General features: G+C 37.0%; 2 protein-coding genes across 17 annotated transcripts; one reads left to right on the top strand and one right to left on the bottom strand.

The window, feature by feature from the left end:
* Positions 1–28,411: 28,411 nt before the first annotated feature.
* LOC114097388 (zinc finger protein 420) lies at positions 28,412–97,447 on the bottom strand. 15 transcript variants are annotated; one of them, XM_071604990.1, is made up of 5 exons: positions 57,321–57,363; positions 56,059–56,109; positions 45,487–45,613; positions 29,972–31,750; positions 28,412–28,740 (listed from the first exon to the last, which is right to left on the bottom strand). In XM_071604990.1, exons 1-5 carry the CDS (start codon positions 57,357–57,359, stop codon positions 28,733–28,735), a joined length of 2,004 nt encoding a protein of 667 aa, XP_071461091.1. In that variant the 5' UTR covers positions 57,360–57,363; the 3' UTR covers positions 28,412–28,732. The 15 variants fall into 15 exon arrangements, with proteins under 15 accessions (XP_071461091.1, XP_071461096.1, XP_071461088.1 ...); XM_071604995.1 differs by lacking the exons at positions 28,412–28,740; positions 45,487–45,613; positions 56,059–56,109; positions 57,321–57,363 and adding exons at positions 75,990–75,992; positions 81,503–82,929; positions 96,476–97,348 and having other exon boundaries at positions 28,849–30,979; positions 31,148–31,480; XM_071604987.1 differs by lacking the exons at positions 28,412–28,740; positions 57,321–57,363 and adding exons at positions 47,638–47,726; positions 57,488–57,589 and having other exon boundaries at positions 28,849–31,750.
* A 6,294-nt stretch (positions 97,448–103,741) lies between these two features.
* Positions 103,742–132,782, top strand: LOC114097320 (zinc finger protein 850-like). Of its 2 annotated transcripts, none has more exons than XM_071604964.1 (2): positions 103,742–104,092; positions 127,705–132,782. In XM_071604964.1, the coding sequence occupies exon 2, from the start codon at positions 127,797–127,799 to the stop codon at positions 131,721–131,723; it is 3,927 nt and encodes a 1,308-aa protein (XP_071461065.1). In that variant the 5' UTR covers positions 103,742–104,092; positions 127,705–127,796; the 3' UTR covers positions 131,724–132,782. The 2 variants fall into 2 exon arrangements, with proteins under 2 accessions (XP_071461065.1, XP_071461066.1); XM_071604965.1 differs by having other exon boundaries at positions 103,742–104,096.
* Positions 132,783–139,155: the final 6,373 nt, after the last annotated feature.

Raw genomic sequence — 139,155 nt, 5'->3', positions numbered from 1 at the left:
AACTCTCTCAAATTGGCGTACCTGTCGTTGACCCTGTCCCTGTGCTTCTGCTCCGGTTGTGTGACTGAGCGTGATGTTTTTTCATGGGGATCTCTTGTTTACTCTTCTTATGTGGGGCCAGGGTTGGGAACTATCTTGGGCTGCAGGGGTAGGAAGCTCCTCCCCTCTTAGAGGGAGCACCTTAGTCAAATCAAGAGGACCCCCCACACCCCCAAGAACAAAAACCCCATGGGAGCTCATTGTGGTCCTACTGAGGAGGGAAGATGCAAAAAGAGGTAAAAGAAGGTGGCTTTTGACTTTTTTTTCACCTAAAGCTAAAACTAACTGTAGTACATGGATGAGAATAGGAAAGTGACTTGGGGACAATATTATTAACTAAACTTGCAGCCTTTATGGCAGTTTCACCACTTTTATACCAATATCCAGGATACATTTTGGGCTCATTTTTACTGTGCACTGTCTGGCCTTTTCTATTAGCTACATTTTCCCATATCCTTAAGGAACTTGAGTTGTGTTTGTGTGACTTTTATGAGTAAAATGGCCTCCTAATTAAAGATGGATCAATTCCATGAGTATTTTCTCTTCCATACACATTTTTTTGTGTGTATGTGTGGTACTCTAGATCAAATCTAGGGTCTGAAATATGATAGACAGGTGCTCTACCACTGAGCTATATTCCCAGTCCCCACAGATTTTAAATTTTTTTTTTCAAAATAAATTTATGAAAGAATGAACTTTTTAACTTATTTTTATTTTTATAGACAGACACAATACCTTTATTTTATTTATTTTTTTATGTGGTGCTAAGGATTGAACCCAGTGCCTCACACATGCTAGGCAAGTGCTCTACCACTGAGTTACAACCCAGCTGCCCCCTCCCCATTTCTTAATGGCTGAAAAAGTATAATTAACATAGCTTTTTTGGGATTCCATCCCCTATGCCTACAATGTATATGTTGGCCTCAATCAAAGGACTGTATGATTCACATGGGAGGAGATGTGTCCACCCCAGCCATCATTTCCCTTATAATAAATATTGTCATTACATTTGCACTTTCTTTTAATTCTTAAGTGACATCTAGTTCTGGTTTTACCACACTTGAGTGGCTACCAGCATTGACTCTTCTGGTTTCCACTAGGTCTTGGGTGGGTTAGTAAAGGTGGGGCAGTAGTCCCAGGTGTAGGGTGTGTTCCTTTGAGAGGCCCCTTTGTCTTTTATGCTACCTTCAGAGAACTTGGTCTGGCCCCCAGCACAGCTCCTCCTGTGGCCTCAGGATTTAGCTCCCATATCCTTGTTGGGAAGTCACTGATGCTCCTTGGGAGCATTTCATATTATCATTCTTTGTCTTTTTTTTAAATTTTTTATTTTTAGGTGGACACAATATCCTCATTTTACATCTCTGTTGCTGAGGATCGAACCCAGCGCCCCGTGCATGCTGGGCAAGCACTCTACCGCTGAGCCACAACCCCAGCCCTTATCATTGTTTTTATTCAGCCAAATACTGCTTCTGCCCATCTGGTGGTGGGGTCCCAATTCCACATGTGGTCCAGTCACATTTACTACAGCTGCTACTGTGATTGTACTCAAGTAGACATTTCCTTGAAGGCACTTCTCAGAATCAGGAGGCCATGGTGTTTGAGTCCATGCTGGGGTCATTCTAGGGCCAGTTCAAAGGGAAGCAGTTGACTGAGGTTCAGTGAGTTTTCCATTGACACCTTCACTAGGGTACTCAGATGTCTTCTTCCTCACTGGCTCCTCCTTGATTCTTATGATCTGACCCCATTCCCACAAACCCTCACTCCAGTTAGTCTGAAATGTGATCTACAAAAGGAATCAAGTATATCTTCACACCAAAAAATGGTCACCACAAGAGCAGTGGAAGTGACAGAATGGTTTGGTGGTTCTGATCCTGAGAGAAAGAGGAGTGGAGGCTGGTCCTCTGGCCCTTGATGATCACTGCCCTCCCTCTTCTCTTGCCTCAGCTTGGCTTCTAGGAGTTTAACAAGACCTGAAAAGGCACACATACATACCACAAGCTTGGAGCTCATGTCACAGCAACTGTTGTGGCTGCTTAGAGTTTGAGGGGCAGGAAACCACCCTGACTGTGCAAAGGGGTTGGGCTCTGGCCTGTCTCCTCCAAAGCTCAGTGGAATGGTCCAGAGATTTGAGGGGTTAGGGAACACTGTGTCAATCACAGTGACAAAAAAAACCTGAAATAAGAAATTTCTAAGGATAAAAGGTTTATTTGACTCATGGTTTGAAGGATTCAGTCTGGTTCTTTTGCTTTTGTACCTATAATGAGGCAGAACAAGATGGTGGGAATGTATCATGGAGGAAACAGCCCACCTCATCCAGGAGGGAAAAAGAGGAGAAAGGGCTGGGATCCCAATATCCCCTCAAAGGAAACACTCCTGATGACCTACCTTTCTCCCACTAGGCCCCACCTCGTAAGGTTTTACCACCTCCATGGGTGGTAAAGGCACCACAGCCTTTAATGTATGGGCCTTAGTGGGGATACTCCATATGCAAATGACAAGGGCCGACAGGCTGAAGTAGTGTCATTGTTAACCTGGCACATCAGGGCCTCTCTCCCAGTGCTGAGAATGTGGGGAGGACTCTCCTGTTGGGAGTTTTCTCTGGAACCTAGTGGGTGTAATGTCTGTGTGGCAGCAGGATGTTTTGCTCGAGGGAAGCTTTTAAGCCGGGAACAGAATCTGGTAGCCTGAAGAACTGCTCACGTGTGTACATGCACCCAATAGGACCTTGTGCATTGGGAAAGGCCTTCCTCAAGTTTTATTCCTGATGGCAACCCTGACACTGTGTATCTGTTTTGCCTTCAGGGGCAGATGTGATTACTTTTTCTATTGTGATTCCTATTTAGGTTTGTGGAGGGTCATGTGAGTTGGGTGGCTTCTTTGGAAGCCCCTCCTAATTGAAGAGGTAATCATTCTCAAAAGAAGCTGAACTGATTCAGATGTCAGATTAAAGGAAGGCTGCATTTCCAGTTGTTCCATGGCTCAGGATTCAAACAGCAGGAGTACTGCTTCTCAGCAAGGTGGGTGAGAGAAGGAAGGAATTCACTGAAATTTAATATTGAACAGTCAGAGTTTCTTAGACTCAGAAATTCAGGCATATTGAACAAAGGACAAGAACGAATACATTGGAACCAAGCTGTTTGCAGTAGCAGCAGCAGTGCCAGTTCACCACAGGGAGGAGGACTAACAAACACAGAAAAAAACACAATGGGCAAATTTGGCACACAAAAACCCATAGAACAGAAAAAGCAGTCTGTAGTTATCTGATCCAGAGGCTGACCTGGTATCTGAAAAGTGCTCTGTGTTTCTCAACTGGCATGTGGAGAGATGAGGCAAGAAGCCATTGAGGAGATCATATTGCAGCATGCTGCTACAGGAGCCTGGGGAATCATAGCAAACACTGCCATACTGTCCCAGCAAATACGTACCATGTGGCCTACAGTGCACCTAGCAGAATGCAATTGAAATAGGCACAGAGAAGACTGTACCCAGAAGGATTTATGTCAGAGGTATAGAGTGAAATGCAACTCATTTTCCCTTGAGCCTGGTGGCTTACATGACCAGCTGAAGAGGGTTGTGAAACTGAACAGATAGGCATGAATACACTTGGGGACTAGGCCTGGCAAGGCAATATTTATGGAGATTCTGAGCTGGGGGAGTGGAGTGTGAGAACCTCTGGGGGGGTTGGCTACTCTGCCCCATGAAGTAAAATTCTCAAGATGCTCCTGAGATTCACACTTCCAGCTGAGATAGGCATCTGCCCAGTACCACGGTGGGTGTTTATATAATCTCTTCAGATACCACACAACAAAGTCCCAAGGGCTTGATTAGAGCCAAGCGCCAGCTAATGGAACTCCTCATTTAGAACTCTGCAGCAGCTCCACCCTGGGAGTGCATCAATCTGGTCGGTCTAGACCAAACTCCAGACAACAGTACCTCCAATTCCATCCTATCTTATACTTGTGAGAAGGGAAGCTGAATAGTATTTCAACCAGCTTTAGTTTTTAGGTCACTCCAGCTGCATCTCACTGCTGGAAATCTACTGGATCACTACAAGTTCACAGGGTAGAGACTATTGCTGAGCTAAACCCAGCCAAGAGACAAAGCACCTTGTTCAACACACATATTGGTTGGTTTCAAGATGGCAGAATAGAGAAAGTCACCTTCCTGGCTGCTTTGTTGTGTGAAACCAAATAAGCAGATAGGCAGCTTCTCAGAAAGATGTGTGGAAAAAAGAGGGGGTGACTTTACTGGGATTTAATACTGGACATTTCAAAGTACATTGGGGACTCAGGAGGCTGGATATAATTAAATAAGGAAGAAATTCTCAGTGCCACCACTGCTGCCACACCTGGAGGCACCAGCCAGAGTGGTCCTTCCATAAGAAAAGTGGAGGGATAATGGAATTAAAGGAACCCACATTTTTAGGAGGCCTGAGGCATGACTGGGTATGGAGAATTTAGAGATCAAAGACATTGCCCAAGTAAACTGCAAGGCATTCTACATGATATCCTTGTGTGGGAAAGAAGCATCTCTCCTGGCTGTATGTGGGGAATAGAGGAAGAAACCATTTGCCACTGCAGTGTGGGGGCCAGCAGCTGGGGGAGCTGATTCCTGGCCAACTTGAGTTTGGCCCCAAATACAGGCCTGGCAAACTCACACTTCCATGACATAGAGTGCCCAAGTGACCAGGAAAAAATAAAATGTGGAAAGGGGTTTACTTGTTGTGAAAACCCACCTAGCTCTCCTCCTCCCCCTCCAATCTGGCTGCTTGCAGGACTGGCTGGGAGAGATGCACCTGACCAGGAATGTGAAATTGTGGGGGCAGAACAGATTGAGTTTGGAGACTGAACCCAAGACCAAGAAACACAGGATCCACAGATGATGGAGTAGACTAAGAATTGGGTCCTCCACTGCGTGAGTGGAACCCAGGGGTGCAGTTGTTAACATGGACCAGCAATTGCTGAGTCCTGGAGTTATGCTGATTTAAAATCACCAAACCGAGGATCCAACATGGCGGCGGGCGGAGAGGCAGCACTTTCAATACCCCCTCAGTGATGGGGTCAGAAAAACGCATAGATGACGCTTAGATTCTACTTGCGGAGAATCTCCTAGAAAAATTCCACTGAAGAGAGACCGGCTGGGAGTTACTAGGATTTTTGGAAGTAACAGTTTGCCCCAGATGAGTGAATCCCCACCACGAGATGCAGAGGTCCAGATCCGCCAGCCGCTGTCCACATGCCGCGGCGCGGCCGCCCGCCCGCCTGCAGCCACCGTAACTGGGTGGCTAGACTCCGAGACACAGCTTGGCAGGAAGAGGTCTTTAGCCAAACCTTCATGAAATAGTGAGCCGGGAGCTGAGGCCAACCGGGGACGGACCAGTCCCACCCCTCCCTTCGGACACTCCGGCAAGGAGCCTGGGGCCTGCCACAGCAGAGAGGTGACGTCATCGGAGCTCGGCCAACGGAATTCATTCCCAGCGGAATCCATTTTAGCAGGTGTGTGACTCCCACCCCAGCCAGATACAAGCAGCCAGGAACCTCAGGGATCTCTCCGGGGGTGTGTCTGTAGGGAAGCACAGGGGATTCCCGACCCCCAACCCCCCATATCACCAGCGGCGACTCCCAAGCTCTTAGCCGCCAGTTTACCACAGCACTGGGGCTTAAATGGGATGCGCGGTGGGGCTGCAAGTATAACTAGATCTCTGGGGAACTGCTTCTGGTGAACAGGACCTGGCTGGCTGGCTGACAGGAAGAAGGGGGGGGGGGGAAGGGCCAGAGAAGTGAAACGGCTCTGGACTGACAAGACTAAGAGTCTTACAGCAGCCGCCTTAAAGGGATTGCTATCGGCATGCAGAGGGCAGAAGCTCTGCACGGAGGGCACAGATCCGCCTACTGGAAGTGAAGAAAATGGATCTCTAAGACTTCAATTTTTTTCCTCTTCTCTCTCTGTTCCTTTCTCCCCTTTTCCTTCTTTCTTTCTTTCCCGTTTCAAGTTTTATTGTTCTTTTCATTCTCCTCTAATCTCTCTCTCTCTCTTTCTTTCTTTTTAAAAGCACCTTCCTTCCCCTACCCCCCAACTTTCATCCCAAGCATTACGTCTTCCATTACGTGTAATTGTCTAGATGCAAATAGGTGAATGTTTCGAGGCTGTCTATAGGGCTCCTAAATACCTAGCTACTACCAACACCCTGATCCAATCGCCTGTTAGCATCCCCCTTCAGTAGAGCAATCTTCTAAAGTAGCCAAGACATACTAACCCTCATACCATCATAGCACCTAACCTAAACATAAAGTCCTAAGAACAAACAACAAATCACTATAGGCATACAAAACCCAGAAGCCTTTTAGGAATTGAATGAATCAGCTTTAAAGTACAATAAAGCCCAACATTTCTAGGCATAATCTCCCACCACAAAGGAGAGACAACAGAGATATACAAAACCAAAACAAATTTATAGGAGAAAGCAGTTACACAGCAGTCAAACAGAGCTGGAAAGTAACGTGAACAACATGAAAAAACAAGGGAAAAAAGGATTACAAACAATGCAGGACAACTTAAATCTACAGGAGGACCTAGAAGCATCAGAAACATGGACAGGGAAAGAACTCAAGGCATACCTAACTCAGATGGAATGGAATATTAGAGAAGACATGAGACAGCAAGTCCAAGCAATGAAAGTATATTTTGAAAACGAATTAAACAAACAAATTCAAACTGCAAAGAACGAGCTTTACCAGGAGATAGAGATTTTAAAAAAAAAAAAACAAACAGTAATCCTAGAAATGCAGGAAACCATAAACCAAATTAAAAACTCTAATGAGAATATTACAAATAGACTAGATCAAGTAGAAATCAGAACATCAGATAATGAAGACAAAATTTATCAACTTGAAAAGAATATAGTCAACACAGAAAGGATGCTTAAATCTCACAAGCAATCTATCCAAGAGTTATGGGATACCATAAAAAAACCAAACTTGAGAGTCATTGGGATAGAAGAAGGTATAGAGGTTCAAACCAAAGGAATGGACAACTTATTAAATGAAATAATCCTAGAAAACTTCCCAGAGATGAAAGATGGAATGGATTGCCAAATCCTGGAATCCTACAGGACCCCAAACATTCAAAACCGTAATAGACCAACTCCAAGACATATAATTATGTAGACAGCCAACATACAGAACAAGGAGAGAATATTAAAAGCTATGAGAGAAAGGAGGCAGATTACATTCAGGGGTAAACCAATTAGGTTAACGACTGATTTTTCATCACAGACTTTGAAAGCGAGAAGATCCTAGAACAACGTATTTCAAACGCTGAAAAATAATGGATTCCAAACAAGAATACTGTATCATATTGTATCCAGCAAAATTAAGCTTCAGATTTTACAATGAAATTAAAATATTTCACAATAAACAAAAGCTAAAAGAATTCACAGCCAGAAAACCAGCACTGCAAAGCATTTTGAGCAAAATACTACAAGAAGAGGAATTAAAAAATAGCACCCAAAACTAACAGTGGGAAGTATCTCAGTAAAGGGGGAGAAAAATAACCAAAGAGGAAAAACTAGCCAAACTAAAATAAATAAATAAATAAACATGACTGGAAGTACAAACCATATTTCAATTGTAACCTTAAGTGTTAATGGCTTAAATTCACCAATCAAGAGACATAGGCTAGTAACCTGGATTAAAAAAACAAATCCAACAATATGCTGCCTTCAGGAGACTCATATGATAGGAAAAGACATACACAGGCTGAAGGTGAAAGGTTGGGAAAAATCATACCACTCACACGGCCCTCGGAAGCAAGCAGGAGTGGCCATACTCATATAGAATAAAATCAACTTCAAACCTAAGTTAATCAAAAGGGATAAAGAAGGACACTATACAATGTTAAAAGGAACTATCCACCAACAAAGCATAACAATTATCAATTTGTATGCACCAAACAATGGTACTGCAACGTTCATAAAACAAACTCTCCTCAAGTTCAAGAGTCAAATAGACCACAACACAATAATTATGGGTGACTTCAACACACCGCTCTCGCCATTAGACAGATCCTCTAGACAAAAGCTGAATAAAGAAACTATAGAACTCAATAACAAAATCAATAACCTAGACTTAACCGACATATATAGAATATATCAACCATCATCAAGTGGATACACGTTCTTCTCAGCAGCACATGGATCCTACTCAAAGATAGACCATATATTATGCCATAGGGCAACTATCAGTAAATATAAAGGTGTGGAGATAATACTGTGGGAAGCCATCCTGACACGTGACTGGGCGGCTCCCGTTAAGGGTCTGAGGCTTCTGGCTGTGTCGGAATTTTCCCGGCCCTTTCCTGATGAGAGAACCCGTCCGTGTGGGGGGTGTGACTGACCACTGACCCCGGGGGCCCAATCACTGACCCTGACCTTGGAGTGCAGTCCCCCCTCAACCCTCATTGGATGGAATTATCCCCTGAATTTCTTGTTCCCCAATAAAAGGCTACTCCCTGGCGTGTTCACTCTCTCTCTCTCCTGCTAGCCCTGAGTAATCCTTGCTGCCCTGCTGGGCGGTTAGAGGTTGGAACCAGAGAGGGGAGCCGTCTCGGACCTGGCAATAGAAATAAGGTAACTGAGTCTGTGTGTTTTATTTCGATCTCTTCTAACTAACTTTATGCCAAGAACCTCATTAATGAAACCATTGTGCAGGCCGCATGGTGGAATTGGCGCCCACGAGGGGGGCATTCTAGATTAGTTAGATTGAGTGGGAGCGCGCTATAAAGATAAGGATAAAGATAAAGATAAAGGAAGTGGTGACAATTTGGGTCACAAAAGTACCTGGAGCTATTGAAGGAAAGAGACATTAAATTAATTAAAATGGGAAATTCAACTTCTACGGATAAGGAAATGTATCTGACTATTTTAGACAGTATAATTAATCAGAAAGAAAAACAGATAAAGAAAGCTCAGTTATTACAATTCTTAAAGATTGTAGGTAAATATTGTCCTTGGTTTTGTGAACAAGAGTCTCCAAATTTATCTACTTGGGAGAAATTAGGAAGAAAGTTACAAAAGGTTTATTTTTCTAATGAACTACCTGGAGGCATAGAAAGTATTCAGAAAACTTGGACAGCTCTAGAAGTTTGTCTTTTTGAATATATGGGTCAAAGTTCGTGGCCCCCTGAAGACCTGTTAAAAGGCTTGCAAAGGGCTATTAAGTCTATTCAAATGGAAAATTCGCCTGAGGCTAAGTTAATTCCTTTTCCCTTAGGCCGTTTAAAAACAAAGACAACGCTAGGGGCCAAACCTAAGGTTAGGAATGTGACTTTAAACTCACAGGACTATACTAGCCCGCAGGGAGATTCTAGGGGCGAATATCATAGAGGACAAACCTCCGAGATCTTAGAAAGCCCTCCGGAAGAGGTAGAGGATCTTCCTACAGAGGAAAATCCGGAAGAGATTCCTAGAGGGGCTCAGAGTTCTTCTCCGCCACGTGGTTTAGAAACCCAAATTCAAAATGGCGATAGTGCAGAGTCTGACCATGACTTGCAATCTGAGGGAGAAGAATCAGACATGGAAATTCAGGACTTACAGAGGAATCTTAACAGGCTGCGTTTAACACCGCCTGTCCAGGCTATTCGAATTCGGCCGGTACCTGCTAAAAGGACAAAATTTAACAGGTACGCTGGGTTAACAATGACTTTTCTTACCCCGTTCCAGCGAGGTATTAAGAAAGCACAGGAAGATGGGGAGGATACTAGCGGTTTTCAACTTTTTCCAGTTTTTGAGCAAGTTAATGAACAAGATCAGAGAGTTAGAGTTCATGCTGTAATCCCATTTAAAACCATTAAGGAACTAAAAAGTGCATGTGAGACATATGGTCCAAATTCCCCTTTTGTACAGAGCCTGATAGACAATATTTGCTCACAACCCCTTCCTCCTAGCGATTGGATTTCTTTAGCCAGATCTTGTCTGAGCGGGGGAGATTTCTTACTTTGGAGGACTTATTGGACTGATTTCTGTACTGAACAGGCAGAAAAGAACAAAAGACAGGATATAGAAACGCCAGTAGAAATGTTTCTAGGGACAGGTGAATTTACTGACCTAGAAAGACAGTTAAATTATGATTTTGTAGTGTACAATCAAATAACTGATTGTGCAAAACGTGCCTGGAGGCAGATTGTCTCCAAGGACAAATCCAATTTAGTTCTTACCAAAATCAGGCAAGGTGCGAGTGAACCTTACTCAGATTTCGTAGCCCGGTTGTACCAGGCTGCAAACAGGTCAATTGGGGACTCGGGAGCGAGTGAGTTCATTGTTAGGCAATTGGCATTCGAAAACGCAAATAAATACTGTCAGGATATTCTCAGACCGCACCGTAAAAAGGGAACAATCTCTGAGTTTATTAGCTTATGTTCTGACATAGACTCTACTCATTTACAAACAGTAGCCCTAGCTGCAACAATAAAAGAAACTTTGAAACCACAGGATTTAGTACGAAAACCCCGCGGAAAATGTTACATTTGCGGGAGAAATAATCATTTTGCGTGGGAGTGTCGCATGCGCAATTCTAAGTTCAGGACTCCATCTACTGGCGATAATAGATATTGCAGGGCTCAGCCCCATGCGGTAGATCAAGATGGCGCGGATGAGCCCGCCTTCTTGTCATCATTTCCGCCTGGCCGGAACACAAACTTCCGGTCGGCCCGGCCCCGGGCCGAAAATGAGGAAGTAGGTGGTCGCGCAATGTGACGTCATCGCGCCGACCATGGGGGCCGCCATCTTTAATTTTACCAGAGCGAAACAAGCAGTTTCCGTACAAACCCTTAATGATTTTCAAAAGCTATTAGGAGATATTAATTGGCTGAGGCCATCCCTAAAACTAACTACTTCTGAGTTAAGTCCTCTATTTCAGATATTACAAGGAAATCCCTCCCCAACCTCTCCACGTCAGCTAACCTTAGAGGCTAGAATGGCTTTAAGGAGAGTTGAACATGCAATTAGAAATGCACAGCTTACTAGAGTTGATCCTAAAGAAATAGTGTATTTATTAATATTTCCAACTGAGCATACCCCAACAGGAGCCATATGGCAAAGATTAGGAGTTATTGAGTGGATTTATTTATCCCACTCTCCTCAAAAGACATTAATTCCTTTTCATGATTCTATAGCTCAATTAGTAATTAAAGGTAGAACTAGGATTTTACAATTAATTGGATCTGAGCCTGATATCATAATTATTCCATTTTCTATTCAACAGACTAATTGGCTTTTTCAAACTTCTAGCTCATGGCAGATAGCTTTTGCTGATTTTCCTGGCCAGATAGATAGCCATTATCCTCGTGATAAGATTATACAATTTGCATCATTAACGTCACTTATTTTTCCAAAGATTGTACGTGCACATCCTATAGATGAAGCTTTATCAGTGTTCACGGATGGTTCTAACTCAGGTAAAGCAGGTTTTTATAGTCGTGTTCACACAGAGGTAATACAAACTTCTTATACTTCTGCCCAAAGAGCAGAGCTTCAAGCTCTGATTTGTGCCTTAAATTACTTTTCTAATGAGCCTATTAATATTTATTCAGACAGCTTATATGCAGTCGGAGTTACTAAAAATATTGAAACTTCAGTTATTGGGTATACTTCATCACAAGAGTTATTTGAGTTATTTCATAATTTACAAAAGACAGTGCTAATGCGAAAGTACCCATGTTTCATAGGGCACATACGGGCTCATACTAATCTTCCAGGACCCTTAGTTTCAGGTAATGACAAGATTGATAAATTAGTAGCTTTTTATCAACAGATGTCTTCATATGACTGTGCACTAGCTTCCCATTCCTTGCATCATCAAAATGCTTCTAGCTTACGTAAAAAATTTAATATTACTAGAGAACAAGCTCGTCAGATTGTAAGCCAATGCCCTAAGTGTGTTATTCACACTCCATCTCTGCCATCAGGGGTAAATCCCCGTGGATTAAAACCAAATCAAATATGGCAAATGGATGTAACTCATATTCCTCAATTTGGTAAACAATGTCATGTGCATGTCATAGTGGACACTTATTCTAGATTTATTTTTGCCACAGCACGTACTAAGGAAAATACTCAACATGTAATTTCTCATTGCTTAGCAGCTTTTTCTGTTTTAGGGTGCCCTATGCAGATTAAAACAGATAATGCTCCAGCTTATGTAAGCTCTTCTTTTCAACAATTTTGCCAAGAGTTTAAAATTAATCATAAAACAGGAATTCCTTATAACCCTCAAGGCCAAGCCATTGTGGAACGAGCTCATTTATCTATTAAGCTTCAATTACAAAAATTAAAGGGGTGGAATAGGTTTATGACTCCCCAAAATAGCCTTAATCATGCCTTGTTTGTTTTAAATTTTTTAAACTGTGACGCAGAAGGTCACACTGCTGCTGAGAGACAAATGTCTCCCTCAGTAACAGGCCCTTTAGGCAGAGTTTTGTGGAAAGATTTACAGACTGGTCACTGGAAGAGTCCGGACCCAGTGATTATGTGGGGTAGAGGTCATGCTTGTATTTTCCCAGAAGGCGCATTTTGTCCTATTTAGGTGCCTGAACGTGCTATCAGACATGGAAGAGATAGAACCCAGATTCAAGCGACTGAGGATCGACCCGGAGGAGCCCCTATCCAGAAGGAGGAGATATCGGAAAAGGATGAAGAAAGACCAGATTGACCCAGCCGAAAAGCTGATTTCATGGGAAGACATGAAGAAGCTAACAACCCAGGCTTCCCAAATACTTCGACACCTAGGAGAGAACAGGACCCCAGTGATGATGGTAGCAACAGTAATTGCCCTGTTGGGCTGTCAGGTAAAGGGGGATCAAGTAGACACTTACTGGACATATTTCCCAGATCCACCCCTGGTACACCCAGCTGTGTGGACTGGAGAATCTATTCCAGTATTTACTAATGACTCATTCATGATGGGAGGATTTACAGATACTCATATTACTCCCAATCATGTGACTAGATTTAATTATTCTGGCTACAGTGCCCAATTACCTTTGTGTTGGTCACACGATAAACATGCTGGCTGTCTGAAAGTATCATTCAAAGAAAAGACAGCGATTGGTAGACCTAGACTGACAAATAATTCTATTTATGGGGACTTAAGACCTTATACTAGATCAGTAATTAAGATGGGACTTTCCCATAACAAGCCAGTCATTTCTACAAAACCTCCACGGATGCCCCACTGTCCAAATAGTTCTACAATTGAGATTGGCACCTTTCCTAGATGGATGGATTGTGTAAATACCTTTCCTGTACAACATAAGGTGTCTAAAGATAGTGGGTATATTTTAGACTGGTCTCCAAAAATTGATAAAAGACAATTACGAAGAAATTCTGCTATGACACCTGCAGGATTTGTTAGTAATATTTTGACTTATAGTAAAGGAGGTGTTCAAAAAGATATTTGGCGTTTAGTTGCTGCCTCAGAATTCTTACATTTTACAGACAAACCTTTACCAAAATTTGTTGGCAAGAACTGTAAAGAGGGATTTTGCTATGGCTTACGAGCCTGTGTCCAATCTCCTTATGTTTTAATTATTGGAAATGTAAAAGTTAAATGGATAGATGACAGATATATTGTTACTTGTAATAAATGCAACCTAACCAATTGTATTACTAGGTATAATGGAGGAAAAGGAGTGCTGATACTTCATCAGCCCTCTTTCGTTTTATTACCTGCTAATATTTCAGAGCCATGGTATGCTGATACTGGTTTACAAGTCTTGCAGCAAATTCATGCCCAGTTAGCAAGACCTAAACGTGCTATTGGAGTTATAATTGTTGGTGTTTGGCGCTAGTCTCCTTTATTGCCTCAACTGTCTCTGCGTCTCTGACATTGTCTCAGAATATTCAGCATGCAAAATTTCTTAATAATTTAGCTCAAAATACTTCCAAGGCTCTGCATAATCAAGTAAATATTGATGAAAGGATTGAGACTAAATTAAACGCCTTAGAGGCGACTGTTATAGACATAGGTAATGAACTTTCAGCCTTAAAATTTAAGGAAAGGCTTAAATGCCATGCCAATTATAAGTATGTTTGTGTTACAGCTGCCAAGTACAATGCTTCTCTCTGGGATTGGGAGAAGGTTAAAAACCATTTATTAGGTATTTGGCAAAATAGTAATAATAGCTTGGATATTCTGGAACTTCATCACCATATCCAAGACATTCAAAATAATAGAGCTGAATTTTCAGATCCTTCTTCTCTGGCAAACCAAATATTAAAGGAGTTGAATGGATTCAACCCTGGAAATATTCTTAAACACTCGGCCTGGTACATTATTGGATTATTCTCTTTGCTGTTAATTCTCTTTTGTGTTGTAATTATAAGATGGCGAGTCTTCGGAACAAGAATACAGAAACTCCAAAGAGTGAACCGCCGTCTCATTTTTAAGAATAGAAAGGGGGAATATGTGGGAAGCCATCCTGACACGTGACTGGGCGGCTCCCGTTAAAGGTCTGAGGCTTCTGGCTGTGTCGGAATTTTCCCGGCCCTTTCCTGATGAGAGAACCCGTCCGTGTGGGGGTGTGACTGACCACTGACCCCGGGGGCCCAATCACTGACCCTGACCTTGGAGGATCCTACTCAAAGATAGACCATATATTATGCCATAGGGCAACTATCAGTAAATATAAAGGTGTGGAGATAATACCATGCACCATATCTGATCATAATGGAATGAAACTGGAAATCAATGATAAAAGAAGGAAGGAAAAATCCTGCATCAGCTGGAAAATGAACAATATGTTACTGAATGATCAATGGGTTACAGAAGACATAAAGGAGGAAATAAAAAAATTCTTAGAGATAAATGACAATACAGACACAACATACCAGAATCTATGGGACACAATGAAAGCAGTTTTAAGAGGGAAATTCATTTCCTGGAGTTCATACCTCAAAAAAAGAAAAAACCAACAAATAAATGAACTCACACTACATCTTAAAACCCTAGAAAAGGAAGAGCAAAACAACAGCAAATGTAGTAGAAGACAAGAAATAATTAAAATCAGAGTGGAAATCAATGAAATTGAAACAAAAAAAACCATTGAAAAAATTGATAAAACTAAAAGTTGGTTCTTTGAAAAAATAAATAAGATCGCAGACCTTTAGCCATGCTAACAAAGAGAAGAAGAGAGAGAACTCAAATTACTAACATACTGGATGAAAAAGGCAATATCACAACAGACACTTACAGAAATACAGAAGATAATTAGAAAGTATTTTGAAACCCTATATTCCAATAAAATAGAAGATAATGAAGATATCAATAAATTTCTTAAGTCATATGATCTGCCCAGATTGAGTCAGGAAGACACACATAATTTAAACAGACCAATAACAAAGGAAGAAATAGAAGAAGCCATCAAAAGACTACCAACCAAGAAAAGCCCTGGACCGGATGGGTATACAGCGGAGTTTTACAAAACCTTCAAAGAAGAATTAATACCAATACTTTTCAAGCTATTTCAAGAAATAGAAAAAGAAGGAGCTCTTCCAAATTCATTCTGTGAGGCCAACGTCACCCTGATCCCAAAACCAGACAAAGACACTTCAAAGAAAGAAAACTACAGACCAATATCTACAAAAAAAAAAAAAAAACTACTAGAACTAATAAATGAATTCAGCAAAGTGGCAGGATATAAAATCAACACGCATAAATCAAAGGCATTTCTATATATCAGCGACAAAACTTCTGAAATGGAAATGAGGAAAAACACCCCATTCACAATATCCTCAAAAAAAATTACCAAAAGTTCTCTATAGGTTTAATGCAATGCCAATCAAAATCCCAATGGCATTTCTTGTAGAAATAGATAAAGCAATCATGAAATTCATATGGAAAAATAAAAGACCCAGAATAGCAAAAGCAACTCTAAGCAGGAAGTGTGAATCAGGCGGCATAGCGATACCAGATTTCAAACAATACTACAGAGCAATAGTAACAAAAACAGCATGGTACTGGTACCAAAACAGGCGGGTGGACCAATGGTACAGAATAGAGGACACAGAGACTAATTCACAAAGTTACAACAATCTCATATTTGATAAAGGGGCTAAAAGCATGCAATGGAGGAACAAATGGTGCTGGGAAAACTGGAAATCCATATGCAACAAAATGAAACTGAATCCCCTTCTCTCGCCATGCACAAAAGTTAACTCAAAATGGATCAAGGAGCTTAATATCAAATCAGAGACTCTGCATCTGATAGAAGAAAAAGTTGGCTCCGATCTACATATTGTGGGGTCGGGCTCCAAATTCCTTAATAGGACACCCATAGCACAAGAGTTAATAACAAGAATCAACAAATGGGACCTACTTAAACTAAAATGTTTTTTCTCAGCAAGAGAAACAATAAGAGAGGTAAATAGGGAGCCTACATCATGGGAACAAATTTTTACTCCTCACACTTCAGATAGAGCCCTAATATCCAGAGTATACAAAGAACTCAAAAAATTAATAAGATAACAAATAACCCAATCAACAAATGGGCCAAGGACCTGAACAGACACTTCTCAGTGGAGGACATACAATCAATCAACAAGTACATGAAAAAATGCTCACCATCTCTAGCAGTCAGAGAAATGTAAATCAAAACCACCCTAAGTACCATCTCACTCCAGTAAGATTGGCAGCCATTATGAAGTCAAACAACAATAAGTGCTGGCGAGAATGTGGGGAAAAGGGCACACTTGTACATTGCTGGTGGGACTTCAAATTGGTACGGCCAATATGGAAAGCAGTATGGAGATTCCTGGGAAAGCTGGGAATGGAACCACCATTTGACCCAGCTATCGCCTTTCTCGGACTATTCCCTGAGGAGATTAAAAGAGCGTACTATAGGGATACTGCCACATCAATGATCATAGCAGCACAATTCACAATAGCTAGACTGTGGAACCAACGTAGATGCCCTTCAATAGATGAATGGATAAAAAAAATGTGGCATTTATACACAATGGAGTATTACGCAGCACTAAAAAATGACAAAATCATGGAATTTGCAGGGAAATGGATGGCATTAGAGCAGATTATGCTAAGTGAAGCTAGCCAATCCTCAAAAAACAAATGCCAAATGTCTTCTTTGATTTAAGGAGAGCAACTAAGAACTGAGCAGGGAGGAAGAGCATGAGGAAAAGATTAACATTAAACGTAGACGAGTGGTGGGAGGGAAAGGGAGAGAGAAGGGAAATTGCATGGAAATGGAAGGAAACCCTCAATGTTATACGAAATCACATATAAGAGGTTGTGAGGGGAAAGGGGGGGAAAAATAAAAAAACAAGGGAGAGAACTGAACAACAACAGATGAGGTAGAGAGGGAAGATGGAAGGGGAGGGGAGGGGGGATAGTAGGGGATAGGAAAGGCAGCAGAATACAACAGTCACAAATATGGCATTATGTAAAAATGTGAATGTGTAACTGATGTGATTCTGCAATTTGTATTTGGGGTAAAAATGGGAGTTCATAACTCACTTGAATCAAATGTATGAAAGATGATATGTCATGAGCTTTGTAATGTTTTGAACAACCAATTAAAAAAAATAAAATAAATTCACCAAACCAGTTGGCATCAGGGAAGGACCTGGAGACTACTTGAGCCTAAACCCCACCTCCTAGATTCCTGCCACCTCACCCTGAGGTTGGAGCAAGCATCACACTCCAGACCACCCCACCTAACCTTGCTGAGAAGGAAAGGTGAGAATCTTTTGAACTCCAACAGAAAAAAATTCTTTAACTTTTCATTGAGATCATTTTTTCCTTTTCTCTATTTAATTGTGACCTTACCAGATGTGGTAGCTCATGTCTGTACTCCCAGTGCCTTGAGTTCAAAACCAGTCTCAGTAACTTAGTAAAGACCTGAAAAACTCAGCAAGACCCTGTTTCTATGTAAAATATAAAAAAACTGCCAGGGATGTAAGCACCCTGCCTGGGTAGTTAAGCACCCCTGGTTCAATCCCCAGTACCTAATGATAATAATAATAACTTTAATGGTTCATGGAAATTTATCCATATTCATAAATTCATGTTTGTTTTTCTCATTTCTAGCATTTTGAAGCCAGTTTTTTTATTGATAAGTTTTGTGAGGACTAGGATGTTTGATTAGTATATTTCAGTTTTGTTTTGCATTTTTTATTTTTATTTTTAAATTTTTAAAATCTTCTCTTCACACATTTTTCTGTCATTTATCTGTTTCCTTGATTCTTTCTCTCTTTTCTTTTGCTAATGGCCAATATCTATTATTTTTTTACTCTTCCTTTTATTTTTTTCAAATATGTTTTTTTAGTTGTAGGTGGACACAAAACCTTTATTTTATTTATTTATTGAGGGTCCAACCCAGAGCCCCATGTGTACTAGATGAGTGCTCTACTGCTGAGCCACAACCCCAACCACTTCCTTTAATTTTTTACTTCTATCTTCTCTCCTTATCATTCTTCATCATCACATCCTACATCACTTCTGTTCTCTCCCTGTCCACCATTCAAAATGTAAACCATTTTGCAAACTTATTGTTTTTATTGAAAGCAATAACTGATGATATAATTTCTGTTTATTGTGACAATCTTGTAGATGTTATAGCAAGAACTATTCAGTTCAATGCTGTATATTGTTTTCATTCGTTGTTGTTACTGTTTATCTCCCCTAAATAGGTGCAGTACTGGAAACTTTCAGGGACACTGCAAGTGCACAGCAAAAACTCTACTCTCTCAAGTCCATACTGTTAGATGGGTAGACACACAAACAACATGAAAAGTAAGGGAACAAATTGCCCCAAACAAACTGAGATACTTGAATAACCAAATATATTGCCACCCCAGTGGAAGAATGTACATGGTTATACTAATCTGCAAGGAAAAGGATAATGTATTGAGTGAGATCAGAGAAAAAAATACAGGAAGTAAAATATCACTTCAATAAAGAGAGAAATTCTGAAAAATATAAACAAGCAGATGTTAAGATCCCATAACCAGAACTTCGAAGAAATATGGGATAATATGAAAAGAACAAATTTAACATTTATCAGGATAGATAAAGGCTCAGAAATATAAACCAAAATAATATCAGAAAATTTCCCAAACTTAAAGAATGAAATGGAGGGCTGGGGTTGTGGCTCAGTGGTAGAGCGCTCGCCTAGCATGTGCGAGGCCCTGGGCTTGATCCTCAGCATCAGATAAAAATAAATAAATAAAATAAAGGTATTGTGTCCAACCACAAATATATATTATATAAAGATTGAAATAGGGCTGGGGATGTGGCTCAAGCGGTAGCGCGCTCACCTGGCATGCACAGGGTGCTGGGTTCGATCCTCAGCACCACATAAAAATAAAATAAAGATGTTGTGTCCACCGAAAAATAAAAAGTAAATATTGAAAAATTCTCTCTCTCTCTTTTCTCTCTTTTTTTTTAAAAAAAAGATTGAAATGGAAAATCAGATACAGATGGCTTACAGGACTCCAAATATACGAAATTACAACAGACCCACACCAAGGCACATTATTGTGAAAATGCCTAACATACAGAATAAGGACAGAATTTTCAAGGATGCCAGAGAAATGTGATGAGTCAGATTTAGTGGGAAACGAATCTGGATCTAAGCTGATTTCTCAGTCTAGACCCTCAAAGCAAGGAGGTGGAATAATATATACCAAGCTCTGAAAGAAAATAGATGCCAGCCAAGAATGCTATACTCAGTGAAATTAAGTTTCAGAATTGACAAAATAAAAACCTTCCCTGATAAACAAAAGCCTACCAACCAAGAAAAGCTCAGTACCAAATAGAGTCTTAGCTGAGTTCTACAAGCCCTTAAAAGAAGAATTATCACCAATACTTCTCAAATAATTTCATGAAATGGAAAACAAGGGAACCCTTTCAAACTCATTCTATGAGAATAGTATGACTCTGACCCCAAAACTTCAGACAAATTTCCCTGATGAACATGGATACAAAAATTCTCAATAAGGGCTGGGGATGTGGCTCAAGTGGTAGCGCACTCGCCTGGCATGCGTGCGGCCCGGGTTCGATCCTCAGCACCACATACAAAGATGTTGTGTCCGATGAAAACTAAAAAATAACTATTAAAAAGTCTCTCTCTCTTAAAAAAATTCTCAATAAAATTCTGGAAAATTGCATACAAAAATATTAAAAAGGTAGTTCACCACAATCAAGTGGGGTTCATCCCAGGGATGCAAGTTTGGTTCAACATACATAAATCAATAAATGTAATTCATCACATCAATAGACTTAAAGACAAAAACCATATCATCATCTCAATAGATGCAGAAAAAGCATTTCACAAAATACAGCACCACTTCATGTTCAAAACATTAGAAAAAATAGGAATAGTAGGAACATACCTCAACTTTGTAAAAGCTATCTATGCTAAACCGAAGGCCAACATCATCTTTTTAAAAAAATCTTTATTTTACTTATTTATTTTTATGTGGTGCTGAGGATTGAAGTAGTGCCTCACACATGTGAGGCAAGTGCTCTACCACTGAGATACAACCCCAACCCAAGGCCAATGTCTTCTAACAGGAGAAAAATTAAAAGCATTTTCTCTAAGAACTAGAATAAGACAAGGATCCCTCTTTCACCACTTCTATTCAACATAATCCTGGAAACTCTAGCCAGAGCACTTAGATTGTCATAAGAAATCAAAGGGATACAAATAGGAAAAGAAGAACTCAAACTATCACTATTTGCTGAGAACAGAAATTCTATATTTAGAAGATCCAAAAATGTCCACCAGAAAACTTCTAGAAATCATCAATGAATTCATCAAAATAGCAGAATATAAAATCAGCATGCATAAATCTAACCTATTCCTATATATCAGTGATGAATTCACTGAAAGAGAAATTAGGAAATCTATCCCATTTGCAATAGCCTCAAAAAAATACTTAGGAATCAAAAGAGATGAAAGACCTCTACAATGAAAACTACAGAAGACTAAAGAAAGAAATTGAAGATCTCCAATGCTCTTGGATAGGCAGAATTATTATTGTCAAAATGGGCCTGCTACCAAGAGTTATACAGACTTAATGCAATTCCTATTAAAATCCCAATGTCATTCTTCATAGAAATAGAAAAAGCAATCATGAAATTCATTTGGAAAAATAAGAGACCCATAATAGCCAAAGTAATCCTTACAAGAAAAGTGAAGCAGGAGGTATCACAATACTAGACCTTAAACTATACCACAGAGCTATAGTAACAAGAATATCTGGTTTTGGCACAAGACATGAAGACTAATGTTACAGAATAGTAGACACATAGACAAATCCACATAAATACAGTTATCTCATGCTAGACAAAGGTACCAAAAACATTCATTGTTGAAAAAAGCCTCTTCAACAAATGATGCTATGGAAACTGGAAATCCATATGTAGCAAAATGAAATTAACCCCCAGTCACCCTGCACAATAATCAACTCAAAGTGGATAAAAAGACTTAGGCAGGGCAGGGGTTGTGGCTCAGTGGTAGAGCACTCGCCTAGCATGTGTGAGGCACTGGGTTCAATCCTCAGCATTACATAAAAATAAAATATTGTGTCTAACTACAATTAAATATATATATATTATATATATAATATATATGTATATCTATGATATATCTATGATATACCTATGTCTGTCTGTCTATATATATATATATATATATATATATATATATATATATATATATATATGACTTAGGCACTAGAGCAGAGACCTTGTGCCCAATAGAAGAAAAAGTAGGCCCAAATCTTTACCATGTTGGCTTAAGAACTGACTTCCTTAATAAGCCTTCTAAAGCACAAGAAGTAAAATCAAGAATCAAGAAATGGAATGTATTCAAACTGAAAAGCTTCTTCTCAGCAAAGGAAACCATAACACAAAGAGACAGCCTACAAAATGGGAGAAAATACTTACCACATGTATCTCAGATAGAGCTTTAATCTCCAGGATATATAAAGAACTAAAAAAAAATTGAACACCAGAACAACAAATAATCCAATCAACAAATGGGCTAAGTAACTGAACAGACACTTCAGAGAAGAAGAAATACAATTGATCAACAAATATATTTAAAAATGTTCAACATCTCTAGTGATTAGAGAAATGAAAATTAAAACTACTCTAAGATTTCATCTCTCTCCAATCAGAATGGCCATTATCAAGAATACAAGCTAGGGCTGGGGATGTGGCTCATGTGGTAATGTGCTTGCCTGGCATGTGTGGGGCACTGGGTTCGATCTTCAGCACCACATAAAAATAAAATAAAGATGTAATGTCCACCAAAAACTAAAAAAAAAGATACAAGCTAAAATAAACAGAGGATGTGGGGGAAACGCACACTCATACGTTGCTGGTGGGACTGAAAATAGTTGCAAAGATTACGGAAAGCAGTATTGAGATTCCTCAGAAAACTTGGAATGGAACCACAATTTGACCCAGCTATCCCACTCCTTGGTTTATACACAAAGGACTTAAAAACAGCATACTATAGTAACGCAGTCATATCAATGTTTATAGCAGCACAATTCACAATAGCTAAATTGTGGAACCAACCTAGATGCCCTTCAATAGATGAATGGATAAAGAAACTGTGGTATACATACACAATATTACACAGTCTTAAAGAGAAATGAAATTATGGCATTTGCAGGTAAATGTATGGGGTTGGAGAATATCATGCTAAGTGAAATAAGCCAATTCCCCAAAACCAAAGATTGAATGTTTTCTATGATATTCAGATGCTAATTCACAATAAGGGTGGGGCACTAGGGAAGAATAGAGGTACTCTGGATTAGGCAGAGGGGAGTGAAGGGAGGGGAATGGATATAGAGGTAGAAGCATGAAGAACAGTTAAATGAATCAAACATTATTACCCTATGTACATATATGATTACATGACACTGTGATTCTACATCATGTACAACCAGAAGAATGAGAAGTTATACTCCATTTATGTGTGCTGTGTCAAAATGCATTCTACTGTCACATATAATTAGAACAAATTTTCAAAAAAGAATGCCAATGCTTTTGAAATTATTCAATGAAATATACATTGTTGTTGATACTGCAAATTAGTACAATCACATTGGAAAGCAGTAAGAAGATTCCTCAAAAGCCTAGGAATAGACCCACCATGTGATCCAGCTCTCCCACTCCTCAGTATTTATCTCCAAGAACTAAAATCAGCATGCTATAGTGATATATACCAATGTTTATACCAGCACAATCTACAATATCTTAATTATGGAACCCATCAGTAGACAAGTGGATAAAGAGAATTATACACACACACACACCACAAAGTTTTATTCACCACAATGAAGAATGAAATTGTCATTTGCAGGAGAATTGGTGGAACTTGAGAACATTATGTGAAATGAGGCAAACTCAAAGTTAAGGTCAAATGTTTTCCCTTATATGTGGAAGCTAGAGAGGAAAACGGAAAATAAAGCTGGCGGGGGGAAATCTCATGAAAATCATAAAGAAATCAGTAGAGAAGAGGAATGGGACCAATGCAAGGGAAGAGAAAAGGGGAAATACTGGGAAATGATATCGGCAAGTTACATTGTTGTATCGTGTGCATATATGAATATGTAACAACCCCACCATTATGTTTAATTATAATGCATGAATAAAAATACCAGAAAAAAAGGTGAGACCCCTACCCCCTACACACAACAACAGAAACCTCATGGGGAACCCATTTAGACTTAAAGAAGAGGTGCAAATAGTACACAAATAAGGTCCTTATAACATCATTTTCCTGTTCCCCGTATAATATCTAAGTAGAGCACAGTGAGGGAGTAGAGGAGCTCACCTTGAGCACAGCCTCATGAACTAAATCAATGGCTATTAATGTCAATTCTCCCATTTTGCACCAATATCCAGGATCTATCTGGAAATTGGGAGTAATTTCTCCTGAGCAGCCTCCAGCCTTTACTATTCCTCAACCTTGTCTTTCGTATCCTTGACTTGTTTTCTATGTCATCTTACGAATAAAAAGCATTTCTTAGTTAAAGGACATATTTCTGGGAATCCCTTCCATGAGTGTTTCCTTTTCCACACATATTTATTTCTTCCTTTCTTTCCTTTCCTTTTCCTACCTTCATTCCTTTCTTTCTTTTTTTCTTTTTTTTTTTTTGTACCAGGGATTGAACTCAGGGACACTCAACCACTGAGCCACATCCCCAGCCCTATTTTGTATTTTATTTAGAGATTGAGTTCCTTAGGCCCTCTCTATGTTGCTGAGGCTGTCTTTGAACTTGCAATCCTCCTGCCTCAGCCTCCTGAGTCGCTGGGATTACAGGTGTGCACCACCACGTTGGTATCACACATATATGTTAATGACTTGAGGTATAATTACAATGCAGCCTTGGGCTTACATGGCTTCTGCACATGAGGTAGCTCTTATTCTCAGTGACCAATCAGAAGGTTGTATGGTTCACAAAGGGTGAGACATACCCGTGAATGGCCTTCATATTGAAGTAAACATTGTATTTCATCAGCATTTTCCTTTCCATTCTTAAGTGATATCAGATTCTGTTTTGCTATTTTTTGTGACTGCTTTGCAGCATTGAATCTTCTTTCACCAAGACAATGGAACTGGGGGTAAGTGGAAGGAGGGTAGTGGTCAAAGTTGTGGGGTGCCTTTGAGAGGTCCCTTTTGTCTTCTCTGCAAAAAGTAATTCAGCCTCCAGTACAGTTCCTCTTGTCCCCACAGGTAGAATTTTGGATGTCCCTATCCTTGCTGGAGTCCCCAGGGCTTCTAGAATCATGCCTTGTTGTGAATTATCACTCTTGGAATAGCCTATATATTTCTGAAACACGCTAGCTCCATCCTCCCGCCTGGAACACCAATTCCTTGAGGGAATTGCTATACTTTGTATTCTTAAAATGTCCATGTCTACATTTCCCTGAAGGTGCTTATCAGTATGGGGTTTGCTTCCAGGATAGAGGCCTGTTGAGGACCTATCTTATATAAGATTTTATTTGACACTTTCATCAACTGGCTTCATGTACCTCACTGTCCTCATTTCTGTTACCTGATTTCATCCTGGATGCAATCTAACCCACTTCCCCCAAGATCCACTCTAGAATCAGCTCCACAAAGGAATATACTGGGCCCACCTCATACCATGAAGCATGGCGACCACAGTGGTGGCAAAAGTGACCCAGATGTCTGAAAGATCAGATCCTAAGGGGAAGGCTGCAGGAGGTTGCCAGTTGCACTGCTCCTGTTCATACAGCCCAGCCTCCCGGATTTGCAACTGAGCATGCATGTCTTTCCAGTCTGGCGCTTACGTCACAGTGACCTGTACAGTTGCCTAGGGATACGTCCAGGAGGCTTAGCCAAACAGGCACTCTCCCTTACATGCCGTGGATGTGCTGTGGCTGTTTGCGAGGATGGTCCCAGGATCTGAGAAGTAGAGGAAGGCCAAGTAGGTGGAAGAGTTTAAATCAGCAGCACGATCTGCAACATGGGATCCCTGCATTAGGCCTGCTTTGTGGGTATGCCTGTGTCTCTTCTCTCACTGAATCCACCCTGTGGAGCACAGAATGGGACGGCCTTTGCACCTTAGGATGCTGTTATGTGCCCTGAGAATCTACCTGAATGTGTGTGGGAGTATGGCTTGTGCAGTGGATAGGGGCCTGTCTACTCTGCTTTCCTCCTTGAGCCCCTGTCCCTGTTTGTTCTCACCTGCTGGCAAGGAGTGATTTTTTTAATGCTGGGGCCCCTGTGTGGGTTGGAGGTTATGAATTGGGTTGCTGTTTCAGACTCTAGAGAGGTAGCTTTCTAAAATTCGGCACCAACTTCCAGTTACAAAAACCTGACTTGGAACTCAGTTTAGACTTACAGAAGAAGTATAAACAGGATAAGGAAGGTGATTATAACAACATTCTCCTCTTCCTTTAAAGGCAATAAATAACAGGTCTGGGGATGTGGCTCAAGTGGTAGTGCGCTTGCCTGGCATGCGTGCAGCCCGGGTTGGATCCTTAGCACCACATACAAACAAAGATGTTGTGTCCGCCAAAAACTAAAAAATAAATATTAAAATTTCTCTCTGTCTCTCTCTCACCTATTAAAAAAAAAATAAAAGCAATAACAAACCTAACTGTAGCTGACTGATTGAGAGTAATTATTTGGTAATAATATGATGAACTAAAGTGGTGGCTTCTGTGGCCTAACCGACAGTTTCACATTGGTACAGGACCAACCTGGCAGTTGGAAGTCATGTCTTATGCATGACCTGAAGCATTTACTGTGTCCTCCACTGCTACTTGAATACTGTCAGAGGCCTCTTAATTTGGCTCTGCCTCCAGCACAACTCCTCCTGTGGTCCCAGGTATGGTTTTTGGTTTCCTTAGCCATGTTTGGGTCTTCAAGGCTCCTGCAAGTCTACTTTAGTGGCACCATAAGTCTGAGAATAGCCAAATACCACCTCTAAAATGCTTTCTAGAGGGACCCCTGGGACTGCTTTTGTGCTTGTGACTTTGTTGCATAAACAATGAATGGGTCATCAGGGTATCCTACTGTCTTATCAGGCTTTTATATTCTCCACTCTGAAACAGACAATACATCTCTATCCTTCTCAAGGTCACTTGTAATATTGATATTGCTGGACCCAATGGCCATTGTCAAACCTTGTATTATTTAATTTTCCAGGGGTATCTGTTACCATTGATTGTCTGTCCTTTCATTTGGTTTCTGTATTCCCTGCCCTTGGTTCCCCTCCCACCACTTTGGTCCTCCATCGTAGCTTCCTCACTGGTCTGTCCCTTTCTTGAACATTGGGATGCAACATGGCTTAGTCTTTGTTGTTTTTTACACTCAAGTTCCTAATTGTCTTATCCTGCCTTGGGAATTTAAATATGTATAGTAATAACTACTAAATAAATATAGCCTCTAGGGTAGTACAAGCTATTATATTGAAGTGCCTAGGCCAATATTTCAGTTCTGTGTTTAATACACACTTCAGGTTTAACATCTAAAACTGTTCTCCCAATTTTCCTCCACACATTTGTTGGAACTGTAGCTTTCCTCTTCTTATTTGATGGAATTCACCACCTTTGCAAGTGCTCAGAACCAAAACCTTTGAGTTGAATTCACCTAGGCATTTTCTTTCTCATACCTAACATTTAACCACTAAATAAAACTTGCTTCATTGCATTTACCATGTAGGTAGACTACATCCCATTCTTACCAGAACCATTGTTACCATCCTGGTCTAAGCCATCTTCATCTTTCATTTGAATTATTGCTATTGCCTTCTCCTTTTTTTTTTTTTTTTTTTTGGTACCAGGGATTGAATCCAGAGGTCCTTAACCACAGCAACATACTGTCTTTTTTTTTTTTTTTACATTTCTTTTTAGTTGTAGATGAACACAATATCTTTGTTTTATTTATTTTTATGTGACGCTGAGGATCAAACTCAGTGCTTCATGCATGTAAGGCAAACACTCAACCTTTAAGTTACAACCCCAGCCTTCCCCAGCCTTTTTTTAAAACCTGTTATTTAGAGACAGTGTCTTGCTAAGTTGCTAAATGGTGATCCTCCTCCTTGGTCACCCAAGCTTTTGGGATTACAGGCATGAGCCACCATGCTTGGCCCACAGTATTCTACTCTACTTATTTTTGTTTTGTACAACAGCTACATTATAGATTCTTTGCTCTCACTTATCTCCTTCACTGGAATGCTCTTTGTTAGACACTAATTGGTTTCCTTCTTTACTTCTTCAAATCTTGGCTCTGATGCTTCTGTATTTATTCATGGTCTACCTTGAATTATTGTATTTCATATAGTAACTTAAACTGTCATATCCCTCCCATTTCTTTTTAAATGGCTTTTCCAACCAGTAACAATTAGCTTTTAATATGTGCTATACATACTTTGTCTCCTTTTGCTAGAATTGTTCACTGATATACCCCAAATACCAAGGGTAGTGGCTGGAATACAGTATGTCTCCAATAAATGTGACTAATTTTAGAATAGGCTTGGGTGGGGAAAGCATATGTTGCTAGCATGTCTTTGTAGGAATAGGCAATAGTCTCAAATCTTGTTCAAATTGTCCCTTTAAGTCAGTGTAAATTATTTCTATTAAGGAAAGACGATTAAGCATTTGGAGACAGAGATAGCATGTCTTAAGCATATAATTTTAAGCTGCTTTTAGTAATGTCATAAGACATTACTAATGTCAAATACATTAATAATGTCATAAGACATTATTCAGCAAGAAACACTGAATAACTCCTTCCATTTCAAGACAGGAGGAGGCAGTTTGAACAAATGTTTTGTCTATAAAAATAAGAACTCTGCTTTCTAGTCTGAACTGGGAAGATCCACATGCTACAAGGTCATTAAGTTAATACTAAAAATGTTAAGATTTCTTTTACTCATAGCACCCCACTTCCTGGTACATTTTCCATATCCTCAAGAAAAGTTTATTATTAATAAATGAACTAAAACAGCATCAATAAATAAGAGGTTTGCATTAATTTTATATAAAGAATCATGGGAGGCAGGCAGACCAGAGAAGGTGTGACTGTTCCACAAAATCATCAGGGTTTTGGTCTCCTTCAGTATTTTTGATCCAACATTCATAACACCCAGATATCCTCAAAGTCCCCATGAGACTGACAGAAGTTCAGCTTAGATGTCTATTTTGTAGGGAGGAAAAAGAAGAAACAGAGAGGAAAAAAGAATTTCATAAATATCCTAGACACAAAGACCACTTCCATATTGCTGACTTGAAAGGGAGACTAAGATAGTGTTTTAGCCCAGGATTTATTATTAAAGAGAAAAATGGATATTGGGTAGGGAAATAGTCTCTAATGCAAACTCGTCTTTTTTTCTGTTTCAACATAGTCTGTGCATGTTAATCTTTATTTTCAGTTTAACTGAAAAGTACATTCAAGTTTTTAAAAAAATTTCCTAGTAGATTTATTCTGGCTATTTTTTTTCATTTCTAAATAATATTCTTGAATTGTCAGAGATGGTGAAAGATGCAAATATGTAGACTCTATAACAAATCACTTCACGCTTGTCCTAAATTCTGTAACAGTTTTTCTTAATAACCCATTGATACTACACGGCTTCTTTACAGTATGAATTTTCTCTTACAATATTGAACAAAAGTTGTCTCATGACAGCATGTAGTGCCACCCCCCAAATAACCTGGGATAAATGTTAATGAAATATTTCTTGATACTAACAACACTCATAAGTGCCCTCCTCTCATGCAAATCTTCTAAAATAAGAAAAATGAAAATAGTACCTAAAATTCATGATATGCTATGTTCAAGGCACTGTTCTAAGAGCTTTTACATGTAATAACACATAATACTTTCAAGAATCTTACAAAAATGTATTATTCCTAGGTCTACCTTACAAACAATTAAATCAAAGTAATGGTATTTTATGACAAATGTCATAAAGGAAATAAATGGGCAGAGCCAAGAGTATATTGAAAAAGATATTTTCTATGGTTAAAGACTTTCCTACACTTACTACATTAAAAGAATTATTTTCTATTTTAATTTGCTAATGTTTAATAGGGTTCTAATAATAAAAGTTTATTTTCTACATAGACCACATTAACATTTTCATTGCCCCATCTAAATTTTTCAATGCTGAACTTTATGAGACAAATCTGTCCCCAATTCACATTTTTAAGACTCTGTACTAATAATGGATAACCAGATAATGCTATGTGTGAGACCAGAAAGAATAAGATAATTCATATAAAAACTTGTGAATCATGACTAAAGTCTATTCCACACTCCTTATAATCAAATGATTTTTCATTGACATGAATTTTCTGATGTTGAGTTAGTTGTGAACCACGAGTAAAGGACTTTCCACATTCTTTACATTGATAGGGTTTCTCACCAGTATGAATTCTCTGATGTCGAGAAAGATGTGAGCTCTGAGTAAAGGCTTTCCTACATTCTTTGCATTCATAGGGCTTCTCACCAGTATGGATTCTTTGATGTAGAGTAAGTTGAGAGCCATGACTAAAGGCTTTCCCACATTCCTTGCACTCATAGGGTTTTTCTCCAGTGTGAATCCGCTGATGTTGAGTAAGCTGTGAACCACGAATAAAGGCCTTCCCACATTCCTTACACTGATAGGGTTTCTCACCAGTGTGAATTCTCTGATGTTGTATAAGCAATAAGCCACGAGCAAAGGCTTTCCCACATTCATTACATACATAGGGTTTCTCACCAGTATGAAGTCTCTGATGTTGCGAAAGATGTGAACTCTGAGTAAAGGTCATTCTGCATTCTTTACATTCATAAGGTTTTTCACCAGTATGGATTCTTTGATGCTGAGTAAGTTGTGAGCCACGAATAAAAGATTTTCCACATTCCTTACATTCATAGGGTTTCTCACCAGTGTGAATTCTCTCATGTTGAGTAAGTTCTGAGCCACGACTAAAGTTTTTTCCACACTCTTTACATTCATAAGGTTTTTCACCAGTATGAATCCTTTGATGTCGAGTAAGGAGTGAGCCACGATTAAAAGCCTTTCCACATTCCTTGCATTGATAGGGTTTCTCACCAGTATGAATTCGCTGATGTTGAGTAAGTTGTGAGCCATGACTAAAGGTCTTTCCACATTCCTTACATTCATAGGGCTTTTCATTAGTATGAATTCTCTGGTGTTGAGTAAGCTGTGAACCTCGGATAAAGGCCTTCCCACATTCTTCACATTTATAAGGTTTTTCCCCAGTATGAATCCTTTGATGTTGCATAAGTAGCGAGCCCCGAATAAAGGCCTTTCCACATTCCTTACATTCATATGGCTTTTCCCCATTATGAATTTTCTGATGCTGGGAAAGCTGTGAACCACAAATAAAAGCTTTCCCACATTCCTTACATTCATAGGGTTTCTCACCTGTATGAATTCTTCTATGTAGAATAAGTTGTGAGAGCTGAGTAAAGACCTTTCTACACTCTTTACATTCATAGAGCTTCTCACCAGTATGAAGTCTCTGGTGCAGAGTAAGTTGTGAATTCTGAGTAAAGGCCTTCCCACATTCTTTACATTCGTAAGGTTTCTCACCAGTATGGACTTTCTGGTGTCTGGTGAGTTGTGAGCTACGAATAAAGGCTTTCCCACATTCTTCACATTTATATGGTTTTTCACCAGTATGAATTCTATGATGTAAAATAAGTTGTGAGCTTTGAGTAAAGGCCTTCCCACATTCCTTGCATGCATAGGGTTTCTCACCAGTATGAAGTCTCTGATGAAGACTGAGCTGAGAATCACGACTAAAGGCCTTTCCACATTGCTTACATTCGTAGGGTTTTTCACCAGTATGAATACTCTGATGTTGAGTTAGGTGTGAAGCTCGTCTGAAAGCTTTCCCACATTCCTTACATTTATAGGGTTTTTCTGTAGAGTGACATCTTGGATGTTGAGATAAGTAGGTATGATGGTTGAAAATGGACATATTGTCATATATGATCATCCCCTGCCTGAAATAGTCCTTCTGATTTTCTTGTTGCTTCTTCAACTTGCCTCTGACTTTCAAATAATCTCTGAAATTGGTCTCTGAAAGCTCACAATTTTCAAGCCTGTTATTCATTTCCCATTGAGATAATTCTGTTTTATTAGTGTCCTTTTCTGGAGATAAGTCCTTATTTGAACACCTTGAAGGCAAGTCTGAAAGATAAGACAACATCAAGTAATTCAAGAGAAATAATTCCAAAGAATTTCCGTGGCAGATAAAACAAATAATACAGAAATAACAGGCCTACAGCAGTATTTTTCAAATATTGTTTACTATGACCCATAATAATACCTTCCTTTCATATCAAAACCTACTGTAAAAATATAATACACACACACACACACACACACAAATTTCATAAAACAAAATCCTGTCTATCTTCTTCCCTCCCTTTGTACTGGAGATTGAACCCATGACCCTGCACACCAAATTACACCTCAAGCTCTTTTTATTTTGAATAGGGAGACACTCTCTATTTCGTCTTTCATACTTTGTGTCATGTCTTCTCTTGTTTACTCATCTACCCAAGCCCACATGTGTTTAACCCAAAAGAATACCTTTTATCATTGCCCAGGCACTGCTACAGGGTTAAAACATAATGAAAGTTCTCATGAAATATTGAAGATGCTAGAAAAGAAAAAGGCAATTTTCTAAAATGATGGAAGGCATCTGGAGTGATATAGATTCCATGAATTTTATTTAAAAAAACCCCACCATTATAGATGGAAATACAGATCAAGAAATAGAACATGGAAAGTCTTATACATTACCCCTAGGAATGCAAACTGGTACAATGAAAACACTTTGTAGTTTCTTATAAAAATGAAACATACTCAGCAAATGATATAGCAGTCATATTTAAAGATATTTACAATTATGCTCAACACCAAGTATTACAGCTTCTTTATTCATAATTGCCCCAAACTGGAAACAACCCATAAGTTCTTTAAAAGGTGAACGATCAACAGTTTGACAATTATATACAATAGAACACTATTCAGCAATACATAGAAACAAACTATTGATTGATGAAACAATATTAACAAATCTTTAATGTATTTTGGTAAGAAAGCCAGAGCCCAAAGGCTACATATTTTGATTCTATTTATGTACATTCTTGAAAAGGCAAACTATAGGGATGGAAAATAGGTGAGTAGTTTTCATATGCTAGGGAGAGAGGAAGGAGTTGACAACAAAAGGAAACCATGAGTTTGAGGGTGGGGGTCAATAATAAGAACTGTTTTATATAAAAACGTGATAGTGGATTTACTTGATGTGTGGATGGTGCACCAGACTTTCTGAAAAATGTCCCTAAGTTTTGGGTGAAATATTACAAATATACTTTGAAAACTGGTCAGGCTTAAAAGAAAATAAAGTATTCCAGAGGCACCGCAACAGTTACCACCCAGCATTGTAGTCCAGAGAAATAGAAACTAGAGAGGTACACGTGCTGTGATTACAGTTATCCTCAGGACATCTGCTGACTTTGGTTGCATAAGTCTCTATATTAATTACCTGAAAAAAAGTCAGAGTCCATGGCTTACAAGAGAGCAGGGATTAGAAAGGGACAACTTTTTTTTTTTTTTTTTTTGGTACTGGGAAGTGAACCCAGGGGCACTCAACCACTAAGCTACACCCCCAGCCCCTTATTAGAGACAGGTTCTCGCAGAGTTGCTTAGGGCCTTGCTAAATTGCTGGGGCTGGCTTTGAACTCAAGATCCTCCTGCCTCAGCCTCCTGAGCTTCTGGGATTACAGGTGTGTGCCATGGTGCCCAGCAGAAATAAACTTCTTTATAAAATTATAAATATCCAAGGATACACTTCAGCAGAAGGGGTAAAATTTTTCTGACCTCAAAGGAAAACAAAAAGAAACATTTCACTATTTTTAAAAATTTGACTTTTACTCTGAGATGGGAAGCCACTGGATAGTTGTGAGAAACAACATGGAAAAAATACCTTTCCTTTGTATTAAAATGAATCATTCTGGGGCCAATCCTCAGCACCACATAAAAATAAACAAAATAAAGGCATTCTTGGGCTGGGGTTGTAGCTCAATGGTACAGCTTATCAGCACCCCATAAAAATGAATAAATAAAATAAAGATAAAAAATAAAATAAAGGCATTATGTCCATCTACAACTACATTTTTTTTTTTTGTACTGAGGATTGAACTCAGGGGTACTCAAACATGAGCCACATCACCAGCCCTATTTTGTGTCTTATTTAGACACAAGGTCTCACTGAGCTGCTTGGCACCTCACAGTTGCTGAGCTGGCTTTGAACCGGCAATCCTCTTGCCTCAGCCTCCCTAACCACTGGGATTACAGGCGTGCAACACTGTGCCCGGCCAAAGCCAAAAAATTTTTTTAAATGAATCACTCTGATTGTTTCATCAAATCAAAGGACAGCCTGATAGTACAGAAACTAGGCAGACAGAATTTAGGAGGCTACAGCAACCAAATAGCTTGGACTAGATGATGGTGGAGATAGGGGTAGAAGAAGTGACATATCATTGGATTCTGGATATATTTTGAAGGTATACTGAAGAAGATTTAATGATGCAGTGTACTTGTAATATGAGGTAGAGAAAATAGGGAGGATTCCTGGTGTTTCTCTTGAACATCTAGAATAGTGGAAGTATTACTGAAAACCATGCACTGTAGTAAGAACAGGTTTAGATGAGAATATCAAAAGTTTGGTTTTGGGGCCAGTTTAGTGGTGCATGCCTCTAATCCCAGCAACTTGGGAGGCTGATGCAGGAGGATTACAAGTTCAAGGCCAGCCTCAGCATCTTATTGAGACCCTATCTCAAAAGGGCTGGGGATGTTTCTCAGTGGTAGAGTGCCCCTGGCTTCAATCTCTGTCTGGTACCAAAAAAAAAAAAAAAAAAAAGTGGTGTTAAGCCCTTAAGTATCACAAGGAAGATATTAAAAAAAAAAACATATAGGGCTGGGGTTGTGGCTCAGTGGTAGAGTGCACGCCTACCATGTGTGAGGCATTGGTTTGATCCTTAACACCATCTATAAATAAATAAAATAAAGGTATTGTGTCGGGAGCTGCCCTGGATGCAGACACCTTTAAGTCCTGATGCACTGGGTTATGAACAATTATTGCGTTCAGTCTGGCAAGGTAGTGCCAGGTCACAGTAACTTGGGTATTACCCCAGCTCAGATAATGAGGCCTGACTCCAGGAGTAGGTGTCACCTGGTGGGGTTGAGTTACACTCACCTGTTCCTTTGTAAACCTACCCCTTTGCACTTTTTGGGATAGAATGTTCCACAGAATCCCTTTGTGTGTCTCCTATATAAGAATAAAGAATATCAGTGGCTTGCTCTCTTTCCACGGACACTTAATGTCGGAGAGCTGTCATGGATTTTGAAAAGGTACTTCTATGGGTTTGTGTGCTTTCTTTGTTATTTTCTTAAGTCTGGAATACTCAGAACCAACATTAGGTTGCCAGCTAGAAAAGATGGAGATAGTATTATGTCCATCTACAGCTAAAAAAATTATATATATATACATAATGTATATATTTCATAATTTTTATATACATGTAAAAATTATACATATATATGTATATATATATATATATATATATATATATATATATATATATATGTATACACACATGTGGGGGTTCTAGGGACATATTTGATTTAGAAGTATAAACCTAGAAGCCATCACCAAATAGCTGATATTTAAGAGTTATTAGGTTTGACGAGATCACCCAGGAATGTCTTTGGATATAGAGAAGGGAAGGAAAAAAAGGACAATTGTGAGGATTGAGCCCTGGGACACATAAATATTTAGAGGTGAGGGAAACAAGAAGAAACCAGCAATAGAGACAAAGAAGGAGTAGTCAAATAAGGAGGGAGAAAAATTAAGAGTATGTGGAATCCCAAAAGCCAAATGAACAAAATATTTTTAAGGAGGAATGATCAATTTTGTCAGATGTTGATAAGGAAAAATGCTGACCATACACACTCATATAAATACACAGACACACACACACACACACACACACACACACAAACACTTTTTTTTTTTTAATATGAAGATTGAACCCAGGGGCAATCTATCCCTGGGCTACATCCCAAAGCTTTATTTTATCTTATTTTTTATTTTGAGACAGGGCTTTACTAAGTTTCCTAGGCTGACCTTGAATTTGCAATCTTCCTGCTATAATCTCCCAAGTCACTGGGATTACAGGTGTGAGCCACTGTGCCCAGTTTTGACATCTAATTTAACAAAGCCTTTAACAATATGAAGGTGTTATGGTATGGATATGAAGTGTCCCTTGAAAACTTATGAGAAAATGCAGGAATGTTTAGAGTTGAAATGATTAGACGGTGAGAGCTTTAACCTAATCAGTGGATTAATTCTTTAGATAGATTAGTAACTTGAAAGGACTAATGTGTTGAGTGGTTAACTGTAGGCAAGTGTGGCTTCCTGCTTGAGGTGGGTCACCAGGGTGATATAATCCTAACCCTGGCTTCTCCCTCTCTCTGCCCTCCAGGAGTGAGGCAGCATTCCTCCACCATGCCCTTTAGCCATGATGTTCTACTTCACTTTGGGCCCAGAGAATAGATTAAATTGACCATAGACTGAACATCTGAAACCATAAGCCAAAATAAACTTTTCCTTCTCAAAGTTGTTCCTGTCAGGTCTTTTGGTCATGGTGATGCAAAGCTGACTAACAGAGGAGGTTACTAGCAATTCACAAGAATAGTTTTTTTTTGGGGGGAGGGAGAATTTTTTAATATTTATTTTTTAGTTTTGGTAGACACAACATCTTTATTTTATTTTATGTGGTGCTGAAGATTGAACCCCGCACCTCGCATATGCCAGGCGAGTGCGCTACTGCTTGAGCCACATCCCTAGCCCCCACAAGAATAGTTTTGATGGAGTAATGGGACAAGTTCTGATTGAAGTATATTCAAGAGAATGGGAGAAAAACTGGAGATAGGAGTATGAAAAACTCTTTTGTGCTCTGTTGTAAAAAGCAGCTGAAAATGGGGCACTATCAAGCAGAAATTATGTGTGTCAAGGGATTTTTTTTTCTTATTTTAAGATAGAAGAAATTACAGCATGTAATGTAATAGATATATGGAAAATGGATGTTGTAGGAGACAAAGCAATTCCTTCAATAGTATCCTTAAAGAGATGAGAAGAATGTCATTTAAGAGAACTTAGGATGGGGTGATGAGGTGATGGTAGTGGTGGAAGAAGAAGAAGGGTTTTATCAGTCATTCTTTCCTCTTACACCCAAGTTAGCACAAAGCCAGATGGAGATGATTTTTCTTAGCTCATAGTTTCTACAAGGGAAATAGAGAACCAGAGGCAGTCGTCCAGCTTCCCTAGCATTCTGAGACATTTCCTAGGAAGGCCACTCCAGTCTCAGTTCATGGAGAACACTGGGGACGAGGGCATGGCTAGACAGTCTGGGGTAAGATAGATACAAAGAAAGGAAGCAGACATCAAACTGACCAGAATGTGGATCTTAGTGTACTTCCATGTTCATGCTGGCTGTGGCCAGCTAACTTCATACCCATCTAAACAGCTGAGCTCGTTGCCTTCAGAAAGAGAGTGGATCATTTAACCCTAGGTTGAGTTCCTAAGTAGCTAGTCTCCACAGCTAGCCTCAGATCCCACACCCATGACCCTTCACAGTCAGGGAGATGCTTTCCCTGACCCATTTTAGAAAAGTATAAGGGATGACCCTACTTGACCAAGGAAGTCAAGCAGTGGCTCCATTCAGCCAAAAAGCCTGCAGCACAATAACAGTAGGGGACTTCAATACCTCATTTCAACAGTGGACAGATAATCCAGACAAAAAATTAATAAGGAAACATTGGACTTGAATAACACTTTATATCAAATGATTCTAACAATACATACAAAAAAACACTTAATCTAATAGCAATAGAATACATGTTTTCCCAATCACACATGGAACATTCTCCAGGAAAGATCATATAAGACAGACAGATACACACACACACACACACACACACACACACACATGCTGCAGTCTGGTGGGCACAAATCACGAGCCACTCAAGCAGAAACAAACTTTATTTCCAAACTCCACCAGCACACTCCCGGGGAACTTTCCATGAACGCCACCCATGCGGCTCCTCCGGAACTCCCACCACCGGAACTTCACCAGCCAATGCGAACTCTTCAGGAATCCCCCCCGCCCCAGAGCTCAACGGGAACTCCGCGAGAACTCAAAAGTCATCATCTTAATGGCTCGCTGGCGTCACCTCTAAACCACTATTTCTGGCCCTCAACACACACACACACACACACACACACACACACACACACACAGTCTTAGTAAATTTAAGAAGATTTAAATAATATTAATTATCTTTTCAATCAACAGTTTGAAACAAAAATTCAGTAACATGTAGAATTTTGGAAAATCCATAAATATATGGAAAATTAAACAATATGCTCCTGTACAACCAATGAGCTGGTGAACAAATTAAAAGGGAAATTTTATAAAATTACTTTAGACAAATGAAATGGAAATGTAACATACCAAAATTTAAGGAATAGTGATTAGCTAAACCAATCTTAGGCAGAGTTTGTAGAATTAAATGCCTACATCAAAAAAGATCTTTTGGGGGCTGGGGCCTAGCCGTTGTGAGAGACTGGGTTCAATTCTCAGCACTGCATATAAATAAGTAAAATAAAGGTCCACTGACAACATATATTTATAAAAGAAAACAGAAAAGGAAAAGTTAACATTATATGTACAGAACAAAATTCTATACAGCTGTTACCAATTGCCAGAAATCAACACTTTGAGAAATACATCAGATACATGGTATTCACTTAGAAATGTCATAGAAGAATATATTCCTATTTATAATACCAATAAAATTTATGAAGTATAAGAAAATTGCTTAATAAGAAATGTGTAAAATCTTTTTGAAAAAATGAAACTTATAGAAGAACATAAAAAAGCAGATTTAGTATGCTCAAAAATAGTAAGATTCAACAGATAATATGTGAATAGCCCATCAAATTTCTTGTAAAACAATTAATGCTAAATAAAATATGACAACCATTCTTTTAAAAGTATATCAAGTATAAAAGAAAAAAGATGCAGAGGTACCAAAGTGAATTCTGCATTAGAAACTAGAGAGGGAAACATGCTCTGGGAGTTACAGCTATACTCAGGGCATTTGCTGATTTTAATTGCTAAAAGTTTATATCTTAATTCTCTGAAATTAATTGCTTAAATCTTACTTATCTGAAGAAATAGGTTTGGAGTCACAAAAAAGCAGGGATTATAAATAATCCGCTTTATAAAAGTGAAACTGTGCAAGACCCACAGTGCAGAGAAGTGGGGGAAATCCATTTAGCCTTAAAGGAAAATGACAAGGAACACCTTAGTCTTGTCCTAGACTCTCAATGAAATAGAAGGAAAAAATGCTATGGATAATTTATTATTATACAAGAGCCACACATGCAAGAAATGGAAAAATTAGAGCTGTTCTCCAGAAATTGGAATGGTTAAATGACATATAATGTAAATGCTTGAAATACAAGAAAATATGAAATAAAAATCACAAGAAAGAGACCAGACCAGGAAAGGAGAGAATATCAACTTCTAGAAATCAAACAACATAATCAATTATATTAAAATCTTAAAGAAAAAGAGATCTAAAAATCAGCCAGAGAAAACAGAGGTTACTTACAAAAGGAATAGTAATGAAATAGATGACAGACTTCTCAAGAGCAACAACAGAAGCCAAAAGACAGTAGGATGATACCTACAGAATGCTGAGAAAAAATTAATTGTCAGTGCAGAATTTTACACTCAGTTAAATCATTAGGCAAGAATGACAGTATAGAAGGTTATTTTTCAAATAAAGAGTATTTACTAAGAATAAGCCTTCACTAATGCATTTTATAATATATAAAATGACCCGAAGGCAGGGATGATAAAAGAGGAATAATGTGCAAATAAAATGATAATCATGAATAATTCCACCAGCAAATATTATAAAACAAAGTAATGCCAACTAGGGAAGTTTAAAAGAGAATGGAAATAAATTACCAGATGATAATAACCCATTGGATGAGAGAAATCAATCAAAGTCAAAGTACTTTATGATCCTTTATAATGTCCTATGAGAAGAAAATTATCAATTTACAAAGTCTAAAAGTAACAAAGACTTAAGTCAAAGAAACAATATTTATATATTGTTATATATTATTTATATATTCATTAAGTATTTAAGTATATAGACAGTATTTATTAAGTCAAACCAACAATAATGACAATGATTTAATACCAAAACACACAGAAATAGCCATAAAATACTTAAATTTAGCAGAAATGCTATTTCATTTTCTTTCTTTCTTTTTTTTTGGTACCAATGGATTTAACCCAGGGGCAGTTAACCACTTATACACCTCCAGCCCTTTTCAATATTTATCTGGAGACAAAGTCTTGTTCAGGGCCTTGCTAAGTTGCTGAGACTGGCTTTGAACTGGAGATCCTCCTGCCTCAGTCCTCTGAGTGGCTGAGATTACAAGCATGTTGCACTGTATCTGGCTATTTCATTTTCTTGCCTACCAGCTGACAAAGATATCTTTAAGTGATGGTATGCAGTGTTCATAAATGTATTGAAAAAGCAGTTTTACACTGCATTTAGACTCCTGATTAAAATTCTGCAACAATGAAATATATAATTGACATAGAAAGGTCAATTTTTCATCTCTATATAAAACCTCAACTTACTGCCTCCATGGGTACCCATTTATTTCATGGCATATCTATCCTTTTTATCTGTTTTCAACTTTTTCTTCTTAAAATCCTAGCAGTGGAAGAAGGGCAGGTGATTGTTACAAGACTTGTGAAAGCAGCATGCAAACAAAATATTTTTAAGTGATTCTAATATCCACTAAGATATTGAATATCCACTAAATGTGTAAAATTTCAAATATTATTACAATTAATAAAACTACAAAATTTCACTTTAACTAGAAGGAATTAAGTGCACATGACAAAAATTTAAAGATTATCTTTAAAAGTGTATAAATAGTGCATATCTTCCAAACTATAGAGAAAAAGGAGTTGCAAAAATCAAATAACAAATACTGTACCTATACTGATTAAGAGAATGAAAGAGGAAGCATAGAAAATTAAAGACAAAAAAAAACATAAAATGGAGAAAAATACATCTAAGTTTATTGGTAATAACAATTAAATGGAGTGAACCTTAAAATTAAAAAAAAAATTCTCAGATAATGCTACACTGCAGTAATTATCAAATATGTCTAAATAGTTGAATAATCTAGGAAGTTTCAAAATATAATGATACTTGTGTCTTATGACCAAAGACTATGATTTAATTGGTCTGGAGTGTTGTTGCACGGGCCAGCCATGGGCTGTGTATGTGAACTATGAGCATTTGAGTGTATGGGAAGACTGACCTGGTGTTGCGTGCTCTTTGGACCCTGCAACACACATGGGCACTTTCCTCTCACTCTGTCTTTGATCCCACACAGCACCTGAGATGGGTGTGGCCTTCCAAGATGTCAATCAGCTGACCACGAGACATCACAAAGCTAGACTCAACCTCCTGAAACCTGACCCCTTGACTTATTTGGAAAGAATATTCTATGGAACCTTCCTTTGAGTGCCCCCTATAAAAATAAAGAATTCAGGTGCAAGCTCTCTTTCCAATAGACTCCCTCAGGTCGAGAGCCATCACTGGACCCTGAGAAAAAGGTATTTTCTCTGCTTTTGTGGGATTATTTCATGCCAACTCAAATTCATCTGGAGTGACCCTGAATGATTTAGTCACATGACATGGCAGAGTGTGGCTTGGGCTCTGGAGTTTTTAAGAGGGCTTCAACTATTTTTAAAATGCATTCAAGTTTAAATTGTTTTCCAAAGTGGTTACGTCAAGTGATATTATATCAGTACAGTTTAAAGCACTTAAGTACCAAACAGTTCTACCGAGATATAATTTACACACCTATGGTTCATTTTTTTTTTAAATACAAAATTCCGTTTTTAAAAATTATACTCACAGAGCTGTGCAATTATGTAATTTTTAAAAAATTTCTTTCTTTCTTATTTATTTATTTTTATGTGGTCCTGAGGATCAAACCCAGAGCCTTGCATGTGCAAGGCAAGCATTCTACTGCTGAGCCATAACCCCAGCACCCCCACCCCCGCAATGATGTAATTTTAAAAACATTTTATCACTCTTAAGAGAAGTATTGTCTATGCCCATTAGCAGTCACTTACCATTCTCCCACTCCTCATTTTTCATCATATCTCACTGCCCCCCAGGGTGGGCAACCAGTAATCTACACTATATCTCTAATGGTTTACCTAGTATGGATATTTTATGTAAATGCAACTATATAATAAGTAGATTTTTGTCTGGCTTCTTCCATTTAGCATGTTTTCAAGATTCATCCAAGTTGATGCATATATGAGAACTTTATGTTTTTACTGCTAAATAATACTCCATTCTAAGGATATACCAAATTTTATTCATCATTCATTAGTTCATGGACACTTGAGTTATTCCTCCTCCTTGGCTACTATGAATAATGAAGTACTTTTGCCTTCAAATGTTGTCAGGAGCTGCCACATAGGAAATGAGTGCACCCTAGTCTTAAGTGATGAGAATGTGGAGATGTGGCAAGCCAGTCATAGGCTGTGTGTGTGAATTATGAGCACTGAGCGCACAAAAGTGAACTGAACCGACATTGCCCCTCTGTTTGGGGGGCCTTGCTCTGGTCTTTTCACTTGCTCTGCCAGGATCCCCACACAGCTCATGAGATGGGCATGGCCTCTCTAGATGTCAGTCAATCAGCTGACAGCAGACATCACCAAGCTAGACTCAACCCCCTGAAACCTGACCTCTTGCCTCATTTGAATGGCTTCTCCCCTATTGGGAGAAGGGTTCAGCTGCGTGCTTTCTTTCTCTTTCCATGGACCCCTAAGGTCAGAGGAGCTGGCACAGGACCCAAAGAAAAAGGTATTTCTCTGTCTCTGTGTGATTATTTTGTGCAGCTCTGTTCACCTGGAGTGACCCTGAATGTTTAGTCTTGGAATGCGACAAAATATTGCAGATGATTAGCAGTGTCAGACTTCTTCATTTTTGCCAATGTACAGCATGTGAAACATTGACTTACTGTGATTTTAATTTGCATTTCCACTTTTTTATATGCTTACTGGCTATTTCTCATTTCCTTAAGCTGCCCATAAATATCTTTTGTGGACTTTTTCTTATAAAATCCTTTCATATTCTGGGTACCAATTTCACTCTTGTCTGTAAGCATCTTAAGCATCTTCATCTAACTCATAGCTGGTCTGTCTTCTTTCTTTCTTAGTTGTAAATGGACACAATACTTTTGTTTGATTTATTTTTTTATGTGGTACTAAGGATCAAACACAATGCCCTTATACGTGCTAGGCAAGTGCTCTGCCACTGAGCCATAATCCCAGACTGTCTTCTACTTTATTTATGACATCTTTTGATAAGAGGATAATTTCATGTAAATTTATCAATCATTTAATGATTATTTAAAAGAAGAACAAAACCTTTAGAAATTATTCATTAGGTTCTCTTTCAAATCTTTTTCTTATCTCTTTTTTAATATTTTGTTGTCTTAGTTATACTTGGACATAATACCTTTATATTATTTTTATGTGGTGCTGAGGATCGAACCCAGTGCCTCGCACGTGGTAGGCGAGTGTTCTACTGCTGAGCCACAACCCCAGCCCCCTCCTCTTCCTTATCTCTTATTACTAGTCCTTTTCATGATTTGTTTCCTTAAATATTAAACCAATAGCTTATATCTAATTCCAATATGAAAAGTTTTGCCACTTAATCTGTTGTTTCTTTAGATATCTATCACTCATGTGTGGCCTGTCTTCTTTCCAGTATAATAATATTTGTGAGCTCACCTTTTGTTGGTCTTAATTTGTGAGAATTCTAAAGGCATCTTACTTTTCTCCAGAGAAGATTTGCATTTACTTCGGTCAGGAATCAGAGGGCACCACCTTAGAGAATAAAATTTCAGCTCTTTTTTTAAAAATTGCTTAATTATCTTTACTTAACAATCACGTTTATCTAGAAATGTTTTTCTGTCCCTCCTACAACCAAGTTACTACCCACCTCAAGGTCTTACAGTTGCTACTGTACCTACTTGGGATCCTGTTTATCTAGATACTAGTTTTACTCATGTCCTTATTTAGTCAAGTCTTGTTCAAATATTAACTCTTCAGATAGGCTTTTCCAAAATCTATGTATCTAAATAGGGCCACCACATTCCCCATTATTATTTGCTTACCCTACTTCACTTTATTCACGTGCTTACCACTACCTGCTATTGTTTTATTAAATATGCATGCACATAAACATGTTTTTGTTTCCTTATTTATTTTGTATCTCTCCCACAAGAATGTAGAGTCCAGAAGAGTAGGAACCATGTTTAGGTCATTATTCCCCCAATGCCTGCTATTGTCCTTGGCACCGAATAGGACTTCAATAAATACTTTGGAATAAACGAACACACATTTGAAATAGTAGAGACAATGATACTAAGTCTAAATTTTTGAAAAAATTCTGTAAAGGAAATCAACTCTCAAGTTTATATAAACGGGTTGTCACATGAGGCCCTGTTGATCTCCAGTACCAGAAAAATAGAAAGAATAGAAAAGGGAAAAAAAAAAGGGTTATATCACTGGGGAAGAACTAGAGCCATCCTTTCCTTTGAAATTGGGAAAATTATGATAAGAGAACAACAGGTAAAAGAAGTAGGGAATAGGTGAAATTCCTTAGGGAGAACACACTGAAAAGCCCTGGCTTTTCTTCTCAAATCATAGGTCGCTTTTTCTCATTCAACCTGAGCACTGCCGAGTAGTATAACAATCAATAACTATAAAGCCTTCAGATAAACAAATAATGAAAGGGCAAGAGATAGTTATATTCCAGTGATACAAGGAGTACTATAAATAAAGTGATAATCTAGGTCAGATCACTTATTAAAAGTTCTGATTTAGGGTCTCTTCCTTATCATAATGCTTCAGGAAAAAAAATTCTTAGACAATTATAGATTTGTCCTAAGCTATTTTCCAACAGAAGATGATTCTAGCATATTCATTCAATGTGAAATATAAAATTTTCACAAAAATCAAAATTTTCACAAACATCTAAACTACTAAGCATGTGTAAGAGAATGTGTTTGAGTAATATATTATGTTTACTTGAGTTGTTACTAAAATGCATTGATCCACTCTATCACTACACAAATAATAGAAGCTCTTCTGTTCAGAAAAACTACATATTTCTACATTTATTTTTTGATCTTTGTGACTGAGGCCTGTGAATTTTTCTGAGTTCTTTTGGTGGATCTGAAGCATAAAATGTATAGCCTTTTTTTTTTTCTGACAACATTTGCAAGTACCCCAGAATTCAAATCCAGCCCCTTGATCATCAAGGAAGCATTAAAGACTTTAAAGCATTAAAGCAGAAGGCAGCATTAAAGACTTTCTGAAGGGTGGAAAAGATAAAGGTAGCTATAAACCTATTCTACTTTCAGCAATTTCAAATCATTCCTTTCTGAATAGTAAAAAATTTAGTTAAGTAAGTCATGGTGGTGCGCACCTATAATTCCAGCAGGTCTCAGCAACTAGGTCCTAAGCAACTTATCAAGACCTAGTCAAAAAATATATATATGAAGGGCTGGGGATATGGCTCAGGGGTTAAGAGCCCCTAGGTTCAATCCTCAGTACAAAAAAAAAAAAAGGTCAATTATTTAAAAGCAGCCTTGAAATAATAGCAGAGAAAGCAGCCATTCTAAATTTAGATCCTGAGATACAAGGGACAGATACCCTTACCTAGTGATACCAAGTTGCTATAGTTCTCCAACATTACATCTCTATACAAATCCCTTTGGGCAGAGTCCAGGCATTCCCATTCTTCCTGAGAGAAGTCAATTGCAACATCCTTGAACATCACTGATCTCTGAAACAACAAACACAGTATTAGTTGCAGAAATAAATAAAATAGTTTATCAGTGAAGGTGGAAATGAAGAGGAGCACTCTACAAAGGAGACAACAGAGAAAACAGAGTAGGAAGCTTCTGACGTGGGGGAAGACAGTAAAGAAATTGGTGATTCTGAAGTGGTAGCATATTCCTTCTTTTTCCTGTTGCTGTATTTTTTCTACATAAAGAACACCTCATTGTACAGATAGGTCTGAGAATTAATAAAGAAAATTCAATGTTCCAATTAAAAGAAGTGGCATATACAAGTACCCTGCAAAAATGTAAGCTGTCTATCATGCACTCTATCATAAATGCAAGTTTCTCTTTCTGTATTTAAGGAATAAGAAAAATAATTGGGAAAATGTCCTGTAAAATCTTTTTTAAAAAATATTTATTTTTTAAGTGTAGATGGACACAACACAATGCCTTTATTTTTATGTGGTGCTGAGGATTGAACCCGGGTCCCCGCCCGTGATAGGCAAGCGCTCTACGCTGAGCCACAATCCCAGCCCCATGTCCTGTAAAATCTTATGAAACAGGATTCTTACAGTATTAAAGAATTTATTGAGGGCTGGGGCTGTAGATCAGCAGCAGAGTGCTTGCCTAGCATGTGTGAGGCACTGGGTTTGATCCTCGGCACCACATAAAAATAAACAAATAGGGGCTGGGGATGTGGCTCAAGCGGTAGCGCGCTCGCCTGGCATGCGTGCGGCCCGGGTTCGATCCTCAGCACCACATACAAATAAAGATGTTGTGTCTGCCGAGAACTAAAAAAATAAATATTAAAAAAATTCTCTCTAAAAAAAAATAACAAATAAAGGCATTCTGTCCATCTACAACTACAAAAAAAATTAAAAAAAAAGAATTTATTGAAGTCTCCTGCTCATCATTATATCAGAGTATTACTTCATAAAACATTTCCCATGTCACACCAGTAATTTAGTTCATCTTTCTTTTTTTTAATATTTATTTTTTAGGTGTAGATGGATACAACACAATGCCTTTATTTTTATGTGGTGCTGAGAATCAAACCCGGGTCCTGCCCATGCTAGGCGAACGCTCTATCACTGAGCCACAATCCCAGCCCCTAGTTCATCTTTCTTAAAGGCTAAAGAATAGCTCCATGTAATGAATATATCCAACTTATTTAGTAGGTGCTCACATTCAAAAATTTTATGTTATATAAACTCACAAGTATTTCTTAGTTGCCAGTATTTCTCAGTTGTGTTTATAATTCTCAATAAGTTATGCAAGCGGATGGTGGTCTTTCTTGTTTACTATTCATCACTCCTAAATGTATATTTTTCTCATTTTCTTCCCCTGCCCCACCCCAGGTACTGGGGATTGAACTATGGACACTCCACCACTTAGCCATATCCTCAGTCCTTTTAATTTTTTTATTTTGAAGATGGTCTCATTAACTTGCCAATGCTGGCCTTAAACTTATGATCCTCCTTCTTCAGCCTCCCTAGTGGCTGGATTATAGGCATGTGCCACTGTGTGTGGCTACCTTTTCCTCATTATAACCCAGAGAAAGGTGAAAAAGATAATCCAAACATACACATCTGAGATCAGACCATAATGTTGGATTTCAAAATGATCCAATTTTCAGAGCTCATCAATTATGCATTCTTCCCATTCAGTCCCTAATCACATGGCTAATTTAAAAAGCTTATAAAGCATGAGCTCTTGTCACATTCAGAGATAGTCAAGACCAACTCCTATCTTGTCTAACTGGGAGACTTAGGTCTAAAGAGAAATTCAAGGATTTATCATGGGTGGTATCATTTAACATATTTTTCTATCTTATAAAATTAGAGAAATCAGCTTCTGTTACATCAGTTTTCCTAGTGGTTCCTAGTCAAAGGATTGTTGAATAGGTATATAAATATAGGTTAGATTATAGCTTCAGGAATAAGGAATGCTGAAACACATATGCCCTATAAAAAAGTAACTAAAGTTACAAAAAAGTTACTAAAGGTACAAATAAGTGCCAAGTCACCTGAGACATGATTTTTAGAGCTGCAAGAAAAGACCATTCCTCTTCTGGGTTCCTATCTTAGAGCAGCACAGAATGTGGAAAAGGCAGAGCTGAGGAGGAGAAAACAGAACCATGAGACTAGGTTTTCTGCAAGGCTCCAAATGATTAAATCAGAATTATCTGTGTTGCTCTTTTCTTCCTGTCTCTTACTCCCACTCCCAAAATATAATATTACCGGGGGTAGACATAGGTGCTGTGCTGGTTCTTACCCCAATCAAACTGAATGCTTTCTATATTCAAAGGGAAACATAACTTATCTAGGATTTTTGAAATGATCATATATCTGCAGACATTATATAATATAAAAATAGAGATAATGACCAACTGTTATATTTTAATATATTAGTGATCATATATAATTTCATTAGAAGGTACAAATAATTAAACAACTATGTTTACAACTACTTATATTGAATAAACTTCTAGTTTAAGATGACAATATTCAACTAAATATTTTTGACCCCTTTTACTTATTTTTGGCATTTTGAAATGAAAGCTAAAAATGTGTATGTATGTTTGGGTGTGTGGAATACATAAAAATGCATTATCTACAAACACAGCCTTCTACAAATATTTGTTACTGGCAAGTTACATGTTTCAAGCAGTGTTGTCACCAGTGCTGTGACTTTTTGAAATGGTTAAAAATATCTCAGTAAATTTCTGAACAAAATGGAATACAATTTTTTCTTAAGCCATAGATGCATTCATGGAAAATTCACCTAATAATAAAATCATCCAACAACAGACAATATATCAATTTAGCATTTACAAAAATAAACTCACAAAAATGCTTTAGGTGAGAGCTTTCAGACCCAGATAATTATAATGGTCCTCATTCTATGTTACAGACAATTCTTTATTGTGCACTGGAGGACATCTAGAGCAGAAGTTGGCAAATGATTGCCCACCAACTAGTCTTGTAAATAAATTTTTAATGAAATACATGTATACTCATTTTTAAATGTATTATCTTTAGTTACATTCACACTGCAGAGGTAGAGCTGAATAGGTGCAAAAGAGATTATCTGGCCCGCTAAGCATAAAGTATTTACTGTTTAGCCCTTTATAGAAAAAGTTGGGTTAACCTCCAATCTACATCTATGATCTCAAAGCTAGAAGCCTTCCCCTTCAATCAGTTATTTTTAACATTCAAAATCAAAAGCTGAAATATTTCTAAAACATCCCACATAGAGAATCACTGCCACTGCAGAGAATCATTGATATAGGTGCCCAATAAATATTTAATTGGAAGTTCTATTCCTTCCATACCTAGAAATTTACAAAAGATAACTGTGCTCATTCTAACAACCACAAAAGTAACTCAGGTAAGATGAAAAATCATAATGTCTTTTAATTTCACCAGAGAAATTTAGATAAGATGAACTCCAAAAGTGCCAAGTTCTACTTATGGGGCTATATGTAGACACTCCATTCCTAGTTGGACTTAAACTAAATTGTTTTAGGAACATTCTAAACTTTCAATAAGAAGAGATTAAAAAAAACCAAGTTCTACCTATATGCTTTTAATAAGGAACACACTTTAAATATAGACACATAAGGATTGAAAGTAAAATGGTGAGAAAAATTCTACATAAATACTAAGCATGCTTGTGTGCTTGTATTGATATAAGACAAAATAGAATACAATACTAAACGAATAGAGATGTAATAAAATGCTTCAAAATACGTGAAACAAAAATTAACTGAAATATAGGGAGAGACAAATCCACAATTAGAAGTAGAAATATATTTTAGAAGCTAGGTGTGGTGATACAGTTCTATAATTCCAACTACTCAGGAGGCTGAGGCAGGCAGATAACAAGTTTGAAGTGAGCCTGAACAACTTTAGTAAGACCCTATGTCAAAATAAAGGGCTGGGGATGCAGCCAGTGGTATAATGGATCTGGGTTCAATACCCAGTACTGCCAAAAAAATCTTGGAACTGGGCTCAGTAGTGCCTACAGTCCCAATTACTTCAGAGGCCAAGTCAGGAGGATCGCTTGAGCCCAACAGCACAAGACCAGCCTAAGCAACATAACAAGACTCCATTTCCAAAACAAACAAGCAAACAAACCAACCAAATACCCAAAAAACCAACAACAACCCAAATACCCCCCAAAAAAGCTAGAGAAGGAAACAGAACAAGTCAACAACAAAAAATATCAGTAACAATATTTATATAAGATTATATCAAGTTCCTTGACATAGTTGATACACATATAGAATACCATGTGTGATTGTCAAAAGCTGTGCTAGCATTCAGATTGTTCCAATTTTGTTCCCTTGATAATATTGATGCAAGTTCAGAAGAATCTCCTTTGAGAGCTGTCTGTGTAAGCTTTGCAGTTTGTCTTTAAGTTGAAGTTCAGGGGAGGGAGAGGGAGCAGAAAGAAAGTAAGTTTGAGGGGAAGCAGGGAAGAAAGCTTCTTTCAAGTCTGTTTTAACTATTTTAGAAATTATCATAATAAAGAACAAACAAACAAAAAGCTGTGCTAGGCTGAGTTGGAGAGAGTGGAATTGCCAGGTGTCAGAATGGTTGAGTAAGGCAACAAATCAAAATGAAAGTAACAGTCTAATCTTTAATCACTTACTGATCATTTAGTATAAGTAAGAGGCTAATCCAGAAAAATCAGCAACATCTCAAATGTTCAAGTTTCCCCCACAGAACAGTACTAATACAGGGAATCATATTGTCAAGGGATCAGGGAATAAAAGGCTTCTGGTATTATTATGGACTAGGAACAGGGGAATGATATGGGGGTAGGGTAGGAGTAGATAAGTACTAAGTATTGATTCACAGTGGAAAAAAATGTCTTCAAGGTTTTACCTCTTCCTCTCCTTAAGGATGTCTTGGCAAAAGTGCCTCCTCATACAGGTGCCTGGGATAGAAATGGCATAAAAACATGAATGGCCAGGAGTGCCTGAGTCCTTGACTTCAACTCTCTTTGGAGACTGCAATGTAGTCGAAGTGTACTCAGTCTAGTATGGGGAGTACAGCTTTCTCTTGTAAGGATAGCTTTTGGTGGAGCCTGTGAGCTCAACATACAATTTTGGCAGAAGCCAGACTCTTCACCAAATATAGAAAGTACATTCTTTTCAAGAACACCCAGAAAAGTCACCAAATAAACCAGATACTGAGTTACAAAATGGAATGATATACAATATATTCTGTTCTTTGTCCACACATTATTAATAAAAAACTAATAAAAATAAGAGGTATAGAACAATCCCCAATATTTAGAAATTTAACATACTTCTATTCAAGCCATGGTTCAGAGAAGAAATCACAAAATATGTTGAACTGAATGACTACAGAAATGCACTTATCAAATTTTGTAGCCTGAAGATAAAGCAGTATTTAGAGGAAGATTTATAGTTTTTAAATTCTCATGGTGCATTAGAATAAAAAGCAAAGTGAAAGAACAACAATTTAGGGCCTAGAAGAAAGAAAGAAAGAAGCTAGCATGCAGCTTAATTTTATTTAAAGAGAGGATGGCTCCCTTCACGAAAGTTATCACAGTCCCTGAGTGCAGACGAAATGACAGAAGTAGAATAACCCCTGAGAAAATGACAGTTAATTAAAGATATCAACAGCTACTAAAGGAAATCACATAAAGGAAAACAACCAACTACAATGTACATCACTACATATGAAGGATTTGTGTAAAACAAACAAACAAAAAAACATATTCAAGAAGTTCAGGGCCTGAGGAACATGTTAAATTAAATCACAGATAGGCAATCAGCAAAATCTATAAGGAACTGTGTTTATGGAACTGCAAGAAAGGAGAGAGAGAGTGGATTTACCTACATATTCAAAATTTTAAGAAACTTATCACTATTATAAATAAAAAGAGGGCCAGGGATGTAGTTCAGTAGTAGAGCAATTGCCTAGCATGCACAAAGCCCCGAGTTCAATTCCCAGTACTGTCAAAAGCAAACAGACATTGTTTGAATCTTGATTCTAATAAAATATATAAAAAATTATGTACAATGGGGAAATTTAAACACTGATCGGCTTTTTATTTTTTACCTTTATTTTATTTGTTTATTTTTATGTGGTGCTAAGGATCAAACTCTCTACCGCTGAGCCACAACCTCAGTCACCCTGGATTGGCTTTTTCATGACATTATAGATATAGAGTATTTTTCTTTAGAGTAGTGATGATATTAAAGTTATACATTTTAATTAAAAAGTTTTGGCCAGATGTGGTGGCACATGCCTGTAATCCCAGCAGCTTGGGAGGCTGAAGCATGACTGTGAGTTCAAAGCTAGCCTCAGCAATTTAGTGAGGCCCTAAGCAACTCAGTGAGACCTTGTCTCTAAGTAAAATATAAAAAAGGGCTGGGGATGTGGCTCAGTGGTTAAGTGCCCCTGAGTTCAATCCCTGGTACCAAAACAAAGTTTTGTCTTCCAGATACATGTATTTAAATATTAATGAATGAAATGATATATCTGGAATTTTCTTTAAGAAAACCTATGTCGGTGGCTGAGAATGTGGCTCAGTGATAGAGCTTTTGCCTTGTATGTATAAGGCCTTGGGTTCATTGTCTACACTGAAAAAAAAAAAAGAAGAAAAAAAAGGGAGAGTAGTAGAGCTATAGATGAAATATTTTTTAATACATTTATTTATTTTTTATGTGGTGCTGAGGATCAAACCCAGTGCCTCACACATGCTAGGCAAGCACTCTACCACTGAGCTTACCCCAGCCCCTACAAATGAAATGTTTACCCATAAATTCATATTTGGTGAGGCCGAGTAATGGTAAAAATACATGAGGATGCATTACACTATACTTTTTACTTTTATACATGTTTTGATTTTTTTTTATAAAAAGAAGTTTAAAAGGCTAGGGTTGTGGCTCAGAGGTAGACTGCTCGCCTAGCATGCGTGAGGCACTGGATTTGATACTTAGCACCACATAAAAATAAAATAAAGGTATTTTGCCCACCTAGAACTAAAAAATAAATGTTTTTTTAAAAAAAGAAGTTTAAAAAAACCTGAAAGACAGAGCACACATGTGAACAAGGATTCATTTCAGAGGACAGCAATTTTTCAGTAATTGCTATTTTTTTTTCTTTATGTATTTAAAAATTATGCCCATGAACATGTTCCACTTTGATTTCTGAAAACACAGCTCCCTGATTTTCTAAACAAGAATATACAATAGTTTTTAAATTGAGATTCTTAGCTTGGGGATGTAGCTCAGTGGTATAGCACATGCCTTGCAGGTACAAGGCTCTGGATTTGATCCTCAGAACTAAAAGAGAGACAGAGACAGAGAGAGAAGGAGAAGAGAGAGATTCTCACTAAATTTGTAGAAAAAAGATTTAACAGAATAAATTCTAAGAAAATTTCTTTAAAATTAGGTATTTGAAGAAAAGATGGGGAAAGAGAAAAATGAAGAAATAGAACAATTTATTATGTACATAGGACTGAACTCAAGTTACATTCCCAGACCTTTTTATTTTTTAATTTTGATCAGGATCTCACTAAGTTGTCCAGGCTGGCTTTAAACTTGTGATCCTCCTCCCTTAGCCTCCCAAATTGCTTAGATTTTACAGGTGTGTGACACCACATGAAGCTACCAATTTTATTATTATTCAGAATTATGATTCAGGTAGAACTTGAGCCAAATGAATTAAACTAAAAGTAGGCCACTTCTAGAAATCTGCCCCAAAGATAAACAATATATAGTTACTGATTGCTGCATTATGTAATGGCAAAACACTGTTTAAAAAAAATGCCTAAGTTAGGCACTGTGGCACAGGCCTGTATTCCCAGCATGTGGGGAGGCTGAGGCAAAAAGAGCGTGAATCTGAAGCCAGCCTCAGCAACAGAGAGGCAATAAGCAACTCAGTGAAAGCATGTCTCTAAATAAAACATAAAAACAGGGCTGGGGATGTGGCTCAATGGTTGAGTGCCCCTGGCACCCCAATGCCAGGTAACCTCCCCAAAATGCCTATATTCATAGGAGACTCATTGAACAAATTATTACACCCAAACAATAGAATATGCAGCTATAAAAAAGAATGAAGATCTCTACAAGCTACTATAGTAGAATCTCTAGGAAATATTAGATGGGTGAAAAAAGGTGCAGAATGGCATTTATCACTTCCTTTTAATTAAGAATAAGAGATAAAGGGCTGGGGTTTGGCTCAGTGGTGGGGCGCTCATCTAGTATGTATAAGGCCCTGGATTTGACCCCAGGCACCACATTAAAAAAATAGAAATAAAGTTATTAAAAAAAAGAATAGAGATAAAAACTGCATAATTCACACACAAACACATTCACATTAACATAAATATATATGTACATATAATTTTTTAAAAGAAAAAAACAATGAGAAGTAGAGGTAGTTCATTGTAGAGGGAAGAAAGAAGCAGGGTGGAGGAGACAGAAATTGACAAAGACGTGTCCAAATTCACCATGTTCTACAGCTTTGCCCTTGGAAATATGTAAATGTGTTACTTAATCTTAAAGCAAAATTAGAGTGCGAGGAAAGCAATCCCTAAAATTGGAAAGCAAAATGGAACAAATGAGCCTACCTGTGTCTCAAGTTGATAGCCAAACCATTCAAGAGGTGTTATTTTATGTGACTTTAAAAACATGGTAATTTGATTAAACATTCTGAGTGGGTTATCCTGTTCAGCTCCAAGAGGTCTTGATTGTTTTTCTGTATTTATATGGTTAGTAAAAATACTAGTATGGTTATTTTAAAGTTCTTTCTCTCAATTAATCCAAAATAAGACAGGAAAGATGGAAAAGGGAATAAAAAGCAAATGGGATAAATATAAAACAAATAGTAAGATAATGAGTTTGAACCAAACCACATCAGTCATCACACTAAATATAAACGATCTGAATATTTCAATTAAAAAATATTGCCAGCTGGGTGTGGTGGTGCACACCTGTAATCCCATTGGCTTGGGAGGCCAAGTCAGGATTGTGACCTCAAAGCCAGCCTCAGCAAACTCAGTGAGGCCCTAAGTAAATCAGCAAGACCCTGTTTCTAAATAAAATATAAAAAAGGGCTGGGAGTTGGTTCAATGGTTAAGTGCCCCTGGGTTCAATCCCTGGTTCCAAAAAAAGAAAAAGGAAAAGGAAAGAAAGAAAGAAAAGATTGCCAAATTGGATAAAAACACAAAACCCAACAATATGCTGTCTATAAGAAATGCATTTAAAATAATCAAAAAACAAATAGGTTAAAAGTAAAAGGATAATCTGGCTGTGGTGGTACACATGTGTAATTCCAGCAACTCAGCAACTGAGACAGGATAGCAAATTCATGGCCAGCCTGGGCAACTTAGCAAGATCCTGTCTCAAAGTGAAAAATAAAATAGCTGTGAATTAAGCTTAGTAGTAGAATTTCCCTGAGTTCAATCCACAGTACAGGAAAAAAAAAAAGAAAAACAAATATAGTCAGACAGACAGACAGACATACCATGCTAACACTAATGAAGCTGGAGGGCTTACTTAAGTATCAGTGATGGAGATGCTCAGAGAAAAGAATACTACTGTGGATAAAGAAGAACATTTCATAAGAAAAAGAGATTCATTGTACCTAATAACAGAGTTTCAAAACACGTGAAGCAAGACCTGATAGAAACTACAAGGAGAGAGACATAAATCCAAGAAATAAAAATCAGTCAAGAAATAAAAATCAGTTAAGATATTAAAGATTTAAACAAACTAGCTGACAATATTATAAAACATTCTACCCAGAAACAGAGGCAAACAGTCTTTTTAAGTGCATATAGAACATTTACTAAGATGCCTCAAATTCTAGGTCATAAAACAAATCAATACATTTAAAAGGATTCAAATCATACAAAGTGTATTCACCGAACAAAATGAAATAATATTAGAAATAAATGCAAAAAGATCTCTAGAAGATCCTCAAACTATTTGAAAATGAAATAACACACAGTAAAATAGCCCAAGAGTTAATAAACCAAAAGACAACTTAAAAAGTATTCTGAACAAAAGGCAGATAATGAAACAAGAATGGTAAGTGATAGCTTTTGAACTAGGCATAAAATGGTTCATTATATTTTTGTTTCTGTTTGAAAATTTCAAACAAACCCAAAATCAAACCCCCAAAAGTTTTAAAAAATGAATGTTGTAGTGTCACAGATAAAAATAGAGGTGTCATTTTTCAAATCCATGGATATCAAATCCATTCTTCCTAAATTTAACTACTACTGGGAAGCATCCTCACAGTTAACTGTATATTTTCCTTGTTCTCAATGTACAAAAAATTGCTTTGTCCTTCCACCATCTACGATTTAGGTAGGAAAGTGCAAAAAGAAAACAAAGATTCCTGTGTTCTGAAAACACAAAGACAGTTCAAGAAACAAAGAGGAAATATATACTCACCTTGAACTTTGCTTTTGAATGTGTGATAGTCATTCTTTCCTTCTTTTGACTCTATTCTCAGAAAAAGAAAATGGAATGAGACACTAGACTTTTCTTCAATTATACTCTAAATTAGAACACACCCTCTTTCTCTATTCCCACAATCTACTCCTCTTTATCAGACAGGCAAGTCCTCTTTATCAGATAGGCAAGGTAATTACAACTGTTTTGCACCTTCTATATCAAAAAGGGCCCAAGCTGTCTTGGGCCAGAATTTATTTCTGGATTCAAAGGTGTCCACTGGAGATTGAGCACTGAGTGGAGTATTAGAGGTTCTAAAGACTGTCCTTGTCTCTTACAGCACTCCCTCTCCCACTTTTGGAACCCTGCCATTTTTTCAACTGGTTAGTCCTGAAGGTGCTATTAGTTCTAAAAATTTTAAGTCAGGTCTGTGGCTGGGAAATAACCTTTTCTTTGCACAAAGGCTCAAATTTTTGAATTCCTTCTTCCTACCTCTTCTCTGCATCCAATTCCCTTAGGGTTATAAAGTTAAAGAGAGATGACCCGGAAGCAGAGGCAATCCTACAATTCAGATTCCAAGTGAACTGAGGATTGATATAGAAAAAAACTTCAGGCCATGTGTGGAATGGGTAGCCCCTGTGTTCAAAACGGTCAAGTACTTAAGTTCTCAGAGCAGCAAAAAGCCACACAGGAAACATGATCCACAGACTCTACCCCAGAATGAACCCCAGAAATATCAAAACGAAATTTTATCACTGTACCCCACTAAACTCTTGTAAGGTCACAGAATATAAAATATATGAATGACCACACAAAGTCGCACATAATGACATTTCCATAGCTACAACAGCCAGTCACAATCATTAGTTAGGTTGCTGTGTTACAACTCTACCCTTAAACAAAACCCAATCAAACACAGGGAATAAACCCAAACACCTTCCCAGGTACGCACACCGCCCAACACACCCTTTCAGAGCGACACTTTGGAGCTCTTCCAACAGTCAATAAATGGGCACACAGAATCCCAGTCACACACATGATCATTGACTCAAACCCAACGAAGTTCAGGTCAAGGAAACACGGAGTCATAAACGCAGTCTCAGCAACGCTGTCACACACATCAACCTCTCGGGCAAACCCGTCAGACACGGGACACAAGCACATCCAAACACTCTGCACTACCGTTATGTACGAGGTACTCAATCACAGAGTCACAGACGCCTATCTCCTGTCACATACCCTCAGAGTCACAAACAACTCACACGAACGCTCAGACACAAAACACCGTCGCGCACGCCCATTTGTCTACACGATCACCAATACCAGGCGGGCTGCGGTGCGCGCACGAAACCGCAGGAGACACGGCCACACACGCAATTCCTGCGACGCTCCCCGCGCGCGTTTCCGCCCTGGCCTCCCGGACACTTACCTTCATAGGAGTGCACCTCAGACGTCCAGGATGCGGCGCCCGGGTTCTAAGCCCGATTTCTGGGTCGCCCGCCCAGGGGTGCAGAGGAAGCTCCCGCACAGACAAGGCCCTCCCGAGGCTGGGAGCCGCTCCCCACTAACCCCCGCCCCCCCCCCCCTCGCGAAGAAACGGAAATGAAGCTGAGATCGGTACGCGGTGGCTCTGGGAAAAGTAGTCTAGGGCCCGGAAGGCAGTGGCTGCCCGCCAGGACGCTAGGAGGCGCAGTGCACTCACCCTCGGCTGCGTTCGATGACCGGCCGCTGGAACCCTCTTTTCCCGCTCGCCGCGCCCCGGAGACTTCTGGGAGTACCGCGTCAATGCGCAGGCGCCGCGCGCTCAGTTGGAACAGTGAGGGCTGAGAGAGTGTCTAGCGATCCCGAGTTCCGCCGCTGTGCGAAAGAGTGTGGGAACTGCCAGCCCGGAAAGTGAGGTGAAGGAGCCGGAGCCGGAGCAGGAGTCCTGGTCGGAACCTGGATTTGCACGGGGCCCTCTGAGGGTGCTTTGCCATGCCGTTGTGTGTGTGATCGCGACTGTCTGGCCGATTGGGAGTCTCAGTGGCCTTTTGTATGATTGTGTTTCTGCCTGTGTAATTCTTCATGTTTTGAAGTCTGAGGTGATTTGTACTTGAAGCCGCGTGGCAATGGAACTTTAGGACTGTGTGGAATTGTCCTTAAGCTAAATCCTCTCCTTTTGCACCAAAAGTTTTAGATTATCATTTAAAAGTGAAAAGAGAGAATTCTGCCATAGTGGTTTATGAAGAATCTCTGGTTTTCTGGTTTTGTGTCCGTGATTGAGTAGGCTGATGATGATGATTTGTGTTACACAGATGTACTTTTATGTGTATGTGTGTACTTATATTTCAGAATGTCTATAGGAGTTCAACTACAAATGAGACTGCGAGTGACGGGGGGGAAAATGATGGTCAAGTTATTTCTCCTTGAATAGGGATTTGATGATCTGGAAAAGGTAATCAATTTATCTGATAAGTAATTTAGACAATTTTTATTAGCTCAAAGCCAGTCCTAGGGTAAATTCTTCCTCTACCCCAATTGTTTTCTGTTATAGAAGGACACAACTAGGTAAGGTTGAGAGGCTGTTGAGTAATAAAATAATAATAAAAATAAACCTTTATACACATAGGAAGAGTGGATTTTAGTAGAGTACCTTCAAGGTACTTTTAGAGTACTTTAACCTGAATTCTAGGTTAAACATTTGTCCCCATTGTCTGATGAGCAAACCTTGGTTTACAGAGAGAAAGGTAAAGAAAGGAACTTAAGGCTGTCTGGTAAGCCTGAATTTCTTTCCACTTACTTCAAGACCTTGTAGCCATTAAAAAAAAAAAAAATCACAAACTTGTGAACTTCCAACACACAGGAGATAGAGGTAATATCACTCCTTCACAAGAGTGGGAGTGTTGATAAAACAATCTAACTTTCAGGACCATACACCACATACTTTTGTTTTCTTGCCAGTACTGCGACTGGAGTAGCAGGTTTGATGATCTGGATTACTGACTGGAACTTGTGTGCCCAGAAACAGCTGTGTGGAAAAAAAAAAAAAGTCTAATTGCACTGACTTAGTGTGAGTCAAAGAGGAAAAAAGAGTTATGTCAGTATATATGGGAGATACAGATTTTTTTAAAAGAGATAGTTATAGTCTGGTTTTACTTTGGATAGTATGCATTAATCTCAAACCACATCTCTGTGATTCTGGATTATCTTTTGGCTTTTGAATAGTTGTGAAGAATACTTGCAAGAAAAAGGAAATTATCACTTAAAAGTGAAAGACAAATTGATAACCTGAGATGCACAGATTCCTTCTGAATGGACTTCTTGTATATTAAACTTGAAATATTTTATACAAGTTGATGTAATGTGATTTCTTCAATAGAAAGTATGAGAGTTTCTTAGATTCACAAAGAGGTGCTTTAACCCCAAAATGTTAAGACCATTGGAAAACAGACTGAAGAAACTGAGGACATACCATATGATAGAATTAGTATAAGTGTAGTTTTTTTTAAAGTTTTATTTTATTTAATTTTTTTTATGTGGTGCTGGTGATCAAACCCAGTGCCTCATGCATGTGAGGCAAGCACTCTACCACTGAGCCACAACCCAGCCCGTACTATTGTATTTAATAGAGGTTTATAAACCAAATTCCTTTCAGTGGTAACCTTTGGCGTAAAAGGAGAGGATTTAGCTTAAGGACAAATGAGTAAATGTTGAAGGGACAGTGAGCATATTGATCATTTTTCTGTCAATGAAGAAAGCTTATCTTATTATATATTTAAATTGAAATTTTAAAATTAAAAAAATAGTAGAGACATTGAAGATTTTGCAGTATGGCAGTGAGACAAGGAACCTAAATGGTAGAAGCAGACAAAAGGGGAAAAGAAACAAAACTTAGGACTTCAGAGACAAAGGAATACTTCAATGACAACTTTTCTTTTTTTAAAGAGAGAGAATTTTAATATTTATTTTTTAGTTTTTGGCGGACACAACATCTTTGTTTGTATGTGGTGCTGAGGATTGAACCCAGGCCGCACGCATGCCAGGCGAGTGCGATACCACTTGAGCCATATCCCCAGCCCCAATGACAACTTTTCATAGTTCAGGTGTACCAGTTCTTTTCTAAACTGTCAGTTCCAGATTTATATCCTTAACCTTGCAGACCTTTAAGGATTATTCATTTCTTCAACCAGCAACTAGATTCATCCTAGTGGTGTGGCTGCCCCTAAATGGCATTGATAAGTATGGTCTCTTTCCTGGCACTGAATAATTTTCTTTGAAAATCTTTTTAGGTGTTGGCAGATGATATTGTCCTTTTTCTAGTAGATTGGACTTATTCCAATGCATAGATGTTATACATTAATCAATAGTCCTGGGAAAGTGTTTGAGGAACTCTGGTATTTTTATAATTATTTTCCCTGAGAGTTTATTTTGACAAATGCTAAAACTAAAAGAAAATTAAAAGAAAACATGATGGTATACACTGATGTATATTTACCTAGATTCACCAGTTTTTAACATTTTGTACCATTTGCTTAATCTCAATGTATTTACATATTTTTATTTTTTGCTTAGTATTTATGAGTAAACTGCAGAGATCTCATAGTTCATGGCTGAGTATTTCAACATGCATCTCTTTAAGAACAAGGTTGTTTTCTTCTGCATAACCTTGTAACTTGAAGACAAAAATTTTTTAAATGACTTTTTTAAACATTTATTATTATTATTATTTTAGTTGTAGGTGGACACAATACCTTTATTTTATTTTTATGTGGTTCTGAGATCGAACCTGGTGCTTCCTCTAAGCCACAACCTCAGCCCTCCAAAATGATTCTTAATATAAAATATACAATCTATTTTTTAAACTACTTCAGTTGTTCCCCTGTATGTTATATTCTGTATCTATATTTTGAAAGATTGACCCGTGACCCCAAGCAAAGTCATACATTGCATTGGATGGACCTCTCTTTTTAGTTTCTTTAATCTAGAGCAGCATTCCCCTTACCTACTTTTTTTTTTAATTTCATGATAACTTTTTTTTTTTGTGTGTGTGTGTGTGTGTATGTGGTACTGTGGTTGGAACCCAGGGCCTCTGTACATGCTAGGCAAGCACTCTACCACTGAGCTATATCCCTCATGGCAACATTTTTGAAGAGTGAAAGAGTCTAGAATATTTATCTCATAGAATGCCAACATTGTGGATTTATTTGATTGTTCTGTCACAATTATGTTGTTTAAATTATATTTGGCACAAATACTATGGGTGGTGATGTATTCTTCAAATTGTACCACATAAAGAAACACATAATTACAGTTTGATCCATTATTGGTGATTCTAAATTTGATCACTTTGGTCCAAGTACTTAGTACACCTGATTTCTCCATGGTAAAAGATACTGTTTTTCTTCATAGTCAAGAAGTAATCTGGGGCTGGGGTTGTAGCTCATTGATAGAATGCTTGAATGTGTGAGGCATTGGAATCGATTCTCAGCACCGCATATAAATAAATAAAATAAAGGTCCACTGATAATTAAAAATATATTTTAAAAAATGTTTTATAATTGTAGATGGACAGAATGCCTTTATTTTATTTTTTTAAAATTTTTTAATATTTATTTTTTAGTTATCGGCAGACACAACATCTTTGTCTGTATGTGGTGCTGAGGATTGAACCCAGGCCGCACGCGTGCCAGGTGAGCGTGCCACTGCTTGAGCCACATCCCCAGCCCATATTTTATTTTTTATTTAAATTTTTTTATGTGATACTGAGGATCGAACCCAGTGCCTCACACATGCTAGGCAAGCATTGTACCACTGAGCCACAACCCTGGCCAAACTTTATTTTTTTATGGTACTGGGCATTGAATCAAGGGCCTTGTACATACTAGGCAAGCACTCTACTACTGAGCTCTATTCCCAGCCCCTGAATATTCTCAATTTTACTAAACAAAGTACAATATTTTCCAAAGATAATTTTTCAATTTATACTCCATACTAATATTTAATATTTGACATTGTCAGAGTTTAAGTTTAGGTCATTTTGGTAGATGTGTATGCAATAGAATATCATTTGTGTGTGTTTGTGTTTTGTAAGTGGATGTGATACCTTTTTAAAGTTTATTTTTATGTGGTGCTGAGGATTGAACCAAGTGTCTCATACGTGCTAGGCAAGCACTCTGTCACGGAGCTACGACCTCAGCCCTCATTTTGGTTTTTATTTGCATTTTTCTAGTTAATAATGTTGAGATTATTTTAAAAACATGCTTATTGGTCAGTCCTCCTATTTGACATGCCTACTAAAGCCTTTTGTTTCATTTTTCTTTTTGTTTAATTATTAATTATAGAACTTTAATAAAGTATTTGGGATGTTTAACCTATATTAAGCATATGTGTTAAATATCTCAGTTGAGAGCATGTCTCTGGATTCTCTGGATCCTTTGACAAATAGTAGTTCTATTTTAATGTCACGTTTATTAAATTTATAGCTTGTTCTTTTGTTTTAAGGTTTATAGTTTTGTCTTTCATAGTTTGTTGTTAGAAGATCCTTGAGAATGATCTTTCTCTGAGGTGAATTAGAGATTTGATTTCTGTATGTTTTGTGTGTGTTCTACCAGTTACCCCAGAACATGAAAAGGCTGTCTTTTCTACACTTACCAGCAGCCATATTAGATTTTCTTTTTTTTTTTAAACTTTAGTATTTATATTTATTTATTTATTTTTAGTTCTCGGCAGACACAACATCTTTGTTTGTATGTGGTGCTGAGGATCGAACCCAGGCCGCACGCATGCCAGGCGAGCGCGCTACCGCTTGAGCCACATCCCCAGCCCCTAGATTTTCATATATGAGATTTTTGGAGTGTTCTTTTTTCAATTTATTATTCCCTGTACTACTTATGTACTCTAACAGTTTTATAGTAATTTTTTATACAATAACACAAAGACCTATTTTTGACTTTGTCAGTCCTATCCATAGCTCTTTTTGTATTTATTTGTTGGTCTTTATTATTTCCTTTTACTCTCTTTAGATTTATTCTGCCATTGTTTTCTCATATTTTAAACTGAAAACTTAGGTAAATTAATTTTATACTTCTAATATAAGCATAAGGTTTTATTTTTTGTTTTAGTTGTAGTTGGACACGATTCCTTTACTTTTATTTGTTTTTAAACTATGATTTATTTTACCCATACATCTTTAGAATTATATTTCTCAGGCCTGTAGGGTTTTTCCTGATTATCCATTAATGAAGTGTATTTAATATAACTGCTTTTGAGGCAAAGAAGGTAGTCTTTATAAAGCTAGACCTTTGAAATTTTAAGATTTGATGTGTAACCCAATATGTGTCTAATTTTTTTCTGAATAATCAGTGTCTTTACAAGAATTTGTCTTCTGCAGTTGTTGTGAAAAATATACTAAATAAAGTTTGTTTTTGTTTCTAGTCTATAATCTTGCTGATTTTGTCTCTTTTATCTATCATTTCTAGAATAAATATATAAAATAACCCACTGTATTTGTGAGTTTACTTTTTCTTGTAGATTCATTAACTTTGGATAATATGTGTATATTTTTAGTAATGTAAAGTTAGAATCTTTAAATCTGCATGGAGAATTGAATGTTTCATTATTATGTAGTTAGTGATCACTTTATTTTATTTTTATTTATTTATTTTTTTATTAGTTATTCAAAACATTACAAAGCTCTTGACATATCATATTTCATACATTAGATTCAAGTGGGTTATGAACTCCCATTTTTACCCCAAATACGGATTGCAGAATCACATCGGTTACACATCCACATTTTTACATAATGCCATATTAGTAACTGTTGTATTCTGCTACCTTTCCTATCCTCTACTATCCCAATGATCATTTTATTTTTAAAATTTTTTTTTAATATTTATTTTTTTTTAGTTTTCAGTGGACACAACATCTTTATTTTATTTTATGTGGTGCTGAGGATTGAACCCAGCGCCCCGTGCATGCCAGGCAAGCAGGCTACCGCTTGAGCCACATCCCCAGCCCCAAGTGATCACTTTATAATAGTGCTTTTACTTAAAGTTTGTTTCACCTTATAGATAGTTACGCCTGCTATCTTTTAATTAGTATTTTCCAGATGTCTTTTCTGCCCTCTCATTTTCACCCTTTTTGTGTATTTCCTTTAATATATCCCTCGAAAACAACAGATTTTAATTAGATTTTGTCCAGAAATTTACTGACATAGTTATATATATATATATTTCTACCATTTTGTTTTGTGATTGTAACTTTTTAAATATTTCTGTTTCTTTCCTTTATTCCTTTAGATTGGTTCCTTTCTGCCCCCATCACCCTTTTGTTCTAGTCTTTGGGAAGAAACGCATTCTATTTATATTTAGTGCTTTTGATAAAAATTTTATTTAATTGGATATATTTAAGTTACCAAAGTCTAAACTCAACTTTGTTTCCTGTCCAGCAAAATGCTATTAGAATAATGAAAATCATTGCTTTTACCACTTCTATGCTATCTTTGTGATGTATTTATATATAATTCAGAAAAATAGCAATGGTTTATAAATTGGCAGAAGTGATTGGAATTGAAGTAGTCTAATATCATTGTACTGCTGGGTAGAAAATAAAGATTAAGTTTAAGCTTTGATAACAGTATATCCTGTCAAATTTTAAACATAAGCATCAAAATAATGCACACACACATATGGAGACATAACTGTTTGATGGTTTGTTGCTTCCTTTGATCATTTCCCTTTCCTGTGTTCTCCCCTTTTCTTCTACCTGAAGTAACATCCATTACAGTTTTTTTTTTTTTTTAGTGAGGATCAACAGCTGAAAAACTGTCTTTGTCTAAAAACTTCTCATTTGGTAGGGGCTAGGGCTATACCTCACAGGTAGTGCTTATTAACATGTATAAAACCCTGGCTTTGATTCCCAGCACCCCAAAATGAATAAGTAAATAAAGGAAAAATAAAAGCTCACAAAAGTTTTTGCTGAGTAGAATTATAGGTTGATAGTTTCATGTTTTCACCAATATGAATATTTCCAAACATACAGAAATTAAAGGAGTTGTACAATGAATGCCAAATGTGTTTACCATCTAAATAGTATGACTAAAATTGCATTCTGTATTTGCTATATCAAATAACTAGCCATGTCTATAGCCCTGTATTCTATAGCCCTGTATTCTTTTTGATTCATTTCAAAGTAAATTACAGACATTAGTATATTTATCACTAAACACTTTAGCATGCATATCACTAACTAAAAGTTCTAGTATGTAGTTATAGCTTTTTAGGTAAAATTTACATACAATAAAATGCATTAATATTAAATTTACCACTTGAAGAATTTTGACAGATTCACTTTTGCAAATCAAAATACTATCAAAGGGCCAGGTATGATGGTGCATGCCTGTAATCCCAGTGCTTGGGAGGCTGAGGCAGGAGGATTACAAGTTTGAGGCCAGCCTCAGCAAACTTAGGCCCTAAGCAATTTAAGGAGACCCTGTCTAAAAATAAAAAGGCCTAGAGATGTAGCTCAGTGGTTAATTGTCCCTGGGTTTAATCTCCAGTACCAAAAACAAATAAATCAAAGCGAAGAAAAATACCATTGCTCCAGAAAGTACATTTATACTTCTTCCCAGTCACTTCTTTCCCTTGTATCCAGAAGTAATTACTGTTCTTCTATTCTAGATTTTGTCTCTTCTACTACTATCTACCTCTAAGACACAACCCCACCCCTACTTTTTCTATATGGATCTCAACTTATTCCAGTACTACTTATCCAAAATACAAGTGATATTTTCAATTGTGGGTACCTTTGGAACTTTTACTGAATATTAATAGCCAATATAGTAGCCTTCTCTTGCTGCTGTAACAAATTTTACTATAACATTAGTGACTTAAAGTCATGCAGATCTGTTATCTTACAGTTCTGTAAGTCAAAAGCCCAATACAGGCTTCACTGGACTAAAATCAAAGTGTGAGCAGTGCTGCATTATTTTCTGGAAAGGTCCAGGAAGAATCTATTTCCTGTTTCTAGAGCTGCTTGGATCATCCTTTTTTTTTTTTTTTTTTTTGAGAGAGAATTTTTTTTTTAATATTTTTTAGTTTTCGGAGGACGCAACATCTTTGTATGTGGTGCTGAGGCTCGAACCGGGGCTGCACGCATGCCAGGCGAGCGTGCTACCGCTTGAGCCACATCCCCAGCCCAGATCATCCCCTTTTAATCCATCTTTAAAGCCAGCAACAGAGAATTGAGTCCTTATCATAGCATATCTTGCCTGCCTAGCTGGGAAAGATGATTTTCTTTCCCTCCTCTTCCTAACCACTGTAACCTAAAGTTGTTCGGTGAGGATGAACAAGGTAGGCACACATGCCAGGGAAGCCGTGATGGCCTAACGCCGTATACTGAAGCACAAGCACAGTGAGGAGAGTTATCTATCCAGAGCATGTATGGCAGTGCCACTGTGATATTGGTTACTCCCAGGGGAATCAATCACATTTGTTTATATACAGAAGTATAAATATTTAAGGATAATGGAACTAGCATTTCTGTCAGAGAAGAGACAACACTAGAATAATGAATCGGTGGTGTTAAATTAGAATTGGAAGTATTGGTGTGAATTCATTATTTTCCTCATATTTATGATATAAAAATAAGCATAGATATAAATGTGTATATGCAATATATAAACACATATAAGTATATTCATTAGCTTTATCCGTTGAAAGGACCTAGGAGAAGTGATACACAAGTGAGTACACTAGCACTCAGATCATGTTCTCTAAATATCATCCCCCCTCTAATAGGAACCAGGGGTTTTTGAAGAAAAGTCTCATGTTGGGCAGGGCAAATACAAGATCCTGGAATGGCAGGTATGAGAAAGTAAGGAAGGCTCAAAGAACTATAAGGACCTGTTAAAATCCACAGAAGCCAGATAGAAGGAGTTCCACTTTGTCAAATCTGGGACAAAATTGACCACTGAAATAAATAATAATAATGGATTATAAACCTTTGAATGAAATGGGGACTCTCAAGTCCACACCCAAATATAAGTTGAAAGTTTGATAAAGAATGGGTGAATGGGATGTTTACATAGTCTCATATTATTTCACCATAGAATCATTATTAATACAAAGGAAAAACTAATTTTACAGTGTATAACTCTGGCAGGTATATCCAAAAGAATATTCCTAATAATGGGACATGTTGTTATCAAGTGCCCCCTGGTAGATCCTGAGAAGAATGCAACATCACTTATGTGGAATTCCTTCCAAAACACATAACCTGATCATGAGGAAACATGAGAGAAAACCATACTATTCTCTACACACTGGCTTATAATCCTCAAAAGTGTCCAGGTTACAAAAATCAAGGCAATATTGAGAAATTGTTTCAGACTAAAGCAGGTAGATACCTGATATCCAAAGGCAATTTTATTCTGAACTGGATCCTTTCTTGTAAAGGATATTATTGGCAGAATTGGTAAAAATTTGAATGGAATCTGAATATCTTGAATGTAGTAATTGTATTATGGTTATGTAGGAGCATGTCTTACTTGACCATTGAGTGTATTCAGGCATGATATGGTATTAGGTCGGTAATTTACTCTCTAATGGTTCAAGAAACAAAAATGTTCCTTGTACTATACTTCCATCTTTTCTTTGAGACTGGTGAATGGATGGATAAAAAAACATCATACTACAGGGACACAGCCACATCAATGTTTATAGCAGCACAATTAACAATAGCTAAACTGTGGAACCAACCTAGATGTCCTTCAGTAGATGAATGGATAAAAAAAAATGTGGCATATATACACAATGGAATATTACTCAGCAATAAAAGAGAATAAAATCATGGCATTTGCAGGTAAATGGATGAAGTTAGAGAAGATAATGCTAAGTGAAGTTAGCCAATCCCCAAAAACCAAATGCCGAATGTTTTCTCTGATACAAGGAGGCTGATTCATAGTGGGGTAGGGAGGGGGAGCATGGGAGGAATAGACGAACTCTAGATAGGGCAGAGGGGTGGGAAGGGAAGGGGCACGGGGTTAGCAAGGATGGTGGAATGTGATAGACATCATTATCCAAAGTACATGTATGAAGACACAAATTGGTGTGAACATACTTTATATACAAACCAGAGGTATGAAAAATTGTGCTGTGTATGTGTAATAAGAATTGTATTGCATTCCACTGTCATTTTTTAAACATCAGTTTAAATTTTTTAAAAAATTAAAAATCTATACTGAAGCTCCATAGGATTTTGTTGGTCATACTTGTACAATTGGTGTCTCCAAACAATGTGGTTATTGTTGGCTTTTTCATGGATCTTAAGATTGGTGCTTGTACTTATCTTCTTGGAGTTTCCAGCCTGATTTGTCTAGAGCTACTAAACAAGCCTGATTTTTCATACCTTATTTTTTTATCCATCCTCAGTGTGGTCATCTCACGATATGACAAGGGCTGGAATTGTGGCTCAGGGTAGAGTGCTTGCCTGGCATGTGTGAGGCCCTGAGTCCAATCCTCAGCACTACATATAAATAAATAAATAAAATATCCATTGACAATTAAAAAATACTAAAAAAAGAAAATGACAACATCCACTGTGAGGTTTAAATAATGTATTTATTTTACTATCATATTCTGCAATACAAATAAAGTAGATCATATGCCTCTTAACAGATAATTCAGAAAATATATAAATGATTAAGACCAAGAGAAAAGGGAAATTAGAATATACAAAAATTTAAATGTGTAGAATTGAGCTTCAAATTTCAATCTGTCTTTCATAGGAAAAACAAGTAAACAAGTCCTGTAAGTATGGGTTATGTGGATACCTCAATTTCATATTTATATTTCAAATGAAGATGTTTCTCTTATATATTAATTTGCAAATTAAGTTTTGAGTTTTCTGTTGATTTGTTTTGAGACTAGGGGAGTTAAAATCTGGAATTTGTGACTTTTTAAAAGATATCTGAAATAATTTCCTTGTCATCATCATATTGTTTTGCCAAGATAAATTAAAATTGTATGACAACTTAAAAACAATCTTCCATTATTGAATTCTTTTTTTGCTTGTTTCTCAAATGGTGCTTGTCCTTTCAATTCTGTTGATGACTTACCTTCTTGTCCTTTTCTCAGTGAATCATCACACCCCCACTCTAATGGTTTAGTTACCATTATAGATTGATGACTATCAAATTACTCATAGCGTTCCAGTCCCAACTTCATTAACAAACTTAACAGTCTTAATGTTGTCATTACCTGGTTGCTGTACTGATGGCTTGAATTTTACATGCCCAAACTTTCATGCTTATCTCTGTTGTGTTGTGCCTCCTCCTGCCTCCAATGAATCACATAACCATTTCTTCTGCCATTCCATCTCTCCAATTTTCCAAGTATAAGGTCTCTTTTGCACACAGTAGATGATAATGAACATTTAAGTTACCTGTAGCAATAAATAAAGCTATAGAGATCATATTCTATACAACTTATTCTCTCCTAGAATACAAAATAAAACTAGATAAGTATCAGGTACTTATATAGCTTTAAAAAAAAAAAAACAGGGCTGGAGATGTGGCTCAAGCCGTAGCGCGCTCGCCTGGCATGCGTGCGGCCCGGGTTCGATCCTCAGCACCACATACAAAACAAAGATGTTGTGTCCGCCGATAACTAAAAAAATAAATATTAAAAAAAAAATTCTCTCTCTCACTCCCTCTTTAAAAAAAAAAATCTTTAAAAAAAAAAATTCTAAGGAGATTTCTTTCTGAAACCAAGGCAATATGGACTACTTACAGTTGGGATTCCATTCATTTTGGGAGACAAGCCCTGAAACCAAAGAATTGACTCCACATTAGTTTATTTCTAAAAATAAGAAACAATGCAATGCTGGAAATTTTTATTTGATATCATTATATTGTCTTAGAAGAAGACGTGGGATTTGGTAAGCAAATGCAAACACAACAGCAAGATTTGTAAAAGGAGTTGCAATACTGAAGAAAACAATGATAGCTGGGCATACTGGTACACACCTTAATCCCAGCTATTTGGGATTATAAAGGTGAGGATTATATAGCCTAGTGATATGCTTGGGATCTATTTGAGATGAATACTTGAATATACTTCATGATGTGTACTTGGAATTATGAAGCTGGGAATATAGCTCAGTATTAAAGTGTCCCGCAAGCCCAAGGCTCTGGGTTCAATCCCCAGCATCAAAAAAAAATTAAAAAATAAAGTGAGTTCAATCCCTAGTAACAAAAGAAAAAAGGGAGGGGATACTGGGGGAGGGAGAAAACTATGTTAGAGGAAAAAGGCAGTAAGTTTTTAAATGTTGGAAAAATGTCTTTTGTGACTTCAGACATTAATTTTATAAGGAAATGCTTCTATACATGTGACTCTTTTGGAACAAGTGTGAAATACACTTTAGACTTACTTTATCCTGGGGAAAATAATGTAACAGAGAAACATCACAAATATAATAAAGCTGGCAAATCCTGCCGCAGGTCATCCTCTATTATAGTAGTCCCCTTTAGTTGTGCTCAGTGTAGGAAAGGCTCCACAGAGGAGCTGGACCTCAGTAGACATCTTGAGTATTCATACCACAGAGAAACTTTATAAGTGTTGTAAGTTAGCCTGAAAAGAAACCTCAATTTACAATAAAATTCATGCAGGAGAAAAACCTTTTGAATGTAAAGAATGTGGAAAAGTTTTCAGTCACATGTCAAAACTCATTGCACACCACAAAAATATTCAAGAGAAAAACCCTATGAACATAAGGAATGTTGGAAAGCTTTGGGCCAGATAGAGAAAATTCATTCTGGAGAGAAACTCTGTGAATGCAATGAATGTGGAAAAACCTTCTACCACAAAGGATATTTGTTCATCTCTGTGCCTGAGTTCATTTCCCCAGATGAATATATTTTAAACAAAAATGTTAGTTTATTCTACCTATTACTTAAAATATTTCTTATTTTCATGAAAGAAATGTTTCATATTTGAAGATAAATCATTCTTTTAATTTGGTGCATATTTTTCCTTACATAAATGTATCAAAATTTATTGAACCAATTCATTATTATAATTGAATCACTTTACCTAGTCCATTGCTATAACAGTAGTACCACAAATTACATATTTGGGGATATGTCTAGTAATGTCTATTGCATAAATTCCTCCATAAAACCTGGAGAAATTTTCAATTTTGATAGGTATTTCTCTATTTCCTTACTTTAGCTTATACCAGTTCAGCCACCCATAAGCAACATGTTTAGGAACGCATTTGCCTACAACATGTCTAAAAGATTAGACACCAGATGTCCTCATCTTGCCAATCTTATGTGTGGAGACCACATTTTTAAATTACACATATTATTGCAAAAGAGGATAAAAGATATATTCATAGTTCTTGCAGTTTTCCTTCTGTGATATATTTTCCCATATTCTAGTAGGTCATTATTTGTCTTTGTTTTTAATGATTTATATTACTCTTTTTGTAGGTAATAAGACTGTTTTGTGATAAAAATTGTGGGGAAAAAATTTTTCCCATTCTGGGATTTATATTTTGACTTTCAATAGTGTTTCCTTTATAATTTTGCCAAGCAAAAATAGATATATTCCTACAATTTACACTATTTTTCCTCAATGTATTCTCTAAACTTTTGTTTCATTTCTTAATTCTCTAAACTTCTGTTTCATTTGCATTTAATTTTTCTTTAGACTGTGTATTAGGAATTAAGTTTTTAAATCTCTTCCTTGAGTGCCCAATTACACAAGGGCATTTAATGGATAATCTATATTTTGCAGATTAATATTAAATATCATGTTTACTGTATGAATTATTTTCTGAACTGCTAGGTCTACATTTAAGTTTTTCATTTAATTCCTTTGATTCATTATCTGTCTGTAACTACCTGAATTACAAAGTTTCAACTATTGATTTATGCTATACATTTATTTTCCTAAAAGTTTTTAGAAATGTCAAGCATAGGGAAATTACAGGAATAATACAATAAACATATATACCCTTCACCTAGACTTATCATTTTTAATACATTTCCTATTACAAATTTTCTCGCTATTTCTGTGTGTGTGTGTGTGTAATGACCATTTGAGAAAGTTGCAGAGAGTACTGTTATAGCACACATGTCCTATGAACTGGATGTTCTCTAAGATGACCATGACAGAATAAATGTAGTTAGGAGATATAACAATTGCACAATATTATGATCTAATATATGTACATATTTAAATTTTTCTCAAAGCTTTTAAAATCCAAGATACAAAAATCATATGCTACATTTAGTTATCTATCTCATTAGTCTCTTTTTATACTTTATAGCTTTATATTTCACAATTCCATATTTTTAGTCCCCAGAATGTCCTTCTACATATATTTTAAATTATTTCCCTATATTTGAATTCAGGCTAAATATTTTTGGGACATATTTTGTCTATCTTACAATATCACATAAGGAGTCACATGATGTCAATCTCTCCATTTCTGATTTTAATGTCATTATTAAGGTTGTAGCCTGAAGTCCTATACACTATAAATCTGTAAGTTTTCCTTTTATTTTTTGGTGGTGTTACTGGGGCTGAAACACAAGGCCTTACACATGTGAGGCAAGCACTGTACCACCAAGCTATGCCCCTAGCCAGTTCACTTTGAATTACTGAGATAACTGTGGATGATGCTTTCACACTTTTAGAATAAATATAGATGAAAGTTTGTTTTATTTTTACCTTATTATGGCTGCTAAAAATATTTCCTGGAAAATCTTTATGTAACACATAAATAAATATGAAATAATAAATCTAAACCTCAAGATTTGTAACATTTTAAAATCACATTAAATAATCCAAAATGCCTTATTTAATTGGGTGTAGTGCTGTGGGTCTGTAGTCCCAGCTACTGTGGAGGTTGAGGAAGGAGGATCCCTTGAGCCCAGAAGTTCTAGGTCTGTCTGGTAACATGACAAGGTGTGTGCGTGTGTGAAAATACTTTTATCATCATTTATAACCTTTCCTTATTTATTTGGGTCTATAGCTGGAGTTTTAAGTAATTCTAGTAATGTATTATGTTTCTACTGCAGGCTACACTTTTAATTATTATAGGTTTATCTTAATACCTAATAGTTCTGATTCCCCAGTTGTTACTATTGTTAAGTTCACTGGCTATTCTGATTTAGTTTTCCATTTTCAGACAGTAATATTGAGTGTAAAATACTAATTTAAAATAAATTTCAGAGCTTTGAGTTTGTTGGGAATGTGTCTGGGGTAGGGTATGGACAAGCCATCACTAAACTGGGGAGATCAACGGGTAACAGCTATATTTGTTTCATCGATAACAGAATAATTGGAAATCTGGGAGAAACTGCCTTGGAGAGATGGGCTGAATGAGTGAGGGGAAAACATTGCTTTTTATGATATTTCATTGATATTCCAACATATAATGTCTGATGAAAATGAATTTATCTTCATCATAGCAAATCTGCATAGAACTGAGGTTTTAGAAGATCTTGGTTCATTTTACACATTTTTTTAGATGTTGATGGACCTTTATTTTATTCATATATGGTGCTGAGGATCAAACCCAGTGCCTCACATATGCTAGGCAAGCGCTCTACCACTGAGCCCCAGTCCTAGCCCCAATCTTGGTTCATTTTTATGGCATACTTTAATGTATTTATCTCTTCTTGTGACAAGTCTTTAAACAGCATTTCCAGGTGAAGCATGCACATCATAAAAATGAGTGGCCTGAATTCTCATATGATTCCCCACAACATAAGCCTTAAGCAGATCCTTCTTGTAACCATTCACCATCAAATGTAAATTTCATCTTTGCTTAAAGAAAAACTAATGAAAGATGGTGACAGTTTCGCAAAAAGGACCCTATCAACACCATCTTCTATCTTCTCTTCCTGGGAAATCTTACTCAATGGAGAATAGCATGGTGCTTTGGTTGTTATGTAGATGAATATAACCCCTTGAGATTTGTGTACTGGAAGCCTGGTCCCCATTATGGTGGTGGTGAGGTGGTAGAACCTTTATGAGGTAAAGATTTGGGGAGTTAAATAAGCCATGGGCATCAACTTCATCGATGGATTCATACTTTCTGTCAGGAATTCCAGTTCTTGCTGGGCGTGGTAGTGCACATCTGTAATTCCATCAACTGGGGAGGCTGAGGCAGAGGGATTTAAGTTTGGGGCCAGCCTCATCAAATAAGCAAGACCCTGAACAACTTACCAAGACTTTGTCTCAAAATAAAAAGTAAAAAGGGCTTGGGATTACAAGAATTCTAGCTTTCATGGGTCTAGATACCATGAGAATTAGCTGTTATATAAAGAGCAGGCCTGGACCTTGAATCACTCTTGCTTCCTAACTTACGGTGTGACTGCTAACTCCCTCTCAGACATGCTCCCATCATGATGCCATCTCCATGTTGTGATGCAGCCAGGGAGACCCTCACTAGAGGCAGAACAATGAGGATCCCTAATGTTGAACTTTTCAGCCTCCAAAAGTAAGTTAAATAAGCCTCCTTTCTTCATATATTATCCAGACTTGGGACTTATTTTAACAACAGAAAACAGACTAATTAGTATTCATGGCTTTCCCTAATGAGCTCTCGCCTAAGTACTGAGCTCTGTCTCATCACTTTTCAATTAGGTCAGAACCACCATGTAGGATTTGGGGTCCTATCAAGATTCCTGGCCCCACATAAACCAAGGAGTTTAATAGAAAGAATAACTTTTTTTTTTTTTAACAATTAGATGGAAGATTAAAAGGGAGAGCCCTGGGCTGTGTGACTGGAATGGGCAAAAATGTTTAGGAGGTTCTGGGTAGGACTTTCCTGCCCAAGAAAGGTCAGGATCATGAAAACAAATGTTCATATGTCCCGGGAAAACAACATATTTCAGGAAGGAGAGGGGATGAATCACCTTGCCTGAGTTGTGGCTTTCCATGACAAGAGATACACATTCCTCCCTGGAATTCAAAAGGGCAGAGTCAAGGCAAGGTTGCTGGCACCACAGTGAACAGAACTAATTACTGATTCAAATGACCATCCTTTCCCCTGCTCCAACCCTGTTCACTTTCCCCACCTACAAATCCCCCTCAACACCCAATGTGGATTGGAGAACGCACAAATCCCATTCTTTGACTAAGCCTGGCCCCTCAGACTCCTGTAGTGACAGAAGGTTGGACTCCAGGGACCTGAACCTGTTTGTAAGTGGCTACCCAGAAGCTCCTTCCTCTATTACTCCTTCTTTCTTCTGAGTAACCCAAAGTTTTTCCGTGGAACAATAAATTCAAAAGGAATTAAATTGTGATCAGAGTCATCTCAAGGTTGACTCCTAGCCTCCACATTACTCCCCTTAAAGTTGTTCTATGTTAATTTCTAAGAAAAGAACTATGTCCCCCCTAATGCATCTTTTTGGGCTAAAATCCAGACAGAGAAATTCTGTTATCTCTCTAAATTTAGATACAAATTATAGTCTTCTTGTCCTCAGTTCCATCCTTACACAAAGGTATAATTTCCTGTTCCAATGTTTTCTGAGACTAACTGTATAAACAGTATACTATAATGGAAAGAATACTAGACATCAAGATTTGGGTTCTCAAATTTCCATCTAATGCTTAGTGGGTATAAATTATTAAATTATAACATTTTCTGGAGGTACTAAGTCAAAAATAGAAAAGTATAATAATTTCCAATATATTTAATGTAAAATGAGATATAAGATTGCCTGTATTTGCAGACAAAGAAAGTTATAAAATTCTAGACTTCCTTTTTTTCTTCTGGGAATTTTTTTTTCACATTTTGAATTATATTTTATTTTAGGGGAAAAGAAAAATTTTAAGAATGACCTTCATATAATATTATAGAATCTATCTCAATTATGTGAAAAATACTAGGAATTTTAGTAGGCCATGTCATCTGTCAAAACTTATTCATACCTTCTTGTATAGGTACTAGTAGACACAGAAAAACAACACATAAAACTCTGCAATTCAAAGGAGGGAGATTAGTCTGTGACACAGATTTCTAATAAAACAGAATAATAATGCCTCCTGAAACAATACTTTGTAAGTCCCTAAAACATTTTCTCAGCAAAAATGAAACAATACTGTATGTAATGTTTACAGTAGAACAGGCCACATTTAAGAAGAAACCAGAGAACACTACAGAGATTTTGAAAAAGAACAATATTCTTCAAGAAAGAAAAAAGTAGGATAATGGCTGCTGGCGCATGCCAAAACAGTCCATCTGAAGTAGGGTTCACAATGTTGTCACAGAACTCAGAGACATCAAATATATGAAAACTATAAGGAAAACAATAAACAAAAGGCATCCCAAATATTTAAAATATGTCTAAAAGGTGTTCCAAAGTCAAGAATGGGTAGAGAAGAAAATGATATCCTTTGGTTTTTGGTACCAAGAATTGAACTCAGGGGTACTCAACCACTGAGCCACAAGCCCTCTTTTTTATTTAGAGACAGGGTCTCATTGAGTAGCTAAGCACCTCACCATTGCTGAGGCTGGCTTTGAACTCACGATCCTCCTGCCTCAGCTTCCCAAGCCACTGGGATTACAGGTATGTACCACTGTGCCCAGCACTAATTTTTTTTTTTTAAGAGGAAAATTTGTTTTAAAAAAGATAGCCTTGGTGGGTGTGATGGTGCATGCCTGTAATCCCAACAACTTGGCATGCTGAGGCAGGAGGATTCCAAGTTCAAAACCAGCTTCAGCAATTTTGTGAAGCCCTAAGCAATTTAGCAAGACCCTGTCTCAAAACAAAAAATACAAAGGTCTGGGGATATGGCTCAGTGCTTAAGTGCCTCTGGGTTCAATCCCTGGAAACAAAAAACAAAAACAAAACCCTTTTGATGAAACAAGACAGGAAAACAATTTTCATTGTCACTTCATTTGTCCTATGTTATAAGGGAAACAAATCAATTATTAAAAATATTTAAAAGGTATATCTGTTACTAAGAATTTTTCTCCTTCCCCATCAAGTTATTGGTCATTTTAACTGATTATAAATTAATATCATTTTAATGGATTATAAATTAATATCAATGTTTCATATTTTTGGTTTTTTACCTTTTTTTTTTTTTTTAACAGTTCAGGGGCCTTGGAGTCATAGGGAAAGTTCCAGCAGTTTAGGCTCCTTTCCATTTTCTCACAAACTGGGCTTCTCTTGTGTGGAACAGACTGGTGATTCAGCTGAACCCAGGCACCTTTCTTTTTAGCTTCCTTCTTTTTCTGATCATTTTCCTTCATGCGTTTCAGGAAGCTGTCTTGGCTCTTTAAGAGTACTTTATATGCTCAATATACACAATAATTCTCTTGGCAAGAATATTGTCCTTAACTTGCTGTTTACAACAGTGCCAACGTATGCTGGTTAATACTGTAAACTCCTAGTTTTGCCATGGTAGCGTCTGGGGGGCATTCCTTTTTGAACAGTATTCATTCCCTTAATGTCTATGATGTCACCTTGTTTGTAGGTGCCCATATATGTGGCCAAAGGAATAACTCCATGTTTTCTAAAAGGTCTAGAGAACATATATCTGGTTCTTCTCCTCTTTCCCTGTGTGTTCATTTTGGTGAACTACTGTAAGACTGTGGTTCTGGCTGAAAAGCTCTATGCTATTTTTAATTGGCAGAAATCTTTCATGTAGTAAAATTTACCACTTTTCCTATATATATAGTTGTATAAGTATATGTAATTTGTGTATGTAATCATATATGTAATTTTTTTGTTCGGTTAGTTCTTCTGCAGATTTAGAGTCATCAGAGAACTTAAACACTACCTCAGACAAAATCATGATGATCATTTTAGGGTGCTTCTGTATAATAGGAGCTAGAATCCAGGACACCCAACAAGAATAGTTGTGCAATCAGGTAGAATAAAATGCTGAAGAGCAGAATAATTTAAAGGCAAAGATTTGAGTGTTATTCCGGCATGTAGGAAGCAGATGATCTGTTCCAGTCCTAAGCAATAGATCTGAAGTAGGTGTCTGCATGCAATCATCATTATTCAGATCATGATTAAATCAAAGCAGGATTTTTTTTCAACTTAACATTAGAAAAATTGGAATTCAACATCATTACAAATGAATTTTAAGCTTAAGTAGTGAAAAATATATCAAAAGTAAAAACCTCTCTTTCACAGGAGTCCTTGAAAAAGTATACTTCACATTTTTCAGAATGAAATAACCAGAGACTATGTAATGTTGACAAGCTACATATGAAACAATTTCCTAGAACTCTGTATTACAGAGAATATATATTACTTTACATAATATGCATATATATATATATATATATATATATATATATATGGCCAAACTTTGGTTGCAAAGGGTGTTAATGATTTAACTTGTTAATAGTCTTTTTGTAGGTCACACATAACTCCATTGGCTAAATCTTATTCAGAGCAAATTTTTGAAAACACACACACACACACACACACACACACACAGGTAACCAGTGAATAAAAAAGAATTCAAAATTAAAACAAGAATTATCTAGATGTTAATAAAATTTAGGGGCTCTAGCAATATTCAAAGAAAATCTTTCACCTAAAGTGCTTGCAATTTTAGACTGCAAAGGACTATACCTAAGCATTCAAGAAAACACAATAAAAACAAAAAACGAATTAATAATGAAATGTACTTGTGAACTTAGAATAAAGTAAATAAAAACAATTGAAAGTGTGAAGAAAATCAAGATAAAATTTTTTTAGACTTTTTAGTAGTTGTAGATGGATAGCATGCCTTTGTTTTTATTTTTATGTGGTGCTGAGGATTGAACTCAGTGCCTCACACATGCTAGGCAAGCACTCTGCCACTGAGCTACAACTCCAGCCCAAGAGAAAGATATTTGTGAAACAGCAAATGAAATGAATGTGTCTCCTTCAAATAAATATAGAAGAATAATGGTTAAGAATATGAGTAGAGATAATAATACATATTCAGAGATTGAAAATTAAAAGTCAATTACATGCTCTTACAGCAACAAAATTTGAAATATAAAGAAAATAAAACATGGTTTATCAGTTCTAAAATTTACTTTTATCCAATTTTTTAAGATCTCTGAAATTGGGATTAAATGTATTATGTATTACAGATTAATCAGCACAGTTTAAAAAAATATTTTTCAGTTATCAATGGACCTTTATATTATTTATTTATGTGCAGTGCTGAGAATTGAACCCAGTGCCTTACACATGCTAAGCAAGCACCCTATAACTGAGCCACAACTTCAGCACCAATCTGCAGCTTTAAAATATTGAGAATATAATAAAAATGACATGTCTTACAATATATGGCATTGAAAGTTACATGTAATAATAATATATAACCCATAAAATCTCTAAACCTGGAACCATACCCTTTCCTCTTTCATAATGTTCTTCATCTAACTTCATTTACCATATATATATATATATATATACATACATATACATATATACACACTATTAGTATGTATATATATATATAATATAAATACTATTAGTATGTATATAAGATACTAATATTATACAACATACTAATAGTACATATCATATATACTGTTGTATACTTTTATATATATATATATACATATACATATATACATATATTACACACATTTTTATATTTCTTTTTTTTTTTGTAGCAGAGGATTAAACCCAGGGGTGCTTAACCACTGAGTCACATCTCCAGCCCTCTGCCCGCTTTGTTTTCCTCTAAGTTGTTTAGGGCCTGGCTGAATTGCTGAGGCTGACTTTGAGAAAGATATTTGTGAACTTGTTATCCTCCTGCCTCTGCCTCCCAAGTTGTTGGGATTATAGGCAAGTGCCACTGCAACCAGCATACTTTTATATTATCTGCAATTATATTCTTGTTTCCCCCCCACAAAAGCAACACATTGTGATAATTAATCTCATTTATTTTTTTCTTTACTATATTTTTTCTTCACTTTTACTTTTCATTATCCTTGGTGTTTTCATTGCTATTCTTTTTCCAACTTCTTGAATTTTTATGGTTAGTTTCTTTACTCATAATCTGTTTCATATTCAAACAGTGATGGGCTTAGAGCTATAAAATTTCCTCAGTGTAAGATCTGGCAGGTCCTCACTGATTTTGCTAACATTTATTTCAAACAAAAATGCAATTTTATCTTGGTATTATTTTTAACTAAAGATTGATGCAGATTGGCACTGAAATAGTATTCAGATTTTTTTATGGAAGGACTACCATAGTTAAATTTTTATTTCCATCCTAGTATTAATTTTATGTTGCTTTTGTCCTCTCATACTTTATAATCTCATATTTTTCTTTAGGGTGAATTATTTTTATTCAAAAAGGAATACATGGTGATCAAACTCTCCTATATTAATTTACATGAACATTTTTCTCCATTATGATGTATTTGTTGTTGCTTAACATATGGTACATGGTCAAAAGCTTTTCCACAAACAATAATATAGCTTGAGAGTATAACAATTATTATTGCTAATATTAACCAAATATTTATTATGTGTTAGGCACAATTATAAAATCCATACAAAAAGCCTCTGAAGGACTCTAATCATGCTCACCTAGACAAAAATTATATCATGTATGGATATAAAAAAGAATCTATAAGTTGACTAACATCAGGGAAGAACTGAGGTCAGAAATGATGGTCAAAGAGAAGTAAAAATCTTTATATAAAGAGATGTATAAATCTTTTACAAGCAGAAGAGATCCATACATTATCTCTGAAATGAATGATAAACAAATAATGCAAACACATTCAAAAGGGAACATCAAGGTAAATGTTTATAATGGTAAAAATGTCAATATTTGACAAAACAGTGGTTTGATAAAGACAAGTGAATACTTAAAAATACAATAAAATATTAACAATATACTTACATACAAAGAATATTAAAGGTTGGATACAGCATAGCATAATTACATTTAGTTTTAAAAGTAATAGAGTTAAACCAAAAGTAAAATTTTTCAATATTTAAAATAATGTAAAAATACAATATTAAAAAAAAATTTTAATATTCACAAGTATGAATTTTTTGACAGTTATAAAGAATGAATATAGATAAAGATCTTCAAATATTTATTTTATCCAGTGATTTTCCCCACTATGATTTATCTTAGGCTTACTGACCTATTAAGCATGTGGGAGGCATTTATGCCTTAATTACATTTGTAGAGATTTTCACCAGTATGAATTTTCTTTTGTCATGTGCTGAAATTCCTTACTTTACCACTTAGTTTCAGTTCATAGAATTTCCTTTGTGCTGGGGATTAAACCCAGGACTTCACACATGCTTAGTAAGTGTTCACACATCCCTAGCCCTCAATTCATAGAATTCCTAATTCACAGAACTTCTCACCATTATGACTTTTCTCATGTTGTTGGAACTCTGAACCCTTCCCAAAAGCGTTCCCATAATTCTTATATTTATAAGGTTTCTCACCAGTGTGAATTCTCTGGTGTTGACAAAGGCTGGAGCCACTACGGAAAGCCTTCCCACATTCCTTACATGCATAAGGTTTCTCACCAGTATGTATTCTTTGGTGTCTATTAAGAGCTGAGCCACTACCAAAGGACTTTCCACATTCTTTACATTCATAAGGTTTTTCCCCAGTATGAATTAGCTGGTGTTGAATAAGTTTTGAGCCACTACCAAAAGCCTTCCCACATGCTTTACATTCATATGGTTTCTCACCAGTATGAATTCGCTGATGTTGAGTAAGATCTGAACCACTACTGAAGGCTTTGCCACATTCCTTACATTCATAGGGCTTCTCCCCCGTATGCATTCTTTGATGCTGAATAAGTTTTGAACCACTTCTAAAAGCTTTCTCACATTCTTTACACTCATAGGGTTTCTCACCAGTGTGGATTCTCTGGTGTTGAGTGAGATCTGAGCCACTATTAAAAGCCTTTCCACATTCCTTACATACATAAGGTTTCTCACCAGTGTGAATTCTTTGATGTCGAGTAAGGGCTGATCCAAAACTAAAGGCCTTCCCACACTCATTACATATGTATGGTTTCTCACCTGTATGAATCCTCTGATGCCGTGTGAGTGCAGAACCACTACTAAATGCCATTCCACATGCTTTACATTCATAAGGTTTCTCCCCAGTATGGATTCTCTGATGCTGAGTAAGGTTTGAACCACTGCCAAAGGCTTTCCCACAATCCTTACATTCATAAGGTTTCTCACCTGTGTGAATTCTGTGATGTCGAGTGAGGGCTGATTCGAAACTAAAGGACTTCCCACATTCTTTACACTCATAAGGCTTTTCACCACTGTGAATGATTTGATGTCGAATAAGGCCCGATCCAAAACTAAAGGCTTTCCCACACTCCTTACATTCATACGGTTTCTCACCGGTATGAATTCTTTGGTGGTGAGTAAGGTTTGAGCCGCTACCAAAGGCCTTTCCACATTCCTTACACTCATAAGGCTTCTCACCAGTGTGAATTCTTTGATGATATGCAAGATTTGCACCACTACCAAAGGCCTTGCCACACTCTTTACATTCATAAGGTTTTTCACCAGTGTGAATTCGCTGATGTCGTATAAGGACTGATACGAAACTAAAATCTTTCCCACATTCCTTACATTCAAGGAGTTTCTCATCAGTGTGAATGGTCTGATGCTGGTTACTGAAAGTGGGCATGTCTTCAGGAGTAAAAATCATATGACTGAAATGTCCTTCCTGAGATCCCTGTTTTCTCTCAAACTGGCTTTTATAATCCCAATCACCTCTGAAACTTGAATACTCAATGCTGTATTTTGTAAGTTTTTCCATTATCTCCCATCAGGATGATTCTATTCCATACATATCCTCTTTCAGAAATAATTTCTTGTTCTCAACCTTGATTGACAGTCTGAAAGAAAATATAAAAGCAAACATTCACTTTTTGATGTTTTGGGAGAAATGAAAATTTTATAGTAAATATGAAAGACTTAACTAGGCAGCTTATGCAGTTCTTAAATATTATTGGGCAATGTGAGATACATCAGGAAAGCAGAATGAGAAAAAGTCACATTGAAAAGTAAAGGAGGTATTTAGGAAAACAAATTAAGTGAGTTGTTCCACTATTTCAGTATAAAAAATAAGGATAAAAATTCCCTGCACATTTGGGAAGACTGATAAATAAACAGATGTACTACCCCATCCTACTATTTTTGGAGGATGATCTAGTGTAATATATACTTAAAAATTAGCGTAATTATGATATATATTTTAGGGTTGTTTGCATCGTTAAATAATACACATGAGTCTGGGATTGTGGCTCAGCGGTAGAGCGCTCGCCTAGCACGGGAGGGACCCCTCAGCACCACATAAAAATAAAGGCATTTTATGTGTCCATAAAAAAACATAATAACACACATGGGGGGAAATCAGGGATAAGTTGGGCACATGCCTTTAATCCCAGCAACTTGGGAGCCTGGGGCAGGAGGATCATGAGTTCAAGGTCAGCCTCAACAACTAAGAGAGGCCCTAAGCAACTTAGTGAGACCCTGTCTCTAAATAAAATATTTAAAAAAAGGACTGGAGTTGTGGTTAAGTACCCCTGGGTTCAATTCCTGGTACCAAAAAGAAAAAAAAAGAAATAAAGAAAATGAAAATCAGGGATAGATGGTTAAGTAACAAACATAATTTTCAAATAAACTGAGGGAAGTAGAAAGGTACTCTAGATGAGGCAGATGCCAGATGAAAACTGCTGAGTAATGTGCCAAATGAATATGGAATGAGCAATAGAGGAGGATGATTCCTCTGTGGTTTGTTTGTGTAATTTGATGAAAGCAATGTTTGTCTTGGAAATTTAAGAAGTTAAACTTTTTTTTTTTTTTTTAGAGAGAGAGAGAGAGAAAATGTTTTAATATTTATTTTTCAGTTTTTGGTGGACACAACATCTTTATTTTTATGTGGTGCTGAGGATCGAACCCAGCGCCCCGCGCATGCCAAGCAAGCGTGTTACCGCTTGAGCCACATCCCCAGCCCCAAGAAGTTAACTTTTGGAGAAAAAAAGAGAGACACAGCAAAGGTATAGCAGAGTAACTGAGAATCTCATTTTAAAGTTAAAGAGAAGAGAAAAGAATGTAAGAGTGTGGTATGATTAGAAGATTACAAAGAAGAAACAGGTGACTCTGACAATTATTGAATGTTTTGAAGTCACTACATAGTGTTTGGTAACTATTATTTTGTAAGATTTACTTGCCATAATATTAGATACTAGAAAAGGAAACAGATTTGAAGACATTAGGTTCTACTCAAGCCCCAAAAGGTGAAAACATTCCAAAACTGGTCTCTTCCTGCAATGCTCATACATTGGTCTTATTAAGACCAGGATTAAATATTGTTTGAAATTGTTCTTTAAATCGACTGTCTGCAGCTAATCCAAGCCACAATCATCTTTTACTTGTACTCTAAAACATCATTTTATCTAGCTGGCTACATTTTCAGTTTTCCACTCTTAGCAGCCAGAATGAATTTCAGCTTGGAACTATTCTGTTCAAAATGTTTCAGTGGTTTCCCACTGTCCTTAGAATAACACCTACATTCCTTAACTTGGTCTTAGAAATTCTGAGTCCTCCTGCCTGCCTCTTCAATGGGATATTGTCCTCCTCCTAACAATAAGCTATAGCTACACTGGTCTCAGATCTACAAATGAATGAAAATGTAGAAGCCCACCCACCATGATTTCATCTGCCTAAAATGTTTCCCCCATCCTCTCTTGGCCTTGCAAGTTCTGGTGGTCATACAGGTCTCTGTTGAATGGCATAACCTAATCAAGATATTTCCTGAAATGTCTTAAATATGACACCCTGCCATTACTTCTTTGGATCTTCCTCCCCTACCTTTGTGTTCTGTTTTTGTAATGGATAATTACACATTTGTACCCTACAATTGAGATTTTCCTATTTGAATGTTTCCTTAATGTCTGTCTGTTATAATAAAGCTGAGATTCATGAAGGCAAAAATGTCTGTTTTAACCTTGGCACATGCAAAATTTATTAAGTGTCTAATTAAATGATTTTTAAAATTTATCCTTAAAAGTAAATTTCTAAAAATAAGATTTCTGTAAAAAGAAGACATGTTTTCTCTGAGAAAGGGTAGGCAGACCACATGTACTTATTCCTTTACTTTATAAAACTTCACTGAAAGATATTTTTATGAAGGTACAAATCCACCAAGTCAAAGGGAATTAAAGTGGAAACTATGCACAAACGATTTGAAGCTAGAAAGCATAAAGATAAATAATGACTAACTTAACAAACCTAAGGAAGGTAAAACAAAGAAAAAACAAGAAGGGGATATTTTATGTCACAGAAGCCCAGAAAGGCTTAAGAAATGGGGACATTAAGTAAGTACCTATGAAAATTTACTAATCAACATATAAAAAGCGCTATCAGCTTCTTAGTATCCACTCTATTTGCACCCCCAAATTACTGCAGCATTATTCACATCAGCCAAGATACAGAAATCTAAGGGGCCATAAATTGATGAATAAAAAATATTTCATATATATACATGTATATTAAAAAATACATTGATACTCCATATATTATGAATACATAGAATATATAAACCTTGAAAATGGAAGAGATCCTATCATTTGTTGCTACAACATGGACAAACCTAAAGAACATGCTACGTGACCAAAGAAAAACACCGCATAATATCACTTATATGTGTATTCTAAAATTTTAAAAGTAGAATACACAGAATTACAGAACCATTCTACAAATGAATGAAAATGTAGAAGCCCACCATGGTTTACCAGGAATTTTGGAGAGAGGAATAGGAAGATGTAAGTCAAAGAACACAAAGTTGTGGATAAGATGAATAACTCCAGAGATGTAATGTACAACATGAGGGCAACAGTTATAATATTGTATTGTATTTTGGATTTTGCTGAGTAGATTTTAGGTATTGTCACAGTGAAACAGACTGTATACATTAGATATATACTTCCCAAGCCCCAAGAAATACAAAACAAAAAGAGGCAAATATCATCAGATATAACATTAAAGAAATTAAACGAAACAATTGGGGAACTCCCAGAAGGGAGACTACATAAGGAAAGAAAAGGATCTACCATTAATATCCACACAGGGATGTGAGAATTATTTCATATGATACAAGAATAGGACAACATGAAAGGAATATTAAGCACAAAAATGCATTCTTAGAAAATGAACATATAAAGTGGGAATCAAAACAAATCATTGAAAGGTAAGGAAATTTCCTGGGTTGGGGATATAGCTCAGCTGGTAGGGTGCTTGCCTTGCATGCACAAGGCCCTGGGTTCAATACTCAGCACCACAAAAAAAAAAGGAAATTTCTCTAAAAATAGGACGTATTTTCAATGGCCTTTGGAGAAACGCAAAAGGCAACATTTGAATTCACGAAGAACTGTAAAGAGTTCTAAGTAGTAACACAATATTTAAAAAAAAATCTTAAAATTTTAAAACTCACTTCCATAAAGCTATAGTAATCAAAACAGTATGGTACTGAAATAAAGATAAACAATATAGGGGGCTGGGGATGTGGCTCAAGTGGTGGCGCGCTCGCCTGGCATGTGGGGGTCACTGAGTTCGATCCTCAGCACCACATAAAATAAAGATGTTGGGTCCACTGAAAACTAAAAAATAAGTATTAAAAATTTCGAAAAAAAAAAAGATAGACATATTGGGGCTGGGGTTGTGGCTTAGTTGTAGAGTGCTTGCCTAGCATGTGTGAGGCACTGGGTTCGATTCTCAGCAACACATATAAATAAATAAAATAAAGGTCCATCAACAACTAAAAAATATTTTTAAAAAGATAGACATATAGACCAAAAAATAATAAATCTAAGAATCCAAAAATAAACCCAAACTTCTATGTTTTCCAATAAGGATAACAGATTTATTCAACAGGGAAGAAAATCTTCACCAAATGGAGCTGGGACACCTGGGATAAACACATGCAAGAGAATGAAGTCAGACTCCTATATGAATTCAAAATGGATTAATAACCTAGAAAGAATTAAATCATAAAACTCTTCTCAAGAAAATAAAAGGATTTATCAATCTTCATGACCCAGGATTTGGCAATAGACTGAGATTTGACACCAAAAGCAAAAGCAAAGAAAAAAATTACATACTTTAAATTCATTAAGGCTAAAAGTTTTGAGCCAGGTACAGTGGCCCATGCTTGTAATCCCAAAGGCTCAGGAGGTTGAGGCAGGGAGAATCATAAGTTCAAAGCCAGCTTCAGCAACTTAATGAGGCCCTAAGCAACTCAGTAAAACCCTCTCTCTAAATTAAATACAAAAAAGTGCTGGGGTTGGGGCTCAGAGGTAGAGCGCTCGTCTAGCATGCATGAGGGACTGGGTTGGGTTATTACTGGGTTCGATTCTCAGTACCACATAAAATAAAATAAAGATATTGTGTCCACCTATAGCTAAATATTTTTTAAAAAGTGCTAGGGATATGGCTCAATGGTTAAGTGCCCCTGGGTTCAATCTCTGGTACCAAAAAAAAAAAAAAAAGTTTTGTGCTTCATATGGTTACAGGGTATTTTCATGGACTTATGAAAAAATTTTAAAACCAGAGAACAGATTGTTGCATATTATAAATACACTAAATAATGCCACTGGATTGTACACTTATAAATGGTTACTTATAATCATATGTGACTTGAATGTAAATAAGTTTAAAAAAAAAAAGACGAGAGAAAAGAAGCCAAAAGATAATGCATAGGAAAAGATGTTCATTTTCATTGATAATGCAAATTACAACCAAAATGAGATATTACTAAGTGTACTAGATAAAAAGTTCAGTGATTCCAAATGTTTGCAAAGGTGTAGAGCAATCAATGGGCAAACATATACTATTGGAAGTAGAAACTCATACAACCACTTTGAAAGAGTTTACTATTTTCTAGGTGAACATGCATTTCCCTATGGTCCCAGTAATTCCTCTGCTAGGAGAAAACATGTCCTAGAATGTTCAGATCATAAAAGCAAAAAGCTAGAAACATAATTGTCCATTAAAAATATATTGTATAAAATACACTAATATAGGGCTGGGGTTGTGGCTCAGTGGTAGAGTGCTCACCTAGTATGTGTGAGACACTGGGTTCCATCCTCAGCACCACATAAAAACAAATAAATAAAATAAAGGTATTGTGTCCATCTATAACAAAAATATTGAAAAAAATACACTAATATATAGTTATAAAGTTTATGAAATGAAGTAACATGGCAGAGAAAATTAGCAAGATATATCTAAATTATTCAACATGAATTAATTAATAACTAAAGGTAACAAATGGATAGTGTGATTCACTTTATATATAGTTTAAAAACAGGCAAAACTAAAATATTCTTTCAGAAGTCATATAAAGTTGATGAAAATTTTTAAAATTACAGAGGAATGGTTTTTGCAAAATTCAGCTTCACAGTTACACCTCAGTGGGAAATGAAAGAGATTAATTGGTTTGAGCAGGCAGAGAGCTTTCAGGTATCAGCAATGTTTCATTACTTTAAACTTCATGATGACAGCAGCACCCCAGAAGCTTCTTCTGATGGTTTTGCTAGCAAATGTTTCTGGTAAGAAATCTCTTTATCCTAGAGGGTAAATTTCTGGCAAAATTTTAGAAAGCATATTTCCAGCAAGTTCCATTGGAGCAGAACCACAGCAGAGACAGGACTTATATCATATAAGGGATGTACAGTGCTTCATTTTAAGAAGGCACTTACTCGAAAATGCCATCCCTACGCTTATGACCCTGAAAATGTGGGTTTTCTTAAAAGGAGGGACTCAGAGTGCCAAGTTTGAGGCACTCACTTTCTGGGTCATGCAAGTGTAGAGTTGAGAGTGCTTTAAGTTTAGCACCCTAGGTTCAAATTTCTGTGTTTGATTAGATGTTAACTACAAAAAAATTAGTACTTGAAGTGATCTCAGGAGACAGGCCTGTAAAGATGGGATTCTGGAATTAGATTGTTCATGCCCTTTAGACATGAATTGAATCTTTGCTGCACTCCGCTATTCCATCCTTTTTACTAACTTCTGGCTTGGGTACAATGCCAGTAGGATTTGGGATACTAGTTACCCATAGTATGAAGTGACATTACAATGAATCAAGCTATGGTTGATTGTAATGAAGTGGCATGAGAACCAAATAGTTACTATACTTGAGAGTTATGGCAGTGACAATGACTTTAAAAGGACCATGTAAGACAGTTTCATTTTTACCTAACTTGAGCACTTATAAAGAGAAACTGAGAAGCTCAGAAGTCAAAGTTTGATGAACAGAGTATTTCTATGAAAATCCTAATGAAACTCTTATTTTCTGTAGTCAAGCGAGCTGATACTGCTGAAAAATCAATGAAAATTTGTCTTCATAGCTGAATTGTGATGATAGTCAAATTCAAAATTTTGCCATACTTTTAGCATGAAGGTTGCAGGGGAGTGAATGATACTTTGAATTGTGGATATGACTGGGATCCAGATGAAACTGATACTTAAAACTCCTAAATTACTTTGCAACCCAACGTCTAATATAGAATAGTTTCCCTCTGATTGGAAACCCAATGATAACATTACTTAGAATTTTCAAAATACATGCTCATTCTCTGCAAGATCCACCGGAATCATTCCGTTTCTATACTAAGGGTCCAATCTCAGCATAATACAGGGAGACAAGTACATATGATGATCAAACAGAAAATAACTTACTGTATTAGTTTTTTCTTTTAGGGCTGCCATAACAAAATAATGCAAACTGGATGGCCCAAATAAGAGAAATTTACTCAGAATTCTGGAAATAGAATTCTAAGATCAAAGTGTTGACAGATTTAGGTTCTTCTGAGGTCTCTCTCCTTGGCTTCTAGATGGGCACTTTTGTGCTGTGTGCTCACATGGTCTTTCCTCTGTATGTGAGCATCCCTGATGTCTGTGAATCCAAATTTCCTTTCTTATAATGATACCAATCAGATTGGATGAAGGTTCATCCAGTGGCCTCATTTTAATGTAATCATTTCTTTAAAAGTCCTGTTTTCAAATATAGTCACATTCTGAAGTACTGGGATTTAATTCTTCAATATATGAATTTCTAGAAACAGTTCATCCAATATATTTCACAAAAACAAGGGTTGTGGGAGCAGAGTGATACTGCTTTACTTTTTTAAAAAATATTTTTAGTTATAGATGGACATAGCACCTTTATTTATTTATTTATTTTTAAAAATGTGGTGCTGAGAATCAAACTCAGTGCCTCACACATGCTAGGCAAGCACTCTGCCACTGGGCCACAACACCAGCCTTAACTGTACTTTTTTGTGTAGTTTTAACATTCACAACACTGTTAATGTCTTACATATTCATACAAGAAACCAGCCATATAGAAATAAAAATAAAGTCAAACAATACAAATGGTAACAAAGGAACCTAAATGTATTTCTAATAAATATCACAACTACCCTGGGGGAAAAATGCATCCAAATAAATTTGAACACTGTCTCTTAGCTATATACCTTGTTGGAAGACACAGAGAAGTATAAACAAATAGTGAGCTCTACTTAATATCTTGGTTTTTATTTTTACTGTACTATGGGTCAGTATTCTAAAACTATACTTTTGTATATTCTAGAATTGAACAAATTGGTAAAGATAATGAGGATAATCACAGCCATGATTTCAACTCCAGGAGAAGAGAGATACAAAAGTAGAAAAGGTAAAGACTAGAATGGATGCTATAGTCCTATTACCCAGATCTTGGTTTCTGAATATTCTTCATTGCAAGGAAATAGCTCTTTAAATAAAAAGTTCATTCCAAGCTGGAAATAGATAGTAGTATTTAGAAATGATCTTGGAGGGGGGGCTCAGGCTGTAGCTCAATGGCAGAGTGCTTGCCTAGCATGCATGAGACACTGGGTTTGATCCTCAGCACCACATAAAAAAAATAATAATAAAGGCATTCTGTCCATCTACAATTACAAAAAAAAAATTTTAAAAATGATCTTGGAACATCTTGGCATGCCAGGAGTTAAAGAAATGCTCAAAGAATTCATGGAGACAAGTTAAAAGGGCACAGGAGCCTCAGTGAGTTCCCATGACCAAATCTAGGAAAATTTGAGCATGAAAATAAATAGTAACAGATATAACTAAGTGAATAAAAATCTATGAATTCACACTGACATAAACAAATTAACAAATAAGTAGGGGAGAAGGGAAAGCTCATCTTTATAGTAAAATGCCAAATAGTTAATATGGACAAAATATTGGAGATTTAAAAAAAATAACCTTCCATTTTGAAAACATCATTAGTAAAATAGATTCAGACAATAATTACAAATGGATGTTAAACGGATGACAATAATTACAAATGGATGTGGGTGGGTGAAAATTTAGTGAAAAGTTATTTCTATATTTTCAAAGCATCTTCCCACATATTACCTATGAATTAAAAACAAATAATAGTATTACAGTGAAGAAATATGGTAGATACCACCTTAATCAGTTATCAAAGTTAACATCTTCAAAAATGGGAGAAGTCGACATCTTGTATCTTTTAATGTGATGTGCTGAGAATAAAGTATCACATTTGTGACAGACAGTCCTGCCAAATAATCCATGACCTGAATGTAAGCATGAATAATCATAGGACAAACCCAAATGAAGGGGTATTCTACAGAACAACCAGATTATCCCTTTCAAAAATGTCAAGGTCATAAATGACTAGGAAAGAGAGAACAACTCTTCCAAATTAAAGAAGATTAGAGAGACATGATAAGTAAATTGAATATGTGATCACAGACTGGATCCTGGAGTGTGTAGTAGAGAGAGTAATGTCCTGTAAAGGATACTATGTGGATGAGTAAAAACATTTAAATATAAATTGTGGATTAGATAACAGTATCATATGAATATTAAAATTAGCTTGGTAACTTCCCTGTGGTTATTTAAGTGAATATTCTTGTTCTTAAATAATTATAAACTGAGGTGGTAAAGGGTAAAAGGGACAAATGGTTTACATTTACTCTCAAATGGTTCAGATAAAACTTGTGTTTTGCATGTGTGTGTGTGCGTGTGTGTGTGTGTGTATGTGTGTAGAAGAGAGAAAGAATAAGAGAGTGCATATGCAGGAGTGATAATGCCAAATGGTTCAGATAAAACTTGTGTTTTCCATGTATGCATGTGTGTGCGTATGCGTGTGCCTACGTGTGTGTGTGTGTGTGTGTGTGTAGAAGAGAGAGAGAAAGAATAAGAGAGTGCATATGCAGGAGTGATAATGCCAAATGGTTCAGATAAAACTTGTGTTTTCCATGTGTGCATGTATGTGCATGTGCGTGTGCCTGTGTGTGTCTGCGTGTGTGTGTGTGTATGTGTGTGTGCGTGTGTAGAAGAGAGAGAGAAAGAATAAGAGAGTGTATATGCCAGGAGTGATAATGCCCGCAGGCCAAAATGTAACTATGGGTGAATATGAGTAACAAAGGAATACTTAATACCAGGTCTTACAACTTATGCAAGTTTGAAATTTAATCAAAATTTAAAAGTGACCAAGACAAAATGCACTCCTATATAATTATAATTCTCATGTTACATCTACACCTAAATGGAAATACAAACTTCCTTGAAACAAACTAAAAAGGAGACGAATATATATCAAAAATCAAACACAGGGAAATTGAAATAAAAGCATAACAGAATTAAATGCCTTTAAAAAAGGAAAATAAAAGCAGGAATGTCAGGATAACATGTAAAAGAACTTTTATCAGGCTGGAGTTGTAGCTCAGTGGCAGAGTGCTTGCCTTGCACATGTGAAGCACATGGTTCGATCATCAGCACCACATTAAAGTAAACAAATAAAATAAAGGTACTGTGCCTATGTATTACTAAAACTATTTTTTTTTTACAAAAAGAACTTTTACCCAGAGTTTTATCTTATCCCAGGTACTACTACCAGTAACCTGTTTGTTGCCTCCAAGTCCAATACTTTGAAGCTCATGAATGAATTGAGGAAAACTGAATGTCATGGTTCTGCTTAACTGCAAACTAAAGTTATTGGTCTTGGGAAAGAACATGTGCGTGTGAATGGAATTCATGTTCTATGGCACATCAGCAAGTGAATTTCCAAGACTTTTCTCTTATAAACTAACTGTTCAAGTTAGTAAATGGTCATTTCAATTTTTCTATTATTTTTGCTTTTCTTGAAGAAGATGGAAGGAAAGAGAGAGGAAGAGTATTAAAAGAAGGAAGAAAAGAAGGGAAACTTGTCATAGTTCCTTATTATAAAAAAGCACAGGTTCTATATGGAGAGTTACGAAAAATTATGCTGTGAATGGATAATTATGAATGTAATGCACTCCACTATTGTCATGTATGTAAGAAATAAATAAAAAACAAACAAAGAAAAAAAACCACAGGTAAATTTTCTATGATTGATCATTACCTGAAGTGTTCAAAATCCTGACCAACTATACAAAAGCTATACAAAATGATGCTTCATTATCTAGAACTATTTATAGAAGATAAGCCAGACCTTGTTAAAAAACATTAAGACCCTGATTAACTTAGAGGTTTATATTACTGGATGAATTCTCAAATTTCTACCCATCAAATTCTGCCCATACACACACACACACACACACACACACACACACACACAAATACAATACAATCAAAATCCCAAGAGATGTTGGTGGAACCAGGACAATTCAAAAATTTATATGGAAATTCAAGTGGCCAAGATATTGCTGAGGAAAAAAGGTGAGAGGACTTATTCCAAATATAAAATTACAATGAATAGGGTAGTATGGTATTACTGCAAGGAGAGACAAACAAATCAATGGGACAGAATATAGAATTGAAAGATAGACACAGATCTATACAGTTACCTAATTTATTACTAAACTGGCATTCATATCACTGCAGAAAAGATACACTTTTAAATATATGATACTGGAGCAACTGAATTCCCCTACTGTGGGAAAGATGAAATGAGTCCTTCCCTATAGAAATTAATTACAGGTATTGTAAAGTCCTAAATGTTAAAACAAAAAAATAGAAAGCTTTTAGAAGAGAACGCAGAAAATCTTCATTATTTCAAGGTAGAAGAAAATTTCTAAAGCACTAATCATAGGAAGAGCCTTCTTTCTATCAAAACTCAGAACTTCAACCAAAGAGAACAAAGAGTGAAAAAGACCCAAACAGGATAAAATATTTATTACACATATAACTGACAAAAGGCTAGCAGAATATATATGAGTCTTCCCCCACACACATACTGTTATATCAGAGATTAATAATTGGCAAAGTGGGGCATAGTGGTGGTTTACACCTGTAATTCCCAGCTACTCAGAAGGCTGAGGTAGAAGGATCCCAAGTCCAAGGCTACCTTTAGAGTAACTTAGCTAGACCCTATCTCAAAATAAAGTAAAAAGGGTCAGAGATGTAGCTTGGTCATAAAGCAGCCCGGGGTTCAATTCCTATTACTAGTACTACTACTATTATTGATAATAATAACAATTTAATAATAATAATAATAAAAATGGATGAAAATTAAAAAATAAAAAGTTAAAAAACTGACAAAATATTTGAAGGAGCACTTTAGAAGTATATTTTTACCTGCACATAAAATGTATTGGCAAGGACATATTAAAAAACCATGGGAATTTAAGTTTTCTCTATTGGAGATGTCTGTACTTTTAAAAATATTTCAAATAATCACGTTTTTGCTTTTATAATTATAGAAAAACATTATTTTAAAAAAATAATATAGGGGCTGGAGTTGTGGCTCAGCAGTAGAGTGCTTGCCTAGCACGTGTAAAGCCCTGGGTTTAATCCTCAGCACCACATAAAAATAAATTTTAAAAAATAAATAAATTATAACTAAAAAATATTTTTAAAATACTGTATAAAGTAGAATTAAACAATTGGAAAATTAAGTGGTGGGGAGCAGAGGTTGGCGAATGGAGCCAACAATTTGTCAAAATTTTTAGATAAAGAGAATGTTCTAATGCCCAAGAACTGGTACTGAATTTCACTAATAATGAAAGAAATATAAATTAAATGTGATAACATTAGACACATTGCAATTTGAGAAAAATTGAAAAGTAAGACAATACCAAGAGCTGGAATAGATATGGAACAAAAGGAATCCCTTTAAACTGCTGCACAGTATTATGAAAAAACACTTTGGTACTGCTTAGCAAAAATGAAGATACACCAATCCTATCCATCAGCAATTTAATCCTAGGTATATAGGCTATAAGAAGGGAAGCACAGGGCTGGGGCTGTAGCTCAGTGGCAGAGCACTTGCCTAGCATGTGTGAGGCACTGGGTTTGATCTTCAGCACCACATAAAAAAATAAAGGCATGCTGTACTTCTTAATTGTAAAAAAAATTAAAAAAAGAAGAGAAGCATAAATGCAGAAAAGATTCAGTTCCATTACTTGTAAGAGTCAAAAATCAGAATTCGCACAGATAAATCAATTATAATATGCTTATAATTGGTACAGTATATATTCAGCAACATTAAAATGAGTTGTGGTTTCTTTTTAACTTTTTATGAAAAAATACTAAAATTTTCTGTTTATACACATCTAGAAAGCCAAACCAATATGGTATGGGAAATCATATATAAGTACTAAAGTTCTAATGAAAGGCAAAGAAATGATCACAGTGATTATCAGTATTGGAACATAATGTTGTTTATGATTATACATGGGACAAATGAGGGTTTTTTTCAGTGATGACTGTATTCTATTTCTTAATCTCAGCACTACTTAAATGTATCTTTATAATTATTTATTAAACTATACCCACAGGTGTTTTATGCCATTTCTGTGTATAATTTAGAAGAAAATAAAATGCAAGCATTCAAATAAGTATTATGCATCTCAAAGTGTTTTTTGAAATTAAGCTAAGTGGAAAAGTAGTTGAATATGATTCCATGTGAAAAGATAGGATGTGCCGCATGGTAAATGTGTAAATTCAAGTTTTCAAAACTTTATTTTAGGCCTGCCTCACACTGAATGAGGCCATGAGTTTGATCCTAAAAGACTTCAAATACACACACACAAAACAAAACCACAAAAAAATTTAAAACACTGTATTTTATACACACCCATAAAATGTACTGCAAGGACATATTTAAAAATCATTGATTTTAGTAGGAATTTAAGTTTTCTTCATTGGTGATGCCTGTACTTTTGAAAATATTTCAAATAATCATATTTTGCTTTTATAATTATAGAAAAACATTATTTTTAAAAATACATTATAAAGTAGAATTAAAACAACCTGAAAATCGGAAAATTAAGTGGTGGGGAGCACAGGTTGGAGTATGGAGCCACCAGTTTTTCAAAGAGAAAACTATAGGAACCATGTTACCTGATAGGCAAGAATTTTCAAGAGAAACAGGAAACGACAAGCTACCTTTCAGATGCCTTGTGGATGTTCGACAGCCATTCTCAATTCCTCTCTGGAGTCCTCTATCTAAGCACCGCAGAGCTGGGGAAGGAAAAAAAGGAGTCAGGAAACACCAGGCTCTTCTGGGGGTCAGACGGGCCATTTCAGAGGTCAGTCTAGGTCAGCCCCGACTGTCCCGACATACAGTTTGGACAGAGAAATTTGGAGCATCAGAGAAAATCAGGGTCACTGCAATTCCGGGCAGAATCTGTCTCTGAACGGACAAATCTGGCTGGAGTCACAAAGGCATAAAGACGCCCCACTTACACACTGGCGATAAGGACACATAGTTATAAAAACACACACCAAGGGAACACACGTCAGAGGTACCCAAAACTAATGCTATCGGCCGCGCACAATTACACACCACGGAGACGGACACAGTCACAACCGCGGGGTCCACAGGAACCTCACACTTTCAGTACCATACACCTAGGGGACACAGTGACAGCAACGAATTCACACGCACCCTACAACAACAATATCACAAACACACATGGAGGAAAGCGAAAAATAAATCTCAGAGCATCCTACACACACCCCACTCACAGTTTGGGAAACGTCATAAACACACGTCTCCCAAGCGGACACACGCTCAAGGAACCTCACACTCGCTAACCATAATAAAACAAGTGATTACACAATTAAACTCCACTCATACACGCGCGATCATAATCGCTAATCAAGTCTTCCTCCCTTTCCTCACAGGTCCGTACACGACCCCACAGACACACGCCCACTGGGAAAACTCAATAAGAATCATTCGCACGCTCCTCACAGTCTCCCCTTCAAGGCTCCCCATCCACTAAGCTTCACAGGCCAGGGGTTCAGAGACGCCCGGCTCGCAGCCGCCTCACCTACGCCCCCTACGTTCCACTCAATTCCGCTTCACTCTGGCCGGAACGGGTCGAACCCAGCCCTCACAAAGCCCTGAAGCTGTCTCCCAAACCGGTCAGAAAATCCCGCCCAGTTCTCAGAACTAGTTCTCGCGAGAGGGAGGACTGGACCTAGAGGCCTCTGGGAAGTGTAGTCCACAAAGCGATAGAAGGCATGCTCAGATGCCTGCAATGGTATGGCTAACCAAAGAGGCCCAAACTGCCTCCAACCAAGCTGCTCATAGCCTTCTAAAATCCTTGAGCTGACAAGGAATCCCCTAGAGCAAAGTTTGATCAGACTCCTCGGAGCATTGTTTTTGCCTAGGCCTCCTCCGTGTGAACCTCATTCCAGAAAGAGTCTCCCCAAGCCACTTTATACCAGAATCCTCACAACCCTTTAAAGTTTCCCCTAGTGCTTTACCATCCACTAACCTCTCACCCTACCCGCGCGCTATAAATTCCCAGGGACTATTGTATTCCACATTGACTATAGTAATATTTTAAAATTATTATATATACTTTTTAGTTATTGGTGGACCTTTATTTTTATGCGGTGCTGAGAATCGAATTCAGTGCCCTGCTCATACTAGGCAAGTGCTCTACGCTTTGTCACAACCCTGGCCCTACAATACTTTTTTTTTTTTTTTTTTAGTTGTATATGGACACAATACCTTTATTTTTTTTAAAAAAAAAAATATTTTTATAACTTTATTTTATTCATTTATTTTTTTTACCTGGTGCTGGAGAATCAAACTCAGTGCCTCAGCTGTGCTAGGCAAGCCCTCCGCCACTGAGCCACCACCCAGATCCCCTTTATTTAGTTTCGTGTGGTGTTGAGGATTGAACCCAGGCGAGCGCTCTACCGCCGAACCACACCCCCAGCCCTGCAATACTCCTTTAACCACGTCTTCCATGTCTGTTTAATACGTCTAGTGAAATTTTTGTTTGACACAGCCCAGTCTAAGTACCTCCGTGCCCCGGGCTTCGACCACTCACCTGTAGACATACTGTGCCGCAGAGCCTCCCAGGAAATGAGGACAAACGTTTCGCAGCTGGGGGGTGGGGGGTGGGATGGGCGTAACCGGAGTGGTCTGTGCCTTCCAGATCCGGAGTTGCGAGCTTGGCCTTTGTGACCACACTGGCATTGCGGGGCCGCAGTTTGGAATACGCTTCAACCCGGCAGCGCGCAGAGGTTCTTAAAGCAGGCAGTAGTGGAGGGCGCCCACGAGCTGGGAGAGTGACCTCCAATGTGGGACGTGAGCGTCTGCTGGGGAGGCTGACCAAGAGGAAGCCTCTAGCCTGGTCCTGTACCGGAGAATGGGCAAAGGAAGGCCCCAGTGTGCTAGACTGTAGTGGGAGCTAGTCTCGACTCCACCTTGTTTTTGTTGAGAAAACAAAATAAAAGCTGTTTTCTGCTAAATTCAAAACAATATATATTGCCTTCTGTACTTTGTACCCCACAAAGTACACTCGAACCCAGGATGTACACCCACAGCTGTGCTCGAACCCAGGTGCGGTTGTTGACTGCTCCACTAATTGCTTTTCTCAGCTCTTGTACCTTGCTTGCTTGCAATTCGCAGATTCCACAGTATGTGGGTTTCCTCCTTAAATACTGGAACCGCAGACAGCCTGGCGCGCTTCTGTTAGAAGGCCATTTGAGCATAGCAGAAGTGTCCCTGGCCAGGTAATGAAGCTCTTTAATTTGTTTCAAATTCCGTCTTTGTTTTCTGAGCGGTCTCTCTATAACAAGTGGAATTAAAAAACAAAACAAACAAACAAACAAAAAACAACAACTGCGAGAGGGTAACAAGGATGTGTATAGGAAAAGCGCTTTGTGATGGTGGAGAGTAATATTGGGGGTAGGAGATAGGGTGTGGATTTGTGTGTGTGTTTGTGAGATCTTCTGAATGTGCATCACTGCATGGGTGGATGACATTGCGACTGGAGAAATACCAAGCCTCTAAGTCTCATTTCCTTTTTCCTTTTCAAATTCTGAATGTGTACTTCCTTGAGCATCTACTTCAAGGGGGGAAACTACATGATTGATAATAATAAACAATCCAGGGTATTTTTATGTAAAATTTCATAAATTTGTTCTGGAATAAATTTCAAAATCATTATGACTCTTATTAAATAATTATTTTGAGATAGGGTCTGGCTAAATTGCCTAGGATGGCTACTAGTGTGTGATTCTCCTGCCTCAGCCTCCTGACTAGCTGGGATTGTAAGCACAGGCCAATGCCTCAGTCAGTATGATTTTTGGACAGGATTCCTGTTATAGTTTATGTCCAGGATGCTTGCCATAGGCATTTTTCTTCTCTTTTTTTAGGAGAAATTGGTAGAATAAATATTCAGAGATGATTGTTTTAATTCAACCAGCAGCATTAGCCACAATTAAAATATGTAAAGAAATGTAATGATGGAGAGCAACAGCTGCACAGCCACATTTGATATGATTAGGACTCTGTATAATTCAAAATTTGAAAGTAACATTGTGTCTCCTTCCCATAATATTTTTTAATAAATATATTTTTAAGTTGTTGATAGACCTTTATTTATTTTATTTATTTATATGCAGTGCTGAGAATTGAACCTAGATCCTCATGCAACCTAGAACCTCATGCCAGGTAAGTGAGCCATAGTCCCAGACCCTCCTTTCCATAATATTTAGAAACATTACAGGGATAAGAGATACAGTTTTGAGATGCAAGCTTTTGATAGTCTGCAGCCCTTTGCTATACGATTGCATATGAAAGATTGTTTATGGGGAGCCACTTTGAAAGACCCATGTCTTCCAGTCCTGAAGCAAGAGGCTGTGACCAAACAGTACATTTCGTGGTGACTTGGGCTTAGTCCTAGCCCAGGAAGTAGAAGGCGTGTCACCCCTGGGGTTGAGCTACACTCATCTATTCTTTTGTAATACTATTCCTTTGCCCTGTTTGGGATAGAATGTTCCATGGAACCACCCTTGTGTGTCCCCTGCTCTTTCTCTGCCTTTGGATGTGGCCTTCCTAGATGTCAGTCAACCAGCTGACAGCCGACTTCACAAAACTAGACTCAACCCCCTGAAACCTGACCCCTTGCCTCATTTGAATGGCTCCCCCTCAATAAAAGGGTTCAGCATGTGCTCTCTCTTTCTCTTTCTGCGTACCCTTAAGGTCAGAGGAGCCCTCACAGGACCCAAAGAAAAAGGTATCTCTTGTGTAATCATTTCATGCAGCCCAGTTTGAGTGACCCTGAGTGTTTTAGTTGTTACGGACACAACAGTTGTTTACTTTTGCTTTGCCCATTTATATGGTACTATTCTTAAATATCAAGACTAAATGTCAGTTTTGAGATGGTAATTGAATTAAAATTCGAGCCTTTTTCACAGATAGGCTATCATATTATCAAAGTAGATGAAATCTTTCAGTTCTTCAAACAAGAAGAGAGGGTGGTAGGTAGAAGAAATGTAAAAGAGTCGATTTCATTATACACCCTGCACTTTTTTAGTTAATGTGAATATTTTTGTTATAATTCTTCCTCTCTCAATGCCATCTTTTATTTAAGCAGCTCTTAAAGGACTATATTCATCTCCATTTTGTTTTAAGTACTGCAAATTAAACCCAAAGATGCTATAGCACTGAGCAACATCCATAGCCCCCCCCCCTCCTTTTTTTTTTAATTTTGAGACAGGGTCTCACCAAGTTTTCTAAGCTGCTTTGAACTTGTGGATCCTCCCACCTCAGCCCTCCCTAGTATCTCTGATTACACTCATTCCCCTCCTCACCCATGTCTCCTCCTAATTTTCACAGCTTATATGTGCATTCTGCCCTTCATAGAACTGCAGTCTTTTAAAGTTCTTAGTCATTCACACTGAGGCTTATGTTTCATTATATTCCATTTTCTATGATTCCATTGTTAAAAAGATTCAGGGTTATATTTTACATCTTCATTTCCAATTATCATGCACATATGGGTGATCAGTTGTTCCAACATTATTTGTTGAAAAGAACACCCTTTCTTCCTTAAATTGTTTTGCATCTTTGTTTAAAACCAAATGGTTGTATTTGTGTAGATCTATTTTCTGGATTCTATTCTGTTCTACTAATCAATCTGACTATCCCTTTCTAATAACACTGCCTTCATTATTAATGGTTTCTCCTGCTTAACACTATTCACAATTCTTCATTGTGGAAGGTTATCCTTGTGCTTGTAGTGTTTTTAGTAGCATCCCTGGCCTCTACCCTCTAGATGCCAATTGAACTTCTCCAGATAGTAGCAATGTCTCCTGGAGGGAAAAATCACCCCTGGTTAAAAACACTGCATTAGAGCTTTTAAAATATTAGTGGCACCTGCCTGTAATCCCAGTGGCTCAGGAGGTTGAGGCAGGAGGCTGAGGCAGGAGGCTCCCAAGTTTGAAGCCAGCCTCAGCAACTTAGTTAGGCTGTAAGCAACCTAGTGAGGTCCCATCTCAAAATAAAAAATAAAAAGGGTTGGAGATGTGATTCAGTGGTTAAGCGCCCTTGGGTTCAATCCCTGGTACTAAATAAGTAAAATATTAATCACCGTTATTTTAATTTCCAATCTCTGGATGATATCTGAGTCAAGCTCTGTTGCATTTATGTCTTAATTTTGCTCCTTTTTTCATATGCTTTGTAATTTATGGTTGTTATTTTTGAAAACCAGGCATCTTTTATAGTACAGTCACGTGCAGAAAAGTTAACACAATCAACCTGTGACAACTCAACCTTAGAAAGGCTGCTTACAGGGCTGAGGCTGGGGTTTAGCACATGCAAGGCCCTGGATTCGATCCTCAGCACCACATAAAAATAAATAAATGAAGGTATTGTGTCCAACAACAACTGAAAACTATTTTAAAAAAAGAAAGACTGCTTACAAGGTTAGTCCCTCTCTTGTATCTAGGACTTAGATTTCTGAAGGGTTCCCACCATCTGAACTGAAGAAAGTGGCTCACTATGCCTGATCTATTTGTGCAAATAATATGTTTCATGCTGCACATCTGCTTTCCTTCTGGGAATCTGATATTCTGGTATGCATCAGGCAGGCATTGCCTAGGTGACAGGCCTCTAGCAAAAATCTTGAGCACTTCCCTGGTTAATAGAATCTCAAAATTGTTGCCATAACTCATTAATATCACATATGGCTCCATTGGAAAAGGAGTCTTGAAAGTGTACAATTGTGGATTTCCCTGGGCTTGCCCTACCCGTTTGTAGTGGGGTTTGAACCAAGGGCACTTTACCACTGAGCTGCATTTCCAGCCCTTTTTATTTAGGACAGCATCTCTCTAGGTTGGTTAGGGTATTGCAAAGTTGCTGAGGCTGGCCTCAACCTTGTAATTCTCCTGCACAATTTGATGGCAGTTATGTAAATTTCAAACAGATAAAAACTGACAAGTTTAAATTAAAAAAAAAAAAATATATATATATATATATATATATATATATATATATATATATATATATATATATATATATAGGGGTTGGGGATATAGCTCAGTTGGTAGAGTGTTTGCCTTATATGCACAAGGCCCTATGTTCAATCCCCAGCGAGACACACACACACACACATACACACAATTTGTCAATGGATTTTTATTGTATTTTTTACTTATATGCGTGCTGAGAATTGAACCCAGTTCCTCCCACATGCTAGGCAAGAGCTCTACCACTGAGCTAGAACCCCATCCCAAGTAGAGATATTAATACCCTACATGTCAGTATAGTATTCAGCTGAGCTTCTTGAGATACTAACAGTGCCCGACTTATTTGTTTGGGTGGAGTTATACTGCATTTACACCTTTAATGAACCTTTTCCAAATATTTTTTATTTCACAACAAAATTTTTTTTTAGAAAGAAAGACTTGATTATTTGGTGAATCTGCAAGTACAGAAAGAAATTTATCCTCTGTCCAACAGTTTAGATATAAATCCAAATGTAATGCAGGAAAGGAAGCAGTGAGCAAAGCTGGCATGTATTAACTTAAGCAAAAAGAATAGCATGAACAATGCTTATAAAATAAAAGTAATCACGAACATTAACTTGAAACAATTTAAGGCAATTGGATGATGGGGCTAAGTTAAATATTTGTTTGGGGATGGCAGGGATACTACAATTCAGGAGTTCTCTAGGATTTTCAGGCAGGGGATCCCCTTGGGGCAATGCACCCATCCCAATAGCCCTCTTTCCTCTTCATCGTGTGCCAGACTCGGGGCTGGTGTGGTAAGGTATTCACACTGCGGGGCCGAGACCGGACCTTCCAGCCACACCACATTTGTCAGTGACCCACGGATCCAGAGGCGTTTCTGTGTCTTGTCCGGCTCTGGACTACGTTTCCCAGCAGTTAAATCCAATTCTACTTCCAGGGCGAAGAGGCCTTGCGTAATCGTCCTCGTTCCGGGGGCTAGGCGCAGGTTTGCAGAGCAGCGGTGGCACGGAGAGCTCAGTTAAAGCCTTCTAACCGAAGTCCGTAACTCTTTGAAGCTCTTACCCAAACACCTAGACGGTGCTGGGCTTCGATCTTTCCGGAGAGAAGGGAAGGGATTCAAAGCCAAGGCCGGAGAACTGAGGCCCTCTCGGGACTACACTTCCTAGGGTGCACCACGGCCGCGCAACCGCCAGTGCACGCTCCGCACCTTTGGGGACCGCAGACGGATCGCACGAGAGTCCGCGCGGAACGTTCCAGGATTCCAGGGGACCTCGCATTCGGGTAGGTGAGTGCGACACCCGGAAGCGGAATGACACCGGCGGAGTCCGGGGATTTGGGGAGTGAGGGGCTTTGCCAGCGAGGGCGCCTGGAGTAAATTGGGCTTGTGTGCGCCTGCCTGAGCGAGCACTGCGGGAGGGAGCCTGGGCAGGGGGTGTCAGATTGGTACCAGAGCCAGACGTGGGAGTGACGCCCCCGAGCCATCGGGCAGTGATTCGTGCCCTCGATGGTGACAGGAACTGTGGGACATTTATGGACAATTTAAATATGACTGTATGTACAGGGTTCTGAGTTTATGAGTGATCAGGTGTGTAAACGTGGTGGCAGCAGCCTCGGCCGGTTTAGTAAAAGACATAGGCATTCCTGAAAGCGTGGACTGCTTTTTCTGTGCTGGAAGGTAACTGGATTGAAGAGGGCGGGCAAAGTAGGAGGAGGCAAGAGGAATCAGAGACAGTATAGACAACATATTCCAGGAGTTTCTCTGTATTTAAGAGCAGAGAAATGGAGCAGCAACTGCATGCTGTTGGGAATGAGCCACAAGAGGGGAGAAGTACGGGCCGGCGTGAGTAAACCAGGCTCCTTTGGGTGACCATCCCAAAATTTCAAGAATATAAAAAAGTCTAAAAGTGTAGCACAAAGTGAACCTTAAGTCCAAAATCTCAGAAAATAAAGGGAAAGAGCCTGTGTTTCATACATGTGAGCCACCATCAGGTGTGACTAGTTAACATATAATCTCCTGGCGTGAAATTCAAAACTAGAGATTTTGGGAAAGGTGAAAGAAGAAGGGTCCAAAAGTCATAAAGAACAACTAGGCCATCTGCCCCATTTCTAGTTTTGGAGAGGTAATATTGGAGTAGTGAGGGTTGGTTTCTTTAGTATTCCCAACATTGGAAGTCTGACGATGGAAGCCTTAAGAGTCATTGGGGTAGAATTATGGCCCTGAATATATCCACTTCCTAATCCGTATAAGCTGTGAATGTTACCTCATATAGCAAAAGGAATTTTGTAGAATGGATTAGGTTAAGAACCTTGAGATTATCCTATATTGTCTAATTGATTGCAATATAATTGCATGTGTCCTTGTGCTTGCTTTTCATCACTGTCAAAATACCTGAGGAGTAAAAACTTAAAGGAGGGAAGATTTGTTTCATGGTTGAGAGGTTTCAGTCCACTGTCATCTGGATCCATTGATTCTGGGCCTGTGTGGGATACAGCACATAATAGTGGAGAAGGTGTGGATGAGCAAAGCTGCTTACCTTTTGGCAGCATTAAAGAATGTGACAGAAATAGGAGCCAAGGACAATATACAGTTCCCATGTCCTTTCACTAGAACCCACCTCCTAGTTTCTGTCATCTCCCTATAGTTCATTCAGCTATGAATCCATCACTAGGTTAATCCATTGATGAAGTTGAGAGTCTCATGATCCAATCACTTCTCCAAAGCACCAGCTCTGAACACTGCTGCATTTTGGGGACACATTCCAAATCCAAGCCATTACAGCCCTTAAAATTAATGCATCTTTCAAGGTTGAGTTTAGGGACAGAAGGAGGTGGTTACCACAGAAGAATGGTCAGAGAGATGTATGTAACTACTGGAGATTTAATTTTGCTCGCCAGAAGGAGGAAGGGGGCCATGATGATGATGATGGCCCCTGGAGGTGGAAAGTCCATTACAAGGAAATAAGTTCACTTGTAGAGTCTCCAGAAAGGAACACAACACTCCCCACTGAACCTTGATTTCATCCTAGAAATACCCATCTCAGCATTTTTTATTATAATGTAGTGTTTTATTTTAAGGCACCACACTTGTAGTAATTTGTTAGAGTAATAGTTAATAACTAATACATTGATGTAGTATCTTAGCCTCAGTACTGGGGAGTCTTGATCCCTGTGACATAAGGTAAGCTCAATCTCTGTTGATAATGTTGAAGACTTCAGGAAAAGGACATGCACAAAATCCTTTTATTTTAGGATACTTTATAAAATTTTTATTTTTAATACATTGAGTTATCTAATAGTGGGATTCATTTTGACATATCCCTGAATACATGTAACATAATTTTCTCAATCTCCAGTACTATCCTCTTCTCTCTTTCCCCTTCCTATACTCTATTGCTCTTCTCTCTCTCTCTCTCTCTCTCTCTCTCTCTCTATATATATATATATATATATATATATATATATATATATAAATAATATAAAATATAAAATATTTTTCTTTTTCAATTGTATTTGGGCACAATATCTTTTATTTATTTATTTTTATGTGGTGCTGTGGATTGAACCTAGGGCCTCACACATGTTAGACGAGCTCTATATCACTGAGCACCAGCCCCAGCCCTGTTTGTTAATTGGTGAGTTATAGTTACATATAAAATTAGAATGAACTGTGATACATTCATGTATACATATAGCATAATTTGGTCAGTATTATTCCCCAGTTCTTCCCCTTTGCCTTCCTTTCTCCCTTACTTGGTCTCCTACTAATTCTCCACTGCTTTCCCTTATATTCCCCACACTTTTAAAAAATTCCTTTTTTCCCCACTAGCTTCCGCATGAGAGAAAACATTCAACACCTGACTTTCTAAGTCTGACATATGTCACTTAGCATGATATTTTCCAGTTCCATTGATTTACTAGCAAAGGACGTAATTTCACTTTTTTTTTTAATTTTTATTTTTTTAGTTGTAGTTGGACACAATACCTTTATTTTATTTATTTTTATGTGGTGTTAAGGATCTAACCCAGAGCCTCGCATGTGCTAGGCGAGCGCTCTACTGCTGAGCCACAACCCCAGCCCCCCCTCCCCATTTCACTCTTCTTTATGGCTAAGTAGAATGCCATTGTTTATATACGCCACATTTTCTTTATCCATTCATCTATTGATGGGCACTTAGGCTGGTTTCATAACTTGTCTATTGTGGACTGTGCTGCTATACACATTGCTTTGTAGGTATCTCTATAGTATGCTGATTTTAGATCTTTTAGATAAATACCAAGGAATGGGGAAGCTGTGTCATATGGTGATTCTATTCCTAGTCATTCCTAGTCAGTTTATTCCTAGTCTATACTGTTTTCCAAATTGGTTGTACTGATTTTAGTCCCACCAACAATGTATAAGTTTAGCTTGTTCCCTACATTCCTGTCTGCAATTACTGTTGTTTGTATTCTTGATGATTGCCATTCTGACTAGGGTGAAATGAAATCTCAGTGTAGTTTTGATATACATCTCCTTGATTGCTAAGGATGTTGAACATATTTTCCTATACCTGTTGGCCATTTGTATTTCTGTTGAGTTCTCTTTAGATATATCACCCATTTATCCATTTAGTATTCTTAGTGGTAAGTATTTTGAGTTCTGTATGTATTCTGGTTATTAATCCCATCAGATGACTACCTGACAATGATTTTCCTCCATTCTGTAAGATCTCTTCACATTCTTAATTATTTCCTTCATTTTGCAGAAGCTTTTTAATGTAATACTATTCCACTGATAACTTCTTGAGCTTTAGGGGTCTGAGGAAGTCAGTGCCTATGCCAGTATGTTGGAATGTTGTTCATATATTTTCTTCCAGGAGTTTCATTGTTTCAGGTTTCTGATCCTCTTTGGGTTGATTTTTCATGATAGAATCTAGTTTCATGCTTCTACATATGGCTATCCAATTTTTACAGTACCATTTGTGAAACAGGCTATCTTTTTCTGCAGCTTATGCTTTTGGCACCTGGCAAGGATCAGATGACTATGTTTATGTGTATTTGTCTCTATGTCTTCTAGTTTATTATGTTGGTATTCATATATGGTTTTAATTCAATACCATGCTGATTTTATGACTATAGGCATGTAGTACATTTTGAGATCAGGTGTTGTGATACCTGTATCCTCACTTTCTTAAAAAATATTTTTTAGTTGTTGATATACCTTTATTTTTTATTTATTTATATGTGGTGCTGAGGATCGAACCCAGTGTCTCACACATGCTAGGCAAGTGCTCTGCCATTGAGCCACAACCCCAGATCCTGTATCCTCACTCTTGTTGGTCATAATGGCTTTGGTTTGTCTTGCTCTTTTATTTTTCCATATTATATTTTTAATATAATCAAAATGGCCATATTACCAAAAGCAATTTATGGATTCAATGCAATTTCTATCAAAATACCAATGGTATTTTTCACAAAACTAGTAAAAAAAATAGTAAAACTAGTAAAAATAGTTTTTTACTAGTTTTTTTTTACTTATTATATTATATTTTTAATATAATCAAAATGGCATTATTACCAAAAGCAATTTATGGATTCAGTGCAATTTCTATCAAAATACCAATGGTATTTTTCACAAAACTAGTAAAAAAAAAAAACTAGTAAAACTAGTAAAAATAGTTTTTTACTAGTTTTGTGAAAAATACCATTTTGATTATATTAATTCTGCCTGTTTATGAATGGTAGTCTTTCCATACTCTAAGTCTTTTTTAATTTCTATATTCAGTGTTTTATAATTTTCATTCTAGAGGTCTTTACAACCTCAGTTGGATTTATTCCAAAGGTTTTAAAAATTCTGTTGTGAATGTAATAGTTTTCTTTATTTCTTTCTAATTATTAGAATATGGGAGAACTAATTTTTGGGTGTTGATCTTATATCTTGCAACTGTGTTTAAATTGATTGTTAGCTCTAGAAGTCTTCTGGGATTTTTTGGGTCTTCTAAATAGTATCAGCAAAGAGGAGTAGTTTGGCTTCTTTTCTTGTTTTTGTCCCTTTTATTTCCTTCTCTTGACTGGTTGTTCTGGCTAAAGTTTCAAGAAATATTTTGAATAGGAGTGGTGAGAACAGACATCCTCATCGTGGTCCTGATTTTGGAGGAAATGCTGTCAGGATTTTTAAAATATTATTCTTAGTTGTAGATAGACAAAATACCTTTATTTTATTTATTTATTTTTATGTGGTGCGAGGATCGAACCTAGTGCCTCATGCATGCTAGGCAAGCCCTCTACCACTGATCCACAGCCCCAATCCTACTTTCAGTTTTTCTCTGTTCAAAATGATGTTTGTTGACTATGGGTTTGTCTGTGTATATAGCCTTTGGGCTGTTTATGTACATTCCTTCTACACCTCGTTTCTTCAGTATTTTTTCTTAAAAATTCAGTGTTTTTTCTTTATTTTTTACTTCTATTATTATTAGAATTATTATTTTGGTGGTGCTGGGGATTGAACCCAGGGCCTTGTGCATGCAAGGTAAGGTAAGCACTCTACTAACTGAGCTATATCCCCAGTCCCCCTCTTCAGTGTTTTTAATATGAATAGGTGCTGGATTTTGTCAAAGGCTTTTTATTCATCGATTCAATAATCATATAACTTTATTCTTAATTCTATTTGAGTGATGAATTACATGTATTCATTTACATATATTAAACCTTGAATCCATAGAACGAAACCAACTTGACCATGGTATATAACCTTCTTAATGTGTTTTTGGACATGCTAATGTTTTATTAAGGATTTTTGCATCTATGTTCATCAGGGATATTGGTCTTGTTTTTTTTTTAATGTTTTTTTTTAGTTGTCAATGAACCTTTATTTTATTTATATTCAGTGCTGAGGATTGAACCCAGTACTTCACACATGCTAGTCAAGCACTCTACCACTGAGCCACAACCCAGGCCTGTCTTAGTTTTCTTTCTTTATTGTGTCTTTATCTAGTTTTGTTGTTAGGATGTTATTAGGTTCATTGAATGACTTTGGGTCTGTTCACCCACTTTTTATTTCATGGGACAATTTCAAGAGGATTGGTATCAGTTCTCCTTAAAAGATCTGGTAGGGGGCTGGGGATGTGGCTCAAGCAGTAGCTCCCCTAGCATGGGTGTGGCACGGGTTCGATCCTCAGCACCATATATAAACAAAGATGTTGTGTCTGCCTAAAACTAAAATGTAAATAAAATATTAAAAAAAAAAAAAAAGATCTGGTAGAATTCAGGTGAGAATCTTCCTGGTCCTTGACTTTATTTTGTTGGAAGAGTTTTTTTTTTTTTTTTTTAATAAAAAAAATATTTAGTTGTACACAATACCTTTGTTTTTATTTATTTATTTATTTTTATGTGGTGCTGAGGATCGAACTCAGTGCCTCATACCTGTGAGGCAAGTGCTCTAGCACTGAGCCCCAGCCCCAACCGTTTTGGGAGACTTTTTAATTACTACTATGATCCTGTTGATTTGATGTTGATCTGTATAGGTTTTCTATATCCTTTGGGTTCACTTTGGTTACATCATAAGTTTTTATAAATTTGTCAATATCTAGATTTCCCAATTTATTGAAATATGAGTTTTCAAAATAGTTTCTTATGATCTTCTGGATTTCAGCAATATCTGTGGTAATATCTCCTTTTTCATCTCTAATTTTGTTAATTTTCTCTCTTTTGCCTAGTTTGGCTAAGGGCTTGTTAATCTTTTTTTTTTTTTTTAAGAGAGAGAGAATTTTAATATTTATTTTTTAGTTTTTCGGCAGACACAACATGTTTGTTTGTATGTGGTGCTGAGGATTGAACCTGGGCCACACGCATGCCAGGCGAGCACGCTACCGCTTGAGCCACATCCCCAGCCCTGTTAATCTTTATTTTTTCAAAGAACCAACTTTTTTGTTTCATTGATTTCCCCTCCCACTGACAATTTCATTAATTTTAACTCAGATCTTAATTGTTTTCTGTCTTACTACTAGTTTTGGAATTAGTTTTTTCCTGCTTTTCTTAGGGCTTGAGATGTGACCTTAGATTGATTATTTGGGAATCTTTCTTTTTAATATAGGCATTTACTACTGTAAGCTTTCCTCTTAGAACTGCCTTCTAGTACCCCAGAGATTTTGGTATGTTGTATCACTATTCTCATTTGGTTCTAGGAATTTTAAAATTTTCCTGTACATTTTTCTACGGTCCATTTCTGATTTAAAAGAGCATTATTCAATCTCTGTGTGTTTATGTGGTTTCTATAATTCTTGTTGTTGATTTCTAATTCATTCCATTATGATCTGTTGAAATGCATTGTATCAATTTGTTTATTGTATCTGCTAAGACTTACATTGTGATCTAGAACATGGTCTATGTTGGAAAAGATCCCATGCTTAGAAGATTGTGAATTCAGCTGTTTTTGGATGAAATATTTTATAGATGTCTGCTAGGCCCATTTTATTTTAGTACTATTTATGTCAGAATTATCTTTATTAATTTTATGACTGGAGGACCTATCTATTGGTGAGAGGGGTATGTTGAAATCACTCAGTATTACTGTATCAGGTTCTATCTGGAATTTAGTGTCAATGAGTGTTTCATATCATCAGGTGCACCAACATTTGAGGCATAAATATTTACTATCATTATATCTTCTTGTTGGATTGTTCTCTTTCTCAGTATTAATGACCTCCTTTGTCTGTTCTGATTAATTTTTGCTTAAAAATCTGTGTTTTTTTTTTCAGATATAATAGGTATTCCTGCCTGTTTTCAAACTGTATTTGCATGACATTTCTTTTTTCATTCTTTTACTTTAAGCCTATGGATGTTTTTGCCAATGAGTCTAAACAGCATATAGTTGGATCTTGTTTTTTAATCCATTCCATTTATCTATGTCTTTTTTTTAATTGATTTTATTATTTTTAAAAAATACTCAACAACAGTGGAATGCATTACAATACACATATAGAGCACAATTTTTCATATCTGTTTATATATAAGGAATGTTTAATCTATGTCTTTTAATTAGAGAGTTGAGAAATTTACATTCAGTGTTGTTGGTGTTATTTTGGTACTAGGGATGGAACCCAAAGGTGCATTATCACTGAACCACATCTCTATTCCTTTTTATTTTTTATTTTGAGGCAGAATCTAAGTTGCTGAGGCTGGCCTTGAACTTGTGATTCTCCTATCTTAGCTTCCCACATCACTGGGATTACAGGAATGTGCCACTTGTGCCCATCTCAATCAGTGTTATTATGGATAAGTGTTTGTTATGTTGTATCATATTATTTGTCTTTTATGTTTAATTCAGTCTTAATTTCATTTATTTGATTGCTCTTCTAGAGAACATTTATTTGGGAGCTTTGGGCATGTTTTGAGTTCTTCTGTGTGTAGTATACCTTTAACTACTTTTTTTAGTGCTCTTTTAGTGGTTGTGAATTCTTTTTTTTTTTTTTTTTTTTTTTTAGTTAGAGATGGACATGATACCTTAATTTTATTTAAGTGGTGCTGAGGATTGAACCCAGTGTCCCATGCATGTGAGGCAAGTGCTATACCACTGAGCCACACCCCAACCCTCTTTTGGTTTACTTTATCATGAAAAGTTTTTATTTCTTCTTCACTTTTGAAAGATGGCTTTGCTGGATATAGCAGTCTTTGCTGGCAATTGTTTTCTTTCAGAACTTTGAATATCTCATTCCAAGTCATCCTTTATTTTACAGTCTGAGTTGAGAAGTCAAAAGTAAGCCTTAACAGAGGAAGAAGAATTCATGCCTACAGATGCACAAATTTACCTCTAAATGTGAACTGATGTTTTTTACTTACAGCTTTTAATATTCTTTTCCTATTCTCTGTGTTAGGCATTTTGATTGTGATGTGTCTTGGAGAAGTTCTTTTTTGATCTTGTCTATCCAGGGTTCTATGTAGATGTCCATCTCATTTTTATAGTTTGGAAAAAAATGTGTTGTTTCACAAAGATTATTTTTTCAAAAAATTTAAATTGTTTTAATTAGTTATACATAATAGTAGAGTGCATTTATGCACTTTGTTATATCATACATAGATGGGATATAATTTCTCATTTTTCTGAGTGTACATGTTGCAGAATCATATTGATCATGTAGTCACATATATACATACAGTAATAATGTTTGTTTCATTCTACTATCTTTCCTATGCCCACATTCCATCACTTCTCTCTGCCTATCTAAGGTAATGTTATTCTTCCCTAGTGCCCCCTGCCTTATTGTGAATTTACATCTGCATAGTAGAGAAAACATTCAGCCTTTGGTTTTGTGGGATTGGCTATTTTGCTTAACATGATATTCTCCAACTCCAACCATTTACTGGAAAATGCCATAATTTTACTCTAGAGAAGATTCTTAATGCCATTAAATAGTATCTTTATCCTCTCTTCTATCCCAATTACATGTAAGTATTATCTCTTGATGTTTTTCCCAGAGTTCTTTGTATATTCTAATAGTGATTTTTATTTTTTTCCTTTATTCAATATCAAGTATTCAAATTCATATACTGTTTTCAATGTCTGAAGTTCTGTTTTCTACATAGTACAGTTTGTTGGTGATACTTTCAAATGAATTTTTTGTTTTATCACTGTGTCTTATTTCCAGGAATTCTGATTGTTTTCTTTTTATTAATTCTGTACCAACATGGTCTTTCACACCAAAGGGAGATCAGTAAGTAGAGGTAAGAAGCAAGGGAAGAGAGGCAGGAAGGAAATGAAGAAATACTGGTGAATGCTACCAGCAAATCATATTTTTACATTGTGTACACATATAATATGTAACAATGAATCCCACCATTATGTACAGTCATAAAATGTTATGGAAAAAAGATAAAAAAGGTTTTTCATCTCATTTGCTCTCTTAAATCATTCCTTAGATCTTCTTTTAGCTCATCGAACATTTTAATAATCAATTTTTATAGTGTCTTTTGAATTTCATCTACTTCGTTTCTGCAGGTTCCTTTGTTAGAGGATTTTAAAGTTTGGGGGGCATACTTATTTGCCTGTGGTCTTATGTTTTCAGAGGTCTTCAACTTGCTGTAGATAAGAATTCCTGCATCCTTTGATGTGTATTTGTCTTTTTTGGTAATAAGTCCTGTGTTTTTGGTATATTTTAACTTTAGCATCTAAGCTCCTTATAATCTGAGTGTTGATTTCAACCTCCAAAGTTGGTCAGTTTGCTGCTGTAGAACCGCTGCAATACTCTGGGTTCCTCTTAGCTATCATCTTGGGAATTCTGTTTTGTTGTATGAGTAGTTGTCTAGGAGTGGGACTTGAGGTCCCCCTCTAGCTCTTCCTACATGGGGGCTTGGTCGTTAAGTGGGGTTTTTGTCTCCCTTATCCTATGTGTTAATGTATTATTGGAGCTTAAATGAGGCTAGTTCGTACATGGAGTAAGATTCATTGTCACTTGGCTGAGATGTGGGTATAGCTCAGCAGCAGGGTCTCTACCCTATGAACTTGTAATGTCCCAATTACTTCCAGCCCTCTTAGCACAAAGGGAAGCAAGCAATAGCAGTAACTCTAAAACTAACTGCCAAACAAAAGGTTATGGTGGAGGTTAGCATTTAGGATTGTCCACAACAGTAAGCAGTCACAACTAGATGTGGCATTAAATAGCAGGTGTGAACTATGCCGTCCACAGTATTAATACAACAACACCATGAGGGGTGGGAGGCTGGAATTATATATACTAAATAGTTCTAAAACATAGTAAAATTATGGTTCCTTAAGTGAAAAGAAAATGAAATAGGAAAACAAGAGAAAGTTTGAAATATTTAAAAAGTGAACAGAGGGGAAGTCAGAGAACAGCTGATAGCTAAAACAGAAAAAGAGGAAACAATACAATTTGACTATTAGGGAAGAAAAGGAAAAAGTAACAAGAGAAACAAAAACAAAGGTAAGAACACTTAAAAGAAAATCAAAACAAACCCACTAAAAAAAACCCCCTATCATTCCAAAGTCAAAATAACAAACAATTGAAAAATGATAAAATAAAATTATATGAAAACCAATCAATACAGCAAGAACACACACAGAATTTTAAAAAAGAAAAAATAGGAATATAATTCTTTTTTCTTTTTAGTTGTAGATGGACACAATACCTTTATTGAGGATTGAACCCAGTGCCTCACACATGCTAGGCAAGCACTCTACAACTAAGCTCCCAGCCCAGAATATAATTCTTTTTTTTTAAAATTTAATATATTTATTTATTTATTTATTTGTGGTGCTGAGGATCTAACCCAGGGTTTCACCATGCTAGGTGAGTGCTCTACCGCTGAGCCACAATCCCAGCCCCCAGAATATAATTCTTAATGAAAAATGAAGGACTTGTTTCTGCTGTGGTCAAAACTGTTGACAAGGACAGATGTTCACTGTGTATGCTGTTGTGCCCTTCTTGCTGTTTCTTTTTGGGGTCTGTATCCCTATTTCAAGGACTGGGTGTTATTAAATCTGACTTGTGTTTCTCACCAAACTTCCAGCTGGTGTGGCCTGGACCAAAGCTGGCTGTAGTAGCTCTCAGCTTCTTGTCTCACAGCATAAGATGGGACATACTAGGAGTACTGACAATTGGAGTTTTTTCTGGACTGTGTCAGTGTGCTCCCAGAGCAGGGCTAATGCAGATTTCTAAATGAAAAATTCCAGCTGCTGGGATTTAGTTTGGAACATCCTTTGGAACTTTGTAGGGTGGTATTTACTCCAGAGATTAGATCCCACCCCCTGTTACTGGGAAGATGCCAATGTCTGGATGTCTGGGTCTCAGGGACCTTCTGAGGTGCATAGTGAGGGATCTAAACCCTATTCCACTGTCATGGATGTGAACTTCCCAGGAACAGACCTGGAGGGTAAACATGGCCTGCCTGACCAATTTCTGACCTTACCCCATTCTGAATGAGTGGCTATCAGCAAAGGAAACACCAGCCTCTCTCCCCTCAGTAATCCCAGTCTGGATTCCCCTGGGCACAGTCCTTTCTGCGCCTATATCAATCACACTGGGCACACTCTGGACTCCATGGCAGACGTTTGCTGGGATAGGCTGGCAACATTATTATGAACTGCCCCCCTGCCGTTGCCAAGAGTTGCCATGAGGTGTCTTCAGAATGACTCACACCTCAGTTCTGCTTGCCAGCCAAGAGATTCAGAGTACTTTTCAATCAGCTTGCATACTGTCTTGGGTCAATTAAGATCAGCCTCCCTGTCTGTTCCACAGGAGCTCTCATGGCAGATATATTCAGAGTGCTTTTTTTCTTTTTCTGCCTGTGTTACCCCTCTTTTCTGCAGTGAACAGACATAGTTGCCAAAGCTAGCACATCTCTAAAACTTCATTTTCTGTGTTCAATGATTCTGAATTTCTGAGTTGCTATGATAATTTTACTGTCCACTGTTGAAATCCAGTGAATTCTGTCTATCACCCACCTTGCTGAGAAGCAGTATTCTCAATATTTAAATCTCAAGCCACAGAGAGACTGGAAAGTGCGCCCTTCTTCTAATTCACCATCTTCCAAGTACTTCTAGGCAATAAATTTGCTGTGTTGTGATTTTTGAAATTTGGCATTTAATGATGTTTCTTGTCGTGATCTAATATATACTCAGTCTGTAATTACTTAATAGTTTTGCACTTGTTTGTAATGGATTGAGATGTGTATTAAAATCCTGTATGACTGACGAAACTTACCTGTAACTTATGCTTTAGGAAAGTTTGGGTTTTTTTTTTTTTTTTTTTTTTGGCTGGCTTGCTTGATTTTGTAACGCTGAGTATCCAGCTTAGGGTGCTGTGCATGGGAGAAAAGCAATCAGCTACAACTTCAGTCTGAAATGTGTAGCTTTGTTAATTGATATATAGACATTATGTTTATTATATATTTTTTGTGAATTGGAGGCTACAGATTTAGCATCTTTAAGATCATAACTCCTGCTTATGCTATATATATATATATATATATATATATATATATATATATATATATATATATATATTTCTCCCCCCCCCAAATTTTATTAGAGTTTATCATGTGTATAGACAAGTCTGTACATGATAATGCAATCAAACAACCAATACAATCACAACTGTATGGCTTAAATGAAGGACCACAAGGGAAAGTACCCAGGTCCAGTAATAAAAACATTACCTGAAACCTAAGCCCCTTTGGAGCTTCTCTGCAACCTATAGTTCCCTCAACGTAACCACCATACATCAGTTGTCTCTGTTTGAACTGGAATCATGAAATATATGTACCCTGTTATGTTGGTTCTTTTGCTCAACTTTATGTTTGTGAGAACCATCCAGATTACTGTTTGTAGAAATATTTCAGGTTATCCTCATTGCTAAATAGTATTTCAGTACATGAATATATCACTTGTATGTGTCCATTTTATTCTTGACAGACATTTGGATTGTTTCTTTGGGCTATCATGAATAGTGATGCTATGAGCCTTCTTGAACTTGCTGCTTTGTCTTCATATGGTTGTTTGGTAATATATTAGGGGAGCAGTTAGTGTGTCAGAGAATGTGAGTCTACATAAGCAGTTACTGTTGAGTTTTCCACAATGGCTGAAAAAGTTATGAGACTCATTAACAATTTTTACAAGTTCCAGCTGCTCCACCTACCTTCTTCTTAATACATGGTGTCGTCAGACAGTAAAATATGGTGGGGTAATGGTAAGGCATTGTGGTTTTCCTGATGACTAGTGAAGTGGAATGTCTTTATTTTGATGTCTGTTGGCCATGTGGACATCTTCCTTTGGGCAAGGCCAGGCCAAATCCTTAGCCCAATTTTGAGGAGTTTGTCTTTTTATTGTTGTTTCTTAGGCATTTTTTATGTAATCTGAATGTGAGTCCTTTGTCACTTCTGTGTATGCAGATACCTCTGAGGCAGTGGTTTGCATTTTCACTTACCCTGTTCTCATGAATGGAAACTGCTTTTAAATATCTCATTATTTTTCCCTTCTGGGTGTGATGGCACATCCCTGTGACTTGGGAGGCTGAGGCAGGAGGATCCAAGTTCAAAACCAGCCTCAGCAACTTAGCAAGGCCCTAAGAAACTTAAGGAGATAATGTCTCAAAATAAAGGACTAGGGATAGGGCTCAGTGTAAAGCATATCTGGGTTCAATTCCTGTTTAAAGAAAAAAGAAAAAGGAAAGAAATCAATCCTGCTGTCAGGTTTTTTTGTGTCTTTTTTGTGCCTTTTATGTGTGTGTGCTGTGCCTGGGAATCAAACTCCCATCTAGGCATGCACTCTACCACTGAACTATACCCCAGCCCTGCCTTGTATGGTATAACCTAGCCACCTGAACATTATTTTTATTATGATATATCTTACCTATCCTCAACTACTATGTTTAGAGGAAACTCTCATCTATGAATGTGATAAATTCCTTCATTCATTTGTCTTCATTGACTTTCATGATATTATTTGTAGTAGTTAATGTAGATATTGGTAGTATGTTAAAAAAGAATATTAGATATTGCCTCTTAATTTCTTTGTTCCTTTTTAAAAAAAATCTGTGTGTGTGTGTGCGCGCGTGTTAGGGATGGAAACCAGGAACCCTCTACCAGTGAACTACATCCCCAGACCTTTGTATTTTTTGAGTCGGGATCTCACTAAGTTGCCTAGGCTGGCCTCAAACTTACGATTCTCCTACCTCAGCCTTCAGAATAGCTGGGATTATAGGTTTATGCTTGGTACCTTAATTTTGATTTCATCTTTAGTGTGTCTGCTTATTTATGTGTACATTGGATGTGCTCTGATTTTGCTTTTTTTAAAAAATCCCTTTTCTTGTTAGATTTTGCTGCATTCACTACCTATATGTCTATGATATTTTTCAACCTTTGTACTCCTTGTAGTGTATTATTTGCAGAAAGGAACGAAGGAAGAATATGTTGCCTATTTTCTCTTTTATTTTTGAATTCACTCTTGCCAGCTGCCCATGCTGACAAGATGATCTGGGTTCAAAAGAGTTGGCTGAACATTAGTCTAAGAAAATGGCAAAGAGATCATGCAACACATGGACATGAGTTTCTCAGGTCAAGGGTGGGACTGCTCTGTGACCTCAAGGGTCCTCTTCCATGCTGGAAGGCAAGAGAGTGTGCACCCGGAATCTATTTTATAGGGGGACACACAAAGGAGCTTCAATGGAATGTTCCTCACCAAATAAGGCAGGGGATAGGGTTTCAAATGGGGGATGTCCAATCCCATTGGGTAATGCCCAAGTCCAGGGCTAGAGCAAACTTCTTTGCCAAATTTAAGTGGAGACCACTTGTTTCGCACAGTGCGTGGCTTGCAATGCCAGATCAAACATTCCCATTACTCAAGGCTGAGAAAGGATGCTTAGTCCATGGGCAGGGTAGCTCCCACATTCTACTAACTCCCACCTATAGTCTAGCCATGGCTTTGTCACCTTTTCTGGGATTATGTATTTGATTATGTAGTCCATCTTTAGATCTGTGAGATCATCATTTATTATTTATTCATGTTGGACTGGTGGGTGATAATTTTGATCTACTATTTTTTGTGAGAATGTTAACACATTTTCAGACTTTTGAATATCTTTAGAAACAGTACTTCTAATTGTATGTAATTTTTTTTTTTTTAATGTAAAAAATTTTCCTGTAGCCAGGCACGGTGGCATACACCTGAAATCCCAGCAGCTTAGGAGGCTGAGACAGGAAGATCATGAATTCAGTGAGGCATTAAGCAACAAAGTGAGTCTGTCTACATAAAATACAAAATAGGGCTGGGGATGTGGCTTAGTGGTTGAATACCTCTGAGTTCAATTCCCAGTATGAAAAAAATATGTATCTTGCAATAATGTTACTAATACATTCTCTGAAAGAGTGAACTGGGCAATGATAGATTTTTTTTTTTTTTTAGGTTTTTCTGCCCAAATTTAGAAGACAGTTTCATTGTAGCCTGGCCCTTTAAAATTGCCAGCTCTTATTTGCCATTCAGAACCTAAGTGGATTCAGGAGGACTTCTGCTACTGCCTCTGAGTTCATCTAGTGTCTTCTCTGTTGTTATTGAAGAATATAGTCAAGCTCCCTGCTTATTTTAGGGTCCAGTACTACCTAAATACCAAAATGAGTCAAAGTATAACTCTTAAGAATAAGGGTGCAGAAGTCTTTAAATGTACTAGCAAACCAAATCCAGTAACAAAATGAATTATACAACATGACATTGTCAGACATATCCCAGGAATGGAAGGTTGGTTTAACCTCAAATCAATTAATGTAATGCATCTTATTAATATAATAATAATAAAAAAATCACACAATCTTCTCAATAGACAGAAAAAAGGCATTTAACAAAAGCCAATACCCTTTCATAATAAAAACATTCTATAAACTAGGAATAAAAGGGAATTTCCTGAACATGACACAAAACATCTAGGTATATGCCTAACATCATAATGCTGCAAGCCTAGTGTTTTCCCCCTAAGATCAGGGAGACAAGACAAGGATATCCACTTTTGCTACTTCTATTCAACATTATGGAGGTTTCAGCCAGAGCATGTAGACAAGAAAAAGAAAGAAAGGAATCAAGGTTGGAATACACATAAAAATCATCTCCATTTCCAGATGACATTACATAGAAAATCCTAAAAAATCAAGACACATATACAAGAGAAAAAAAATAGGGGCTGGGGTTGTGGCTCAGAGGTAGAGCGCTTGCCTAGCACATGCAAGGTTCTGGGTTCAATCCTCAGCATCACATAAAAATAAATAAAATAAAGGTATAAAAATATTATTTAAAATAAATAGAACTGAGTTCAGCTAAGCTTGAGGATATAGGATTAATTGTGTCTTTGTACATGTGCAGCAAACAATCCACAAATGAAATTGACCCAGTAATATACTCCAAAAAAAGTACTTTAGAATAAATTTAACAAAAGAACTTAATTTACATTGTGAAAATTCCAAAATAGGTACACAGTGATTTGTCTATGAAAGCTCATAGCCACATTTTTCATAATAGTCAAAGGTTAGAAATGGCTCAAATGTCCATTACTGGAGCAATGGGTAAACAATATGGTCTATCTGTGCAGGAATATTATTAGTAGAAAGTTATATTTAGATGTGCTACAACTTGGATGAACCTTGAAAACATGATAAATCAAAGAAACCACTCATGGGGCTGGGGATGTGGCTCAAGCGGTAGCGCGCTCGCCTGGCATGCGTGCGGCCCGGGTTCGATCCTCAGCACCACATACAAAAAAAAAGATGTTGTGTCCGCCGAAAACTAAAAAATAAATATTAAAAAATTCTCTCTCTCTCTCTCTCTCTCTAAAAAGAAAAGAAAAGAAAGAAACCACTCATGAGTCCATGTATTGATTCCATTTGTGTTAAAAGCTATGGGGTGGTTATCAATAGAGAAAAAAAGCTAGATAATTCATTATTTAAGTTTAGGTGGGTAACAGGAGGAATAATAGCTAAAAAAGGTATAGGTTTTCTTTTTGCATTGATGATAATATTCTGAAATTGACTTAGGATGGTTGCACATATATAAAAATACACTAAGAACCATTGAATTGTTCACTCTAAATGGGCTAATTATGTAGTATGGAATTGTACCCCAATAAAGCTGTTAAAAATATAGCCAGCTGTTTTACTAGCTGAATTGCCGTTATATCTATATGCCTCCTTTTAGTACCTCTTTTTTATATCAGTTTTGCTCACATAAACTTCCATTCAGGGTCTGGCCTTCTCCTCATGGCAATGAATATTTCTTGATTTTCTTTGTAGTATGACTGTGGCATCTAAAACGTTCTCCTTGTTTTTTTCCACACAGTTTCCAGGAGGACTGGCAGAAACAGAATTAGTTACTCCTTTAAAGTATATCATACGTCTCTCAAATCCCATCTGCTTTCCAGACACAAATATATTTCATTCCAGAGTTTGTTATCCAGTGCCTCACTCTTCTTCAGTATCAGCAAAACACAGACTTAACAGAGAATGGAGTCTACTTCCGTAAGGGCACTACTTGGGTCATCTTTCACCATTTTATAAATTAGAAATTCTGAAATTCAAGCTTTGGGTTCAACAACCCTAAACTATTTTTTTGATGTTTATTTTTCAGTTGTAGGTGGACACAATATTTTTATGTGGTGCTGATAATCGCACCCAATGCCTCACGCATGGTAGGTGAGCACTTCACCACTAAGCCATAACCCCAGCCCCCTAAACTATTTCTTAATAGTGAATTTGAGCAAGTTACCAATTGCCTAATCTTTTAAATGAGGATAACTGCCCTTAACAGACTGCTTGAGAGTAAAGATTGATCTAGACATGAAGTGACCTTTGATGAGTCTGAGGGAACAGACATGGAGACTTGTAAAGCTATTCTATTTAATTTTATATAGGTTCGATTATTCCATATTTTTAAGTAAACACATACATACACATATACACACAAATTGCCCAAACATAATATTGTTTATTTGGTATTTTTGTTGTTTTCATTTTAGAGTGGGAATGAATATCAGAATCATGTTCTCATTTTCTCTAAGACATATGTTGTCTTAAAAGGTTGCAAGGATGTGGGCAGAAAGCAGAGAAAGAAGACAGTGTCAGGACTTGGAGGTTAATGAGAATTGACAGTCCAGTTGAGCCAAGACTTGTACACATGTCTGTTTATGCCCCAGTAAAGACTACTTGGGCTGTGTATATCAGTCATGTCTCTAAATGTCATTCATCCTGGTAAAGTTTATTGTGGCCTATCTTACCTTTAGATTTATGGCCCCTCTTGGATGTTTTGGATGAAAATCAGTTGGTAGGTGCAATAAACTTTGTTGGACATGGAGGAAATAAAAGTTACTGTCATGGAAGTATATAGGACTGCTGTGGGCAGGTACAGTGCACTCCCAATTGGAAAATTCAATTGCCCTTGAGATGATCTTGGGTTTGTATAATTGTAGAGAACACTTGCAAAAAATTAAAATGATGTTATCTCATACCTAGATTGATGTAATGATTTTGGCAATTTTAATTAGATTGAAACTCCATAGTGCTTAAGTAAAATCTCTCTAGTTGGAATAGGGCCAGGATTTTCCCAGACTTCCTCTAACCTTCCTGCAAGGAAGAAAATGGCCTTTCTCATTTCTCCATTCTTTTCCTCTAGCTCTGTTCTCATGGCTGCTTTACCAAGAGAATAATCCAGAGGAGGATTGGTCAACTCTTGGAATTTAAAGTCATAACCCATTTGACTCAAATTGTTTCCAAAATGTAATCATTTATTTCAAAGCATATGAACATTTTTATCACATGTCCTTAAACTAATTACCTGATTCATTCCAAGGTGGTAAATGATGGTTGTCAGACAGTCCCATGCCTTCCCTAGATGTCCCTCTTTTTTTTTTTCCAACCAGTATTCCCAAATTGCCTGACAGGGCATTCAGTATCTACTGGATCCAAATTTTCTGACAGAGCACTGAAAGAGAAGAAATTAATTTTTAAAAAGAGAATAGAAGACACCTTTATCATAAAACTGCAGCTTTAGAAGGAGGAACCAAGTGGTTACAGTGAAGGCACATGAAATTTTTAATTTACTCCATAAATGGGATATTTCAATTAGTTAAAATGGAATTCAGCATTAGTTGGTATTCATTTCAACATATGGCTTTTAGTCAGAAGTATGACAAGACAGAGAATTCATAGAGATCTGGGATCTTGCCAGGAAATCTGAGAGAAACTAGCAGTATTAACAAAACCTGTGCCGATTGTTATCTACTTAGCAGAGAGCCCGAGACCTTACACGTTGTCCACAGGAAATAGTATTCAGTTAGGAAGCATACCTGTAAAGCGTTCTTCCTATTTAAACCAATGGAATTCAACTAAAAGTAGTTTACATAAAACACAAGGAAAGTGAACAGCCCACAAAAACCCCAGCTTTCTTCATATTAAAAATCTGGAGGTAGTGATTGCAGCCTGATGCAGTCTCTCAGTGACATCACAAAGGACTCCTATGACATATAATACTCTAGGCTACCATCCTAGTGCCTTGTATTATATGAAGGTCACTGGATGTTGTGACTGAGCAATAGGAGTTTTGACATCATGAAAGCTCTTGGCTTCAGTCACACTAATATATAATTTTCTCCCATACCACAGGCTGCCAACTCTACTTTTTTGTTCCTTGTATGTCCAGTTCCCTATAGTGCACTTTTCTACCTTTTCCCTTTCCATCAAAAATATTTCATCAGATTTCACCATTAATATTTTTGTTTGTGCTTTTAGCAGTTGTGATGTTCAGGAATGTGGCTGTGGATTTCTCCTAGTGGAAGGGTAATGAATGGGCCTGAAAAACAGGGATATTTACAGACATGTGATGTTGGAGAACTAGAGCCACCTCATCTCACTGGGGAAGATTCAGAATTTGAACTTAGAAATTCTTGCTATAGGGCTGGGGAAATAGCTCAGTTGGTAGAATGGTTCCCTTGCATGCACAAGGCCCTGGGTTCAATACACAGCACCAAAAAATTTTAAAAAAGAAAGAAAAAGAAAAAAAGATATTCCTGCTATTACTGTGGATTGTTTTTAAATATTTACAGGGCTTTTTTGACCTTTTTTCTGGGGAAATGGTTTGTTTTGTAAAGCAAGCAGTTGCCAAGGTTCAGAAATCCTCTATCATTTTTGTTAGAATTGTGATTAACCAAAGTACCAGCTGGAGATTTGGAACTTTTAGCCATGTGGTCTTTTTTTTTTTTTTTTTTTTTTTTAAATCTGCTGGTTTGGACTGTGCTTTATCAGCCAGACATGTTCTATTTATTCAGGAAAAAGCAAGAACTCAGGATTGTTCGAGGAATGAATTAAGAGGGTCTTAACCAGGTGAGTGTGGGTAAGCATCATCAGGCAGCCATCATAGATAATAGCTCAGCTGCTTAATGAGGCACTAGCACCCCTAGAATATCCAGCTTGAGTATTACGTCCTGACAAAATATCTCTGATAAAGACTTGAAATCCATACATAAACCCTTTTCCAAGAGAACTTTCTCTTTACTTCAGATACCTCTCCATTTCTATACTTTTGTTTTCCCCTCTTATTACAAAGGTTAGATGGATGCTATACTTTTCCTCCAGTGACGTCATATTGTGGATTATTGGGATCAAGGTTCCTTCCTATCTTTTTAAAAATTTATTTACAAATTTCTTTGCCCTTTAGTTTTGTGGCCTTAGTTCTAATTTTACCTACTATCTCTTGAATTTTTCTTATTTTATGTTCTTTACTTGCTTGTACATTTTCTTCATCAGTTAATTTATTCTTTGAACTAACATTCGCTGATTTTCTAATTTTATTTTAGGTTTAGAAGAATTAACAGAGTATATAATACATTGGCCCATTGGCCCAGATGTTGCACATGCATACAAACCTAAAATATAGTATATAATATTTAATGCAGTTACATAATATTTAATAAAGTTATAAAGCAATAAAGGCATTATTATAATAGTTAAATGATAGTTATGTGAATATAATATGTAATAACTAGATTATGACTTCTAACCTATTTTAATGCACATGTCAAATTCATTGAAACATTCATAGAATTAAAAACTTGGGAATTAATGGGTTAAGAACTTTTTTTTAAATTTTATTTAACTGGAACATGGCTATATATTTCTGCATGATAGGCTCTACATTAAGAAAGAGCTAGCCGGGCGTAGTAGTGCCTGTAATCCCAGCTGTTCAGGAGGCTGAGGCAGGAGGATCACGAGTTCAAAGCCAGCCTCAGCAATTTAGTAAGGCACTAAGCAACTCAGTGAGACCATGTCTCTAAATAAAATGCAAAATAGGGCTGGGGATGTGGCTAAGTGGCCAAGTGTCCCTGAGTTCAATCCCCAGTACCAAAAAAAAAAAAAAAAAAATGTGGTTGTTGAAAATCAGGATAATAGGCTAAAAGGGTTTTTTATCTTAATAACCAGGAAGTGGCAGAATAGAGGTTAAGACTAAAAGACAGGAGAACTCACCATCAAAAAGAGAAGTCCTGGCTAGTCTAGTTCCCCATATTCTCATTTTTTTCTATATTGATAATGATCATCATTTATTAGTTGTTAAGCATTTATTCTGTTTTCAGGTGATTTATAGAAATAGTGCATTATTTCCTACTATATCAACAGAACTCTGATAAAAAAGAGATTTTATTCTTATTTAACATACAGGAAAATAAAAATTCTGTAAAGCTCAGTAATTTTCTCATCACCAAAGATAATTTCAGTAAACAAAAGTAGTTGAAACTGTGGTTTGTTATCTTTCCCCTGGAGTTACTGCTCATACCTTATAACTGAACTGTCTTTTGCCTCATTCTGTTGCTCAAGTTCTTGCTTAGTTTCCAAGAAATTCTGTTCTCTTAAGAAATATTTATACCACAAATGGATGACATTTTTACTGAATCCTAAGTACAGATGAAAAATGAATCACAGAAGATTACGACTTCTACGTATTCCTAACTCTTGCCAGACTCATGTTCCTTTGACAGATTTATTGAACTATTTTTCTATCTGAACTGTCATCTACAATTATCTTCATTGATACAAATACAACATACCTGTGTTATTAAGTGCCTGGTATACTTGTAACTCTGGACTGGATTGCTTCTGATATACTCAACGGATACTGTATTATTTCCTTTTTTAAAATTTGGAATTATACAAAATATTGATCATAGTGCCTTACAAAGTACCTTCAATTTAAAGCTGTTTTCTCAGATACTTTCATTAGCCTTGGTTAGAAGAGCAAAAGAAAATCAGAGGAGGGGCTGGGATTGTAGCTCAGTGGTAGAGCACTCGCCTAGTACGTGCAAGGCCCTGGGTTTGATCCTTAGCACCACAAAAAAATAAAAAATAAAAAAATAATAAAAAATCCATCAAAAACTAAAGAAATATTTTTTTTAAAAAAGGAAATCAGGGTAAAGGAATTAAAAGCACCAAACAGTTAATGCTATTACAATGGGTGAGCAATATATAACATTAAGAATACCTAAGTAAACAAATGCACTTTGGTTAGGACTGTATGACAAAAACGACTTGATATACAGTGAAGGAAATGAGCAAGGTTAAATATTTACATGTGAAAAAACAAATTAAAAAAATGAGAAGATATGATCACATTCCTTCATATTTGTCTTTCATCACTCTAGGCTGGGTATGCTTTTGTTGGCTATTTGTAAAGAATGTTAAGGAGTATGTGTAATCATTTCCCTACAGATACAAAAGACATGAGATAAGTCACGTGTTTATTACCCTGATTATCCCGTCTGTGTTTCCTGGCCCCTAGATTTTTTAATACCTTTCATCTAACCTAACTGTGCTGTTTTTCTTGTAAGTTTATTTATTCCACAATTTTTAATGCCTAATGGTTCCTAAAGTTTGATTATATCACACTGAATTAACCACAATTTTAAATCTTTAACTTATTTTTCTGTTATTGATGTGGTAGCTGGACATTTTTTTTCCATTTTTTGGGGACGGTTGAGGAGGTAATAGGGATTGGATTACCACAGAGCTACATTCTAAGACCTTTAATATATTTTTTTAAAATTTTCGCATTAAGTTGCTGAGAGCCTCACTGAATTGCTGAGGGTAGCCTCAAACTTGTAATCCTTATGACTCAGCCTCCTGAGTCACTGGGATTACAGACATGTGCCACCATACCCAGCTGTATGATCATTTTTTATTGAACTTCTCAGATGAATATAAACAAAACTTCCTGTCTCATCAAATGCTTCCAGTTTTATTTCTTCTTTTACATTTTTTTATTTACCTTTTTTCAGATGGTTCAAAATTTGGGAATTCTTTGTGCTTTAGTTTCAGTTTTTATTTCTATGTCTACTTTGGAATATTAATCTCTTTTGTAGAATAAAACTATTTACCTTCTTATCTTGCAGACATACATTCCAGGAATCAAACCAAGAAGTTAATAAAAAAAAATGGAAATGTGTTGATCTGCAACCTTGGATGATTATGTTATAGTTGTGATATGGAAGGCAAAAGTCAGTTTCAAACAAAACAGAAAAATCAGGAGGAAAAAATGCTTACTGTGAACCCACACATGGCTTTTACTCGACATCAGAGACTCAATACAGGAGAGAGACTGAATGAACTTAAAGGATGTGAGAAAGCCTTCATTTCTGCCTCAGACCACACTCAACATGAGACAGTTCACACTGATGAGAAATTCTGTGAAGATAAGGATCTTGGGAAGACATTTATTCCTGATTCAGAATTTCAGACAGTTCATACTGGTAAGAAAACATATGAATGTGAAGAATGTGGCCAGGCTTTTAGTTTGCAATCAAGCCTTACTGGTCATAAGAGAATTCATACTGGGGAAAAAACTTTTAAGTGTAAAGAATGTGAAAAGGCATTTAGATGTCATTCACATCTTAGTTTTCATAAGCGAATTCATACTGGTGAAAAGTCTTATGGATGTAAGGAATGTGGGAAGGCATTTAGTTGTGGCTCAGGACTTATTCGACATCAGAGAATTCATACTGGTGAAAAGCCCTATGAATGTAATGATTGTAGAAAGGCCTTTACTCGTGGCTCAGACCTCACTCGACATCAGAGGATTCATACTGGTGAAAAACCCTACAAATGTAATGAGTGCAGAAAGGCCTTTAGCCAGCCATCCCATCTTATTAAACATCATAGAATTCACACTGGCGAAAAACCTTATGAATGTAAGGAATGTGGGAAAACTTTTACTTGTGGCTCACACCTAAGTCAACATCAGAAAGTTCATATTGGTGAGAAATCACTTCAGTGTAAGGAATGTGGGAAATCCTTTAGTTCTCGCTCAGATCATCGTCAACATCAGTTAATTCACACTAGTAAGAAACTATGTGAGGACAAGGAATGTGGGAAGTTCTCTCTTTCTGATTCAGCTGTTACTCAATATCAGACTATTCACAATGATAAGAAAAAATATGAATGTAAAGAATGTGGCAAAACTTTTAGTTTACGTTCCAGTCTCAGTGGTCACAAGAGAATTCATAGTGGGGAGAAGCCTTTAAAATGTAAGGAATGTGGGAAGGCCTTCAGGTTTCACTCACAACTTAGTATCCATAAACGAATTCATACTGGTGAGAAATCATATAAATGTAAAGAATGTGGGAAGGCCTTTAGTTGTGGCTCAGACCTTACTCGACACTGGAGAATTCATACTGGTGAAAAGCCCTATGAATGTCATGAATGCAGAAAGGCCTTTAGTCAGCGATCGCATCTTATTAGCCATCAGAGAATTCACATGAGTGGAAAACCTTTTGAATGTAAAGAGTGTGGGAAAAATTTTGCTCGTATTTCACACTTAACTCAACATCAGAACATTCATAAATGTGAGAAATCCCATGAATGTAAAGACTTTCATAAAAAAGCCATTAGTTCTGGTACAAAACATAGTCAACATCAGTTAATTCACACTGGTGAGAAATTCTGTGATGATAAGGAATCTCAGAAGATGTTTGTTCCTGACTTGGAACTTATTCAATCTCAGATACATCATGATAGGAAAACGTATACATGTAAAGAATGTGGCAAGTGTTTTAGGTCATGTGCAAGTCTTAGTAGTCACAACAAAATTCATACTGTGGAGAAAGATTTAAAGTGTAAGGACTGTGGGAAGGCCTTTGGTTATGGGTCAGACCTTACTAGACATCAGAGGATTCATACTGGTGAAAAACCTTATGAGTGTAATGACTGTAGAAAGGCCTTCACGTGTGGCTCAGACCTTACTCGCCATCAAAGAATTCATACTGGTGAAAAGCCCTATCAATGTAAAGAATGCAGAAAGTCCTTTAGTCAGCATTCACATCTTATTAACCATCAGAGAATTCACACTGGTGAAAAACCTTATGAATGCCAGGAGTGTGGGAAAGCTTTTACTCGTGGCTCACACCTAACTCGACATCAGAAAATTCATACTAATGAGAAATTGTATCAATGGAAGAAATGTGGAAAGGTCTGTAGTTCTGCCTTAGATCACAAACAGCATCAGGTAGTTCACACTGGTGAAAAATTATACGAAGAAAAAGAATGTGGGAAAACCTTTCTTCCTGACTTGGAATTTACTCAATGTCAGACTTTTCACACTGATAAGAAAACATATGAATGTAAAGAATGTGGCAAGACTTTTAGTTTGAGATCAGGTCTGTCTTGTCACAGGAGAATTCATAGTGGGGAGAAACCATTAAAATGTAAGGAATGTGGGAAAGCCTTTAGATTTCATTCACAACTTAGCATCCACAAGCGAGTTCATACTGGTGAGAAATCCTATGAATGTAAAGAATGTGGGAAGGCCTTTCGCTCTGGCTCAGATCTTATTCGTCATCACAGAATTCATACAGGCGAAAAGCCCTATGAATGTACTCACTGTGGAAAAGCCTTTAGTCAAAGATCACATCTCATTAAACATCAAAGAATTCACAATGGTGCAAAACCATATGAATGTAAGGACTGTAGGAAAGCATTTACTCTTGAGTCACACCTAACTCAACATCAAAAAATTCATACTGGTAAGAAATCACATGAATTTGAGGAATATGGAAAATCCTTTAGTGCTCCCTCAGACCAAACTCAACATCCATTAATTCACAATGCCAAGAAATTCTGTGAAGAAAAGGAATGTGGGAAGACCTTTCTTCCTGATTCAGAACTTCCTCAGCATCAAACTGTTCATAGTGGGAAGAAAATATATGAATGTAAAGAATGTGGCAAGACTTTTAATTTGCATTCAAGTCTCTGTGGTCACAAAAGAATTCATGTTAGAGAGAAACCTTTAAAATGTAAGGAATGTGGGAAGGCCTTCAGTTGTGGCTCAGAACTTTCTCGTCACCAGAGAGTTCACACTGGTGAAAAGCCCTATGAATGCAGTGAATGCAAAAAGGCCTTTAGTCAGCAATCACATCTTAATAACCATCGGAGAATTCACACTGGTGAAAAACCTTATGAATGTAAGCAGTGTGGGAAAGATTTTACTCGTTGTGCACACCTAACTCAACATCTGAAAATTCATACTAATGAGAAATTGTGTCAATGGAAGGAATGTAGAAAGGTCTTCAGTTCTGCCTCAGACCATAATCAGCATCAGGTCGTTCACAGTGGTGAAATGTTACATGAAGAAAAAGGATGCGGGAAAACCTTTCTTCTTGACTTGGAACTTACTCAATGTCAAACTTTTCACACTGGTAAGAAAACATATGAGTGTAAAGAATGCGGCAAGACTTTTAGTTTGAGATCAGGTCTTACTTGTCACAGGAGAATTCATAGTGGGGAGAAACCATTAAAATGTAAGGAATGTGGGAAAGCCTTTAGATTTCATTCACAACTTAGTGTCCACAAGCGAGTTCATACTGGTGAAAAATCCTATGAATGTAAAGAATGTGGGAAGGCCTTCAGCTGTGGATCAGACCTTACTCGACATTATAGAATTCATACTGGAGAAAAGCCCTATGGATGTAGTGAATGCAGAAAGACCTTTAGTCAAAGATCACATCTCATTAAACATCAGAGAATTCATAATGGTGCAAAACCATATGAATGTAAGGACTGTAGGAAAGCATTTACTCTTGGGTCACACCTAACTCAACATCAGAAAATTCATACTGGTGCTTTGTGGCACCTCCATTCTAGGGACATTCCCTCAGCTGATGAGAGAACTATGTGGCTCAACCTCTGTCAGTCTATGTCCTCCACTACCTGGAGGAACTGTAGAGAGAAGGCTGAGGGACCCTGGAATCCAGAAATGAAATCAGTTACCTTTGAGGATGTCGCTCTGAGCTTTTCTGTAGAGGAGTGGGCTTTGCTGGATCCTTTCCAAAAGAAGCTCTACAGAGATGTAATGTGGGAAACCTTCAGGAACCTGGCCTCTATAGAAATCAAATGGAACACAGACTCTGAACATAAATAGGTAATCAAAACGTAGAAAAATATTCAGTAGTACTATAGATTCTATGGTAAACAAGAAAACTTCCTTGAGTAAAAAGCTGGTCAAAGTAATTTGTTTGGAGAAGTCCTCATTGGTCATTCACGTGTTAATGTTCCTTTCAGAGCTCATACCAGATACAAATGATATGAATGTCAGGAATATGGAGAGCAGCCATACAAAGGCAAGGAATATGGGAGTCCCTCAGTTGTTTCTAGATAACATTCAGAGGAATGAAAGGACACTTTAGAGTAACATCAAGAATGGATACAAGGTGATAAAATGCTCATATATTCCATTTTTAATGAAATTACTTACTACAGAAGACCCCTACATATGTGATCAATGTGGGAAAGACATCTGAGATCACAGTTCCTTCACAAAACACAGACAACACAAACTCTCAGTGTAGAGTATTCCTATATAAGTAAACAATGTAGGAAAGCTTTTAGTCATTGCAATACCTTTCACAAGCATGAAAAAATTCACACTAGACAATAACTCAAAATATAGAATGTGTAAATGCTTCATTACCACACAAAGTTTCTAGAAAATTTGAGATTGAATGGTGGAAAAAACTCATATCAATGAAAGATGTGTGGAATGTCTCTAGTCATCTTGGTTTTGTTCATATATGTGAAAGAACAAAATATAGTCAGGGACCATGACTAGAAAAAGGTGCAAATCTCCTGATTTGGCCCATATATAACAATGCACAAAGCCCTGTAAATGTGAAAAACACAAGAAAGTTTTCAGGTTTTACAGATTCGAAGCCCTGTAAAAATTCCCCATGTAGGGGAAATATATGTAAATACTAATAAAAGCTTGATTCAATTGAAGTGGTGTAGAATACTGCAAAAAATGCAAAACCTAAAAAGAATGTAAAAAAGTTAAATATATATTGTGTGTATCAGTGACTTAATAAAAATTTTTACTCTTGGGAATAAATACTAAAGTTGGCTGTGGTGGTGTGTGCCTGTAATATCAGTGACTTAGGAGGCTAAAGCAAGAGGACCCTAAGTTAGAGAACAGCCTCAGCAACTTAGTGAGACCCTTTCTTAAAATACGTAAGATGCAGATGTGGCTTAGTGGTTAAGAAAGCAACACCCACACAAGAATTCAATACCTGCTACCAAAACAAAACAAACAACCAAAAAAAAAAAAAAAACAGGAAAAGAAACTAAATTTTGAGGTGATACAATTCTATAAGTTTTGTTTAAACAATAGTGTATGGTTTTAATTAGTATGGACTGTTTAAGTTGAATCAGGGTTTTAAGTTACATACGGAGTTTGTTTTTTTTTCTCCTTTCATTTTGAACTATGTTGAATCCATGGGAGAAATGAAATGTGTTCTTCATATGCCAGCTTGAGAGACAGGCCATTAAAAATTAGTTTAGGTTAGGCCTGCACAATGGTGCATGGCTGTAATCCCAGGGGCTCAGGAGACCAAAGCAGGATAATGAATTCAAAGCCAGTCTCAGCAACTTAGCGAGGCACTTAACAACTCAGCAAGACCCTGTCTCTAATAAAATATAGAAAGAGGGCTGGGGATGTGGCTCAGTGGTTAAGTACTCCTGTGTTCAACCCCCAGCTCCCCGCCCCAATGAGTTTATGTTAATAGTTGGAATTTTCCTACTGACTTTGTATGCAAGTTTGTTATATTTTATATGACTATAATCCACCTGTCATTTCTCTGAACTAAGGACACTGTTTATGTAAATTTTATATTTTTTATACTTTTTGACATGATTCAAACAAGATTTCTATGACATCTTAGAGTATACTGTTTCTAAACAACTTGTATAGATTTAGCAAATGTTACAATTTTAATTACTGAGCAGACATGCACATATCCCAACATAATCATAAATTAGATAAAGTATATATCCCATGTTTTTCCATTGAATTTCATAGTACTTATCATGAGCATAACTTTACATGTTTTTTTCTCTCATGAATTTTTCCTTCTCATTCTTATATTCTCTTCCTTAACAATACCAAAATATGCTGGTGTGAGTGCCCTCTGCAAGAGATCATCAGTACAATAACTTTTGCCACATAGGATACATTGACTTGTAACCCATCTAGGCACAAGACATTTTTTGGAGGTAGTATCAGAGATTGAACTCAAGCGCACTCACAAACACTGAGCCACATGCCCAGCCCTATTTTGTATTTTATTTAGAGACAGGGTCTCACTGAGTTGCTTACAGTCTTGCCCTTGCTGAGGCTGGCTTTGAACTCATCCTCCTGCCTCAGCCTCCTGAGTTGATGGGATTACAGGCATGCACCACCATGCCCAGCTGGGAAGATTTTCATTTGGGCTTTGTATTTTGCTCAACATGAGAAAATTTAAGAAAATTTACTCCATAAATGTAAGGAATGTGGAAAGACCTTTTTTTATGGCTCAAATTTTCATCATCACTAGGAAACTCATACTGGTAAGAAAATCTATGAATGCAAGGAATGTGCAAAGAGCTTTTTTTTCATGACTCAGAACTTAATTAACATCATTTCCCATACCAGAAAGAGACCCACATGAATGTGAAGAGTATGGGAAATCTGTATCTAGGACTCCACCATTTCTGTGACAGAAAAAATCCATACTGATGCATAACCCTATGAAGAGAAGAAAAGTAACCACATCTTTAGTTACACTTCATATTTTACTAAGCAGAAAATTCACCATGGTGAGAACCACTATGAATGGACAGTTTGCGAACACCTTTAATCATGACTCAATGTTTGCTCAACAGCATAATATTTACACTATTGAAAAGTATAATGAATATGAAGATTTAGAGAATGTTTTCTTTAAGCTCAATTTTATCTATTATCATATAAAAACTTAGGAATAGTTTTATTTATAACAATATAACATTGAAGTTCATTAATTCATCCTTTTGAGAAACACCAAAGTATAATATGGAAGGCATTCTGATATGGTATAGAATTCACCCATCTACAGAAAATTCGCAATGCAATCTATATTAATTTAGGAAAGGATTTACTGATTCATCATCATTATGGAATATCAGGGTTAAGTTTTTTTAAAAACTTTTAAAAAGTTGTTTCATCTTGCTCATAAGGAAAATGCAAGACACCCCCAAAATGCAAGAAATAAAACTAAGAATCAATAAGAAGGATGCCATCAAACCAAAACGCTTTTGCACAGCAAAGGAAATGATTAAAAGCATGAAGAAAGAGCCTACAGAATGGGAGAAAATATTGACCAGCTACATCCAATAGGGGATAAATATCCAGAATATTTGAGAAATAACTCAAAAAGCTTAACATCAAAAAAGAAAAACCTATAACCAAATCAATAAGTGGGCAAGAGAACTAAACAAACTTCTCAAAAGAAGAAACACAAATAGCTAACAAATATATGAAAAAATGGTCAATATATCTAGCAAGTAGAGACATGTAGATCAAAACTACACTAAGATTTCATTTCCCTCTAGTATGAGCGGCCATGATTAAGAATACGAATAATAATAAATGCTGGCAAGGTCATAGGGGAAAGGTATATTCGTATTTTATTTGTGGGGCTGCAGACTAGTACAACCACTCTTGAAAGCAGTATGGAGATTGCTCAAAAAACTAGGAATGGAACCATCATATGACTCAGCTGTCCCACTCCCTTGAATTTTCCCAAAAGATCTAAAATCAGCATAATACATCCACATCAGTGCTTACAGCAGTGCAGTTCACAATAGCTAAATTATGTAATCAACCCAGATGCCATCAATAAATGAACAGATTAAGAAATTGTTGTATATGTGTATACAATGGAGTTCTACTCAGGCATGAAAAAGAATGAAATCATGTCATTTACCAGTAAGTTAGAAATGGACGATATCATGATAAGTGGAATTAGCCAAACTCAAAGACTCAAAGGTTGATTGTTTTCTCTCATAAGCTAGAGTGAAATAAAGAAAAGGGGAAGGGAAGGCTAGATAACATAAAGAACCAAATACAGAAGTTCACAGAATTAGATAAAGGGAAATGAAGGAAGGGAGGGGGAATGGGAATAGGAAAGACTGGAATGAGTCCGACATAATTTTCGTATGTACATGTATGAACACATGACCAGTGTAAGTAACTTCCCATCATGTACAATCACAAGAATGGTTAGTTATACTCCATGAAAGTATAATATGTCATAATACACTCTACTGTCATGTATAACTAAAAAGAACAAATTAAAAAGAACCAAATATAGCTTTCCAGCTCTCCAGCTATCTTGACAGCTACTCTTGGTTGGGCGTAGTCCACATCTAAGGTAGGAAGATGGTGGCCCCAAAGAAGACAAAAAAAGTCTCTGGAGTTAATAAAGCTCCAACTTGTTATGGAAAGTGGAAAGTATGTGCTGGGGTACAGCAGACTCCGAAGATGATCACACAGGGCAAAGTGAAATTGCCCTCCTTGCCAATAACTATCCAGCTTTGAGGAAATCTGAAATAGAGTACTGTGCCATATTGGCCAAAATTGGTGACCATCACTACAGTGGCTATAATATTGAATTGGGCACAACATGCGTAAAATACTACAGAGTGTGCATGCTGTCTATCATTGGTCCAGGTGACTCTGATATCATTAGAAGCATGCCAGAAGACTGGTGAAAGGTAAAACATGCAAAATTTTTCTTTAATAAAACTTGGCAGAGCTTGTTTTAAAAAAAAGAACCAAATATACATTGATAGACTAGTGAAAAAGAAATCTAATAGAGTAGAGGAATGGGAGAGGGATAGAAGACAGGAGGGAAAAGGAGAAGATCATGAACTAAAATTGATTTCCATGCATGTATAAAGTTGTTAGGATGAACCTAACTACTGTGTAAAACTATAAAGCTGTACTTTGGAAAAAAAAAAAAAAAGCAAAACTACACTGAGATACCACTTCATACCAAATGGGCTAACGTCCAAAAATGTATTAAAATACTCCATAGTAGGAGCAAAGAAAAGATTCACACATATTCCCTGTATTAAGCTAGCATCTCAAAATTATATTCCCTCCTCCTCCTCTTTGTTAAAGGATTTATTATGAAATTTTAGCGAGACAAACTGAAAGAATATTACAGTGAACAACCATATGCCTCCTACCTATTCTACCATTGATATTTCATGGTACATTCAGCTGGAATATTTACCAGTTAGGTTTGCATAAACTTGAATTACCAAAGAGTCTGAATTATTCACTTTGCCACTCTGAGGTGCTGTATGCATCCATTAATGTTTATTAGTGGACATGGAAATGGCAGAAGCATCCCAAAGGATGCCTCTATGTTCCTAACATATTCCTGCTTCCTTTTTGACAATTAAGGTGACATTCTGTAGGTGTCACACATACTTGACATCTTTCCTTTGCCTAAAGGACAGATTCTATAACAAGGTCATTGGAATCATCCTATCCCTTAGTGGAAGAAACTAAGATGTCAAAAATAGCAAAGTTCAAAGGTATGGGAATGAAAAGCAAACATTACTGGCTGGCAAAGAGGACTTGCCTGATGAGATGTAATAATAAGACCTATTCCCTCCTTTGTTTCTCAAACCCACCTATTTTTGAATAAACAACAGCATACTATACTGTAGTTTAAACCATCTGTTTTCTTTTTTTTTAAGAGAGAGAGAATTTTTTAATATTTATTTTTTAGTTTTCGGCGGACACACATCTTTGTTTGTATGTGGTGCTGAGGATCGAACCCGGGCCGCACGCATGCCAGGTGAGCGCGCTACCGCTTGAGCCACATCCCCAGCCCCAAACCATCTGTTTTCTGATGGCACTATAAGTCTACAATTAAACTAGCTATTTTTGGTTACTGGGATGCATGGTGAGATAAGTACATGTTATTGAAATGGATCCATTCTTGTGTTTATGTTGCTTTAAAATAATTTCCATAGGGGCTGGCATTGTGGCTCAGTGGTAGAGTGCTTGCCTAGCACGGGCAGGACCCGGATTCGATCCTCACACCACATAAAAATAAAGGCATTGTGTTGTGTCCATCTACACCTAAAAAAATAAATATTAAAAAAATAATTTCCATAGAAACACCAATGTGGTGATGCACACCTGTAATCCCAGTGGCTCTGGAGGCTGAGGCAGGAGGATTACAAGTTCAAAGCCAGCCTCAGCCAAAGTAAGGTGCTAAGTGTGGGCAGCCAGTCTGAATGATTTCGCATTCTCCTTCCCTGAGCGGAGAGGCTCTGACTGTCACTACATCTCATAGTAACCTGGACATTGCCTCTGTCCCTGAAGTTTGAGGACATGTCTTCAGATGCAGGCGTGTCATCCCTTGGATTGAGTATGCTCACCTGTTCCTTTGTGATATTACCCCTTTGCCCTGTTTGGGATAAAATGTTCCATGGAATTGCCCTTTGTGAATCCCCTGCTCTTGCTTTGCCTTTGTGCGTGGCCTTCCTAGATGTCAGTCAACCTGCTGACAGCAGACATCACAAAGTTAGACTCAACCTCCTGAAACTTGATCCCTTGCTTCATTTGGGTGGCTTCTCAATAAAAGGGTTCAGCACACTCACTCTCTTTCTGCAGACCCTTAAGGTCAAAGGAATCATCACAGGACCCCAAGGAAAAAGGTGTCTCTGTCTCATGTATGATTATTTCATGCAGTCCAGTTCCTTGGAGTTACCCTGAGTGTTTTTGTTGCAATATTGCAACAGCTAAGTAACTCAGTGAGACCCTGTCTCTGATTAAAAATACAAAATGGGGTTGGGGATATGGCTCAGTGTTCGTGTGCCACTGAGTTCAATCCCTGGTATCTCCCTCCTTGAAAAAGTTCAAATTGATCAGCAACTAATTGAGGGCCTAAGCAATTTAGGAAGACCCTGTCTCAAAAAAGGGGGGGGGGCGGGGATGTAACTTAGTGGTAAAGGGCCCCTGGGTTTAATCCCCAGTACCAAAAAAAAAAGAGAGAGAAGAAACAATGACTAAGACCAGGCACAGGGATGCTGCATGCCATAATTCCACGAACTTGGGAGGCTGAGGCAAGAGGACTACAACTCAAAGAGACCAGTCTTGGCAACTTAGCTAGAAGTTGTCTCAAAATGAAAAGGGTTGTGGACGTAGATCAGTGGTGAAGCACCCTGGCTCAATCCTCAGTACTACAAAAGGTTAAAAGGAAGGAAAAAAAGGGGGGGGGTGGACAGCCAGTAAGTTCCTCAATGATGGATAGTAATGGCAACATCACTAACATCACTCTTCTGTTTAGCTTTTGCTGGTTGGGCATTCAGCAGCAGTAGTATCCACATTAGCTTGTTTGAAGGAAATTCATGTTAGTCCTAGGAATAACATCCATTTCTACCATTCTTTTGAACTGGAAGCTGAAACAGAGGTGTGCTCAGTAGGCCCACACCCACAGGAGGGTATGACAGAAGGACTGCTTAAGCCCAGGAGTTCAAGG

This window comes from Marmota flaviventris, chromosome 18, assembly GCF_047511675.1.
Source record: "Marmota flaviventris isolate mMarFla1 chromosome 18, mMarFla1.hap1, whole genome shotgun sequence".
NCBI classification, from domain to species: domain Eukaryota; kingdom Metazoa; phylum Chordata; class Mammalia; order Rodentia; family Sciuridae; genus Marmota; species Marmota flaviventris.
The sequence above is the reverse complement of the archived record's forward strand: the minus strand, read 5'-3'. Positions and strand labels throughout refer to the sequence as shown.

Coding starts and splice junctions, on each gene's coding strand:
- LOC114097388 (XM_071604995.1), bottom strand. CDS start 82,850: ATGGAAAAACTTACAAAATACAGCATTGAGTATTCAAGTTTCAGAGGT. Junction 30,980..31,147: donor ACACCAGAAAGTCCATACTG/GTGAGAAACCTT, acceptor GAATTCATACAG/GTGAGAAACCCTATGAATGT.
- LOC114097320 (XM_071604964.1), top strand. CDS start 127,797: ATGGAAGGCAAAAGTCAGTTTCAAACAAAACAGAAAAATCAGGAGGAA.